At 39.8% G+C, this 130,130-nt stretch overlaps 8 protein-coding genes and 1 long non-coding RNA gene across 17 annotated transcripts; 5 read left to right on the top strand and 4 right to left on the bottom strand.

Moving 5' to 3' along the window:
- Positions 1–15,395: 15,395 nt before the first annotated feature.
- On the bottom strand, positions 15,396–25,684 carry pde9ac (phosphodiesterase 9ac). 3 transcript variants are annotated; one of them, XM_026192186.1, is made up of 19 exons: positions 25,597–25,684; positions 25,192–25,350; positions 24,000–24,070; positions 22,662–22,739; positions 22,363–22,406; positions 22,172–22,226; positions 21,263–21,333; positions 20,631–20,718; positions 20,444–20,525; positions 20,262–20,336; positions 20,091–20,177; positions 19,828–19,932; positions 19,576–19,658; positions 19,129–19,285; positions 18,862–18,975; positions 18,486–18,590; positions 18,238–18,366; positions 17,810–17,905; positions 15,396–15,725 (listed from the first exon to the last, which is right to left on the bottom strand). In XM_026192186.1, exons 2-19 carry the CDS (start codon positions 25,258–25,260, stop codon positions 15,675–15,677), a joined length of 1,560 nt encoding a protein of 519 aa, XP_026047971.1. In that variant the 5' UTR covers positions 25,261–25,350; positions 25,597–25,684; the 3' UTR covers positions 15,396–15,674. The 3 variants fall into 3 exon arrangements, with proteins under 3 accessions (XP_026047971.1, XP_026047970.1, XP_026047972.1); XM_026192185.1 differs by having other exon boundaries at positions 25,192–25,342; XM_026192187.1 differs by lacking the exons at positions 24,000–24,070; positions 25,597–25,684 and having other exon boundaries at positions 25,192–25,246.
- Positions 25,685–29,356: 3,672 nt separating this feature from the next.
- On the bottom strand, positions 29,357–42,389 carry hepacama (hepatic and glial cell adhesion molecule a). The gene is made up of 7 exons (XM_026192188.1): positions 39,407–42,389; positions 36,337–36,684; positions 35,861–36,142; positions 30,963–31,053; positions 30,608–30,675; positions 30,360–30,430; positions 29,357–30,155 (listed from the first exon to the last, which is right to left on the bottom strand). Exons 1-7 carry the CDS (start codon positions 39,501–39,503, stop codon positions 29,793–29,795), a joined length of 1,320 nt encoding a protein of 439 aa, XP_026047973.1. The 5' UTR covers positions 39,504–42,389; the 3' UTR covers positions 29,357–29,792.
- Positions 42,390–42,528: 139 nt separating this feature from the next.
- On the bottom strand, positions 42,529–56,522 carry nrgnb (neurogranin (protein kinase C substrate, RC3) b). 3 transcript variants are annotated; one of them, XM_026192182.1, is made up of 9 exons: positions 56,188–56,522; positions 55,892–55,974; positions 54,744–54,905; positions 52,857–53,009; positions 51,656–51,820; positions 51,098–51,141; positions 48,725–50,369; positions 45,086–45,241; positions 42,529–43,461 (listed from the first exon to the last, which is right to left on the bottom strand). In XM_026192182.1, exons 1-9 carry the CDS (start codon positions 56,339–56,341, stop codon positions 43,438–43,440), a joined length of 2,586 nt encoding a protein of 861 aa, XP_026047967.1. In that variant the 5' UTR covers positions 56,342–56,522; the 3' UTR covers positions 42,529–43,437. The 3 variants fall into 3 exon arrangements, with proteins under 3 accessions (XP_026047967.1, XP_026047968.1, XP_026047969.1); XM_026192183.1 differs by having other exon boundaries at positions 55,895–55,974; XM_026192184.1 differs by lacking the exon at positions 51,656–51,820.
- Positions 56,523–56,669: 147 nt separating this feature from the next.
- Positions 56,670–59,484, bottom strand: LOC113036788 (uncharacterized). 2 transcript variants are annotated; one of them, XM_026193277.1, is made up of 10 exons: positions 59,364–59,484; positions 58,946–59,251; positions 58,804–58,854; positions 58,669–58,701; positions 58,401–58,517; positions 58,255–58,279; positions 58,103–58,143; positions 57,968–58,012; positions 57,752–57,864; positions 56,670–56,872 (listed from the first exon to the last, which is right to left on the bottom strand). In XM_026193277.1, the coding sequence occupies exons 1-10, from the start codon at positions 59,410–59,412 to the stop codon at positions 56,741–56,743; spliced, it is 912 nt and encodes a 303-aa protein (XP_026049062.1). In that variant the 5' UTR covers positions 59,413–59,484; the 3' UTR covers positions 56,670–56,740. The 2 variants fall into 2 exon arrangements, with proteins under 2 accessions (XP_026049062.1, XP_026049063.1); XM_026193278.1 differs by having other exon boundaries at positions 58,407–58,517.
- Positions 59,485–67,502: 8,018 nt separating this feature from the next.
- On the top strand, positions 67,503–68,897 carry LOC113036906 (uncharacterized). The gene is made up of 3 exons (XR_003274520.1): positions 67,503–67,561; positions 68,482–68,683; positions 68,839–68,897. It is a non-coding gene; the product is annotated as an uncharacterized LOC113036906 (long non-coding RNA).
- Positions 68,898–69,749: 852 nt separating this feature from the next.
- Positions 69,750–73,355, top strand: LOC113036657 (neurogenic locus notch homolog protein 4-like). The gene is made up of 8 exons (XM_026193071.1): positions 69,750–69,823; positions 69,912–70,045; positions 70,346–70,543; positions 70,753–70,902; positions 71,526–71,705; positions 72,259–72,375; positions 72,925–73,074; positions 73,159–73,355. Exons 1-8 carry the CDS (start codon positions 69,792–69,794, stop codon positions 73,353–73,355), a joined length of 1,158 nt encoding a protein of 385 aa, XP_026048856.1. The 5' UTR covers positions 69,750–69,791.
- Positions 73,356–85,964: 12,609 nt separating this feature from the next.
- LOC113036655 (ABC transporter G family member 25-like) lies at positions 85,965–89,268 on the top strand. Its single transcript, XM_026193069.1, has 6 exons — positions 85,965–86,088; positions 86,298–86,456; positions 86,791–86,925; positions 87,685–87,900; positions 88,681–88,859; positions 89,116–89,268. Exons 2-6 carry the CDS (start codon positions 86,426–86,428, stop codon positions 89,266–89,268), a joined length of 714 nt encoding a protein of 237 aa, XP_026048854.1. The 5' UTR covers positions 85,965–86,088; positions 86,298–86,425.
- A 423-nt stretch (positions 89,269–89,691) lies between these two features.
- Positions 89,692–114,104, top strand: LOC113036654 (uncharacterized). Its single transcript, XM_026193068.1, has 43 exons — positions 89,692–89,788; positions 89,982–90,085; positions 90,172–90,351; positions 90,422–90,646; positions 91,236–91,415; positions 92,267–92,458; positions 93,194–93,343; positions 93,442–93,545; positions 94,040–94,242; positions 94,709–94,929; positions 95,056–95,202; positions 95,327–95,491; positions 95,646–95,797; positions 95,970–96,138; positions 96,339–96,447; positions 98,262–98,398; positions 98,546–98,671; positions 98,882–99,061; positions 99,690–99,914; positions 100,045–100,171; positions 100,341–100,540; positions 100,634–100,846; positions 100,960–101,105; positions 101,735–101,862; positions 102,035–102,179; positions 104,561–104,693; positions 104,853–104,984; positions 105,087–105,213; positions 105,312–105,523; positions 105,613–105,775; positions 105,877–105,965; positions 106,730–106,890; positions 108,637–108,751; positions 109,113–109,309; positions 109,389–109,437; positions 110,278–110,424; positions 110,525–110,860; positions 111,036–111,133; positions 111,219–111,325; positions 111,430–111,509; positions 112,300–112,328; positions 112,396–112,476; positions 112,947–114,104. Exons 3-43 carry the CDS (start codon positions 90,210–90,212, stop codon positions 113,427–113,429), a joined length of 6,525 nt encoding a protein of 2,174 aa, XP_026048853.1. The 5' UTR covers positions 89,692–89,788; positions 89,982–90,085; positions 90,172–90,209; the 3' UTR covers positions 113,430–114,104.
- A 4,091-nt stretch (positions 114,105–118,195) lies between these two features.
- On the top strand, positions 118,196–129,358 carry scn3b (sodium channel, voltage-gated, type III, beta). 4 transcript variants are annotated; one of them, XM_026193298.1, is made up of 7 exons: positions 118,197–118,403; positions 118,761–118,989; positions 121,018–121,193; positions 121,296–121,524; positions 124,016–124,154; positions 126,796–126,879; positions 128,776–129,358. In XM_026193298.1, exons 2-6 carry the CDS (start codon positions 118,935–118,937, stop codon positions 126,857–126,859), a joined length of 663 nt encoding a protein of 220 aa, XP_026049083.1. In that variant the 5' UTR covers positions 118,197–118,403; positions 118,761–118,934; the 3' UTR covers positions 126,860–126,879; positions 128,776–129,358. The 4 variants fall into 4 exon arrangements, with proteins under 4 accessions (XP_026049084.1, XP_026049085.1, XP_026049083.1 ...); XM_026193299.1 differs by lacking the exon at positions 118,761–118,989 and having other exon boundaries at positions 118,196–118,403; XM_026193297.1 differs by having other exon boundaries at positions 118,197–118,989.
- Positions 129,359–130,130: the final 772 nt, after the last annotated feature.

Genomic DNA, 130,130 nt, shown 5'->3' with positions numbered 1-130,130 from the left:
CAGAAATTATTTCCACTGCTAATTAATTACCATTGAGCTCAAAGGTCCTATTAATAAACGGTTAAGGAATGTGTATTTATGACGACGATTTGTGAGACTGGTAAACTTATGATACTTACGATGGTCTTTACTTTCTACACGGTGCATTTCAAGGTCCTGCACCCATCCGTCGGTAAACTGTACCTGGGCTTGTTGCAGTGACCTGAAGTTACTAAACTTCATGAGTGTATGCACTCACTCCAAGAAGCGTATAATTATAAATATGCATATAAATATGCTAGGATGAAATAGCTGACTTCATCTAACTAGCAAATGTTTTCCAGGCTACGTTGGTGATGCAGTTTTTTTTATAAATGATATTTAAAAAAAAAATCATTTATTTATGTATGATATTTTTGTCATGCGATTTTAAAGCCGGTCCTACAACCGCATCCAAGAATAACATGCAGCTTATCTCAGAACTGTCGGTGAAAATTATTCTTGGAGCTAGGTTTAATTGAGCTGCATTTTAAAGAGGTGCAATTTCACAATTTGTGTATATTTTCTAAGTTCACTATTTTGTCATGTGTTGAGAAAAACACAGATTTTAAAATTACATGGTCTAATATTTACATTTAGCATAACTGCAACATGCTTTTTTTCGTTGTTTTTTTTAAAGACTAGAAAGGACTTGAAATTCAAAATTTCAGACTTGTGACTTTACTTGGACTTTTACACCAGTGACTTGAGACTCGACTCTGACTTGCCTGACATTACTTGAGACTTGACTTGAGACTTGAGGATAAAGACTTGAGACTTACTTGAGACTTGCAAAACAATGACTTGGTCCCACCTCTGGTAAACAGACGACACAGAGCTATTAGTTCTCACTCCTGCTTTATTCTTCTTCTCACATCAACTGAACACATCGCGCCACAAAACACATCAACGCACTTCCTCAACACTGGGTGTGAGTGGAGCCCTAAAGGACATATTCTGTCAGCTGACAGAAATGTTTTCGTTTTACACTCACTGGACCTCGTGCACAATCAGAACTTTTTCTGTCATTTTACACATTTATTTCTTACAATTTATGGCCAAAGAGTCACTCTGACAGACTTCTTTCTTTTACTACAGTGTTTCATTATGATGTAGAAAAACTGAGACACGCCATTGAAATTACACTTCTTTTTTTTTTTATTAAAGTATCCTGGGGAGTACATTTGTAGTTAAAGCTGTTTACAGCTAGCTCTGTGATCCACAGTGCAAAATGAGTTTGACATCCCTGCTCTAAAACATCTTTGAAAATTATCCCCAAGAATGAGGAAAACAGATATTTTGTTGTCAGTCTCCAATTTTTATGTAACTTCCGTAGAATATAAATTTTAGTTCTTGCATGAATCCATCGCAATACACAGGATAAGCACTATGGTTATAGTTTTTGCAGCTCACTTTCTTGTTTTTCAGGTGTTTATGCATCCGCCTAATCTCCCTGAGACGTTTGTATTTATGTATTTATGACTCCAGTGGCTCTAGCATCTAAAATAAATCTGGAGATAATCACTGCCTTTGATGACAACATATAGTTGAGTCACAGGTTTCAGTTGCAGGGAAAAAAGACAGTCATTCCTTTATTCTTATTATGTGTTTTTTCATTTTACGATGCCCTCGAGAGAAAGCTTGACAAACCCGAGGTGAGAGCTGACAAACAGATAAAAGTCGCCTATCTGAAGCAAGATCGCAGCTCCACATGAAATGGTAGATTAACACTATGTGTGTGTGTGTGTGTGTTGCAGATTTAAGTTTGACAGCCATGCAGTAATTTTCATATCTCCATTGGCTGCTGCACTGCATTCTGGGTGGGCTAGGCCCCGGTTTGGTGACCCCAAACGTGGCAGCACACTAAAGCTGCTGTGACCAAGAGATGGTCGCTCCAGTGAAGAGGAAAACAAACAGAGAAGCCATTAAGCAGAGCAAACATTGTTAGGTTTGCCTGGAGAGACCAAACTGGGCCCTGGGCCCTCACAGAGTCGAGGACGGGAGGTCAGGCAAACACCCCCCTTTGTGATGGAGGTTAGTTCTCGAGTATTCTCCTGCTACATCTTAGTTAGAGCGTCCAAACACATGCTAGCTTAAGCTAATGGAAAGCAATGGGATGTAGGGATTGCCCGACTACACTGTCAGCAAACATGTAAAGCTTCCTCCACCCTTCTTACTTAATAATTAAGAGGAAAAGTAATTCTGGGGTTCTGTTTAAAAATCATGTGCTTGCACGTCATATTTGCACACACATACGCACACGCAGTTGTCCAAAGTACAATAAAGCTTTGAGGTTAAAGCTAGAGCAGAGGCAGATAAACACGACTGTGTACAGAGAGTGTTTATGATTAACCAGCAATTTCGTTGCCCCGTGATAATTCACTGTCACAACGAGCAGTTTACGGTTAATTACATGAGCACTGTTCCTGTCATGCAACGACTGAGAGGAGAGCTACTTTTGTTTGGTTAATTTACTGTAAAGGGAAGAGATAAACGAAAGTGAAAAGCACTTGAAAAAATGTGATTGGACTTGTATGTGTGCATTACACTTACACATCTTAAAACAATGTTTACCTCACATGTCTTGATGTTCGTTTGTGCAAGTCTACATGCACACCTCGTAACGTGCATGTAGGAAAAAGCATGTGCATGTAACGTGCATGTGTGTGCTTTTTTCTTTCCAGCAACAGAGCCGTGGAGTTTCACGCAATCTTGATATCTCGCCTCAATAAGTGAAAAACAGATCACAAATTAATCAAAATATGTACAATAAGGAATAATAAGGAATAAGGAAACCTCTGATTTAGTAAGCTGCGCTGAGCCGTAAAATGTAGAATCATAAATAACCACCAACACTGGCTCTTCCGCCTTTCCACTCTTTGATGAGCTCCAGTTGTGCTTATTTGTAAGGTATTCAGCTTTGACCCAAGGTGCTAATACTGCACTCCAGTCGTGCGTGTGTGCATTTATGTGTTTGCACGTGCATGGACTTGCACAAAGTTGGTTTGAAATGGTGGCATTTGATGAGGGATTTGTGCCACCCAGACTGCACCTTTAACCAAAACAGCAATTTTTGCCACTGAACTGAGCATAACAAGAGGGCCGATCCTTCTGCAACTGATTAGATTTGTCATTTTAATAAATGTATTGGCTTAGAATAGAAGTTTATTACTCACAGTAAAGGTTAAAAACACTCCTGGTGGACACTTTTTTATAATTGTTGGTTGATTGCCATGCAGGTTTGCAGTTATGCTCCTAATAGCACAATATTTATGGCTTGCTCAACCAAAGGATTCAGAGGTAATCAGAAAGCCTCCCAGACCAACAAGCTGGTGATGTTTCCCCTCTGTAGTGTAGCAGAATGAGGACAGCCGGTGGGGGAGAGCCAAGCTCTGTGGTTGATCTCTACTTGATCTCTCCCCGAGACAGATGCCAGAAGTGTTTGTGCGTATGCATGTGTGTTTGTGTTCATGAGAGTGTGTTGTATTTGCACAAGGATTGCAGGAGCTGAAGCTGCTTCCCAGTCCTCTGATGATATTTTCATATTTTTGCTTCCCTTCTTCTCTCTTTTCCCTCTCCCTCGCTCACTGCTTTGTGTGTTGGAGGAGCAACCAGTCGCTCGGCGAGCTCAGTGCTGTAGGCTGGCTGAAGATATCTCCTTACACATGTAGGGCTCTGGGGCCACAGTAACCCTTTTTGGAGCACAGGCATGCATGGAGGAACAGAGAGAAGAGAAGAGCTGGATAATGGTGGGGAGACATGTAACTAAAGGCAAGCAGAGCGGAGCTTTATATATAACACATTTTATACACAAGGGAAATTTAATGAGCTCTGTGTAAAAAAGAAAAGAAGAAAGGGGAAAGAAGAAGAGAAACTATGCTAATAATAGTGATGGTAGCTGGCAACAAATTCATAAATAGATGTATTCAGTTACAAAGAATCTGCATCACATGTTGTGGTCTCAAGGTTTGGTTATGCTTTTTGGATTCTTCTTATTTTGAGTTCTTGATCTCATTTATAGTTGAATGACTTTCAGTTTATGTGCCATTGTTTAGTTTTTGGTTGATGTTTGGATACATTTTCCCTGGTGTTTCCCTAGGCTGTCCCAATTTCTCTGGCTACGCATGTCTTCCATTCCTCATATTGAGAGAAGAGAGAGGAGGCTTGCCAGAGGAGCTATAATCGAGGATGCGCAGGTGTATTCTTTAGAGGTTTTAAAAATTCATTGTATAAAAAGGAGCAGCACAAAGCTTAAATATATCCTGTGCGAGAGGAGGACAACAACATGTCCTTTTTATGTTGTATGATGATCAGATCTATTGCATTCTCTGTTTTGACGTGGGTAACACATTGCAAGTTTGATTATTTATCCATTTATTCAAATATACACGTATTCGATTATAGTCTGTCATCACATCAAGTATTCAGAAATAGCAGAAAATAGTAGAATTTCCTAGATGATATTAATTTCGTCATTTTTCACCAAGTAGGTTATGTTTTTGGCAAGCTCAACTTAATAATCTACTGGTTAAAACTGATTAAAAATACTTATAACTTTGAAACCATGATTGTTAGTGTGATGTGTATCGGCAACATATAGAAAATACCATATTAAATACAATGTGACATTTGACCTCTGACCTCTCCTTCAAGACCAATAGATTAATCTTAAAAAGTGATAATGATGCTACATAGAGCTGTGACTATAATTCCTACTGTCATCGATTGAATTGACAACATATAGGAAATGATATATATGGATTCAAAATCTCACATTGCTTTGTAATGACTTTGTTATGTACATCACAGAAAAGTAATTTATGATGCAGTCGACTCAAAGCGAGGAAGCCTGGACTCTGTTTTTGTATTGCTTCCTTGTTTTGTCCACTCATAACTTAGAAACCAGAGGTGCTGAGGACAGGATGTGTAATTTGGGAAATGAGAAACGGTGTGTGTCTGTATTCCCTCTGTCTCGTTTATGTGTTTGTGCGTCTATGTGTATCTTTATTTTGGTAATTACTTTTCTTTGTGTCTCTTGGGCTTTTATTTGCTTTTTTTTGCCTTCCCCTGATTGTTACCACCTGCTTTTAATTGTTTCCTCCTGCGTGCTGCCCTCACCTGTGTCCTGTTCCCCAGTCAGTGTGCCGTGTACGTACAGTCCTGTTTGCCAGTCTGTCCGCTGCAGTCTTCGAATCTGTCTCCACTTCTGAGTCTTTGTGTTTCTGGTTTCAGTTTACTCTCCTTGTTTGGATTTTTGTTTCCAGCTTGGAAAAAAAAAGTTTATCTTTTGTTTTTGAGCCTTTGTGGCACTAAGTCTGCCGTTGTTGCCAGTCATACGCTCAAGTATTGTAGGAGAAATTTGTGGTGCTTGTGTTTTAATTTTCCATTTCCAATGATAATTACTTCTGCTTTACTAATATACTATTTCGGATGTTTTACCGCGTCATATTAGATCAAACACCAGTATCAACTAATGCATACTGGTAGTCATTTTAGGGAGTCGTGAAACTTGTGTATGCCATGTATGTGCGTATTTTTTATGTGTTTATTTCTTGATGCTGGTAGAACTATATGTGTTCCTACCAGATTTTTCCCGGTTTCATGCAGACACATGCTGGTGTTTGAAGGATAATGGGGGAATCTCAAAACAGTGAGTGATCATATACCCTGTATATAAAGAAATGAGGTCATAAAGAGGTCAGAGGGTGCTTTGACGCAGACGCAAAAACCTGCAGTTTGTATGAAAATAAACAAAATTAGACTCCATTTATTCTGAGATTAAACTGACTGAGATTAAAAAAGATCATAAGAGGGGCTGGAGGGCCATAAGATTACAAAGGCACCTGACCTGCCATTTCAGTGAGTGTGGGAAACACACATGAAAGTCCCACACACATTGTTTTATATGCACAAACCAGTTTGCAATAAGCAAGTACTATCAATAATTATAAATGTAGTTATAAGGATTTTAAGCAATGATTTAAATCACAGTGAAGACAGTGTTTAATGGGTGTAATAATTATATGTGGTCATATAATAAATTCCAACAGCTCCACAATGTTCGTGCCATTTTCACTTTCACCAAACTGTATTTAAATCTTTGTCCCTGTTATGTTTTCATGTCTTCCAAAAAAAGAGTGTTATAAAACCTGAAAACATCCACTCTCACTGCTGTCTGAAACATTAGTTAAGGATTAATCTTCCATTTATCAATGTCAGCCTTCTTGGCCGAAGCATGAAGCATAAACCGTATGTAAAGGTTCAGCGACATGCTACTTAAAAACACTTGAAGAAGAGAGAGTTTGTTAGTAAGTTAATTTGCACAGACATTAGTTGATTTCATTATGTGATTACATTTAATGTTACATAATCTTGAGTACATAAATGTTTGGATGGTGTTTAATTCTGCTGCATTATTTAGCATTACACACTCACACCGGTATCCAGATGTTCCCGTGTCATCATCAGCAGGGGCCCATAACCCATGCCTTACTGAGAAGGATATTACACCCTTGCATGCGGTTCCTCATCCCCACACAATCACTCACTGTATATTCAGAAAGAATTCCATGGAAATTCCCATAAAGTTAATGACAGAGGGGGTGGCGGGTGGGGTAGGAGAGCGATACAGCAGGGGTGAGGGGGAGAAGGGTCTTTTGAATTGTAAAAATAAATAAACATGTTTGGGCTTATAGCTCGGAGCATTAAACCTCACAGTGAGAATCTTTCCTGGCAGAGTCCCAGCAGGAGATGAAAGACAATCCCACTTTAAACACAGGCGTAGGAACGTATCATTTATCGTTCCCCATTGTGGCAGGTTAAAGCTGTTATGATCTAACAGCAAAGGTGGAGCTACCGCTCTTTGTGTTTCCAGAAAATTCAAATACAAATACTTTGAGCCTCTACTGTATGCACTCCTAGTTAACCGGGGAGGAAATGTGTTTCGTTCTAACATCTGTGTACACATCTGGTGAACGATTACAAACAGAAAAGCAACCAACTTTATACGGAATTAACCTTACGGCAACAGTGGGTTTGCTAAACCATGGATCCAAACCTTGTTCAGATTTGTTTCTCCTTCTGTAATCATCATATAGTAATAAAGGGTTGACATAAGCAAATGTTAGACATCAGATGCCATGCTGAAAGTTAACTTTAAGGAAACTTATAGGCAAAGTTGTAAAATTTAGAGCTGTGTATGTTGTTGGTGGGAAACCTCATGGTGGATGATATTTGGTCAAAGCCCACATCAGCTCACATGAGTCAGAGAACATCTGTTCAGGATGCAACAAAGATCTCTTCAATATTTAAATCATTAAACGTATGGCCTTCAGTGTGGAAGCAAAACTTCACAATGGGGTGTATTTAATAAGCTTGCAGTGGCATGAATCAGTAAACCCAGTTTCCTGAGCAATTAAACATAATTTTATGCAAATGTTGCCACACTAGGTAAAAGTGTGGCAATGGTTTGCAGTCTATATAGCAAAAAATGCAACTGTATCAACATGAACATAATATCACCTTAGATCTTTTGATGCACCTTCTATTTTCCTCCCTTTTTTTGTTAATGAGAATATATAGTATACCTGAAACATGGACAATGGAAATGCCTGAATCTATTTATAACTCATTATCATAAAAAGTGCAAATCACATTGATTAAGCTGTCATTAAAATGTGTTCAGAATTTGCAAGATGATGATGATTCATTGCTGAAACACATTGATCTTCATTACATAATCTGCGTTCGGTATGTGTTTCTGGGTATCAGATTAATACCATATTGAAAATCAGTTTGACTGCACACCACTACCTTCGTCTTCATTTGGCTGTATCTGAACTGCTAAATGTGGCTTAGAATTGTATCAACAGATACTACCAGCAAAGCACTGAAGAAACTCAGTCCTGTAATATTTGACTCTGATGCCTGATACTCTAAAAATTGAGGCAATGCATCACCCATTTTGCTGGATGGATCTCTTCTAGAAAGTAAAATTGGCATATAAATCTACTCTGAATGAGCCCACTCAGTAAAATCCAACTTGCTAATCGTGACATGCAACGCAATTATCACGCCACACGCACATCAAACACAAGCATCAATCACTGTCACTTAGTGCCATAGATTCTCCAGCATGCAGTAACTTTATATTTTCATCAACAGTCAGAGGGTTAAAGCTCTCTTTACCGAAGCTCCTGTCAGTGTTTCCAAGGTTATTAAAAGTTTTGAAAGAAAGGATAGTTAAGCCAGCATTGCTAATCAAGGAAAGGAACTGAGCTACATCGTGGGCTGCAAGTCACACTGAGTATTATGTGAATGAGAGCATAAAGGCTGTGTGAGAAACATGAAACAAATGTGGGTTTAGAACTAACATAAACTGACTGAAAGCTGAAGTCAACAGAAACTTGAGCATTTGATCAGTGAGGCAATGCTTTGCTCAGCTCAGGCAGTCCTGTGTTGTGGTGCCTTTCAGCATTGTTGTTTCCAGCTTTACTGTTTTGGTGCAGTCTCAGTATATCAATAATACTGCTTTTGAAAGATACCAGCTTCCAAAAGACTAGAGTCTTTAGGCATTGTCATTAAAACAAAGTTGGTACTAGTGCATGGGAGGGTGGACACATGGGGGACATACTGAGTTGTGTGAATTTCCTGCTCTGTCCTCATGTGGGTACATGAAAGTGCATTTAATGTCCAATCGCAAACATGAAATGTGTGTTCTCACATACAGCTCTGAAGTTAAATTCTCGAAAAGTTCAAAATTAGGCTAAATGGAGTATCCATACTCAATCGTATTGTTTATTATAGATTCATAATAGATACTGTTCTGTATCTGTCCCCATGTAACCAAGGAAATTAAGCAGTTGAGGGCAAACACAAAGCAAACTTTTGTTTTTGCGAAGTTTTGCGAAGTGTGGAATATGGCATCGTTTTCTGTGATACAGGCCTATCAAGAACCAGACTATATTTTGGAACAATATCTTTACACAAGTAGAAAATCATCTTTTTAATAGTGATTAGAATTAAACCAAGCCCTAACCCACTTCCATAGCCACAGGCTCAGATTATTGATGCAGGAGTTTAAGATACTTCCGGCTGGTGGCCTTTTTTGTCACCGTATTCCATATGTTCATCTCTCATTAAGCCTGCTTTCTGCTGTAACAGGCCTGCTATTCATACAGATAAGAGGCCAGTGTAATCGCTGCGTGCTCCCGCAGTCACGGCACGGCCGCTGATGTTCTGCCAGGACACAATCAAGATGCCTGCTCCAGATTATCGCGCTGTAAACAAACTGGTACCCCCACCAGTTCTCTCCCTTAGAGAACTGTCAGACTCTTTCATTTGCTGGGATCAGCGTTTCCAAATGTCAACTGGTCTTACTACTTACTGACAAACTGTGTGTGGGACATGAACAAAAATACAAAATCCTGTCCAATCAGTTCCACTTCAGCTGATAAATGGATCTGGGGTTTTTTTTTTCCAATTATTCAATAACAATGAATATGATTACATTATCACACCAGTTTATTTTGCTTGGCGCTTTCGAATTCATGCCTTTCATTTGTATTTGTCTGGGGCTGTAATTGCCGGGAGAAACTATTAATTTAAGTGCTCCTCCCAAGAAGAACAACCAGGCAGTAAAATGTCTATTTTTTGAGGACTGTAAATTGTAAATGTGAGAATACATGAAAGCCGTTTTTTATGACTCCAATGTCTTTTTTTTTTTTTTTTGCATCCAGCTTTTAATTAAAGTACAGAAAGTCTGGAAATTCAAAACAACTGCTCTTCTGTCAGTAATGCATATGAAATGCTGACTGCAATATTTCTTTGTATTCTCTGTATTTATTTTGTAGACGCTCTGCACATATGACCTTTGCAACTATGCAAAGGTCCAAAGTCTGTATAAAGTTTACATTCTTACATAACACTGACCAAAAAAACCAAAAAAACAAACAAAAAAACACAGACAAGCAATCCATGCAATCTCTGACAACATGTATCAAGACAGAAGAACTCTGTGCTAAACAGTGAGGTTATGCCTGCATGTGGGAGCCCAGAAAGCCAAGACTGCAAACCAAACGATGCTGGTATGAAGGAAATCGATACTTGAGTTGAGATAGCCTCTATGTGCACAGCTTTTTGGAAATTAGATCTTCCAATATTTACTCAAGCTAAAGCTGCCTTTGATAGTTAAAGTCTGGAGTGACCTAAAAGAGATAAATTGCATGGAGTGGCGTTGACAAGTGAAATTATGATGAATGACCCAGCGACACATGAGAAAGCAGCTCCAATGGAGAGCAGCTGGTTAAAAGTATGTCTTCTGACCTCTAGTACTATAATCCCATCTTTTTACACATTCTATATAATTTGCAATTTTTATTTTACCAGCCAATAAAAACGGAGTAACATGCCAATAACGTCTGCTTTTGTTGCTCAAGTCGCAAGTTCGAAATCATTTTGGTAATGCAGCAACTGCAAATTAATAATAATAACAACTCTTTATTTTTTCAGTTTCTGAAGACAACACTTCATGGAAAAGTTACATTTAAGACTTGTTTTATCAGGATGTAGTGCAGGTGTCTCAGAGGCCTCTGGCTGAATGTGTGAGGTCGTAGCTTGTAAAAGAAGCTAACCTGTGAGGTTTTGGATCAAGTTATTCCTTTAACTCCCCCGGGCCATGAGCCTGCATGCCAGAAGATCTAATCAGAGCGCTGGATGGCTCGAGAGAAAATAGCAGAGGAGTTTTTCAATAATGAAAAAAAAATCATTGTTTCTCCCATACTGGTGATGCCAGCTTCTCCACACAGGCGTGGGAATAAAGATGTGTGAATCATAAAGTAGTAAAATGTTGTTGTATAGTTTTGCATGCGTAGATTTCATGCCTTTAAAGAGCCACCATGATCTGTAAATCATAACACACATGTAAAAGCAGTCATTTTCATCTTGCATTACAAAAAAGGAAAACATTGGTAGATATTTATTTAGGTTTTTATGCAATACATTACATCGTGCTGTATTTAAACACACCTAAGTCGTCAGACAAGAAAACTAAATAAAAAAACAGATTTACAGATTTCCCTCCAACCATGGCTGTTTTTGGTTTTTTTGTTGCCCAGATTTACACTGACTGACACAGCTCTTTGTTTACTCTCCCACAGTTCAGTGTCTAACACAAAAATGCAGGACCAGAATTTAAGGCTGACTGTCACGCCTGACCTTTGACTGCATAGCATTATTGGAAGGGATGTAACTGTCTTCAGTAAATCTAGCTTGTCTCCTCTAGTCCAGTGCTCAAGCAAGGAGCTTGGCGTTCTTGTGAATGTGGGAGTCAGAAGAATGGGACAGCCATGATGTTTTAACTGTCTTGATGTGTGTGCTCAAAAAACAAGTCTGAGCTGCCTTGTTGTCTGGTCACACACTGACTTTCTTCAGATTCTTATGAAACTGCCCGACAACCTGGAACTGCATGGTGAAGAATGGATAAATGGGGCAGTAAGGAAAGAAAAAAGCCAGGTAGCATTTAAAAAAAATAATTCCATGCAATCCAGTTATGTATTAGTGTTTTCCATGAAACTGTGTGGTGGATCATTCACTTCCTGCTTCAAGGCTTCCCAAACACACATCCACACACAAATGCCCTTACCTTAACCCCTGGATGGGTGCAAGCTGGGAGGAATTTTCCACGGTGTATTGACTTGGGAAAGTAGTGAGTAAGAAAAGGATGACACAAAACTGAGGATGACATACTGCATCTGTAAATCTGTCTCCTTTATGAGTATCTCACAGAACAAACATGCAACTTAAAGAGCTCTTTTGGAGCCTCTTGAAGCCCTTATAGTAATAAACAAGGCAAAGTTTTCTGATCAATCTGCACCCATTTCTATTTCCATTATTAACAAGTCAAAACAGGCTAATGACACAGTAAAAACACCCCGAGGGCGCAATAACCCTGCTACCACAGACATGATTTCACGCTGCTCTGTGCTGCCTCACAAAATAAATCTTTTATCAATTCTAATCAACATTCCTGTATACTTTTTTCTCACATCGTCTTTGATCTGATATGTGGTGATAAAACTAGCTTCGAAACCTTGAGCTGGATCAAATTACCTTTTAGTTTCTCCTGAACTTTCCCTTTGCTAAAAGATCAGGAGTTGTGAGACCACCAGAGCAGCTGTGATCCATGATTTGGAGATTTGGAGATAAAGCTGCGGGAAGTGCTAAATTTTCAGCTCATAACCTTTTTTGACATTGTCTTAGATACGGTTGCACTGATTTACAAAATCATAGATAATGAAAATAATGAAAATTAAAGCCACTGTGTGTAGTATTCCAAGATTTGGCACCATTTGCACCCCAGGTGATAGAATCAACATTGACTCAAATGGATTTAAACACAAACTGACTGGATAAGTCACTCCTTGATGTGAAGAAACAGGTAGAAAACAGAAATTGTGCTAATTTCACTGAAAACTGGTACAGATTTTCTACCAAGGAAAGAAAGACAGTGAAAGTCAAAGGGAAGGTTTGCAAGATTGATAGTGAGACTTGCTATGACGTATGGTTTGGAGACAGTCGAGCTGAGAAAAAGATTGAAGGCTGTCCGGGAAGTGGTAGAACTAGGTGCTAAAAGTTTTGTTCAGATTGACCAGAAAGGACAGGGTTAGAAATGAGTACGTATATAGGAGCTTGGGTTGAGGAGTTTGAAACCAAATTTAGAGAAGGAAGGCTGAGATGGAAGAAGATGAATAATCTTCAAAACATCCAAAAAAGACTGAAGATAAAATCTGCTGAAGATGAAGAAGAAAGAAGAATAAAAAAAAAGGAGATGCAGAGAAACAAGAAGTGCAAAGCAAAAGCAAAATAATCTGGAAAAGGAGAAATGAAGAAGCAGAATCAGAAGAAGCAGCTGAAAAAGAAGAATCAGAGGAAAAGATAAGAACCTGAAGAAAAATCTAAAGAAGAAGAAAAGAAGAATCAATATTGCAGGAAAGGCTGGAACAACTAAAGGAAACAATATTGTGCAAGTGCAGTCTAAGATTAGTTAAACATTTACTCATTTAATTGCGTTCGAGGTGTTTTAGGAAGACACAGTATTTACTTTCACATCAACAAAAAGGCCCATTCAAGTACTGTGAGACTTAAACACGATGTAACGCCCAGCCTCCAGGCACAGAAAATGTATAAAGGCTTTTAGATATCAGTTACTTTAATTAGCACTGAAGTCATGGAAACATCTAATAGTGTACTGAATGATAAGTTTAGTAGATTTGGTTAAGGTTCAACTATGTCGTCAGTCATGTATGGGCAAAATAAGGGATTTAACCAAAACGTTTGCATTCAGTTGTTATAAGAAAGGAAGCGACTGAGAGAATAACAATAATAATAGAAAAAGTATTGCACACTGTCTCAACGTGTCAGACAGTCACTCCTTTTATTTATTGCTTGCAGTGGTTCAATCAGAGGCAACGCAGGAGAGTGCAGTGCACAATCCTTTCATGATCTGAGCATTCCTGCCGGTTAATGTCAATACACTCTGTCACGCTACATGGAGAATGTAGAGGGGCAATTACATCCATTCAAATGAGACACATCCCCAAGTCATTTACCTGCTTTCTCTCATCCCAGCAGCAACACTTACATCTGTTCAACTGTTTGAGATAATCAGCTCCTTTGGAGTGCACACGAAAGATTAGATGAATCCAAAAAGCACTCGCCAATTACTTGTCAGTAAATTGCTGAATGGACATTGATTAAGTTCAGGTATACACTGGTAGCCTGACGTTTCTTATAAACAGCACAAACAAACCTAAAAAACATGCAGCATGAATAATTTCTTTGGTGAGTGATGCTGTGAGTTGCTCTGTATTATTTATGTGATTTCATCAAAGCTATGTAGGTGGTATTCAGTATGTGTCAAATGAAGCTTGCAGGTGAGGCCTAAAATCAAGTGACTGGCAACATAGTACCCTAAAAAAAGTTTAAAAAAAAAGTAGGCTCGAAGGGAAACTGTGGAGCGAGAGGGCGTGAATTGGGCTGAGATAATTGGCACCTTTGGGTCGTACACAACTCCACAATTAGTCATATTTCAACACACATCGACTGTATTTTAGAGTCTAAAATGTGGCAATAAAATATCACTCAATCTGGATGATGGGCAGAGAGGACAACTTAAATATCTGCACAGAGCTTCATGAAACAACAGGAATAATTCAGGGATAGGTGTCGCAGAAGCCTTTGATTTACAACTATGTATAACTTCTTTAATGTGCTTTGATGTGAGAATATTTAAAAACTAAGCAGACTTAGAAGTTAGGAAAAATGTCATCATGTCATGTTATTCATTAGCTGACTTTGTGAGAAAGTTTGGATTTGCATTCTTGACCATAGTTATTGAAATATGAACTTAATTCAGTATGTTACTGTCCTTGTGCATGAAGTGTATTTAATGTGCAGTAATGTTGCAAATAAATAGATAAATAAAAACTGTATTATAGCAGATATTTTTACATCTTTCATACCAAAATCCAACTCATGATCACTTTTACAGCCCTTACCAGGCTCATTTGGTTTATTTTTTTTTAACTTTTCTCTAAAAAATCTACATAAAGTTAGTAGACTGCTTGTTTTTGCCATCTAAAAGTAAAAGGGCCGAGCCTTCAGCTTTCAGGCCTGTCTTCTGTGGAACCAGCTTCCAGTTTGGATTTGAGAAGCAGACACCCAAAGCACCACGTTAACTACTTTCAAGATCAGTCTGAAAATGTCTGTTTTGATAAAACATATGTTAGAGCTGGATCAGGTGACCCTGAATCCTCTCTTAGTTACACCGCAGAAGTTAGGTTGCTGGAGGTTTCCCATGATGCACTGTTTCTTTTTCACTCACTTTGTGTTTATACATTTACTCTGTAATTAATCATTAGTTATCATTAATCTCTTGGTCTCTTCCACAGTGTGTCTTATCTTGTCTTCCTTCCCACACTTATTAAAGCAGATGGCCGCCCCTCCCTGACCCTGATTCTTCCTGGATCAGGTTTCTTCCTGTTAAAAGGGAGTTTGAGTTTTTCCTTCCCACTATCATAAAATATTTGCTCCTAGGAGGTCATCTGATTGTTGGGATTTTCTCTGTATCATTGAAGGACTTTTAACTTACAATGCAAAAGCGCATTGCTGTTGTTGTTGTTGTTGTTGTGATTTGGTGCTATATATGTAAACAATTAGGAAAAACACTGGACACTTCATACCCCTATATGAATTTATTTGATTAAAATTGTTAGGAAAACACAGAAAATTTCACTTTGGTGTTTTTTATTTTTCCTACTCCAGAATTTAGGGAAAAAAGAAAACATTTTTATTTTGGTTAAAAAAAAATTATTGGTAAACTACTTCAAAATGAATCTTAAAATAATGCTTTAAGCTTGCCTTTGGAGAAATTGTACGTTCAAAATGATCGACACTATGAAAATGACTAGGGCCAGCAACATAAAGTCCATAAATATACAAAAACATTAGCAGGTCCCGCTCTTTAACCTCCAGTGCAGAAGTCAAAGTTCAAGATATGTCACCTTGATGCCTAATTTTAGTCCAGAGTGTAACGAAGCAGTGTAACGAAGCAGATCTGTCATCTTCGGAACATAGTGCTGGATGTCTTCACTGGAGCCTCACTCACACTTTTTTAAGTCTGTCCTGAATGTGATCATAAAAGATGATCCCTGGAATGAAATAATGGCTGTAATTAGGTAGAGAGAGGCAGATGGACCTAAAGGGCCAAAATGGAAACTAAAAACTAGATTTTAACAAGAACTCGTTAGTAACTCATTCTGGATAGCAATCACCCACCACAGAAAAAGTCAGTCGGATAGAAGTTGTCTTAGAGCTTTGAGTGAGAAATTGACTTCCCTTTGTGGAAAGTCAAAACTTACTCAGAGTCTTTGTTCTTTTTCTGTGAAAAAGCTCAATGTGAGATGAAGAAAAAGAAGTTTAAAGTTTCAGCTCATGAACAGAAACTGTTCTTTGTTGTCACTGTGAAAGAAACAAATAGATGAGCAACAATTTCAACAGTTTAGTTTCATCATCTGAGCCATGGAAAAATATATTTATATGCAAGCCTTAAATTTAAATGGACTATTTTATTAATTTAAAATGTTTTTCTTCCTGCTCAGTTTAAAAATAAATTGTATTCTGTTCTAATACTGTTCAGCCAAGAGCTTCACACTTTTTCACACATCAAGTGCTTGCTGAATCCAAAGTGATGAAAATGTTGCACATTTCTAAAGGTCACCTTTTACAGATCGAGTTCAGTTTACAGACAAGTTGTGGAGAGAGGCAGAGACAGAGAGCACTCATGAAACTAACACTGAACTAAAGCACAATCAAGGACTCGGTTACTCACACACACACCACTGTACTCACTCACTGCAGAGCTTACTTCTTCTTCCTGCCTAATGACATATTTTCAGTTTTTTTCTTCTGTGCCTCATTGAACAAAAGACACACCTTTATGTTAGCATTTAGTTCTTTAGTGTGTGTATGAATGTAGGCTTACTGCAGGCATTTGTGTGTGTGTGCGTGTGTGTGTGTGTGTGTGTGTGTGTAACTGAGGCAACAGCCGTGTGAAACACATTGCATAACTGATAACTGGCAGTGATTGGTAATTCCCATGGAAAGCTTAAATGGCACTGTGGACGTCAACATGAATTTGTTTACCAGTTTTCATTTTTTTCGTGCGAGAGGAATATCTCATATTTTGATATTCCTACCAATTTCCCCAGCTCTAATTTGTTATGGCAACATTAGTTAATTTTAATTGCTTGACAAGTACATGCTCAACTGGTATTGTTCCCAGTCTTGCACGCTGCATCACGCTGCACTCACAATATGAAGTTTTGCTTATAAAAAAATGATATCAATACAAGACTCAGCAACTTCTCTGTTGATTTCCTCAACAGTCTACATGTAGATACTAATGCAAAGGCTAAATACTGCTGCAGACAATAGACAATATAGACAAAAATTATTTGATTTGACTTGCCTGTGAGGGCTGAAATGAAGAAATACACACACTGGCTACTTTGGTGGGTACACCTGTTCAACTGCTCATTACCACAAATATCTAATCTGCCAATCAGAGGGCTGTAACACAATACATTTAGGCATGTAGATGCAGTGAAAATTACATTCTGAAGTTTAAACCAACCATCACAATAAGTAACAACGGTGATTTATGTGAATTTGAATGTGTCACTGTTGTTGGTGTCAGACCAGCCTGAGTATCTGAGAAGTGTGTCATGAATATGCACATGAAAAAAAGAAATGTCATAAGATGTTATAAGAATTGTTTCCAGTACCTTGTTGAATGTAAGGCAGTTCTACAGGCAAAGGAGGCTCAACCTGGTACTAGCAGAGTATACCTAATAAAGTGGCCACTGAGTATGTAGTATGGCATTGTTTTGTATGGTTTCAAAAATAATAAACCATATAAGGTTTTCTAAAGTATAAGGTGAGCTTTCAGGTAGGCAGGTGCAACGAGCTAACAGAGGCAAGCTAGCTGTGTCTGTATGCTAGCTGTAATAAATTTACTGAAAAGAAGAACATTTAATTACCTATCTAACTTTAAACTAGAAAGAAAATTAGATTACTTTCCCAAACCACAACTTTCATTGTCCCCACTGTTATAAACTGTTGATTCCATTCACTATCGTGATAAACACACAAAATAGCCACATTAGCTAGCTACATTAATGTCAGGTCAGAGAAAGAGCTAGATAGATAAGAGTAGGGATAGAATAGGTTTTACCTCTGTCATAGCATCATCAATCTGCTTCAGTTCCTCATAGTGGTCACGAGAGTCTCTCAAAGGCTGAACCATTAGTTCTTCAATCTGAGGGAAAAGCTAGTGGAAAATACCACAGTATAAATTTAACATAATCTGTTTACAGTACTATGCAAAATAGCCAGCTGTTATTTCTTTATAATTTGCTTCCTAGGTGCCAAATAAATTTTCTTGCGATTTTTGTAAGTGATCTTGAGCAATAGAAACTGGACAAGTGGAGGACAAAAGAAGTGACAGGCCTAACAAACTTCAGAAGATGAATAGTATCTGAATGCCAAGACCTAAGAGATATGTCTGGTTCCTCAACTGATTGATCTACGGTTGAATGAAACCTCATCATACTTTTGCACAGTACTGTACATCTGCACATAGTTGGAAAGACAGAGTTATACCTTCATGACAGTCTCAAACATTGGAATAAGGACAAACTTGATGAATCCAATTTGAGCTGTGGGTTTGGTAACTTTATCCCTGTCCATGAAGGGAGCGACGGGGAGACCCTCAGATTTCTCCCTGTCACTCTGGAAAACAAATTTGTCAAAGTATTGTTATTAAGTTCAGTGTATTCAGTCTTTGCTTTAATTTGGCATTATTAGATCACAGATTTACTGATGAACATCAGTGCTTTGGTTGGCGTCACCTGCATAAAGTACTCCTCAAGTAGACAGTCCACCCACGGTTCAGCAACCTCAGTTGGCCTCACCTCATTGGAAATATCACAGCACTTGATCAAAAGCATCTTCAGCTGAAAAAACAAACATACACTTGTAGAAACACATGCACAACACACACAAACTGAGAATAAAAGTAAAATGCTAACTTTTGTCTTTCAGCATTCACTGTATTTCTGTAACCAATTTCCCAATTACACTAACACAACCAGTTTCACTTCTGCAAAGTACAGCACAATCGATGAGTCTGTTTGTTCTGAGGTCACATCTGTTAAGCACAGTAAAAGAAACAGCCTATGTCAAGCAGAGTTGCAACATGACCTCCATGATGCACAGGCTACGTACGCATGTCACATGCTCTTCATTGGTGAAGTCAAAGTTGTCCACTTTTTGCTTAAAAGCCTCTAGTATCTCTCCGTGTCTAGCCATATCGGTGGCCAGAATGAGGGCGATAATTGCCTGGAAGCATAAGAGCAAAGTCAAAGTAAACTTGACATCTGCTTATACATGAAACATGAAAATACGTGGCAAGTTTGTAGGAATTGAAATGAAATGGCATGCTTGTCATAAATATATATTTGTACTAGTAATAGTTTTGAATGCCCGTCTAACCTTTCGGATCTGTTTGAATGCTTCGGGATCTACATTCGCAAAGATATTGCACTCGGGAAGAGAGAGGATCTGGAAAGCCACGGCACAGTGATGGTTCTCCAGCGGAGAGATGTCGTTGTAGCGTACTGCCAGCTCTGTGCGTGCATTGATTTGGTACCTGATAGATGGAAGACATTGTTGAATGGATGGACTCAAGATGGATGGATAGGATATTCTCATGAAGTTTCTCTGATAAGAGATATTCTCGCCTGCCTGAAATCCACAGCCCAAAACAAATACGATAAAAATGAATTGCCATGTTTACATAACCGAGTTCTCTCCATGCAGAACTAGTTTCACAGTCCATCAACAAGTGTTGTGCAGATGATGTCAAAATATACCGGGGGTCAACAGGTATGTGCAGCTCTATCAATCAACACCCCCTACAGAGAGAATAGCGAATCTTACGTGTTGTTGTAGCCCGGGTGGTCCAGGTCGTGACACACTGCAGCTGTCATTAAAATGCCCATATCTGTGAGCGTCAACTTCTCCTGGTCAGCAGTGTAAATGAAAGAGCTTGTTACAAAATGTAAATGATCATTATCATAAAAAGGATCTTTATTTTGCAAAAATGGCATAAATGCTGGAAAAGTCAGATAAATTATACACTTGAAATGCATGAGCGCGTATACACATCCACACCCGCAAACTGCACCATACCTGCAGATTGCAGAGATGAATCATGCCATACATCATCTGACTAACACAGAAGCAGTGACGAAAGTTGTGGAAAGGGTTGTTACGGTAGTTCTCCTGAACTGCCAGCTGAAAGGCAGAAAATTATTCATTCATTGGGCTCACTGCAGAGTCTTGAATTAAAAGCATTTTATAGGTTGTGCCCTTTAAAAATTCTTTTTCAATCTGTGTCTGAACTCTCTGCATTATTTAGTATAACCCAGTATACCCCTGCTGTCCTTTATTACCAGCCAGCGTTTCAGGGTGATGGGGTTCATGTTAAATTCCTTCACCAGTCCCAAGTCATGGTACATGTACTCCAAACAGCTCAGCATCTACAGCAATAAGAAAAGAGAAAAGAAGTCAAACATCAGTCATTTGGATGACACAGTGAAAATGGTTGAAGGAAACTGACAAACCTCGTTGTGTTCCCAGTGCCATACATCGAACGTTGGCTTCTTCAGCGCCTCAATAGTCTCCTGAGAGAGCGTGTACTGCAACGGCCAAGCAAGTAAAGCCATCAGATCATCAAAGACCTATTATATCTTAAGAAGGGTGCTTTGTCCAACAGCAAAGAAAACATTTATCATAGATTAGACACCTTTGGGTAACTGGGGACATCTCGTCTTGGAGTGACCTTCTTCCCATCATCAGAGAAGTTGTACTTACATGGACAATTTACCCTGAGATAAGAAGGAAAACAATTTGAGACATATTCCCTTTTTTCTTTTACTAACTAACTTTTGATATAACTTTTGAAATTGTAGAGGCTTTATATCAGACTTCACCTGCCACCACCTCTTGAAGTCATTTCGTCTCGAAGCTTCTTCAGTTCATTTTTACACTTCTCAATCTCCACTACTTTCAAGCCCTCCACTGAAACAAGAAGAGTAATATTTTCTTAAGGAATGTGTTCCCTCTGGAATATTGCAGGTTATAGTCAATCCAAATGATGTTTCCTTTCAGATCCTCTCAGCTGTATCTTCCTTTAACACACAAAATCTTTGCTTGATTGTCTACTTGTTCCTTTGACTGTCAAGTACCTACATGATCAGGAGTTGAGCAACCAAACTTGGCACACGAGTACATCTTAGGCTCCTTAAGGTTCTTATCTATGTCGGATATTTTGATTTTATCAGGTTGCCTAGCAACCACCTAGGAACATGCTAAAATGATCTGCTAAAGCACAAACACCTATTGAAAGCATTATATGACATTTATTTCAGAACAATAATAATTACATCATAACAACTTGAATCATACATGATATAATGTCTTCATGTTGACTAGCAATTTTACCTTTAAGTACTTACAACACCTTATAAAAGCATTTTATCGTTTTAATTTCATAGCCAAAAGCATACATACAGCGATACTGTAACATTAACGTATTACTAGTTGTATTAAATAGACCACTCACACTCTACCCTCTTTTCCAACATGGCTATCCTGTTGGTGACCTCAGTCTTTAACTCATTGATGCGAAAGGCTCTGTGAGGGAAAGGCAAATGACAATATGAGAATTTTATGGAGAATGTCAGGTGATACAATCGAACGAAAAAATAAAGAAAACAAGCCAACATCAGCTGACGACGCAGCCTATATATGCATCCTGTCGGCAAATCAGTATATAGAGCACATTGTTTAAGCTGCTTTAGTGTGCCTACAGTTTGCATATCTACAATCTGCTTTGCAACCAGCCTCCACCCTATTTCTTCCTCCTCATGCAATTTCTGACTATCAGTGTGATATCTGCTGTCACCGATGCCTGCTTTGTTATGCACCATGGATCTTGCTGCTGATTTGTGTGCATAATTACTGGAACTGACAATATTGTTTTGACTATATTGGTCCTGACTAAACTGTATTTTTCTTTTTACTAACTGACTGAACTTGCCTCTAAGGCCTGAGCATTTGTCAGTGAAATACCACGGTGTCAGATATGTGTGTTAGGTATTGGCAGTAATCTGATTAGTTTTTTCAAGTAATGAGTAAAGAAAGGGATTTCTATTTCAAAAAAGTAATTAGATTACTGTTACTTTCCCGTAAGCACACTGCGTTACTAAACCATGATTGTTTGTAAGTGTGTCATGACAATGACGTACAAGTGTGCGACGTCCGTGGCTGCAACAGACGTGTGTAGATCAGAAATGGATAATATGGAGTGCGGGAGAGAGTACAACCATGCAGCGTTTAAAGCTTGAAAGTACTGACATTACTTTGAGTTTGACTCCGTCAGTAATCATTAATTATTAGTAATTACTTTTTTCAAGTAACTTGACCAACACTGGTTAGGTACGTGTGAAAGAATAAAAGATGAAGACATTACCTGCTGAACTGCTCAGCGACTTGGGACAGCACGTTCTGAAACATGTCCTCCTTCTCTGCAAACATCAGTATAGTCTCAATAAGCAATTATGTTGTCAGATTTGGGTATTGATTACTTTCTGTTACAGTGATTACTTTGAAAAACATGTGATGTTTCAATGTACATTACACCGAGCTGTTGAAACACTTTACCTCCGAGCTGAGGAGTAGACAGTGGAACAACTTTGTACAAAGAGCTGTGAGGAAATCAGATGTACAATTATTATTATTTCTTTTCCTCAAGGTTTTAAAGTCTTTTTCAATTTTAGAAACACTGCTTCATGCAAATTTGAGAAGCAACTGTTATCTGGTTATTATTGAAAGCTTCTTTGCAGCTAGTTAGATCTGATGATGATAATGATCGTGATTACTCTGCTACTTTCCCGAAAGTAATTATATCCCAATGTCTAACAATGCTTTGATCCCAATGCCTAACAATACTTTAACAATACTTTGGAGAGTTGGTAGGCATGGTTGGATCGATGGAGACCAAGGCACCCTCTTGATCCACCATCATAATGGCAGTGTTCCTGTCGCAAGATGAGGAAAAGAAAGAGAGAGTTAAAACATCTGCCCTTAACTTTTTATAATTTACATACTTAATTGTTTATTATCCTCCTGCTATAAAACAAGGAAACACAATTTTAAAATTTGCCAAAACCATGTTTAAATCTCAAAATGATGTAATCTATTAGGCAAGTAACAAGCCTATTCCATGTTTTTATATCCAAATTTGATCCATCACTCTAGACTGTTTTTTTCTGCTTTTTTGTAAACAATACATTTGAAAATTCATGGATAACAATAATCAAATTTTGCATTATGAATATAATTTAGATTAAAGAGTCTGGTATATATTGATGGCTTAAGCATTACAGAAATATAAAAATGAATTTGATAATGGTCACTTCTTACATTGGGTGAAGCTCTTGTAAGCTTGTTAAGCACTGTATATGTATAAAATCTTTTAAAAATTAAGCTTTATTTATTTATTTATTTATTTTTGTGTGTCAGTTGTGGAAATAAGTTTAACCTTGAACCTTTTGTAAGACACACATACTAATTGTATTAATATTTCTGTTATTTGCTGTTAAAAAGCACAATTGTGACATAATTTGACAGGCATGTTCCTGGGTCTTTGACCCAGTTTTTACATTTATTTTGGTCTTGTCTATTTAAGAGATTTCTAGTTCTTCATTAGTCTTGAGTTTTGTTTTCTCTGGTGCATCTCAGTTTGTTATTTCTAGTTCGTGGTTCTTGTTTTTTTACATTAAGTTCCCTTTCAAGTCCAGTCTGTTGCCGGTCTCGTCTCCGTCTTGTCATCAGTGTCTCCTGCTGTAGTCTGTTTAGTCTCCGTGTTTTATTATCCTTTGTTTCGCTTTTTATGTTTCAGTGTCTGTCTGGTCTCTCTGTCTCCTAACTGGTTTCCTTATCCTTTCATGGTAACTTTTCAGTGGGCCAGTCCCTGTGTCAAGTTCATGTATCTCAGTCTAGGTCTCAGTGTGTGTTATTTCCTGTTTTATTTTGATAGTCTCCTGCCTCCTTTGTATTGTGTTCTGGTCTCATTAGTCTCTGATTAGTGTCAGCTGTATTCCCGCCTGTGGCCTTTTCCCTCGTTGTCCTCTGTGTGTATATTTTGTCTGAGTATCCCTGTGTGTCTGTTTTCCCTGTGTTGAATTAAATGTGGATTATTTCCTGCTTAGCAACTTTCAGTGTGTTCTGAGAGAGCTCAGCAATAAAGCTGTTTTTGAATTCAACCTCTGTAACTTTAGTAAGACTAAACAACAAACCTGGGAATGTTAGATGATGAACACAGAAGTTCCTTGATGTCACATGGGCTGCAATGCTGGCTGAACACCACCTGTGATGTAAACACAGCTCCTGCTTTGGTTTATTTTTTCAGATACACATCTTATTCTCATATTCAGATATAGATCAAATAAATTAGTTGTCAGTTACAGTCATGTAAAATGAGTCTTCTCAAAAGCAAACATTAAAAAAAGTGCTGCCATTTTTGTATCAGGTACACATTCACACAAACAGTTGAAGCTTGAGGCTTTAGAGTGTCTGTGTCATCACCTGGGAACATAAGGTAAGAGTCAATTATTTTTAATAGTTAAATAAGTCAAAAACACCAGGGAACAATAAAAAAAATAATTTGTTCATTAAAAAGGTGGATAAAGTTTGGTTTTATTGATCTCAAATTGCAGAAATAAATTTGCTAAGTTCATGAAACTTAAGCGTAAAATACAAGCACCAAGTTTATAAAATCTGCTTAGAGACTTGGTGGTCAAAAGTGTGTGCATCTATCCATGTAATCTCAAGTGAGCAGATGTAGCAGACAAACAACAGCCTCAGGCTGTGTGTTTGGGGCTTTTGAATAGACATGTCATTGCCAGAAGAACTCTACATCACCAGATCAGCAAATCTCAGTGTGTGTACTGAAAGCATTAGCCATGGCAGCTGCTGTTGTTATGATTAAGAATCTGAAGAAAATCTGTGCTTTTTTTTCCTGTTTCTACATCGCCCTCCATTATTAACTCAATTCCTGCTTATTGAAATGTTAATGTAATTGAATAGATAGATAGATGTAAATCTATATTGTGTTCTGTGTACAACATCAAACATTAACGAAGGTTTGTGAGAGCTTCACAAACAGGTGTTTGGGTCTGTCATTAACACCTGTGAAGCAAACTGATGAGCACCACTCTCTAATTTTAGCTCCTCCTCAGCTGAAGTGTATCCACTGGGAATTTGCTTGTAGGAAAGCCTAGGAGGTGAATTATAAATGGAATCATTTAACTGCAATAGTTATCGATTGCTGTTTTAACAATTAAACCTATTATGAAATTCTAATTATTATCCTAAAATCGATAGAATAATAAAAAACTGAGTCACTGAAACGGGGTAAAGGTTTTGAGTTAAACCAATGAAAAATGGATCCGTAATATTGATAATGCAAATATTTAAAATTAGACTCACCTTCTGCACCTTTCCATCCACATCCAGGTAAATAGTTTTGGGGGCATAGGAGGAAGAGCTGGAACCCATATTGGCCTCCCTCTCCTCTCTTACACACCCACAGATATTCTGTGTTGGAGTCCTGACAAACCTGGGAACCACCAGGGTATTTCTGCAGAGCTTATAAAAGCATGATAGTTACCAAAAAACAAGTTTTACAGCAAAAAAAACAAAACAAACAAAAAAAATGGTCACAACAGAACAGTACTGATGCAAAATATCACTATGAAAAATATAAAATTGTGTATAAAACAAAAATGAACACACAGTCAAATAGTTTCTTAAATTATCTTCCAATAAAACACAAACATTTAACATTAAAACAGTTGCAATAACTAAAAGCGTCATCACATCTTTTGAACTCACAGCGTTAGTGAAGCTTCCCGTGCGGAGGCTGGAAGTAATGACCCAGGTGCTGAGGATGCAGCTGACTCACATGCAGATGCACGCGCACATGCTCAGACACAATCGATGCACATGCAAAAGGGAAAGCTACGAGGAGGAGAGAGAGGCTGGGAGCGACGAAGCTGGTGAGGAAGGGTACATGTCAGGGAGCTGGAGGGGTATGGAGTAATATGAAGATAACTGGTACTTGTATTGGTTGCCATGGAACTTAAGTGGCGTGGAGCTTTTAGGGGCTTTTACCTGAACCTCTTATCTACAACGTCCAATCCCCTGAAAATTATAGGAAAACACAAACACAAAAGCATCATCAGATACTGAAGATAATTTATTTATGCCACTCCTGTCTGAAAAATTACATTACAGTTGCAATAACAACAGCGGTTGTTATTGGGCCAAAAGGCACACAGGGCTCAAACAACACTCTGATTAGGGACTCAGGGTTACGTGGAAAATCCTAGAAAAGTATATCTTATCAAGGGGACTAAATGTCCAACAAAGGAGGGGTGTATTTTCAAATGACCTTGTTCTTTGAGTCGGCCAGTGAGCTTGTTTGTGCTGTGTTAGTGAATATGTGTGAGCGTGTGTGTTCCTCCTCTCAGTCGGCTCATCTTCTTTATTTTTAATGGCAGGTCCTGCAGAGGGTTTGGTCAGATGAGTTCAGAAGGGCACTTGGGAAGATTTCAAGGCACATTTATTTTTCTTAGCAACACTAAAATACTACAAAACAATGATTTCATACATTTTTGTTACACATTTAGGCCATGTAAAAGATTGACTGACCAGGCTTGATGCATTTCATGTAGTGCATTTCTGATTTAAGTTTTGATGTTGTTGTAGTTTGTTTATCTATACTGCATAAGTAGATTTTCACTGCAAATGCTCCAAGGTGAAAAACCTCAGAAAGAGAAGCAGATATAGCCCTGAAGGACAAAGTAGTTAAAATCAAAACGGCTCTGTTGTAAAGAAGAACAGATGCATTAATTATCAAACATGTTAAACATGCATTTTAATCCAGCAGTATCAAAAGTATTACTGAGGCCCAAAGAGCTGCAGGATATATTCTAGGGCTTATGAGTGGAGGAATGACACATAAATAAATAAATAAAGCTCTGTCGCATCTTTTAAATTCTTGTCTTATCTTTTCTGATCTCTTTTTGTATACTTTTAGATAACAGGGACTCTTTGGGTCACAGAAACTCTGCAATGTTAAAGGGGAAAGTGGTTCACAGAAGCCAGAACAGATTGTATGGATTTATTTTCTAAATTTGCTGGGAAACGCTCTCTTAATCTTTAGCAAAATATTTCATGAGCCTCTCCAAAATAAATCTAGTTAAGAATGTGCACCACTGTTGTGTGGACTTGGACTGAAGTAAGCCAAGCCATTATGTTTGCTTCATTTGTCATAAAATAATCTTCATCTGGGCATAAAACTGCTTGTTAGTCAATTGTCCGATTACTTTTGAGCATCTGAAAATGGGGGACTGTGTATAATGGCTTTAAATCCATTCATCCATCCATCCATCCATCCATCCAGGGTCATGGGGGGGCTGAAGCCCAGCAGCCATAGTATGAGAGGCAATGTACACCCTGGACAGGTCGCCAGGCTGTCACATGTCTGACTTTAAATCCTAAACAGTGAATGCAAGAAAATGAAATAAAATCAAATGGTGTTAAACCCCTTAAATTTAAACTGAAAGTGAGCACTTCAGTCCCACCGTGCTTATTATTTAAAATCCACTGTGGTCCCGTACAGACACAAAACTATAAAAACTGTCTTTATCCAAGAAATTATGGATCAAACTGTGTAAATGAAAATTTTATAAAATGCTATGAGACCTGTAACTGCTGATTTTCAGTCCAGTTCTTCTGTAATTTGGCAAACTCAACCTTTTCAACCTTCCTCACTTAAGAATGTCAATGTAAAATCGATTCTTTGCTTCTTTTTTTGTCCCTTGAGTTAGATGTCTTTTTTAGATTTAAAGGTGTCTTGAATCATTCATAGGTCCGTGTTAACTGACTAAAAAAAAAACAATGTCCAACCTTTGAAAGACCTTCTGAATTTTGCACAGTTGTGTATATTGAAGCCAAAGTCAGTACTTCACTAGATCTTTGCCTATTCAGAAAAAAAGCTGGATAAGAACTTTCCAATAGTAAAATGTCACCTTCCTCCACAGGGAATTTCACACTGACTGCTTGGTGTGAAGAAAGGTGCTAAAAAAAAGAGGCTCCGTCAGGCAGCAGGAGGTGGTCGTTCAATAAACTGGGAAAACTTCACACATCCTCTCTATTCAGTTACTGCAGATACAAACACACACATGCTTTCTGCACACAGACGGGTTGCTGTTCCCCAGAGGTTAATTACTGCTCTGACTTCTAAGCTCTTCTGTAACCACTGGAGAACAGGTGGAAGATGATGGGACAGACTGTGCTACTAATAATCAATATGTGACATCAAAGTACACAGCTGAATAAAAACGGCCTGTTCTCACTACCAAAGGATATTTCATTTTCCACTTACTGTAACACACATGTGATTATGCACATGTATTCTTCTTGCTGCGTAATCCCATGATGCATGTGTATTCATGAGCCTGCCTGCTAAGTGATAAATGGTGTTTCAAACAGAACAAAGACCACGAAGCCCAGATCAAAACAGGCGGCCCCTGATTCGCTTATGCAACCGTAATACTCACACCTTCAGTGAGGGAAGGTACAGTTCAAAAGCAATCAGTAAAATCATGCAGATTTTCATGACAAAAGATGTCCAGCTGGACCTCTGAAGGGAACACATTATCTTAATAATAGTGATAAACCGGGATACTTTGTTTGCATGTGTTTGTAGACACTTTCACAAGCTCACATCCGCTTATTCTGTGTGTGCGAGTCTCATCACCAGGATCAAAAATTCATTTTCTCCTTTCAGACCTTTTTACCTTTATAAGTAAATCTTGCAAAGTGCATCTAACTAAAAGCATCATCACATCTGTTGAACTCACAGCGTTGGTGAAGCTTCCCGTGGCTATTCTGTACATGTATGTTGCATGCCTGTCTGTAATGCAGCCTTCACCTATTCAAAGTGAGAGTCAAAGGGTAAATATGATACAAATGGTTCAAGGAAAATATGATTTATGTTACATAAATTAAAAGTTCCTTTTTGAAATAGCTCATTTTAAAGTCAGTTAGCTCATATTATTCATACCTGAAGCAGATATAGTTATGGGTTAAACAAAGGCCGCTGTCACTGTACCACCTGCACTTGCCAATATTAGGCAAAACAAAGGGGCAAAATAGTCTTCATGAGTTTGTCAAACAAACAAACAAACAAACAAACAAACAAACAAACAAACAAAAAACCCACAAAGATTAAAAAAAAGCAAACTATCATGAAAAACAGATCATATAAAATACAGTTAGATGTAAATCTGTACTATTTAAATTGTTTCCTGCCAGAGTGCATAAAACTCAAGTATTCAAGGAAATGTTTGAGTGACACCTAATGGAGCAGACAAGTATTGCACTTAATATTCAGAACGGTACATCGAGTTCAGCTACCTTACAAAGACAAAGAGGAAGGTGTGTCTTTATTTCTTCTGTGCCGTGTGTAGCCAGCATAACAATAAAGTGTTTATGTAGATATCAGGCAAGACATAAAAGAAGAGTGAACATCTGTAGCAGTTATGATTTTGATAGAAATAAAAGGATCGCTTGATGACAAACTACAAATTATTTAAATAATTTTTATTACCTTAGTTACACAGTGACCTAATGTGGCATAAGGATACAGGGTGTGCTTTTAACTGACTAAAGAAAAATAACAACAAACAAAAACTGTACAGTCACATCTTAAACTTCCCAATAATAACTCAACAAGGAGCAAAATATATATCAGACCCAGAAACTCTTTAATGTCTCAGCATCATATACATTATATACTACATGCTAGTGGACAGGATATAACTTTTCCTGTGAGAGGATATATTTTGAAAGGACCAGAGAAACACTGTGCATAGCCACAGAGAAATAGATGATAAATAATGGAAGACAGAAAGTTAGCTGAAAGTGAACTCATCTATTACCCTAGTGCATCAGATCCATTATTCTCATGGCCGAACACAACCAACAAACTATACATGTACATCACATAACATGAGTAGCTGTCAGTGCTGTGGTGGGGTGTGAGTCTGATCGCTGGTGTCTGCACATTCCACCTCCACAGGCAGGTGGCCGGTTGGGATGCCTACAGGAGGACGGACCTTTCTCACAGGACTGAAACTGCGTGGAGATGAGCCCGGGGAGTGAGCAGGGGAGCGGACAGGGCGTAGGGAGGAACCTGGAAGGGGTTGTGGAAGTGGTTGTGCGAGTGGAGAGGAGCTGCGAGGGTATCTGCGTGGGGTGGACCAGATTGGTCGATCAGTTCTGTGGGAGGAAGGAGGCGGGACTGAAGCGTAGGTAGCGGGGAGACTCGTTTCTGATTGGCTCATAGCATTGCCAGAGCATTCTTCCAGTCGCTCCAGGCTCTCCTGAAATAAGATGATGACACATGTGTGACAGCTGTGGGCTTTCATCGGTGATTCTCATGTAATCAAGACATAGTTTGTAGCAGAACATCAGCTGGACTATGTTCATAGTCGTGACTGTACGAGGTTGTAATTATTATTAACCAACTGACAGTTTAGTAGCAGAGCTGCTGGAAAGGTTTTTCCCCAGATGAAAGAAGGACTTACATCTTCATTGAGAACGTAAAGAGGCATAGGACTCCTTCGACCAAGTGTAGATGGTTTGGGTACAACATCAACTGTAAAAGATGTATGAGTATTATTATGCAGTCCCAGTTTTTTTTTTTAGCTTTAACTTCGTAATATGCAATGTTAATCCTGACTGTTACAATTTAAATATTAGCCTACAGTGTGATGCAAACATCATGAAAGTGCTGTACACAATTAATAGACTGCGAACTATAACTGCTGCTCACCATCATGGCCATTTTCACTTTGCTCCACATACACGGGAGCTCTTTGGGGGACAGGTCTGTGCTTCTTCCTAAAGCAAAATAAATCAACAAAACAAAACAAGAAAACAATCAACTGATTTAAAAGACGCCTTTATATATACTGCAGATCACAGTTTTGTACTATTTTCCCACCAAATGTCTAGAGACTGTGGAGCTGCTTGAGATTCTAGCCACATGTTCAAGTGCACTATCAAAGCCAATGAGAGAAAGAGGGGGGGGGGGGGGGGGGGGGGAAGAAAGAAGGAGAGGAAGAAACAGAGCAGCAGGGGAAAGAAAAAAGACTGGGAGGGGGGGGAACAAAAAGAAAAGGTCTCACTTGGAAGGTTTCCAGCAGGCACACACTGTCACCAGGGTGATCAGGAGGAATATGCCCCCAGTGGACAGGATGATGTATAGCGAGCTCCGTCCTAAACCAAGGTAATACAGAGGCAGAGAAGAAAGCCAGAAAGAAAATAAGAGGAAAGAAGGAAAGAGCTTAAAACACACATGCACACACTTAAATCCTTGTGCACTTGTAAAACTATACAAAGAGTAGTAATATAATCTAAAAATGCTACATTAGTTCCTGATCTTCCCCCAGTGAACATAAAACATTTCTAACACGTCACAAATCTGTAAACATCTGTAAATTACAAGTAACACTATAAGGCATGCTCCACTTTCACTCGTCATGCAGCTCTGAGCCTGTTTGTAGCTATCGATCCATCCTCCACCGAAGGTCGCCAACGTGTTTTTCTACAGGTGGCTTATACAGGACCCTCCATCTGCCTTTAGGGGTAAGGTCTGAAGCAAAAACCTGCATTTTCCTCGACTCTCTAACACCAGCCAGAGAGCACATATTCAGCACCTTTACACAACTTTGATACAGATACTTCTTCCCACATGGAGTGAGAACACCTGATGCAGGTGTTCTCAAAGAAAGAAGCGGTTCACACTCCTCACACCAACTATCAAAAGCTGGGGTGACTGAAAGTCTTGGAAATATGTACTCATAATTCCACTGGTCAGCTAGAGCACGGTTTTCAGCAAACACTCTCAGCGGCACAGGTAAGGGACTCCCTGACTTCTTCCAGAATCCTTTTTAAGATTCTAACGGACTTGATGTTGGTAACGTTGCACATCCTTTCCAATGCATCCATAAAGCAGCTTCTGAGCAGTTTGCAATCTGAATGCAGCAGTCTTGGCCAGTCTTGTGTCAAAGGGGGTCCTTGTCCTTCCTTTGACACAGAAAGAGTAAAGAGGTGCCTTTAGCCAGTGCCGCCTAGAACAGAAGAAATTCACAATAAGATGCTGGACATCTTCAGTGAGCCCAGCAGGTGAGGCCATCACGAAGCCTGTGCCACAAGGATGAGGCAACCAGATTGTTGGCAACCAGAGCTCTTTCTGTGTCGGACAGCCGGAGTAGCAGTCATTTCCATTTAGACAACCTTTCTCCTGCACCCCGTTCCAGTTCTGTTTCTGAAAATGTTCATTACCTATAAATGCTTTAATAAGAATAAAGATGTAAACTTTATTGATCTCTGCATTAAACCCATTCACTCAGTGAAGCAGTGGGCAGCCACCAATCCAGCGCCCGGGGAGCAGTGTACAGGGACGGTGCCTTGCTCAGGGGTACCTCAGGTAGCCATTTAGTGGATTCGAACCACCGACCTTCCAAGCATGGGGGGGACCACTCTACCTACCGAGTTATCCCTGCCCCACCATTCCTATTACATTCCTTCCCAAGCATAAATTTCCTGGCAGGGTTGGAATGTCAACTGTACACCATTTACCCACCAATAAAGTAAAACCATTTACTCTAGCTTTCACAATCCCCACATTTAGGTCATATGTCTTGCAGACATTAAATATATCTCTCATAATAAATACATTTTCTAACATAGATCTGGCTGGGACACAATATGACTTATCTTCCGGAACTTAAAAGTCTGTTAGATAACACCTTTGAAATTTTTTTTATATTCGATGCATAAAAGAGTCAGTGTTCTCCACAAAACAGCAACGGTAGTCTCTACTGAATCTGCTGGATTCATTGTGACTTGCTGACCTCTCCAAGTGAAAAAGAATGTTGTTGGTACATCCATGTCCTTAAGCTTGGTAAAGCGAGCTTGAATTAGAGCCCCTTTAGTGCTCTCCTGAAGAAAATAACTTAATTCCATCTTTTTATGATACAATAAATCCTGCTGACTATTCTGACTGACTGATTGGAAACACTGTTCTTCCTGTTGCTGTTTCTGAATTACCCTCCTAATGTTATCAGTAGATCTATAAGTGTATCGCTGACAGATATCTTTGATTTGAGCTCTCCCTTCCTCCCACCGTGTAATTAGAGATTGAAACCCATTTTTCTTTGATCTCCAGAGATCATGATGATAACACCTTGAATTTCTGCTTTTACTTGTAAAATTCTACCATTAATATGTTCTGTACTTGCCAAAAAGCTGTATGTCCAAAGTGGGCCAAAAATAAAATACCGACCCCTTCGCAGAAATTTGTTCCATAGTTAAAAATACATTGCTGTGCCCAGCAGAAACTCCACTCCACTCTATTTCCATAAAATTATCACTGTGGGTTTCTTGTAGAAAAAATAAATCTAGCATCTTTTGTCTTCAAGTTCTGTAATCAAAGCTCTATTCTGTGCATCCCTCCCCCAAATTTATATTTAAAGAGGTCACCTTTAAATTTAGCAATTGAGAAAAGGAAGAAAAGCAGACACGAAAAAACTGAAAATAAGAAACATTAGTGAAGTCTAACTATCTTGAAATTATTCTAAAGGCGTTTAAGTTTGGAGTCCCTACACCCTAAACTCACAGTTTTGAATCTGAGGCACTTAAGCTCCTGTGCCAGTGCTTCATTAGATAGAAGGGGTGGAACTTCTGACGATGTAATCCAGGTGGATGGTATAGCAATCATGAGCTCATGATTTATTGAAATGAGTGAGTTGATTAACCAACTCAGGTTGCTTAACAAAAACAACTCCCTTATTTATACAGGAAGCGTATGCAATATTTCCATGCCCCACTTCGTCTCAAACTGCCAACAGCAACTGCTCCACTGTGATGCTGGGCTGTGGCACCGCTCTCACTCTCTCAAAAAGCGACAGCGTCCAAAGAGAAGTCACAACTAAAAAAGCCACAAAATGAAAACAATTGTTTACGAATATAACCACAAAAAAGAATATGAATATGGCAAAAAGTGTAGATTGAGTGTGCTGGCATGAATAGTTGCATTGAAGTAGCTCATTACGGTTATCCCTTTCAAACTCTGTACTTTGAAACTATGCAAGCAGAGGAAACAGAGTAGTTTGAAAGCCTAAAGCTGTCTCCTCGTGCAGAACATCACAGTACAGCAATAATGAAGTCAGGATTACTGAGGTCCACTGAAGCACAGCGTCCTCCCACCTGCCTGTGTTTTTTCCTTCTCCCTCCTCATAAATAACCGTCCATTCATTGGATTAGACTGCCTCTCCCTCTCTTGCTCCCTCTCAGCCTGACATGCGGCTCTTCACTGGCGCCCAGTAACAGGCACTCTGAGCCAACTCTGTTACAATCACAGCCTGGATTTGCACTTGTTGTAAACAACATTGTTTGAGAGGCCAGCATGTTTGTGTATGGGTCAGCATGAGATGATAATTGCTCCTGCTAGCTCCTACAGATGGAGGGTTTGTGAATAATGAGAAGAAATTTACTGTGCATAGTTACCTTAACATATAAAGCTATCATTCAAATTAATTTAAAGGATTTTTAAAGATTATGCTGCCCTGCAGTAAGTAGAATTTACACTGATTCCAGTTTAACCAGCTACAACATAAATGCAGTTTACAGGCTATTTGTTTTACAGGCTACATTTACGTTTACAGGCTTTTTCACTGTTAGTCCAATTCTCTGACCTGGCCTGAATGTTATTTTCTTCTTCTTTTTCTTTTAAGCCACTTAACACTGATCTCTGAATCAATCGATCAATCAATCAACCACAGTTGTATATACACATAACAGACGACATAGCAAGGAACCAATTTTAAAGTGCATCTTTAGGTATTTAGGTACTAACTTTAGGTTACTAGCCGGTCACAAAAACACATCATTTGTTCCTATATTTTTTGCCAAATTTATGAAAATACCAAAGATTACGCAGTCCGACTGCCATTAAATAAAATTTTTGCACCAATAAGGTAATTCCTAGAGCTATGAGCTGAACAAACAAACAATCTACAGCAGATGAACAGTATCTGAAAGTCACATCTTTAAGAAATTAAAAAACATCCAGAAAAGTCCTGACACAGGACCTAACAGATGCATCTAACCCTTCAGCTGATCCATCTACTGTTCACTGAAGTCTCATCAGAAATGAGTCGCAGGGAAAGGGTGGCTGTCATGAAGCCAAATTTCACATCTTTGGCTCAGTATCTACAGAAGGAGTCAGCAGAGAGGTACAACTGTGAGTTTCTAGAGTAATCTTATTGAGGTTATTATTGTTATTGTGGGATCATCTTGACAGGGAACTCAACAGAAGGTCGCCAACATTCAAGAGCTTTGAATGTCCACGAAGAAGCCTGGAGAACTATTCCTGAAGACTAATTAAAGAAATGACAAGATACCAAATTTTGACTGCCAAGCTTTTTCAAGATTAAAACATTCAAGATTCAAAGATTTTTATTAATAATTTTTGACGTGTACACAACATACAGGAGAATCAAAATACTGTCTCTCTCTCTCTCAATTTACTGTAGAGAAGATTTAAGAAAGATGAAGGACGCTCTAGGGAACAGAGAAATTTAAACCTATGTGTAGTGCAGTAGTGCGTGATATAAATAAAATAAATATATCCGCTTGTGACTAGGACAGCACTGCAAATGATCAACAACAGCCTGTATGACGGTGGTGCAGATGGTTGCAGTAGAATTAGAAATGTACTGTTTTTGCCTTATATTCTGCACTTTTGTGTTTGGACATATTTTAAGAAATCGTTGATTTCTCCTTCTATTAGCAAAATATAGAGAAATGGTACTTTTGCACATTACTGCATGTACCGGTATATACTTGTGTCTTAATGCAAAATCTTTACACTGCCATACTGCTGCATAGATAATACTTCTTAATGCTTCTTCCAGCTCTGTTCAACTATTATTAAATGTTATCACCCATATCCCCACCCCCCTCTCTTTTATGTAAACACGTGTCTTTTGAGTTCCTACCAGCGTAACTTGCCACCTACTGTAGACAGTGAGCCTGACAGGACTGCTCTTCGTGTTGCTGATGGGGTTCTCCACTGTGCAGGCGTAAATGTCATCATCTGACATCAGAACCCGTGAAATGGTCAGCACCTTTTGGTCATGCGAAAGCAGCAGACGCGAGTCATTCGTCAGCACTTTGCCTCCCTTCAGCCAACTGTAGACAGGCTTTGTGCCATTATCGTGGGAACAGTGGAGGTTGAAGTGCTCGCTGTACTCCAGGACAGAAGACGCCATCATCTGGATGTAAGGCTTGGATATAGGAACTGGGAAGAAGGACAGGGCAGAAGATACAGAGGTGAATGAGATTGAAATGACGTTCTCTGGACAGGAAATTTCATTTTCAACCTGTATTAAATTTTATAGGTCCTAACTCATCTTCCAGTGCTCTGCTCTTGTTGCTCAGATGTTTTGAAACACGAGTAAACTTGGCTATAGAAACGAGAGTAACTCTGCTTACCGTCCACTGTGAGCTGAATGTAGCGCTCTCCAGTGAAGGTGTCATCTGTGATGGAGATTTCCACTTCGTACACCCCTTCATCCGACAGCTGCAGGTTGTGAAGCAGCAGCGAGCCATTCTCAAACACCAGGATGCGGTTGCGATACTCGGGCCTCAGGTTTCCAATGATGTCCGTCCCTATGGACTGCACGACAGTGATCGGTTTCACTTTGTCCTTCTTTAGCTGCCACTTAACAACAGGCTTGTCTGTGCTGCTGCTCGAGTAGCTGACTGACAAAAGGGCTTCTTTGCCCACCGTTCCTCTCACCACCTGGGTTTGGCTTGTGACATTCACTCCTGACACCTCACCTGTTATAAAAAAAAAAAAAAAGGGGGGGAAAGACACAATGGTGAGGTCTTAAACTGATGAGCAAATATAGAGGTGTGTAAAGACAGTGTGAGGCAATGATGCTCTGCCAGTGATTGGAAATACATGTGGAAATTATGCAAAACAAGCTAACAAATGAAAAAAAAAATGCACTAAATGATACTACTAGGCAAATGCAAATAGTCACATGCAATACACAGTTACAGTGCAACACAGGTATTTTACTCAAATGTTTTCCTTTGATTCATTTTGAATCTTTATCTTTATCCCTGTTCAGTTCATTTATATTGCTAGAAATACATGATGAAAAAAATGACAAACCAAAAAGGTGTAGGCTGAAGCCACAGCTTTTATATAAATTATGATGCAAGGAATTATTTCCGACAAAAGAAGAACAAGAAAGAAAATTTAGACCATTCATCACAAATGTAGCTACAGATGAATGCTTCCTCTTCCTCTCTAGAGCAGGGATGTGAAACTTATTCTCCACTGTGGGCCACATACACCATCACTTTATTCTCAAGTCAGCTGGACCAGCAAAACTCCTCATTCTGTCAGTGTAAAGAAGATTTAACTACACATTTAATCCATAAAATATTTTAATATAATAAAAACAAGTGCAGTTTAACCAGCACAGCTCTTTTTCCACATTATGTAGAAATGCTTTTGTAGTAAAAGAAAGATATCTGTCACATTTGAGGCTTGAAGTAAGTCATAAATGTTCAAAATGACAGAAACAGTAATGGCAGCTCATTGCCCAGAGCCCCAGACTACCCTGGAAGTATAAAACAGAAAGATTTTGTTAAGTCATATAAAAGATTTCTGCTTTTTCCTTTTTTTCGTATTGTAAAAAATCCTGTGTAAAAATGTTTTTGCACACTATGTTACGTATTTACCTTGGAAAAGCTCTTTATCAGTACCTAAAGCTGTAAAACCTATTAAATTACAGGGAGTGCCATGTAGCAATGTCCACTTTGCCAGAAATCAAACCAAGAACTCACAGCTGTTGGCATTTGCGCCTATGTGGTATACTCCAAAGCTGCTCTCCTACTGGATCACCCTGATATTTTATACATATGTATTTGAGTTAAAATTTTACCTGCAAATGCAAATCTGCCAAATATTGTAAAACCTGCAGTTCTTAAAGTGAAGTAGTTTAAAGTGTCTAAGAGCATCTATTTGTACTGGGAACTTTTGTGATCACTGCAGTCGTGTTACGCCGCTAGAATACAAGAGGAGATTGTAAGTATTTAAATGCATTTGACCTAAATGTGCAGAGGCCGCCTTGAAATAGAGATAGCAAGTGCTTTTCTCTCGAGTGTCGAAACCCTTTTTGCTCTTTTATGTGAAAAAGAATCGCTTTTACATGACCGATGACTTAAATGTGGGCAATAAATCCTTTAATAACATTTCTGACATGTTTTTTTTTAACTTTCACTTTTTTCTTCTCTCTCTTAACGATCAAAAGGTTGGCACATTTTAGTTTTACTGAATACACACATGCTGGTTTTACTTCAGTGTTCATGTCTTGATTACTACCCTGTTTCTGTGAACCCCACCCTCCTTCTCAAGAATTCCTCATAATCTCCTGGAGTGAACAAGTAATACACTAATTTTGATTTGTGCACCCCAGCTATCCTCCACCCCCACAGGGACATTGGAATAAGGAAATATAGCGTGAGCCACATTTCAGCTTTTTTAAGAAACCCTGTCTTGGAAACCAAACATAGCAAAGCCATTATGTCCACAGTGGAGTTCCTGTAAATCAGCTGTAGCTGGACACATGCAGGTCTGAACAGTGGCTTCGGGCCCATGAGGGGCATCCTACTGTTCTGGCTCAGTGATGGAGAGATCAACCTATGAGAGCGACAGAGAAGAGAGAGGGGAAAAGAGGGAGAGAGAGAGAGCGACCATTCTTGCAGAAAGGCAGTTAGCAAGGCATCGCCTCATTGCCGTGGTAACCATTTGGTCTGCCTGACAGGGGTTGCCAAGGCAATAAGACAAAGGGCATGATTGTTGAGACTAGTTTCCTCCCTTGAAAAGAGTGAGGGAGGGTTAGAGAGAGAAATTCTTTGTCAGTGGTGAAGTTGGAGATGGACACAGGATTCAGTGATTCCACCAAACTCGCCTGCTTTGGGTAAACTGGTACAGCTGAGAAATCAATCCAAACCTTTTAAAACCAAACTCACCGTACTGTAAACTTTTGACACTTGGTCATCATTTCCTCATCTGAAACTACCCACACACTCAGGAGAAGGCCCTGCCCAGTTCAACAGCTCTCCACAAAACTCTTTATCATCACACTTAACCTAGACATCCCCTCCTCGCACGCCTTCAATGGCCTCTCCATGCTCCTTTGAGCTTTAAATGGGAGCCCAATAACGAGCACCACCCTAGAACAAATCCATTGTGCTGCCAACCTCACAAAGTGCAAGGACAAAAATAAAAGCATCAGCGTCTAAATTAACTGGGATTAACTTTGCTTCAAAAAGAGTCGGTGTGAAAGACTTGGATCTTGGTTTTAAAGGCTATCAAATAATAGAAATCTGAAATAAAGATGTGAACTAAATGATAATTATTGTGAATTGGCACACTCAGGCTGTTATTTGCATTCATTTTACTATTTACATTCCTTCAGCAAAGCAGCCTGCAGATCATTACCCTCTTTTTTCTGTTAATAGTCAAACAAAGACTTGGACTTACCTGAAAGGACAAAGACGAGGAGGCCAAGGAGCTTCAGCAGAGGAGGAATGTCAGCGAAACTGCCGTCTCTAGAGGAGGGTTTCCTCTCCACCTTCATCTTGTGTCCTGGGCAGAGTCTTTCTCCCACTTAGTGAGCATGGTTTATCCACCCTGGGCACGTCTCTGCCGCTCAACACTATCCACCGCCTGCCTGCCTGCAACACTGGCCTCTGCCTGGTCACACTGAGCCCCACTCTCCACACAGCACCCCACTCACTGCCAACAACAGCCAACTGTGTGTATGTGTGTGTTTGCATGTGTGTGTTCATGACACATAGTTTAGACGAGCTCCCCTCTTCCCTTTCAAAAAGTAGTTAACAGAAACTCTCTGCTTTTAGTAGATCGTCTGCTATTTTCTAAAAGTTTTTATATTCTTTTAACTACACAAAAAGCAATTCAATGTCGAGTTCAGCTACTTTGGAAAGAAATTCACGCTGGAAAGGACTACTTAATTCAGCCAGAAGCATTTCTGAGCTTTAAGTAGGTTCCTTAGAGCTTCTGGAATCTACTTAAAGCTCAGAAATGTCTGAGTTTGAAAAACAACTCATTTCCCCCCCTCTTTGGCCTATTTTTGTGGCATTGTTCAAACTCCTCTCTGGACTGGAGCCTCACAGTTAACACACAATTTGCTGCTTGACCACCAAACCAATCACACGGAGCCTTTTAGGTATTTTGCTTCTGGTTTTTACGCACTACTGTGTCAGGTGCACGATGCTATGTACAAGACATTCATAGTAATAGCAGCAAACGAAGAGCAAGTATAGAGAGGTTTTGTACCTGCTTTGTCCTCTAGGTGGAGTCAAAACTGCACCAGAGTAGCAAAGTGACATATGAGAAGAAGTCAGGAGCCGGAGGCAAAGCTTAGAGAGAAGATAACTAAATTATTGGAAGTGATGCTAAACTTTTCATAAATCCAAATGCATGTGAAAATCAAAATGGGAATCTTACATGTGAGGTAAAAAGTACATGTGACAATGCAACAAAAGTCAAAATTCAATAGTTCTGTTGCTTTAGATCCTTCCTCTGACTGCCAGTTTGCATGGAGCTCTAATATCAGTTGGGAAGTTTGGCAGTCACTTTTTATTACAGCAGACACGCTGCCATGTGTGAAATCCCCGTATGTTTGATCAGTCTGTTTTCTGGTTTTTTTTCTTTATTTGTTTGTGTGCACTGATGAGTCAGTTGCATTATAAATCATCTCTCCCACCTTCTAAAAGTCTTTTGTCAGGAGTTTTTTTTGGAGCATTTTGTTTGACAACAAAGGGATGTTTTATGCAGAGGAGGAAGCCTGCGTTGATAGGAAGAAGAAAAAAAAAACAAAACAACAAAACCTTCCAGGACTGTGGGAACAGCTGCTGTTGACTACCACTCTCACAGGGCTGGTACTCCTGTGTAGTGAGCCATCAAAGTCGAACCTCTCCCCTCCACCTCTGCCCTCTCTAAAAGAAACACCTCCCATTTCCTCTCATCTTCTTACAGGCTCTAAATCAAGGGGGACAATTTCCAGTCAGCTGAGCGAAGAGGGGACTAGAAACAGACCGAGCCTGTGTGTCTCAGTTAGTTTGGCTGAATGTGTCATAACAGAAGCTATTGTCACTTTTAGACCCCATTAAGACTGATGTCATCCCCACACATGCAGATGCAACACAGTGCATACATGATACAAATGATACTCATATCTTTTGAAATCTGGGATTCTTGCATTTAACAACATCTCCTATTAGCTGATATTTGTGCAGATGTAGAAATAAAGCTCATATTTTCTGCACACTGCCCACTTGTGTATCCTACTCAGAAAACATGGTCTCTCCTAAGATGGCGAGGGCAGTCATAACCACTGGAAAGAGGATAATTACGCCCCCTGCTGTTTGTCCTGGCTTATTCTTCTCTAATTATCACCCAGGAGACCAGAAATCTTTGCACACTGACAGACTGAGGAAGAAAATGAACTAACCAAGCAAATCTTTCTCGTGATTTACTCTTAAAATGGTCCGGGTCAGCTTTAGTTAAGTGCAAGCTGCGAAGAGAAGAAAATATTATTCTTTAGTGTGTTTAAATCTGGCTCTCACATGATGATGTATTAATATCCTCACACGATTTTCCAGCTCATGTCTCTCTCCCTTTTTTTTTTTTTGTAAAACTGTCTTTTCCATCACCTTCAGAATTCAATCTACAGCACGAAGTGGGTGTTGTGCTATGTTTGGAGGTGTGCAGGATATTGATTGTTCACCCACAGTCATTAAAGAGACAGGAGAACGTGGCCATGGCACCTCTGGGACTGAGTAGGAGAAAAGAAAGAACAGGTCCATATAAAACCCGTAGAGGATGTTCATGAGATTTGCGGCTGAGAGGAGGAAAGTCAGCTTGAGAAGGAAGTGTTTGCGCTCTGCCTTTGCGAAAAACCGCCGCAAGCAAAGGCGCTGGCTGTTCCACCTCTGCAGCTGGCGACGTGCGAGCGACAATAAGTGACTTTAACGGGATCTGCGTGATGAAGTACGGCTCGTGTTTTTCCTGTTTGAGAATGCGTGTGTGCCGTTTGAGTTTGTGCAGTTCGCTGTGTGGCTCAGATGTGTGTGGGTGTTCTGAGTGGGTGCACCGGGAGACTGAAGATGCTCTATCCTGTTTCTCATAAAGTGAACAAGACTGCCTCGGCAGATGAAGCAAAATTGTGTTATTCTTTTGTGATTTTGGCATGTAATGTAAAACGGATATACACAGAGAGTGTTTATGACAAGGCAACTGCTGGTGGATTTACATGATCTGAACATCTAAAAAAACATTTTTAGTACAAAAGAGTTTTGTGTTAATCATTCATTAGAGTTGTTGTTAGAACACTATTTCAGCTTCACTGAAACTGCTTTTAATTGCCAGCCTTGCTTATGTTCCACAGAAAAATGAGCTGCTTTGGCTCCTGTAATGTTTACAAAAAACACCAAAAATATCAAGGATTTAATTCACGGACAAAGACTGAGGTGACAGACACTTTAAAGCAGACATCTCACTGAATATTTAAGGTGGATTTATTAGTGTAATGCCACGTCTCTACACCGAAGTTCAGCAAGGTACTATTCAGTTTTTTTGTGTTTTTTTTTTTTTTTTTTTTTTAAGCATGAAGCCTCTGCATACAGGGACAAAGGATTTCTACACACCCGATTTAACAGAAGTCAAACAAGTAAATCCCACCAACACAACAACAGAGCATACTGAACCAGTGTGTTATTATTTAAAGCTGTACCAAATGCATCTGGAGAAACAAATAAAGAGGAGTGTAAATTACTGCATGCGTACTGTTCTGGAAGATCAGATTTATAGAAAATGCTTGGAAATGTGGAAAGAACGATTTCACTAACTATGTGACCAAAAGGATAAACAAATAGAACATACATAGCTACTTTTCTTTTGATGTTTTAATCAGTCTTGTAAGCAAGTCAAATAGGTCAAGAACTGTCAAGATACAAGCACATCAGGAAACAATGCAAAATAAGAAGTCTTTTTAAGCCACTAATCACCCAACGTGATGCGTACGAGGTTTACACACAGAGCATATGAAGTGATCCATCCATAAAAAAAAAGAAAGAAAGGAAAAAAAAGCTCTGTTTAGCATTTAGAGGACATTCATTTTCACTTTCACAGATCATCGTCTAAAAACTAGCACACTACCAGAAGTTTCACAAGTACATGCAGTGAGTTGCAAATTCTGGGTCAAAGACATCCGTACTGATGAGGCTGCTGAAGAAGCAGAGAAGGAGTGTTAAAGTTCACAAAAAAAAAAAAGAGAAGGGGAAAAAAGATTCACATAACACACCCTCAAAACTGTTCATTTTCTACTGCTAATTTGTGTTGAAAAAAGACTCCTGGGGTAAAAAGGTCTGCCTGAAAGCCAGCCTAGCCAGCGTATGCCGGCTGTCTCTCACTACCTTGCTTTGCCTCTTTCTCTTCATCCAGGTCGGGACAGGGGTGTCACTGCTCTGGCACAGATGTGTCGTCTCTCTCTACTGCCCCCGATCTTCCTGTCTCTAAAAACAGAAACCGGCATGGCAGTTATGCACCGTATAGGACTTGAAGGAAACTTTAAACTGAGTTTCTATTTAAGGGCGGTTCATTTCCAAGAAATATGACTCTTACGATGAATATATATAACAAATATGATTAAAATATATGTTTAATTTTAAAGAGATAATGCAACGCTTAGAACTTGATTCCTTATCATGGCCGATAAAACTGACGAGCACTTCAGCTGTAAAAAAGGGGGTCTGCCCCTGTGGGAGGTGCTTGTGACGCTTGGTTCCAGTACGACAGGCCCATTAATTCTGCTTGGCCCTTTAAAGCATATAGTGTACCTAATGCACCTGAAGCTATAAATACTTCTCCTACATAAGGATACAAGGCAGCCAGCAACTGGGTTAGGAAGAATCACTGACGTAGACACCTTGTGTCAACCTCATCCCCAAAGAAAAAGCTCTTTTGTCTCACAGGGGGAAAAAAGTGGCATTTTGAGAGCTAGGATTCAAAAGTTTTATATCTTCAAAAAGTTTCCAGTGGTCCAGATTTAAAAAGACAAACTATGATTTGAAGGAACGCAGATGTGCAGATTCGGGAGTTTAACTTTTACTGTTTTTATCTTTGATCTTGGTTTGCAGAAGGCAGAAAATCCATCTAAATGCAGCGTGTGCTCGAGCTGAAACAGAACAAGTCTTCACACTTCTCCAGTTGCTTACAAAAAAAAGAAAGAAAAAAAAAAAGCATCTGTTGTGACAATGTAGCTTGACATTTTTGAAACTAAACTGAACTCGGATTAAAGTCTTTTATCACTGGCGCGTTCACGGTAAACCTGGAAAGAGATTCATGTAGCAGAAAAAAATAATTCAAAGAGTCAATCATCTGTTGCTAAATGAGTCAGATATGTATTTCATTAATCACACTTGGTTTGAGCCTCAAAGGGCTCTAATAGTTGTATTTAATTATGTATACAATTTAAATGGATTCTTTTCCTGCTGTGTAAATGGGGAAAAAATGGCTCGTGTTCCTGCATTATGCAGCATTTGGAACATCCCTAAAACATCAAACTGTGCTAAATTATTTAACAGTAAGCCTAAAATTTGCTTGCTTATCATTTGGAGAATATTAAATTGCTTTAACTGCAAGACTCAAGAGACAGTTTACTAAAATGGCACTTTAGTGTCACTGTTATGTTACAAGGTCTTATTCCCCTTGGATAATATTGAATATTTCCAAGATTATACCTTCTAAAAAAAGAGGAGGACAAAGTTTTGAATTAAAGAAAAAAAAATCGATTAAAAAAAACTGGATTAGATCCGGCTTCATCCCTTCATCATGCCATTTTGCCGTTGAACAAGCTGTGCAATTCACAGCAAAAATGTAAAATTTCGTTATTTCGATTACAAATTAGGCTATAACATAATCAGGTCATTTACAGCAGTGTGTGGTGTGACAAGTTTGACACGAATCTGCAAAGTGATAAAGAAAAAGTCTTGTTTTTCCGAGTACTGTAATTTTTTTCCTCATAAATTTACCTGTTCTCTTACCTTATTTCACTCCTTTTGGGGCTGGCTACCTTTAAAGTCTTATCCCTAGATTCTACACCACTGACCTGTTGAACACATCCCCAGTGATGCTCACCTCCTCCCCTTCTGTTTTGTCCTCTGGCTTCAGCTTCTTGCGAGTCATGTGGCCACGAAAGCCAGCCTGAATCTTAGCAGCAGCCCTGTTGGCTTCGGGATCATCCAGGGGGATGTCCATTATGTCCTCCTCCTCCTGGGGCCGGCTGCACTCCTCCTGTGTAGAGGACCACAAAGTATGAGTGAACAGATTTCATGTTTTTCTTCATGAAACACTGGTGGGATAATCTCATGTTCATAACAGATTGCAGGACCATATTTTGTAAAGTTAACCATATAGGTTGCACTGTCTTTTTTGACAGCAAGCAACTTGTTCATTCTTGTTACACAACTTCACTGGGGCTCTTAGGAGGTCAATGGCCCGCTTTTTCCTCACTCTTTCCCCTCTTGTCACATACAGCATATAATACTGCTGATTTCATCGTTTAGCCTGGAAAAGCCATTATCTCTCATATCACAAAACATAAAGCAATGCACAAAATTGATGAAAAAGACTGCGTGGTAGTTTAATGTTTGTGGATAACTGTAGTTTCATCAAGCAAAGCTTAAGTGAAGTTAGAAGTCACCTTTCAAAGAAAAGATAAACTTGTAATTCTGCCGCATTCAGCGTAAAAAAAAAAGAAAAAAAGGATGACCCAGCGAAAGCGTCGCAGTCACAGCAGCCTCTCGTTCAGACACTAAAAGTACAGAATCCACTGTCCCAAAGGAAACATAGGGTGGGTGGAAATTCTGGCTTGTCACAAACTGTCAGTGGAAGAGTGCCAAAGCTGTCGACGAGTTATGTAAACACAAATTCAAATCGTGTGGCAAACGCATATCAGCTACACCCCGTGCTTCGCTTATGGTAACAGACTGACATTTCACACAAAGGCAGCCCACAGAATGATCCCACTGTCATCCCACTACCTCAGTGAAGCAGTGCATCATGTCTCCAGTGAAACCCCTCCAGTGTAGGAGTGTGACCACCCACCTGTTCAGCCAGCATTCATTAGCCTCTCTGTCTGACTGCTCACTGAGCAGCCCGAATCCAGATCTTTCACAGCAGCAGAGGTGCAGGGTTGCTGCTGCACTGGATTTTTCTGGCAACACACCTTCTCAGTCTTACTGTTATTGAGTTCCTCGAGGGCTCTTTGATTTATTCTGACTCAGATTGATTTGAAATATTCTGGTGAAAATTCTCTTTTAATGTGATGAAAATAGCTCGAAATAGTTTTATAACAAGCCTTTATGTGGAAAAAAAATATCATTATTTGAGGACCATGAAACCACAGTGGTTACCATATACTGCACTCAAGGCAAAAAGAAAAACACACACAGCGGTGTGCATCCGAGGACAACCACATTTGGCAACTAACAAACTATAACTGTACATGCATCCACCTGGAAAACTGATCAGTGCCTAAAAATAGATCGAAAAATATTTTTGAAAAAGTTCATCTGAAGCTCGTACTTACGTTATGACAGTCCATTTCTTACTCTCAGAGATGATTTCAGTCTTCAGGTGAGATGACCTGCTATGACTTCTGTGCCCGAATTTCTATGTGGACCAAGCAAAAGCTCTCTTTAAACGAGTCTCCGGTATAATACAGATGTCTCACTGGCTCTTACTAACAATCACTGTATGTTCAGTAACACCCGCTCACGCACAGAGTGAGAGGGAGAGACATACAGTGAGAGGGAGAGAGAGGGAGAGCGGCAGCAAGGGAACGATTGAGAGAGGAAGAGGAAGGGAGGGAGAGAAAGAGAGACCTCCTACAAACATAACAGCATGTGTTCATCTTTTCAGTCTCATTAGGGTTTCTGACCTACTGTGTTCATTTTACAGTTACAAACATGTAACAGAGCTTAACATTCACTAAGAACAACCTGATGACTGAAGTAAACGAAACAGGCTGGACTGTGCTCTATTTCTCTCTCAGCAATTTATAGCTTGACAGTTTTTCCCACAACTTAATTCATCCTGGATGCAAACTAGGAAAGACTACCACATGCACCAAGCACCATTAAAATTCACACAAGTTGCAGTGTTACAATAACAAACTCCCCAAATAAAAACAAGTGACAAACTTGGAATTACTATGTAAACCAGATGGCCATAAAACAATAAATGCTGACTTTGAAAATTCTACAAATAGTGTGAAAATAAAACTGTGTAAGCATCTTGGGCTATTTTACACTAGGAGGTGTTATAAATTTATTAGAGGCAGAGTGAGCTAACAGCCCTCTCCATCCCTCTGATCCCAGCTGGTATAGCCGCCCACACTCCTCTGCCAGCCTCAGAGACAAGACGGAGAGAGAGGGAGAAACAGAAAACATCCATTTATCTGAGTTATATCTCTGACATTAACTCACTCCTGCTGGTTTGCTTGCCATTCACATTCAGACAATATGCCAAGTTATGCAAACGCCTAATTTCACTGGGCTGACCTGCTTTATCGATCAGCTAACTTTCTCAAACTGGGTATTTATATTTATACTCACTGGAATGAATTAAGAAGTCGATCCTGCTTTCATGAGTGCATCTAACACAGTATTGAGATGATTAATGTATAGGAATTTCGTTGTGGGCAGTTGTAAATAGACAGTTAAAAGCATAACAGTCCAACATTACAGGGGAGAGCTGCTAGGTTACTGCTTGAGCAGCTGGATTTACATTTATACACTCCACAGTTTTGCTGTGTTTCAGCTAAAGTCAAATCCATCGCTAGGTAGGCAAATACAGAAACTCATGTTTAATCACTTGGTTAAAACTGTTATTAAAAGGTAGATTACTGATACAGAGGGTGCCTAGCAACTATCAGCATCACCATCTCCTATTAATTCCATGACGACATGAAGAGAGCAGGATGGTGAGGGGTTACCATAGTAACATAGTCAGTACCCCTTCCTACACTCCTACTTTGTGTGCGTGTGTGTGTGCGCGCGTGTGTGTTTGGAGTCCTGTTGGTCCAGACAAATCAGACGGGGCTAACTGTGACAGCAATAAAAAAAAATTACAGGCTTAATTCACAAGACAAATTGTTTAGTTGGTCTTTTATGATGACAGATTAGAGAATCAAGCTTCAATCTGTGGAGGCAGTGGAGGCTCCCAGGAGGAGTGCGGCAGGAGTGAAGGCCTCCGACGGCCTCTTCCGCGTGCCCAAATGTGAAAAAAAGACTGATTGCGCTTAACTTTGAATGTGAAATTCCTGTAGATTTCAGCTGAGATAATGACATTCAAAGTATAAGTGCAAACTACCATAAGTCATCCAGAAAAGGAACTATTTCGAAGGTATTTTCAATCACCCACCCCCAGATCCACCGAGGGAGAAGAAAATGAAGGCCTCTGTTGATCAGGCTTGTCCTCACAGAGGTTATTTATATAGGCTACCTGAGACAGGAATGGAAACAGAACAAACTGTAGCCTAGCTAAAGCCATCTCTGTGTCAAACATTCATCCTCAGCTGGCTAACAGAAAGTGGAGGCCATGAAGTTAGCTGCCAGGGCGCGTGTTAAACTCAGTTTATTGCTAATTTTTTAATAGGGTCATGTCTTTACTGTGTACAATTATTAATTAATACCTTTAAGATGCAAAGTAGCTTTCACATTTTAACGATAAAGGGAGGAGTGAACACCCAGTGTTAAAAAGAATCAAGATTACCTTGTCGGTACTCTCTTGCACTGTGGTGTCCTCAGGTAGCCTTTCTTCTCCTTGGTGGACATCAGCAGCCCAATCTGCACTGTGAGGGAGCGTGATTTTCTCCTCCTCATGCATCATGGCACTTTTCTCTTGTATTTCAGAGTCAGTCATCCCCTCTCCAAGTTCCTCTCCTTCCTTTGATGTGACCTCTTTTTCCTCCACTGTGTCCTCTGGCTGCGACCATACAAGTGTTATTCGACTCTCCTCGTTCTCCGGTGGATGTTGCGCTCTCTCCTCAAAGACTTCTCTCTCTGCCCCCATTCTAGCCATTGATGTATTTGACTGGGTTGCTTGTGATGAATTATTTTCCGCCCCACCATCATTAATTTCCTGATCCCTTGTCTTGCTGTAAACCTTCTTGTGAGTTTCTTCGATATCTCCTCCAACCACATCTGTCATGTGGCCTTCTTTGAAATCAGGGTCATCTGAGCCTGTCTCTTTTTCTGAATCTTCACTCTTGAGAAATAAGGCCTCACTTAGCTGCTCATTATTTTCAATTGCAGGATTGGTTTCATACTCTTGGTTCTCTTTTTCTGCCTCTGTGCTATGCTGATTTAATGAGCTGGTGTCCTCACCTTTTTCCTTTTCATCATCATCATCATCATCACTTAAATTGAGGTCATCTGTCCATTTGGCCCTGTTAACTCCCTTTTCAGCTTCATGTTTATGGCTGCCTTGTGTATCAGCATCACAGTGGCCAGTTGGAATTGCAGTAGTGTCCTCTGACTCTTCCTTCTCTCGCATTTCTAATACATCCATCTGTAAGGCATTTGTTGAACTCTGTTCCTCTGGCTGTTTCTCCGCAGCCTTACTAATCTGCTGAGCTTCTGGAACATCTTCAAAGCTAATTTCAACCAAAGAATCCTCCTTTGGAATAACATTACCATCTAAGCTACCCCTGCTATGAGCTACACTTTCATGAGTCTCCCCAGAATAAGCTTCAGTCTCTGTTCTTTCCTCGTTTCCTTTGTCTGGCTGATCCTCTGCTTGTTCTCGGTTGTTCTCAGTGATTTCAGCTCGAGCCACTGACGATTTTACAAGAATGTCCTCCGGCTGGTGTTTCAGATTTTCTTCACTAACACGTGTAACATTCTCAGCAGTTGCTCCTTTCATTGTTCCCTCTGTTCCTTCAAGCTCTGCAGCGCACACATCCACATCAGCTAGGCCAGAATACTGAATGACTTCCACTGGCTCTACAACTTCAGTATTTTCCTCTTCTCCTGAATCGACAAGCTCCTCGTGTGCAACTGCTGGTCCTTGTTTGTTAACTTCCTCATCTTCTGATGCTATTAACTCCAGAGCACACACATCCACATTTGACAGCCCTCTGAATGATGACAAGTCAGTGGGCTCTAACTCAAAGTGAGGTATATTTTGGTCTGGAACAGTTTTATTAGCCGCCCTGTCAACTTGATCAAATACAGTTACTGCTGGATCGCTTTGGTTGTCTGTGCCACTCGGTTCCTCTGACTGTGCAGCTGCTGTTCGGAACCTGTAGACTGACTCTTCATTGTCTGTGTTTTCAGTCTTTTTTGAGACATTAGGGTGCGAGATTTCATCTGAACGACTTGATTTGTCTTCAATTCGGGACTCAAATGATTTTTCTCTAAAAAGTAAAAATAGAACTTATGTAATTAAAATGCTCATGAAATGACAGAGCAAAACAATGCTTTTCAAAAGAGAACATGTAATGATGCCTCTGTAAAACTCATCTGGAAATTATGCTTATCTTCCTGCAGCTGGTGGTCTTTTTTTGATGAGTTCTTCCCTTTCTCCTCAACCTTGGCACTGCAAATCTAACAGTGATTCCATTACTAAGCTGATGAGTTTCTGGTATTCTAAGCTTTTGTTCCACAATGTATTTTCCCTTTTCTTGATAACATCCCCTGAAAATGCCAAATTTCTATAGGATGTGTGGCTATTAAATAAAGAGAATGAACTAAATGTAAGCTTAATACTGCATTAGCAACATTAATTAATTGCAAACCTTCTTACACTACAGCATTGATTTTAAAATACTGATTATTTCTGGTTTTAAAAACGTTCAGCTTCCATGAGACTGTTATAGTGCATGTCAAAAAAATATCAGTTTTATTGCGAGGATAACTGCAGTCACGTGACTTTTCTTTTCTAGTTTTCCACAGCGACACAAAACCACAACTGTGCCTACAAAAAAAACAATAAAAAACCTTAAACCAAATGACTCCAGAAGCACTTCAGCAGCAAAAAAACAATGCTGTATTTCATCATCATCACTCCTCTCTGTCCTTTCCCTCTCGTTCCTCCTCTCCCTTTCCACTCGCGCCTCCTGACTGCACATCACATGAGACTCACTTGGAAACGGTCACCTCTGTTGCTGTTTCTTTTGAAGTGTTAGTCTGAAAAACAAACAAACAGACACAAAGAAAAGTCTGCAACAGTGAACTGAAAGTAGCTGCTGAACAGAAACAATCTGCTTTGATTTGCAAATGATTTAAACCCTATAATTAGTTGGAAGAAAGACATCACGTCGAGTGCTGAAATTGAGAATTGTTAATATCTTCTGAAAAATGCCGTGCTGATTTGTATATTGATTGGCAGCCGTGTGGCGATATATATTTTTTTAATTTAAGAAAGGGACAATAAATCACCTAAAATGTAACCCTTAAACATCACCCCAAACCTTTCAGTTCAAATCTATTACTTTAATCTCAGAAAGTTTTTTCCAAAAAGGAATAAAACTGTTTATGCTTAAATAGCCATTTTCTCCATGACTTACCTTAGATCCCTAAGTATAGTTGCACCTGATGGGATTAGCCCTCTTTAACTGTCTTATATCTCTTATCCTAAAGTTCAACAACACTGACTTGAGTCCCCTTGGCTGCTGTTAAACACATTTCCTGTGTTGCTCACCTTTTCCTCTTCTATTTTGCCCTCCGGTTTCAGCTTCTTACGATCCATGTGGCCACGAAAGCCAGCCTGAATTTTAGCAGCAGCCCTGTTGGCCTCAGGGTCATCCAGGGGGATGTTCATTATGTCCACAATGTCCTCCTCTTTCTGGGGCTGGATGCCCTCCTCCTGTGTAGAGCCACCAAGTATGAATTTATGATGCTAGAGGAGCAGATTTCATGCTCATATGGGAACGAGTTTCTTCATCAAACACTGGAGGAAGAATCTCATGCTTAACAGATTGCAGCACCATATTTTGTGAAGTTAACCATATAGCTGCACATTTGTTTTGCTTTTTTTGACAGCAAACAAATTGTGGTTATTCTTGTTATTAAGTAAGTGCAATGGGGCTCTTTGTCACTTCAAAAGCCAACACCATTTCCACAGGTGTAGAAAATAAAACAGCAGCCACTCAATCTGCCTTTACAAACATCTGTGAAAAAGCTCTGATGAAAATGTTTTATCACTAGCAGTTTTAAAGTATATCTGGAAGCAGATATACCAGAAAAACCCCCTGAAAGATTAAATCACCTGTGGTTAAATTAGTCAGCTACGTCTTTCATTAATCTCACTTAGCCTCAAAAAGGCTCTAAAAGGTGTATTTAATTATGTATACCATTTAGAGGAAATATTTTCCTGGAGTGTAAATGGGAAAAAATGGCCTGTGTTCCTGCATTATGGAGTAAATGGAACCACCTTGAAACATCAAACTACGCTAATAATTATTGAAGAGCATGCCAAAAGTTGTTTTCTTATCTTATATAGAATATTGAATTGCTTTAGCTGCAAGACCCAAGAGACTGTTTCCTAAGATGGCACATCATGGCTATTTTTATGTTACAAACTTTCAGCCTCCTTAGATAGTCTTGAATATTTATATGAGGTTTAAAGTCTTGAATTTATGAGAAAAAAAGATTGTGTTTTTGTCCATAAACCTCATTACTTCATAAAACCTCAAATGCAAACTGGGAAAACTCAAAAGTGCTCTGTGTAAAATACAACAGGATGAATGTAAGTGGCAGTTTGCTTATAACTTACCTATTTCACTAAGTGTAGTTGTTGTACCTGATAGGATTAGCCCTCTTTAACCGCCTTACATGTCTTATCCCAAAGTTGAACACCACTGACCTGAGGCCCCCTGGCTGCTATCTTCAATTTTACTTACCTTTTCCTCTTCTATTTTGCCCTCTGGTTTCAGCTTCTTACGATTCATGCGGTCACGAAAGCCAGCCTGAATTTTGGCAGCAGCTCTGTTGGCCTCAGGATCATCCAAGGGGATGTCCATGATGTCCTCCTCCTGGGGCCGGCTGCACTCCTCCTGTGAAGAGAACCACAAAGTATGATGGTAGAGGAGCAGATTTCATGCTTATATGAGAAAGTTTTGCTGTGTGAAACACTGGTGGGAGAACCTCATGCTTAACAGACCGCAGGACCATATTTTCTAAAGTTAACCATAGATGCTGTACAGTCTTTTTTTGACTCGAGTGAACTGTGCTTGCAGAGCTTCTCATCGGCTTTAGATAACTGCAGTTGGGCTCACTGTCACCTCAAACCAGTGTACTTCTAGTCACAAGCCCAGATTAATGGGGATGGTTGCTGAAAGGGCATCCAGTTTAAAATCTTTGCCAAATCGAACAAACATCAAGAATGAGATTTCCATACCGGATCAGCTGGGGCCCAGGTTAACAATGACCGCCTCTGGTGCTGTTTGCCAACAGGGTGCCGGTGGAAACTGTGCTACTGTTAGCCAAAGACAAATGAAGAGTAAAGGCGGAAGGCATGTTAGGAGGCAGTGAGAGAGAAGGAAAGCAAAACAGATTACATATGTGTGAATACGAGGGAGACAGGTGTAAGTGAAGCTGCAAGGAGTAGAGGTAGCGAAGGTATATGAGTTTAAGAAGAAAAGAGTGCAGGCAGGGTGGAGTGGGAGGGGATGAGTGTCAGAGATGATTTGTGACAGAAGGAGAGCATAAAATCGAGTATATCAGAAGGTCAACTTAGGTAAAGCAGCTTGGAGACAAAGTTAGAGAGGCAAGGCTCGTTAGAGTGGTTAGGACATGAACAGAGGCAAGATGTACTGGACAAAAGAAGTTAATTATGGAGCTATCCAACAGGAGGAAAAGAGGAAGACCACAGATAAGATTTATGGATGTAGTGAAGGAGGACATGCCGGGGGTCTGTGATAAAGGAGGATGCTGACCATGGGGTGAGATGGAAACAGATCCACTGTGGTGAGCTCTAACAAGAATAGCCAGAAGAAGAAGACGAATATACCATTTAAACTGATTTTTTTTTCTCTACTGTGTAAATGGAAAACTGTTTTTGGAGCATACCTAAAACATCAAACTATGTTAAATTGCCTAAGACCATGCATAAAATTTGTTTGCTTATCATGTACTGATTATTCAGTTGCTTTAATGGTAGGACTCAAGAGATGTTTTATTAAGATGGCACATTAGTGCAATTAATCCTCGAATAGTCATGAATATTTCCAGAAATGAGAGAAAAATTGTGTTTTTGTCCTTAAACCTCATTATTTCATCAGACAGACCCAAGACTCAAAAAGTGCTCTCGATAAAACACAGCAGCAAGACTGTAAGAAGCAATGGTCATATTGGTCTCTCTATTGCAATGTAGGAGTAGTACTAAAGTTGGATCTTTGCCGTCTTGCTGTTGAACAGGCTGTCCAATTCATGGAAATGTCTCTTCAAATGTCCTTACTATGACTGTGCTTAAGTCTGTGGTGCAATGAGCTTGATCCAAGTTTGAAGAATGAGGAAGAAAAAATAATTAGTTTCACTTATAATTTTTTTTTTGCTTTAATTCTCAGAACACTCCTTTATCTTTTGTAAAACTGAGTTTTTCCCTTAAAATTTCCTCTTGCATCAAAGACAATATCAAACTTTTTATTTAGCAAATTCATTTTTTTAAACTCTGAAAATTTTCCCTAAAATGTTTAATTGGTTTATGCTTAAACAACTCATTAACTGCCTTATATCTCTCATACCCAAGCTCAGTCCAACTGGCTGCTGTTGAACACAATGTTGCTCACCTTATCTCCTTCTTTGACCTCTGGCTTCAGCTGCTTACGAATCATGTGGCCACGAAAGCCAGCCTGAATTTTGGCAGCAGCCGTGTTGGCCTCGGGATCATCCAGGGGGATGTCCATGATGTCCACAATGTCCTCCTTCTTCTGGGACTGGCTGCACTCCTCCTGTTTAGAAGACCAACAAGTACTAGTTTATGATGGTAGAGGAGCAGATTTAATGGTCACATGAGATTTCTTTTCTCTATCAAACACTGGTGGCAGGATCTCAAGCTTCACAGATTGCAGGACCACATTTTGTAAAAAGTTAACCTTGTTTGTCTTTGTTTTATTTCGCATTGGAGGACTAGGGTTTTTGCAGCATGAACAGCCTGTTTTTCAGAATCAGAATACTTTATTAATCCCGAAGGAAATTAGTCATAGCAAATGGAATCAATCTAATTTAAGTCCAGACTTTGACTAGGTAACACCAAAGCCTTGATTTTGTTTTTCTGAGCCATTTTGAGGTGGACTTTTATTTGTCTTTTACTTGCAGACCTTATTTCTTATCTGTTCTTGTGTTTCTTTAGACCATGTCATGACACCAGGTAGGTTTTTCTCATAATAAATGAAATCTTTTCTTGGAAACATTAGAGTGCGACAAACTAAAAAAATAAATAAAAATGAGAAGGCACTGTATTTACAACAGCACACATTTGCAGTATAGGTCAGAGAACTAAACTGGCCTGTTTGCAGTTAAAACCTGTCATCCAATAAAAACTTCTGGCCCATTGGAACCACAATATATGACAAAAAAGAACAACAACTGTTGAAATAATATGCCGAGCAACTAAAGGCAACATATGCTTTCAAAACCAGTCTTTGGAACATTAGCCCGCAGTTTTCTTGGTGATTTTTTTTTAAATGTTTTGTCCAATTAAACATGAGCAGATATTACATTTATATAAAATTCTAATTAAATTTAAAGTTATTTTCAGCCTTTAATATCTGTTGGTACCATTTTCAGGTAAACACAGAGTTGGTTTTCTTTTTTCTTATTGAGTATCTTGTATATCACTGCATGTTGTTTCGTGTTACAGTTTACACAGCAGTCCAACTCTTTGGGGAATGAGGTTGCACAAGTATGGTGCGACCATTACCTAAACTTATACAACTACCTCAGGGCTCTTGAACGCATGGTTGTTGTAGAATCTATCTTCCAGTTTAGCAGCCCACTCGGCAGGGTCCATGCCACTCTCTGCAATGACAGAAAAGCCGTACTTTTCAGGTCAATTCAGTTTCATTTACATTATGCAAAGTCACAAGGACATGCTAGTAATTTCGAGGAGCTTATGGGAAATATGATAGGCAAACTATTACAAGTATTTAGCGAAGAAAAGAAACATACACAAATCTTTGAACGGGACATACTGTTACTTCATCACGTTAAAAGTTAGAAAGTTATAGTTACCTTGTCTTTCTTTTAGAAGAGCTTCGAAGTACTGCGCGGCATATTTGGGGATGTCTTCAGGCTGGTCTCGTAGGACTTCACGGGTCAGTCCCTCTAGTATGGTACCAAATCCTCGCGGGACCCGCAGGTGAGTGTTTGAGAAAGGCACTGCCATTTTTTAAGGGGGCACAAACGTCTGTGACAACTAGCTCTAAACGACTCTCATTAACTGACTTCAGAATACCAGAAACCTTAACAAAAATTTTTATGAATTAGTCACAGTGGATACCTAAAAACTGGCAGCAACCCCAAACCAACTGTTCACCCCGGAGTGTTTTGTTGATAGTTGTTTCTAAGCAACGATTAGCGCTACTACGGCCATCAGGAAGGGTCAAATGACATGAAAGTCAAGAAATGACAGCTTTATTGAATATAAACCTCAATACAGATACACCACGCGAACAATAGAATAAAAAAAGCATAAATGGAAAACAAATACATCCTTCAAAACCATATATACATAAAAAACATATCTCTATTTTTTCTTCACATTCCTCTGCAGCAGCAGTCGAAGTCAGGCGTAGGTGATCACTGCATACTCAGAGTTGGTGCTCATCTTGCGGCTGACCTCTCTGACCTGGGGAACATGCAGTCTGTCAGCTGAACGAGAGGCCTGCAGGTGACACCTCGGTTTATCTCCCCACCGCTGGAGGGGAAGAAGGATAAAAAAGACCCCTAATGTGTTTGTGCTATAAACAGAGTTTTTATACTTTCGCACTTTTTACTAGCTTTTATTTATTTATTTATTTACAGTTTTAGACTTTTTAAAATATACGTATATATGGGCAAGATTAATGGAAATCAGCACAGGTATTATAATAAAAACACAGAACGTTTTGAAAAAACTTGACTCAGTCTTGTAGACATTCAAAGTCTTAGTAATCAAAACCTCATCAGATAAGCTGTGATAACATTTTCTTTTTTACCAAACTAATAAATACTAAAACTTCCTTTATTTTTTTAATTTTAGTTATTTAGTTTTTCAAGTTTGTGTTTTTGAGTTAATTAAAGTTTGTTTGTTTGTTTTCACATCCACTTTTAGTTTTTAGTTAACCTTTAGTTAGATAAAATAACCCTGGTAATAGAAATACTGGTTGTGGGCTTTTCTGTTTTTTTCTTCTTCTAAATTATCAAAGCACATCTATACAAGGTAACCACTTAAAAGAAGGTAACCACTCAAAAAATTGCTTTGCACACATGCCTTACAATTACACGTAAATAAAAAAAAGCCACAATTTGTTTAAAACCTTAAAAAATATTCTATTTTTGCTTTAGCTTTATTTATAGCATTCCTCACATATGAAATGAGTAAAAGAAACTTTTTGAACAAGTAAGATGAACACATGAACGTTTCTGATATAAAATGAATCTCATTGCTTATATATTCTGCAATTAGCAATTCAGAATCATGCACAGGTATGTGAGCTGCAGCACACTGCAAGTAGCTGGTAATAGAGCATGGGAAATAACATTTCGAGCTCAGTGAAACACAAGTAACAAACATGTTTACTACTTTGTCTCTCACCTCTTTTTGGTCTCCGGCTATCAGGTAGCCGACCTGAGTGAGTTCTGGTGTGCTGACACCACGGACGGTGATCATAATGTCAGCGTAAGGAACTTCAGTATCACTCTCATTATCTGGGTCAGAGAAAGCATTTGTTTCATTAGTTATTGTCTTTGTTTCTATAGGGTAGATGATGATAAGGTGTCATTCAAATGAAAAGTGTTGAGATTGTCTTACCTGGTGGAGGAATCCTCAAAGTCACCCTTTCACTTTGTGTTGACCCTGAGAAATAGGACAGGTATGAATAATAGAAGGAACAAAAATTGAAGCTCGTATTTGTCGCTTTTACATTTGATATTTAAAACTGTTTACCTTTTATCTGTAGCTGGGCTACATGTGGTGATTGTGGTAAGCTGAAAAGGAAAACATATAGCAAAAGGCCCAATAAAGAATATTGCAAGTCTAACATTTAAAGGTAATTGAAGTCAGATTTAAATAAAGAGAAGTTCTGAAATTGTACTCACTCCAATTTGGACACAGTAGGCTCCTCTGGAATATGAGATATTATCAATATAATGTTAAATAGTTATACGGACACAGTTGTGTATATTTTATCATTCAGAACTTTTTAAAGCTGGTGTATGTTCACAGTGTAGTATCTTGTGATCACCTTTACCGTTCCAGTTCTGTCTGTTCCGATTAAAACACAAGTATACAGCCAATGCTGCAAGAACCAGGGCTACAGCTACGGAAACTGTTGCCAAAACCTTAATTCCAGTAAATTCTCCTGTTAACATGGAAACAACAGTATTAACTTAGACTGAACTGGATCGAAAGGCAAACATTTACTTCTCCCTTCTCCATACAGATGTTAATAAGTAACAATGATTCTCTTTAAAAGTTTTCATAATATCCACTGTTTCAGAGTCCCATCTCACCTCCAGGGGAATTTGGCTTGGCAGGAAAAGATGCTGAAGAATGAAGAATGCAATATATTAAATGAAAGTCATGCTCAAAAATGTTCAGCTACAGCTATGAAAAATTTTGCATCTCTTCAAATCACAGCTTCTTACCATTTTTGTTGTAATTTTTTGGAGCATCTGTGTTTGGAAGACTTCTCTGAGCTGAAAAAAAGGAAAAGTTAAAGTGAAATCCAATTTGCTTACCTCTTTATTGAGCAGCTGCACATATTTGCATAAACTAAAGTTTATCTACCTCGAAGCTGAAGCAAAAAGAGACGCTCTGTTTTTTGTTGAAGCTGAGGATCCTCTTTATCTACTGTGTAGCAAGTGTAGTTGCTTTTCAGATGTCCCGCGGACACATTGGTGAGACAAAGAAACACTGTGCAAAAGCTGCCTTCTCTAAACATCATGTGGCAGCCAAAGATGTTGAGCGCTTTACTCCAGTAGCCTTGAACGAATCCACTGGAGCAATTGTAAGTGCAATTTAATGTAACGGAGTCCCCCAACTCCACAGTCACTAAATCAATGGGTGTCTTCGTGTAAATACAGTTTACACAATCTGTGAAGAAAGGTAATAAAATTTTTTACCTCAAATAGCGCGCATTTGTCTAAATAAATGTGTTTGAAATATCTAAAGCCCAGGGCAATAACAAACATCATATAAACTTTACCTCGTGTCATCCAAAAAAAGAGTAAAGTGAGATAGATTGAGCTGTTCATTGCTGTTCTCTGTTTTTCTAATTTTCTCCTGCCTCAAAAGATGAAACTGGATCTGTTGTGCTCCTGTAGGCTGGTGATGCATGCACCTGCACAAACACACTTAAGTACCCACACACATGTTCCAACGCTTGAGTGAGGGTACAGGAAGTGGTAACCCAAAGATTACGTTGCTGTTTAAAAATATTCATAACTTTCCATTTATTGCACCTGACATCCTGCAAAGTGCAGGCGCAAAAATGTCTGCAGATCCACTAGTCCTCACTGCACCCACAGAGGCTGCATTTGAATTTCCTTTTACACCGTAATTAAATAATTTATCCTAAAATTTTTACCTCGTGAAAATATAATTGGTCTTATGTGATTAAACATTTAATGTTTGGCAATGGAATTGATTTAATTTCATTTTTAATACCTTAAAAAAAACAGTTTCTTCTTTATTGCATCTTAATGACTTACAAGAGCAACATAAATAATTTAAATGATCCACCAGCAGAGACACCATCTAGGTGAACTTCAACGCGTCATGCATTATTGAAAGAAGCAGATATAGTTACCGAACATTACTGCACACTATTGTCAGCTGAAGCAACCACCTGGGAATCAGATTTCATGCACGTTTCACTTTTAGTGGCTGGGGGCCTCTCACTTTCAAGTCTTTAAACGATCACTCTGGGAGACTAACTCCATTAAGTCTTTAACGTTAACTTAGTTGTTACCAACTTCTAAGTGATTCAGCAATAATGTGTTCATGGGAAATAATACACCTGCGCTGCTCTTTAGCTTTTGCTATCTTTTTACTGCGGACGGAGTCTGGAGTTTCTTCAGGTAAGCAACTCCTTTTTAAATATTGACAAATTAAACTAAGTAACTACCAAAACCACACTGACTACACGAGAATGTTCTATCTATTGTTCTAACAATAATTTATGTAACGCCTGAAGGGAGTGCAGACTACCCCCTCAGTGAGGAAACAGATGTGGATCAGTGTCCAGGAGGAAAATACTTCTTCAACCAGCTTTGCTTAGAGTGTCCCTCTGGTCATTTGTGAGTCATCAACTATTTTTGAACTGTTAGATCTGTATTCTTTCACTAATAAGAGAGTTTTCTATAAAATGGATAATAAATTATACAAATTATAAATTATTTTTGTTTTATAGCTGCTCTGGCAATTCGTCTGCACCGCAAAGATGCCCAGCAGGAACATTCAACATGTACACAGGGAAGAGCAGTATCACTGACTGCAAGGTAAGACATGTTAATGCAAAACAAAACAACAAAAACACTTCTGGCTTCATGCTTTGTTTTCAAATTAAGAGAAAATGCATGTTTCAACTACAGTATGATGACTTGTCATAGCAGAGCCCATAGAAGAGCCAAAGTGAAGACAAGTGACTGCAGAGCGATGCAGGAATTAATAATTAGTTACAAAGCTGTTTTGTTGTCATCATGTGTGCTCTTATTGCTCATTTCTTTATGTCGCAGCCTTGTTTTCCAGATCTCATCAGTTCAGAGGAACGAGTGGATTGTAAGCTGTGTCCTGCAGGCTTCTCATGTGATCCAACCATTGGGATTCTTTATTTATGCCCCCCAGGACAGCATTCGCCAGAGGGGGTCCTGCAGTGTCTGAGCTGTCCTGTGGATTCTGTCTGCACCTCGGGTTTCCCTTATAGGGTCAGACCTAATAATAGTGGATAAGAAGTTAAATCCTCCAACGTTCTGTGCATTTGAGGCATTCTTTTTTTTTCTTCTCTTTTGTCAACATGTCTTATAGTGTGGACCTGGCAAGGAGCCCAATCCAGATCACACCGTGTGTAACGACTGTCCTCTGGGCTTTTATTCTACTATGTGTACGATCCAGTGTCTGCAGTGTCCAGCAGGTATAAAAGACAAACAAAACAAATCTTCTGCTCCCAAACATTTAAAGAAGTTTGATATAAATAGCTTTATTTACAACTAAAAAGTTCTCATAAAAATGTAAAAAACACTTTTTTTCTTTGTTTCTTAGGAAGTTACTGTCCAGATAGTGGAATGTCTCAGCCACTTCCCTGTCCTCCTGGTTGGTCTTCTACACCTGGACAGGGTTACTGCAGCAGCTGTAATAACACATCCATACTGTGTGGTGGAGCTATAACCCCCCGCTGGAGCCAGCCAGTCCACAGAGCCAGTCAGTCCATCACCTGTCGACCAGGAACATACAAAGATGTGACAGAAGAGTTTGGTTGTATGGTCTGTCCATTAGGTTGGTGTTAAGTGCTGCATGTTATCATTCATCTTATAATTTCCTTTACTTACCAAAGAAATGTCAAATGTACCTGTGTTTTACCCCCGCAGGTCATTACTGTGTGGGAGGGGTAGCTATACCCTGTCCTGCAGGTACTTACGGCCCTAAAGAAGGCCTGCAGAGACTGAGAGACTGCACAATCTGTCCTGCAGGTAAAGGAATGGTGGCAAAGCATCTGGACAAGTGGTAAAATTGTTTGTCCATGTGCAAAAACTATATATGTGCAGAAGAGTATGTCTCATCATATCTATAACATACCTAACCCTTGGAAAGCAAATGTAATAGTTTATCTGGACTGTATGACTGTATAATATCCTCTTAAAATGTTCTTCTATGAAGAGTGTTATACATAGCATTGTATAAAAAATACTTTTTCTCTAGGGTTTTACTGTCTGGAAGGTACCTCACAGAGACCCACCTCCCAGTTCCTGTGCCCACAAGGCTATTACTGTGAAGAGGGCACTGCCACCCCGCAGGGGTCACCTTGCCCCACTGGCACAGCGGGGGAACAACTGGGTCAGACAAGTAGGGCAGGATGCAAGAGATGTAGGGAAGGACGCTTCTGTCCTGCAGGTAAGTCTCAGCATTAACAAACTGACTTCACTTGACAAAAATATTAAGATGTGTCCCAGAAAGTAACTATTTTCATAGTTGAAGAAATAAGATGAAATATAGATTTTAGAGTGTGTGTGCGTATCTGTAAACAGGGTCATCAAGTCCTGGTTTGCCCTGTCCTCGGGGTAGATACTGCCCTGCTGGTACTTTGGAAGAAGTTATATGTCCTCCAGGCACCTTCACCCCTCATCAAGGGGCGATAAGTGAGTTTAAGTATGCTATTATTATTATTAATACTAATTATAAGTATTATTATTATTATTACTGATTTATATATACACTATAGTAGACACAAAGCTCTGTTTTATATTTAGTATGTCAAACTAAATATTTTCTTTTGAAATGAATTTATACTCCTTCACAAAAGCCCCAGCCTAATATGATATTATAGCGCTCTATCACAGCAAATCCCAGTGATTATATAAAAATATAGGTGTTGTTTATTGCAACAGATGGACACTGAGAGGGCAAATAGAAAAACATCTAATTTAGCAATATAAAAACAACTGCCGATGGCAAGCTGTAGCAGTGAGCCCAGTATAGAAAAATGATGGGTGACTGTAAAGAGAAACCTAACTATGTGCACAAGCAGTGAGTACAGCATAGGAATTTATGGAGCAGATTTACTGTTTGCCTTAATCCTGTAGTATCTTTGCCATGACAGTAGGATTTCCCCCCCAGGTGTGAAAGACTGTCTCAAATGCCCTGCTGCCTTCTACTGTCCTGTGGGGACAAGTGACCCAGTGCCCTGTCCACCGGGCTCCTTCAACCCTTTAGAGGGTCAGGATGAGGTGGCTGATTGCAGAGAGTGCTATGCAGGAAAGGCCTGCACACAGGTAGCCCTGAGAGCCCCTGATGTAGACTGCATGCAAGGGTAAGTTGCAATCTCAAGATTAAAAAAATGTTGTTGTTTTATTCTTTTTTTAATCAAGCATGCTTTAGTGCTATTGTATTCTTATGTTTAGAGTACTGTAAATCTGACATAAGGGAGCCCTGTAACTTTTGCATTTAGCCACTGAGACATTGATTTTTATGTTGCTCCTTTTCAACCCACCTTGACATTGTTACTCTATGACTTTGATCAATTTGTCCGTATCTTGACAGGTTTGTGTGTCCTCCTGGGTCTTCAAAACCAAACGCGCCATCCAATGCGTGCCCACCGGGGACACTGAGCAATCGCACTGACCTAACTGACCGCTCACAGTGTCAGCAGTGTCCAGCACGATATGCCTGTCTTCGAGGTGACATTTCATATAGATGTTCAGATAACCTTTAAAAGTACTCTTTGATATTTCATAGTATCTGAAGATATGAATTCAGGTCAGGTTTTCATACAAAGCTCAATTATGTATACAACTGTATTACTATACTGTGTGAACTGAGTGTATATATTTGTGATATGAGACATTATATTTGGTTTCTGTTTTTCTAGACTTCAAATGCATTATGATTACGACTACACAACTGTTATAGTTTGCTAATCAGCCGGAATAAATGACATTCACATTACAGTAAATGTTTTAACTAAGAACTGATCATCACTGCTTCTTTTTAAAAGATGTCGCATTTAAACAACTAAAATCCACAAAAGTCATTATTAAAAAAAAGAAAAAAGAAGACGATGCAAAAGAAAATGCAAGTTTTGTCACATGTTGATATTTGTTTAATAACGTTGTCATATATTAGTGCCACCTTAATCTACTTGTCTGTGTTAATTCTTATTTGTCAGGAACTGGAGATATCCAGAGACCCCCACTTCTCTGCTTTCCTGGACATTATTGTCCTGCTGGAACTATGTTCCCCACCCAGTACAAATGTCCTGTGGGTACATGGAGCGGTCACAGTGGATTGGAGGCTGAAAGTGAGTGCCAGCCATGTCCACATGGCTGGTACTGTTTGGCTGGTTCAGGAGCGCCATCAGGTCGATGCAGCTCTGGACACTACTGTCCTGAAGGTAAACATGAATATGTTATATATGTATATATGTGTGTGTGTGTGTGTGTGTGTGTGTTAAAAAAGCTAACATTCTTTATCCTTTATGAGCATTGCATGCTCTTAGAGATAAATACAGGTTTCCATGTGAAATTAATTTCGTAGAATGAGATTTGTTTTCTCTACCCGAGCTGTATTCATGAGTCATTCGTGTTGATATAATCATGTCGATATTGCATCACCAGGGACTGCATATGGCACGCAGTTTCCTTGCCCTGAGGGCACCTACAGCATCCAAATGGGTAACAGACGCAGAGATGACTGCTTGATATGTCCCGAGGGCTCGTTCTGTCAGCAGGGCACCTCCAAACCTTCACCTTGCCCACCGTAAGCAGTGATTGTGTGTCAGTCATAAAGAAAAATGTGAGAATGATGACGATATGGATTTTTGTTAGCATTAAGCTGGTTTAATGAGTGTGATTTAGTGTATTGCCCTGCATCTCCAGCTCTACATTTCGCCGTCTGAAAGGAGGTCGGAGGCTCGAGGACTGCTCTTCTTGCCCTGCTGGCTATTTTTGTCCCCACTCAGCCACTGTCAGCCCCAGAGTGTGTGGAGCTGGCAGCTACTCTGTAAGATCTTAACTATAAAACATCCAATGTGACTGGACCCCTGACAGAACCTCTGGAAACTAAAGCCTTTGTATTCTCATCCTTCAGTAGCTGTTTTGATTGTCCTATTTTTAGATTTCCCACCCACATGATATCGTCTTGCATTGCTCACTTAGTAACGTATATCAGTAAATGTCAGGTAGAGGAGTTTTTGAAGTCAATTTCTTTCATAAATCAATATTTTGCTCGCAATATTGAAGCAGTGTCAGTGTTTTTCCAGCATCTTCCAAATTAGATCCCCCTCTCCTTTGCGTTTTCAACGTCTATTTTGCTGTATCCCTCCCCCATACTGGTTGATATCTTTAACTTCAGCTTTCTTTCTTCACGTTCTCTTGTGTGTAGGATGAGGGATCTGCAGAGTGTTCTCCATGCCTGCAGGGCCACTTCTGCAGTAATGAGACCACTAGTGAGGAAGCCATGCTAAGTGTCATGGTGTGCCCTCCAGGTTTTCTCTGCTCTCAGGGTTTGGCCAGAGACCCCCAGCGATCAGCCACCCTCTGTCCTCGAGGTTTCTTCTGCCCCGGAGGAGGCATTGTGAGTCACAGATTGATAAATTCAGGAGAGACTTAAAAAAAATTAAAGTTATGTACTTATGTTTTCATATTTGGACACATTTGACCTCTTAAACTACATTTAGTCTTTACTCACAGGATCCCAATCCCATTCCTTGCCCCAATGGCACCTACAGTGAATTTCCTGGCTTGCGTGATGCCAGTGAGTGTATCCAGTGTCCTGAGGGGAAGTATTGTTACTCCCAACAACCTAAGGAGCAGCCTATTACCAGGCCTGTAAGACCATAGATTTTTTTATGATCAGAAAGACAGCATTACCATTACCAATTATAGTCAGTTTGTTAATACTGTTCACAAGTTTCTACCTAATAGTGATTTTAGATGAAGACTGCATGTTCAAAGCAAGTACCATAACCACTATTATGTTGTCCTTTTTTTTCTTTTTTCTTTTTCTTTTTTTTTTTTTTTCCCTATTATGACTATTATGTTGTCCTATATTAAGACAGAGGAGTGTCCCGATGGCCACTATTGCCCCGCTGGGACCGGTTACCCCTTCACATACCCCTGCCAAGCTGGCAAATACAGAAACAACACACTTGGTCAAAGTGGAGAGGCATGTATTTTGTGTCCATCCAGGCATTACTGTAGCAGCCCAGGAACTCACACTCCTTCAGTATGTCCACAAGTAAGAATAAGACTTTTAAAAAACTGTTTTGCTGTATGGGTGAGACAGTTTCTAAGTGTGCTTGCATCTGTTTATGTAAAATACACCAGAGGCACAAATGGCTCCTTTTCCCCTTCTGTGCCTCCGTTCAGGGGTTTTACTGTCCAGACGGCACTTCTGTTCCTGAACCTTGTCCTGAAGGAACCTACAGTTCTCGCTCTGCTCTTAGTGATAGGTCTGAATGCACCCCTTGTGGCGGAGGCCAGTATTGCACTGGAGTGGGACTTTCAGAGCCCTCTGGAAGCTGCAGAGATCGTTTTTACTGCAGAGAGGGAGCCAAGTCTGCTGTATGCTAATGTTATTACAGTCATTTATTCTGTATTTATTCAGGGTATACCAATAATTTTCTTTACTTGTTGGGATCAACAAATACAAATACAACACATAACAACTTTATGTTGTAGGATTTCATTACGCGGCAGTAAGTTTTTGGCCTCTCTTCACTCTTATTGCCAGACTCCTGTCGATGGACCAACTGGAGGTCTGTGTCCGGCAGGAAGTTACTGTCCTTTAGCCTCGCCCTCTCCTCTCCCCTGTCCTTCTGGCACTTTCAGCAACAGCACTGGCCTCAGCAGACCTGAGGAGTGTACTAGCTGTCCGCCAGGGTAATCCTATCGATTTGTTTTGGAGGACTATGTACAGCTGAAACCTCTACTCCATGAGTCAGTGTGTTTCTCTCCCTGTCAGTTTTTATTGTGCAGGTTCTAACAACACGTCACCATCAGCCCCTTGTTTTCCTGGTTTCTACTGCACTGGTGGCTCAGCGTCACCTGTTCAGAATGAAGCAGAGGAAGGGCATTACACTTCAAAAGGGGCAGCCAGGGCAGAGCCATGTCCTCTTGGTTATTTTCAGCCGGTAGGATATACTACATGCCAAGTGCTGCTACACTGAGCCTGTATTTCTTTATGATTGGATGATAGGCTAATGGTATATTAAGGGTTATTTCTTTTGTCTGTGCTCGGCAGCGTCGAGGTGCACAGTCATGTTTGGAGTGTCAGGGAGGCAGATTGTGTAACCACACAGGCTTGTCCCAGCCACCTCTGTGTCCCACAGGACACTACTGTCCTCTAAGATCCACTGTTGCTCACCCATGTCCTTCAGTGAGTACCTTTATGTTCTCATGTGGTGTGAAATTGTGGATGTGTCATTGTAGAGTGTCAGTGTTCGCTGCACGTTTTACTTCATCACTCTGTCTTCATGATTTTGAATTTCCTCCCATAAATCCCACCCTATTAAAATGATTCCATGTGATTATTATTCAGGGCTCTTACTCTGACCAGCCTGGTGGTGATGCTGTGCAGCATTGCCGGCCATGTGACGCAGGCTTGTTCTGTAGCAGAAGTGGTCTTTCTGAACCTCAGGGTCTCTGTGACCCAGGACACTACTGCACCTCTGGAGCTTCCACTGCCTCACCAGTAAGATTTAATGAATAATAACTTTATTTACTATGTGGTAATATTATCTTATTTGAAAAGGATCAGATGATTTTTTTTGTTGGAGATTAACAGAAAACTGTAATTCTATAAAGGCATTTTAAGTAGTAGCTCATCTCAGAATGAGTTATTTGTTTTTGGGACAGTAGCTGTATTTGCAGACTCATTAAGAATTACAGTTTCCTTATTTTACAGGTACTGAAATATTATATCATATATTTATTGTCATGCTTTTATTGGTTTACGGTCTTTTCAGACACTGGTCTCAAATGTCTTTATATTTACCATATCGATTTCCGAAGAGTTTCAAATGGCGAAATATTTGACTTTTTTCTTCTTCTACGGGCTTGTTGTTGAGTTATGCTTATAATTCACTTTTGCTCAAGTGAAGCAATTTGTCAGCATGGTGCAGTATATGAGCGGGGGAAGGAGCACAGAAAAGGAAAAACTGAAGGCAATTAAAGAGGTGGAAATGTCCTGGTTTTTAAGTTGAACGTGTCTGCTTTAGTGTCGTGCAGTTGATTTGATGGCAGCTATTCATTTTCCACACACTTTGACTGCTAATTTCATTTGATATGAGCATGAATCTAAAGGCCTGTTTAGTTTGAATTGCATTAGTTAAATAAATAACCCAAGTGCTTTTTGGATAGGCTGCTGATAGTGCGTAGGAAATTAATGACAGCTTCCAACTCGAACAGCCCACAGCTTTAACTTTTAAACTTCTGACTAGAACAGTCAGATGATCAAACTTCTTTGTATTCCAAAGCTAATTTCTTCAAACTGCTTCTTTGGTTCAACACTAAAACACCCCAAAGATATTTACTATTATTAAGGACTATTTAGAAAATTGTTGCCGATTAATTGCTCTCAGTCACCTTATAATTACCCCATCACTCTCACAGGTGGCTGTGGCGTCTGGCGGTGTCTGTCCTGCAGGCTACATCTGTCCACAAGGAACCAAGTACCCACAGCAGCACCCATGTCCTGTGGGAACCTGGAGTAACACAGTGGGAGCCCAAACCTGGTCCTCTTGTTTATCCTGCCCCCCAGGACTCTACTGTAACAGTACTGGACTCAGCCAGCCTTCTGAAATTTGTGATATAGGTAATGAAGTGCCAGCAGTGCCTGATGCGATCTGTGTATATCTGTCATTGCCATAGTGTCTATCACTAAAATAAGCAGAAAAACAGAAACTGGTTGGATGAAACGCTCTCCAGTGTTTAAGAAGTCACTAAACCTTTGCATCTTCTGATTTATAGGATATTATTGTTCTGGAGGGGCAGTGGTTTCAGCGCCCTCTGATGGTGTGACAGGTGACATTTGTCCACTTGGATATTATTGTCCAATGGGCTCAGCATCTCCTCTTCTCTGCCCTGATGGGACTTACTCAAACACAACAGGTATAAAAATATAATTAAACACAAATAAATCATATTTGTGATTTTAAATGCAGATGTTACTTCACTATTAAATTATTCTCTTTTGTTTAAAGGGGCAGAAATGTGCGATGACTGCCCCATAGGAACATATTGCCTATCTGGAGAAGGTGTCCAGCCGTGTCCGGTGGGACACTATTGTCTTGGTGGTGGCGTTGAAGGTATACTACCCTGCCCACCTGGTACATACAGTCCTCAGTTTGGTCTCAGTCAAGTGGAGCAGTGCCTCCTTTGTCCAGCAGGTGAGAGTATTGTAACATGCTTTTTTTTTTAAACTGCCTGAATGATACTGGGAATCTGTGGATACAGTGGTTAGCTGAATTAGATTTTAATATATTAACTTGTCATTTATGAATTGGGGTTTTTAAAGCTAATTGCTATAATTAAGAGATAATGGCAGAATAACTTACCACATTTAATTACCTAAACAAGGAGTAATTTATGACGTGATTCAATAAATGCTTCTAATTATTACCACTGCAGTGAAGTTTTCTTTTCTCTGCTTCAATTACAGGCTTCTATTGTGAGGATTGGGGTCTGTTTGAACCCTCTGGGCCTTGTCAGGCCGGTTACTACTGCATAGCTGGTACACCAAATCTATTATACAGCGTGTTCAGTGCCTTTGTGCTGTTAAACCGACTTTCACAGCTAAAATGTGACCAAAATGTGCAACATTTCCAGGCGTGAACTTTCAGAACCCCGATGGCAACTTCAGCACAGGAGTAGGAGGAGCATGCCCGAAGGGAAGTTACTGTCCTGAGGGCACCAGTCTGCCTATGCCTTGTCCGCCAGGGACCTTCTCTACTAGGTGTGTTGGTCAAAATATTACACACACTATTATACCATGGACCTGTAAATGTTTATGCGCATTTGTGTTTACATTTGTATGGTTGCAGTCTTCATCTGGTGGACACCTCTGGCTGTAGTCCATGTCCAGCGGGTCACTTCTGTGGCACTGCAGGTCTTACTCGTCCATCTGGTCCATGTCAGACTGGATTCTACTGTCCAGGGGGAGACACAACAAGCGCAGGTTTTCTTGATTCAGCTTATGCAATTCCATGTCAGCAAAGCTATAATTAATCAATGTTGTTAATTCATGCTTTACATGAATTAAAACTCCTGTAAAGCAGAGCTAATGTATAATGTGTGAATATAAATGTTATGAATAGGCTTTAGAGAGAAGAGAAACAGATGCTGATAAATACAGGAAACTAGAATGTGTGAGGGTGTTTTGTTGAATGAGCGATTACTGAATTAATCATGCGTTATCACGAGATTTATCACATTAATTTCAGTACATTTCCACATCTAATTGGTTTTTCTTCTCCAGGCGCAAAAGGAGGGCTTTGCCCAACTGCTCATTACTGCCCTGAGGGTAGTGCTAGCCCATTGCCCTGCCCTGCTGGAACATACAACAACCTCACAGGCCAGTCAGTGTGTTCCCGCTGCCCTGCTGGGTACTACTGTCCAGAAAGGACCGCCAATTTTTCCAAGTTTCCCTGTCCACCTGGATTCTACTGCCCTGATGGTACAATCACCCCAAAACTGTGGTCATGGTTATGATTATTTATTAGAATGAATGATTAGTAAAAGTTCAGCTTAGTCTGAAAAGAAGCAGAGTGTGAGCTTCGTATTGAACTGAAAGCTGGTTTCAGCTTCAGTAAGCTATTGTCCCCAGCTTTAATAATAGAAAAGAAGTTGCACACTTGTTTATATCTAATTGCATTACATGTGTAGGAACTAACCATGCCACCCAGTTTCCCTGTCCACGTGGATACTACAACCCAGAGCCCATGACGCAGAGTCTGGACAGCTGCCTGCCTTGTCCTCCAGGACACTACTGTGAGAAGGAAAGGCTGACCAAAGTGTCTGGAAAATGCAAAGCTGGTTAGTAACATTGTCTTTGTTCATTTGTTCCAAAGATACAATCACAGCTTGCAGCCTAGTTTCTCAGTGTCAGGACTTTGTCCTCTGTGCCAGCGTACGTGTCTCCGGGGCCCAGCAAAACAGTCTGGAAGATTTTAGAGTAGGGAACAAAGAGTGCACATGAAACACGAAACATCACAGCTCAACACCAGTCACACTTCAGCAACAACAACGGCTTTTAAATAATTCTCTGTGTATTATTTATTTATGTGCAAAGATGCAAATGAACTTCAACACATCAGACACATAATGCACACGTGATAGACTGATGTGGAAGCCTGAGTAACTGGTTTATTAAGACTTTTCTTAACAATGTCTCATCTCTGCCACCTTGCTCTGTATCGCCATCTGTTGAGTATACATACATATATATATATATATATATATATATATATATATATATATATATATATATATATATATATATATATATATATATATATATATATATATATATATATATATCTTTATATGTTGAGAAATCATGTTTCACTAATGCTTAGACGTGTCAGCTGCAGGATCTTTTCTATATCACACAGAGTTTGTGATATCTTGCTTTGTTTCTTGCTGTTTGTTCCTCTCAGGTTGGTTCTGTGTCTCTGCAGCGTGGAACTCCCAGCCCTTTGACCTTGACAATTATACAAATGCCAACTGTCTTTGTCCAGCTACATCCACAGGGGGGCGCTGCCAGGCAGGATTTTATTGCCCCTTAGGCAGCTCAGAGCCCCTACCTTGCCCACCCGGAACCTTCTGTAATGTCTCAGGTGCACAAACACACTGTTTTCTAGGCTACAATAGGCATATTGTTACATATAGGTTCTCAGCTAAATTTGTGAAAAAGAAATAAAATTATATGTATATTATATAAAATAATATCATCAAAATAATACTTTGAGAATGAAGTTGAAAGTTGCTGCTATACCTTCTACAAAATGCCTTGTGTAGATGAATCAGTGAAATCATACTTAAGGATCAATTTTAGTAGCAAGGAAATCATTTTTCTTTCAGCACATAAACACAATGTGCAGAATGGGTTTGGCTCTCCATTTGGCCTATGCAGCTATAGATTGTGTGTTGTGTGTTCTGCCTCTATGTATATCGATGTTACAGTTATGACAAATCTGTGGCATGTGATTTCATTGCTGTATAATGTATTTAAAAAAGTAAATAAGTAAATTGGACAGTTCAGTTCCAGGAGGTTTCTGAAATATTCTTGTTGTTCCACTTGAGGGGATGCCAATCTCTAGCCAACTTATAGATAATATTTTTTTGGCTGTGCACAATCAAAATAACCAATTTAGTCATTTTGCTCAAAAGGTTTAGCTCTGCCAATGGGCCCCTGCTCTCCTGGGTATTATTGTGTAGGAGGAGCCACTGAGGCCAGACCAACAGATGGAGAAACAGGCAACATCTGTCCACCTGGGACATACTGTGGTAAGCCCAGCTTTACTTCCTTGGAAGGATTGTATCGACATCTTGCCCACTTTTTAAGCCAAAGTGCAAAGTAAAAGGCTTGGTGAAAAGGAAAGTACGATACACGGAGTCAACAGCAATGTTAACACTGTAGACACAAGTTTAATGGGGAAAACTATGTTTACGTACATTTGCCAACACCCAGTATACACTCGATATGTGTTAGAAACAGTTTTGAATTGTTTCTATGGCTGAAATGCCAAGTTTCTAAAGTGGCACTATGTCTGCATTCTTCCTTGGCATGCATATTAAGTACACTGGAGATGCCAAAGTAGCTATAACTATGAGTCAGGTGGATTGGACACCCTGAATTACCCACAGGTTTACGTATGACTCAGCATGTTTCTGTTTTTTTGTTGACCTGTGTAGAGTGTCCCCTTATACATTCTGCGTGGTGGATGGCTATAATTTCCAACACCCCTCAACCCTGTGTAGGCACTGGAACTCAGAAAGGATGAATGAATAGAAGGAATGAATGGTGGCCTAAACTACATTTATTTTTCTCTGCAGTTGAGGGGTCTGGGGAGCCAGAGTTTTGTCCTGCTGGTACTTTTTCCCCAGTGTCAGGCCTGACCAGTGTGAAGGGCTGTCAGCCTTGTACATCAGGCTTCTTCTGCAGAACAACAGGCCTCAGGGCTCCAACTGGACTCTGCAGCGATGGTTAGTTCATAAATTTGATCACATGTTCGATGAACACCTGTGTCCTGTCTTTTTACACTACTGTATTTCTGTAAAACTCCATAGGATACTGGTGTCCTCCTGGTCAGACTGTGGCTATGGCTCTGCCATGTCCTCCTGGTCACTTCTGCTTAGAGGGTAGTTCATCCCCAGAGCCGTGCCCATCAGGAACCTATCAGGATAGAGACAAACAGGCATCCTGTTCCATCTGTGGGGCAGGTAGGACACCTAAATCCTTTGACTTTTTCAACACTGTTATTTAGCCTTTTCATAAGTGGTTGAAGAAGTGTTTATTGAAGTTGATTGCTTTTTTTTTTTTAAATCCTTGCAAGATTGTTGACTTTCCCTAATGCCACCAATATAAATGTGTAATTTTTTTTACCCTTTTCCCACATTGATATTGTTAATTTAAAAAAATCTCTCTTTTAAGGTTACTACTGTGATTCAAGATTGGGTGCAGCTAATGTGTCCTTGCTGAGGCCCTGCCCTAAGGGACATTACTGTCCTCCAGGTACAGCTCTGCCCAACCAACACCCTTGCCCCATAGGCTCCTTTAACCCAAGAGAGCATATAGACAGCTCAGCTGGCTGCATGCCTTGTGCATCTGGACGTTACTGTCCTTCTCTTGGACTGTCAGAGCCAGCAGGTGAGAATCTGAAAGTCTTCTCTCTTCTCCTCTCCTTGCACTGCATGCTGGGAGTGTGACTGACTGAATGTGAAGGTGGTTGGTGAGAGGGTGGAGCTGCTAAATGGATTTTGGAAGTTTAGACTGACATTTCAGATACATTTTCTTCACGCCCTTTGGTTGTTTAACAGGAAAGATACGTTTTTTTTTTTTCATTGTTTGATGTAGAGTGAACAAGGTTAAGTTAACTGGCTGTTCCCTAATAAGGGCTCACCTCTTCTGTCAGTTATAAAAGGGGCCAGTGTTGTGGCTCCCCAGCAGTATACTGTGGAGCAGGTTCTCCTAGCTGCTGGTGAACCGGTAGATCACAAGAACATTACTTACGGCTCTTGGATGAACAAGGCTGTGGTTGTCTTTCTCCATGAGGAACAGTTAGTTCACCTGTTGGTTGAAAGGAGCATCAGTTCACCTTTATTTGTGCCATCAACGTGGATCACCGTGTCTGATGTTCATAAACTCAGTATTGAAAATAATTAGGATGGTAGGGTATAAGCAACTCAGTAAACAGAAAAGATTTTGGTTGAAGAAAAGATATTGACAGGGTGATACACAAAGGGTGTCTTTGTATTGGAAGTGGCTTCTCATTCAGTTTTCTCACTTAATACAATATATTTTTGCTTGAAATAAGTGAAAAATGCCAGTGGAACAAGTGAAAATTCTCCAGTTTCAAGATGTACTGTCTAAAAACGAGTTCCTAAATCTCACTGAAATGTTACTCTGTAGCTGAATGTGTCTTATTTTAAGTGTAATGAGATATTTCGACTAGAAATAAGACAAATATACTTGGTTAGATTTGGAGTTTTTGAAGTGTAAGAGGTTCTTATCCTAGAGACAGCTGGAGGTCTATGTACAAACCGATCCAATGAAACGTAGCGTGGCTCTCCAGTGAAGGGTGGTGTATGGGGCAGTGGCCGCAGACAGACATTTAACACATACAGATCAAAGAGTAGAGGGTAACTGTGTTTTTTGTTTTTTTTTCAATCTAAGAAGAACCTGCAACATTTGTGGGTTGAATGTCCTAGTTTCCCTCTTTAAATTGCTGGAAGAGTGATTGGCTGGATATGGACAGGTGCCAGCCAATACAATGTTCATTTGTGGTCCCAAATACAGATCAGCACAGAGGAAGCAGATTTGTCTTTCCAACTTTCTCATAAGTCAGGCAAAAATGGGAATCTGGCTAACCAGGAGAAACAAAATGAAAGGAACAGGGTCTACAGATGTTGACCTTATCTTCAAGGTGTGGTGTCTGCACATATCAAGATAGAATTGACTCATTATAAAATGATGGCAGATTTTGATATTTTCATTTCAATGTCTTGTGTACAGTGAACAATGATTTGCTTGTTCTTAGTTTTTGAAAATTGTACATTTTTCTGTTTTTGTGGGGTGTGTTTGTGAGTATATGTTTCTGTTTTTCTTTATGTAACTGTTGGAATTGTTTCATCTTCTCTTCTCTTCTCTTCTCTTCTCTTCTCTTCTCTTCTCTTCTCTTCTCTTCTCTTCTCTACTATGTCTTACTGAAAATACTTCACAGTAAATCCCACAAAACTCATGCTGTTCATTATGTCTTGTTAGATAAGCTATTTGAAGTGCTTTTGCAAAGTTCAAAACAATGATCCCACGTGTCTCTTCACCCAAAATGCAAAAATAAACATTGTTTTCTCAACTTTAGTGAAAATAGCTTTGGATTTACTGTATTTGGCCTGGGGTATGTAAGTCAAAATCATATATCAAAAGCTAATCTTGGTGACCTAGTTTGGTGATCCAGTTGTAAAACCCAGAAGGTGCAGCGTCTAGTGTGTACTGCAGGACTGCAGATATATTTATGTGACTGTACGATGAAATGTGTTGTGACATTCTTTTACCCACAGGACCATGCCATGCTGGATATTGGTGCAGAAAGGGTGCCTCCTCTCCCAGGCCACTGGATGGACTCTCAGGTTCCCTGTGTCCACCTGGTCACTACTGCCCCTCAGGTACCTCATCTGTCTTCCCCGAACAAGCAGTCGCCCACAGTTGCTGCTGTACTGATGATGCAAGTTTCAGAGATACACATCACTTTTTTTTGTAACACAGTGCTGCTTGCTTTTTAAGCTAATGTAACCAAATTTATACTGTGTGAGGATATTAACATTCTGCTCTTTTATAGTCTGTGGCTGCCAAGTTTTAGTCACACTAATTAGCATTTAGAGCGCTAAAGGAAGTTCAAAAACATGTTTTCTTGCAACTTTTGATATAGTTCTCATTAAATTAATTTGTGTGCTTGTTCTCTTCAACTTAAGTCATTGACACATATCTTAAAAATGCAGCTGTAAGGTAAACTTCTTGTTTAGCCTGCAGCTACATCTTGCCCTAAATTCCTCAACCCTGGACCCAACAGTGGGTGCATGTCAGTTATTTAGTTGTAGCTGAATTTTGAGTACAGTGTCTTAAATTAAATTTTTTGCTACGTTTAATAACTGCTGTCTTTATTGTAGTGTGGCAGTCATTCTGCTTCTTGGAATCAAGATGTGTTTTTGTGCTTGTGCCATCTTTGCAGGCACCACAGGTCCTGAAGCGTGCCCTGAAGGGAGCTGGTCAAACAGCTCAGGACTGCATAGCCAGGAGGATTGCAAACCCTGTCCTGGGGGTTTTTATTGCAACTCTGCTGGCCTTACAAAACCCAGTGGGTCCTGTCGTGCAGGGTACACCAGATTGTGATGATTAAAGAAATAACCATCACATCATCATCGTCTTTGTTATATATATATCCATATAGCAAATAATGTAAATATCATTTTTATCCCCAGAATTTTCATGCTGTCTTTTCCTTATGCAGATACTACTGCATAGAGGGAGCTGTCAGATCTACTCCCACTGATGGAAATACAGGGGGACCCTGTCCTGAGGGTTACTACTGCCCTGAGGGAACTGTTCAACCTGTGCCCTGTGAACCAGGGACATATGTGGCTGTTACACATGCTACTCAGTGTGAACCTTGTCTGCCAGGCTGGTATTGTGTGTCTGGCTCGTTGTACCTTTGTCCTGCAGGTTTGTGATTTGCTGTTTTGGATGTCCTTATAATACAGTGGCATTTGTAAGCTATTTTAATTAAATTATCAAGAGAAATTCTGCTAAATCCCCCCCCCCCCCCCCAAAAAAAACAACAACAAAGAAATTTGATATTTTTTTTATCCTTAATCCTTTATTTCCAAATTTCCCTTTGTTTGTTTTATGACCTGCAGGCTTTTACTGCCCCCAAGGAACTGGATTTGACTTGAGAAGCTGTCCAGAGGGAACTTATGGTCCTGACCCCGGCTATGAGTCTGTCTTGCAGTGCAGGCAGTGTGACGCCGGCCATTACTGCTCTTCCAGAAATGGCACAGCTGTCACTGGGCCGTGTCAGAAAGGATATTACTGCTCATATGGAAACATCTCTCCACAGCCTTTCTCAGTGGCTGCAGGTGAACATGCTTCTTTAGAACTGCAAGAACTGCAATAAAGCAAATTACATTCTGGTAATACTATGTGTTGTCTTACTTATATGTGGCAACATTTGATTGCTGATGCTGTGTCTCTCACCAGAAGAAGGAGGGCCATGTCCTGCTGGTCGTTACTGTCCCCAGGCCACGGTTAAGCCTCTGCCGTGTCCACGAGGAACATTTTCTAACCAGACCAAATTAGTCTCAGAGGTAGCTTTAACTCAACATACTCAAATTATTACACTCAAAGGCTGTCCTGGCTTTCCTATCAAAACTAAGATGAAAAAGTGGAAATATTCTCATAATTCTTTACTTGATGTTTTGAAAAGTTGCTAATTTATTTAGTTTAGAATTAAAATCTGACATCACCCCTCATTTCTGTATGTTTTGCTTTGAAGGAATGACACTAGTTTTCCTAAATTTCTGAAGGCCTTTCAAAGTTTTTGTTTAGACATTGTCTACTTTTCCCCCCCACTCATTTTCCATCCAGACCATTTTCAGATGAATGTTTTTCTTTTTGTTAATTCACAGACTTTGGAATCATTCAAGCATAAAAAGGCACTTAACAGTGCTGTATTTATACATAATAGTGACCTTAGCAAAGAGCCTATTTTAAATTCTATCTTTAGGCACTTTGTTATTAGCAGCCTGTCACGAAACACATCATTTGTTCCCATTGCTTTAGGAAATCTATGAAAAATGCCAAAGATAACACAGTATGGCAGGCATTAAATAGTGTTTTTGAACCAACAAGGTGATTTCCAAAGTGCTATTAGCTGAAAACCTGGCATATCTTGACATGGTGTGCCGTGTGTCCATGAAAAACAGGTGCAGGACAAAGGAATAAGTGTCAGACCTAAAAAAGTAAAGCAGATGAAAATCATGTCCTAAAAATAAGGGAAAAATCCAGCAAAGCCCCGAGACAGGACCTGAGAGATACATCGGTTCACTCAATCCTCCACACTGACTCCTATTCTCTGAAGTAAATTCTCAATATCCAAATCCAGTTTATTGAGTCAATCAAAATTTGAACAGTTTTCACTTTTTTAGACACACTTTGATCTCATTTTGTAAAACCTAAAAACATTACCAAACTAGATGGTCCACAGTGATTCACACTGAAGCTGAAAAGACAACTACAGCACAGATGTGATGAAACTGATGTAAGCCTGTTCAGAATATACAGCAAGCAAAGGTAAGTTGAAGATTGATATGAGCAATTAAAAGTAGAAGACAAATAGCACAATATGTAACACTTCATATAGAATACATTGTGTGATTACTGGATGTAGAACAAAGTGAACAACCTAATCTTAGCACATCCTCTCTGCCACCATAATCTGTCGTCTTGATTCTTTACCGTGTTATCTTAAAGGAAGCTCAACATTTTGTTCATTATGGCTTTTATTTAATATTTGAATCATTTTTATGCATTTATAAATTAGCCGCATAAAGTTTGCAAGACTTAAAAACAACATGAGACATGAGAACTCCGTGTCCTGAACAATGTGTTTTGCTCTGGTGCATAATGAATACTGAGCAGTGTTTTTGTTTTGATGATTGTGTGGATGATTTGATTGTTTCATTGCGGTTTTTTGTTTACAATTTTGAGATACGTCGTTAAGGGTTTAAGGAATGGATCTTAGCAATTGTGAAAAACTGTTTACACAGTAACTTACATGATTATTTCTGTCATTCACTGTAATAGCAAGTAGATGTGTAGTTCAATATTAATATTGCAACAAAGCACGTTTTTCTTTTTCTTATCGGCTGTCTTTCTCTTTCCCTAATCCCTCTCCCTCTTTGTTTTTATCATTATTCCTCTCAGGAGGACTGTCAGCCATGTTTCCCAGGTTACTACTGTGATGCTGCGGGGCTCTCGGCACCTTCAGGAAAATGCTGGCAAGGTTTCTTCTGCTCTGGGGGTGCAGAGCGTCCTGAACCTCCTTTGAGAGACAGCCACGGAGGGCCGTGCCCAAAAGGTGATCAGATCCCCTTGCATCTGTAGCTTACTATTCAAAAACCCAGCAGAACCTGGTCAAAATAAAATATACCAGGACAGATTAAAAACAAATATAAAAAACAAAACAAAAAGAAATGTCTGGATGATTTAATCAGGCAGCGTTAACACTGTTGGAAGTGCGAATGGATTGGGAGGTTTAAAGTTCACATGAGCAAGTTTAATGAAAAGGTAAGCAAAACTCTTTCATTATAATAGAGCTACACATAAGCAGCTACTCGACTCACACTGGAAATCAAAGCCTCTCTCCTGTGGATTGTGCATGTCTTAGTTTGTGCTTCAGTGTGCATCTATTTCATGACTCTTGTCTTCACACAACCAGGTTATTACTGCTCTGAGGGCTCTGTGGCTCCTCAGCACTGCCCCTTGGGAACCATCAGCACAGAAGATGGCCAAGCCAGCTGCAGTGCCTGTCCTCAGGGGTAAACTCACTTATCAGCCTTGCACAGTCACTTGAGACTGTAAACAGATACAGAAAAATAACCAAGACCTGTAACTGTACATAGAGTAGTGCATGAGTGATTTTTATACTGTATATACATGTATACACAATTACATTCAAGTTTTGTTGCTACAAGATAAATTATTCAATCCTGTTTTTGTCTGCATAGCTTTTATTGTCCTGGCACAATTAATGGCTCTCTGACAGAGAGTTATGAGTGTCCAGTGGGTCATTACTGTCCATCTGGGACCTGGGCCGAACACCAGTACCCCTGTCCAGTTGGAACTATCAATCCCCACACTCAGATGGCAAAACCCCAGGACTGTCTTCCCTGCCCTCCAGGTCACACATCATTTATGGCAATTAAATGTCACTGTATTAAAGGTTAAGTAGTTGGCCCAGGGTGTAATTTAACATTGTATATTTTGCTCACTTAAAATAAGATGAACAGTGTATAATTGTTATGGTAGTTTCATTTAAATGGAGAGAGACACAATACATTATAAAAAAGTATTTGTATAAAACTGTATAAAACACATATGAATTGCATGTTATTGAGGGAAATAGATATTAGATCCCATACAACACAGCCAGAATTCTGGCTGTCACAGATCAATCAATCAATCAATCAATCAATCAATCAATCAATCAATCAATCAATCAATCAATCAATCAATCAATCAATCAATCAATCAATCAATCAATCAATCAATCAGAAACAGAAACTCTTGATCTCAGCCAAAGAGGGTTTCAAAGGAGGTCAGGGACAAGATGTACAAGATCATCATCAAGAAGCTTCGTGAGGAGGTGATAACTGTTTCAGAAATGAAAAAAAAAATATAAAATGCATGTCAGATGGAGTCCACGCAAGATCCTGCCTCATGGGGTGAGGATGATCATGAGAAAGATGGTGGATCAGACCAAAACTGCATGAGAGGAGTGTATTAATGATCAGAAGATAGTTGGGACCACAATCACCAAGAACAACACTGGTAATATATTACGGTGTCTCCTGCTCAAGAAGGCACATTTACAGACCCATCTTAAGTTTGCCAGTGCGCATCTAAATGTTTCAGAGAAGGCTTAGGGAGAAAGTGCTGAGGTCAGAAGAAACCGAAATTGAGCTCTTCGCCTCAACTCAAACTGCTGTGTTTGGAGGAAGAGAAATGCTGACTATGACACAAAGAACATCATCCCCATAGTGAAGCATGGAAGTAGAAACATTATGCTTTGGGTTCATGTTCTTCTAAGGGTACAGGGCAACTTAGCAGGGACATGTACCACAACATTTTGCACAGGAACCTCCTTTTCTCAGCCATAACATTTAAGATGATTTGTGGATGGGTCATCCAGCAGTGACACAAAATATACCACCAAGGTAACAGCAGCCAAGAAACCTAAAGAGGAAACCTCTTACCAAAAATAGCCATGTTTTGCTTGAGGATGAAATGCCCATTTCACTCAATATCATGCACGTAATGTTATAGCTTTTATGCAATGCAGGGTTTTTTTTCTGGATTTTTGGTTGATATTCTGTCTCTCTCCATTAAAACTGATACCATATACAGTACTTTTTATTCATTTTCGTTTCCTGGTGTTGTTGGTGGTAATATTCCCTTCGAGTTGATATCAACATTATTTCTTCTCAAACCAGGCTTTTTCTGTGCACATCATGGGAAAGGTGCTCCATCAGGTCAGTGTGGCGCAGGGTATTACTGTGTCTCTGGGGCCTGGTCACGCACACCGGAGGATGGTGGGGTCACAGGTGACAGATGTCCTAAAGGTCATTACTGTGCCCAGGGCTCATCAGCACCAGTTCCCTGTCCACCAGGTCATTACAGCAACCAAACCAGAAACAGTCATCTTAGTGACTGCCTGCATTGTCCTCCAGGTTGGAAATGGTTGCATTTTCAAGAAGATAAAGCTTCACTTACATTCATTGAATGTAAGTGAAGGGTAATTATAGGGTAATAATACCTTCATATTACATCTGTATGTGCTTAACAGTGTTGCTTATGTTTTTAGGTTTCATATGTGACACCAGAGGGCTCTCTTTCCCTTCTCATATGTGCCCAGCTGGCTCTTATTGTCCAGGCGGAAAAAAAAATTCAAAAACCTGCTCACCTGGAAGCAGATGCCCACCTGGTTCTGATAGACAGGTACCCTGCTTGCCAGGGACCTACCAAAATTTACCAGGACAGGTGAGAAACATGAAGATGAATGGTTGCTTATTTTTAATAGGCAAAGTGCACATACTATACAGCTGTCATGACTGTGATCGTGTACAAGCCATATATAGGCTGATATGCTGTTTTGAAAAATATTTAAAAAAGTAAATCTGGAATAAGGTTAATAACTAACTATATATGAGCAACAGAAGGTGGGTTTTTATTTATTGTGAGGCTGGCATCCAATTCTAACATCTGCTGATATTAGTGTAGTTATCATTTTGTATGTAATGTGTAGAAAACTCTGCATCATTTGTTTCTTTACAGCCAGACTGTGTTAAGTGTCCTGCAGGATTTTTCTGTGTTGGCTTAGTGGATGTTGACACTGGGCATGTGTCAGGGACTCACACTCCCATGCTGTGTCCTAAAGGACATTACTGCCCATCAGGTAGGTGAAGATTAGTATCACTGCTGTAATACATTCATGAGAAATGTACAAGGTTATCATTTGCATAATAAAATAAAGATATGTGTGACATGAGTGCCAAATACTAAATATAGTGTTGCTCTTGTTTTGTGCGCACACTAATAGAAGACTAACACAAAATGGCTTTTTAATTATGTAAATGACCATTATAGAGCATAATCAAGATAAGAGGGGTCTTTACAAACTGTTCAGTGATGTGTATTCAGGGGCAATCTGTAGTTATTATACGTATTTATCTACAGGAACGCAGGATGGTGTAGCATTCCCGTGCCCAGCTGGCACCCTCAGCAGGCAGATGGGGTTGTCCAATAAGTCAGACTGTGAGCTCTGCCCTCCAGGGAGATACTGCAGTTCCTCTGGATTGGCTGCTCCTACTGGGGTCTGCTCTGCTGGGTAAACACAGGCTAACTAAACGCACACTTCATTAAGCGGTCAGCCAGATTAAGAAAGAAATTTTCGTTCCCTATATTTTTATACCGTCCCCTTCTGTAATTAAATCTCCTTATATGTTCCATCTCGTCCTGTCTGTCCTTCTGTTATCTATTACTTCCTTAATCCCACATACCCCTTGCAATCACCTCTATCCTCATCATCTCTCTGCACTTAGTTACCTTTGTATCCAGGGTTCTGTTTCTCCCCAACCAGAGGATCACCCAACAGGAGGCCGCTGCTCTGCTGGGTCCTATTGCCCACAGGGTACCAGCTACATGATTCCCTGCCCTGCAGGCACTTTCAGCTCCATAGAAGGTGACATGTAATACTGACTAATTACTCAGTGTTTTTGACACTGGAACATTATACCCAGACTTACAGTAGCTTAAGTTACAAACTGTTAAGTGTCTCCTAAGATAACTACCATGTGGAGTTGAAATGTTTAACTTTTATTTTTAGTTTTCCATTTTATAATAAATGTATGAACTTGGTTTGCCAGGAGCGGTTTCCTTGGAAGCATGTCAGCCTTGTTTGCCAGGTCACTTCTGTGCCAAGGATGGTCTCTCCTTACCATCTGGGCTTTGCAACCCCGGCTTCTACTGCAGAGAAGGATCCAGATCTGCCACGCCTTGGGGTAATACCACAGGTGACAGTTTTCTTCCTCTTGCCCTTTACATAGTGTTAATAAATGCATAAAACATGCAAAACTAGTTTTTTTTAGTAATGGTATTTGAAATACAACAACAACAACAACAACAAAAAAGTTAAGGTCATCTGACACAGCTTGAAAAATATCTTTCTGTGCAGAATTTTCTTTCGGTGCACTCCAGGTTTTATTTAACATTTTCATGCCCTTTGACTCAGCACAGCTGAGAAGGTCTTCACGAAACATTTACCAGTCCCCACTACATCTCTTATTATTTTTCTTTCTGTGATTGCAGAAAATGGCTCTGGCCTTTTAGGTCATTCACCTACCTAATGAGTAATGACATCCAATAAAGGTCTATTGTCTCAGTTACAGGAGATATCCTAACTCCATCCCCACTTCCTGGTGAATCAACCCTGGGTCAGTTCCATGGAGATGTGTGTCCTGAAGGCTACTATTGTCCTAGAGGGAGTGCAAAGCCCAGCCCATGTCCTCCAGGTAAAGAAAACAAGAGACAGTCAAGAAAGACCTTGGAAAAAATAAGGACAAAATTATTTCGATTACTCTGAAAGTTTTGTGATAAAGCTGTATGATGAATATGTTCATCAACAGCATCAGCTATAGCGTTTTACAAATACGCTTGGTTTTTATTACACTGTCTCCAAAGGTGGTATACAATGACATAAAGCTCTCAGAGGTAAAGTATAATGGCTTATTTATCCAGAACTTTAGAGAAGGTCATAAAACTCAACAGCAGTCCAATAAAGCTGTCATGATGAGCAGCTAGCTACTTAACCAGGTGAATTAATGGAACCTGCTACTGGCATTTTTACTACTGTCATTTTTTCTACTTCAGTGTGAAAAATGACAGTTATTCCAAGCTGTGTCTTTTGTATTTTTGTCTTTCTTTGTCTGTGTCTATGTACTTCCATGATCATTTGTTTTCTCCATTCAGGCACCTTCTCTGCGAGGTCTGCGGCTGAGTCCGAGGCGGACTGTGAAGCTTGTTATCCAGGCTCTTACTGCCCTTCATGGGCTCAGACTTCTGCTGACCTCCTCTGTCCCCCTGGGTGGTTCTGTCCAGCAGGATCAGCGTCTGGACATCAGCCAGGTGGAGTACACATCACTGCGGGTCAACTCAGGCTTAACAGTGGTCTTTGCACTTTCATGTAGCATGTGATCACATACAGTATAGGCCAACTTTATCTCTTTTGCTCACTTTCAACTTATCCCTTCATTTTTTGAGACAACATATGTTGTCTTAACTAGAATAACCAGATTGTTTTCATTTTACACGTTTAAATTTGCCATTTAACTAGAATCAGCTCTTTTGTCTGTCATTTTAACTATAACGTTCTACTTTGAGGCTTGCTTCTGTAATAATCTACATAGTAAAAGATGCTCGGTTTTTATCCCGCCCATAAACTATCCTTCTCCTGTTATATTACACGTGCACCTAGAGATTCTTTGTTGCCTTTTTACCTTTTATTATAAAGATGTTTTGCTAATTTGAGCATGAAATGGGGCAGAACCTATAAATAGCCACAAGCTCATGTCTGTCAAGACAAAGCACCTGCTGCTGAGCCCGCTTTCTGCTCTCCTTTCCTCCCACAGGATTGTTGTACAGCGGTAATACTGATAAGAGCCACTGTCCTTTTCATTGCTTTGTTTCCATGGACACTGAGCCTGGGAAAATACACGAGATGTGCTTATTTCATGCATAATTGGTACATAAAAGAAATTAAGAGGATGTGTCATGGCAGCACTATCATTTTCTGTTTTTTTTTTTTTTTCAAATTTTGTTTTCCTTGTAAACAATGACAGTTTGGATTTTTCATTATGTGCTTGGCAGGTCACCAGTGCCCACCTGGCTATGCGTGCCCGCGTGGTAGCGCGGAGCCGACTGGCTGTACTCCTGGCACATTTCAGTCCTTGTCTGGACATCCGGCTTGTAACAGCTGTCCAGCGGGTAATGCAAAAATGACACATATGTTATTTTTATATAATTTTTTTTATAAAGAGACAAACAGATGATGTTTAAACTGATGTTAATTATTAAATGAGACATGCTACCTTGTCTAGGTTTTTACTGTCTGAAAGGTTCCTCCGTGCCATCTGCATGTCCAGTCGGCCACGTCAGTCCATCAGCTGGCAGGACGTCCCTAAGTGACTGCTCCCCCTGCCCCTCTGGCTCTTTTTGTAACAGCAGCGCTCTGACAGAGCCGTCTGGACCCTGCAGCCCAGGTCTGACAGCCCATGATCACCTTGGGAATTCTTGTCAGACAACTGAAAGATTGGATTTTCTATATCTTTGCTGTATGCCTGTGCTATGTTAAGCTGTGGCTTCCACTGAATAACTCAGTTTTCCTACAATGTTTTAAACTGTAAATGTTTCAGCGTCCTCTGTGAGTTGTCTAACCACATTGTTTACTACAGGACATTTTTGTTCCCCGGGATCCACTGAGCCTTCTCCTGTCTCCCAGACTTATGGAGATGTTTGTCCCATGGGACATTTCTGCCCTCAGGGAAGTGGGTCTCCCACACCCTGTCCTGTTGGCAGCTTCTTTCCCGAGCTCGGCGCACTCTCTCTCTCCCAATGCCGTCCTTGTCCCCCAGGGAAATACTGCCTGAATCCTGGAGCCTCACAGCCCACAGGTGGAGAATTAGACCAGTCATGAGACTGTTATAAATTGTCTATTGAATACAATATTTTATTATTCAGCTTTACCTCAAGTACCCTAAGTGCAGATTCAGGAGTTGCACAGCTCCCATTAGTCATGTCTGCTGAATTTCTGCCCATAACAACTTTTTGGGGTCTCATAAGCAGCTGCTTTAGAGTCTTTTCTAATTCCTCTCTGTGTTAGGTCTGTGTTTTGCGGGGTTCTTCTGTTCTGGAGGTGCAGATAGTCCCACACCTCGAGCTAACTCATCTTTGTCCAGCTGTCTTCTGAAAATACTAGAGGGTTCCACCATAAGGACGAACGCCACCTGGATGCAAAACCTGCCCTGCTTTAATAACTCAGGTAATTCTGATAAAATATAGTGTTCTCCTGTTTGTAAAGACACCATATGCGTCGTTTATAAGGGCAGTACATCACTTTGCTCAAACTGGTCTACCACAGTGCAGAGCTTTAGAAGTAGTGATAAATATCCCACAAGACAGTGGCTTTTCATGGTTGACCTTAAGTATTCTGCAATTAATCATTGCCATACAATGTTACATTGTCCGCCCCTGACAAAATGGTTTATTAGGCATTGTAGAGAAAAAAAATGAGGCTCCTCTTTGGCGTCCTGTCTGGTAGACAAAGATTATAACTCAACTATTTTTCATGCTTTATCTGCCATGTTGTGTTACAGGGAGAGATGCTAGTGGGATCAAAGCAGCAGCAGTGTCACGGGAAGATTTAGATCAGACTGTGACTGATTCACCGCCGAGTCTCAAGACGCCACAGTATGCGTGTTCCACCTACAGAGGAGATATATGCCCTAGGGGTGGGTAAATCCTGGCAGTGAACTTATGCACTTAATGTGATACTTTAGTTATCTTCATTGCTCAGACATGATAGCCTAATTTTTTGAAAATGGTAAGACACACAACTTACTTCATCTGATTGGTGCAGGTTGTGTGATGTAATTTGGTTTGATTCCCGCTTAGTCTCGGTTTATTTAGCGATTCGGTCAGAAAATTATGGCTGAAATGTTAAATCACATTAAAGTGGTTTGAATGATGAATGCTTAGTTTTAGTGTTTAATGGCTTGCTCTATAAATAAGGAGAGAAATATAGTTTGTCAAATAAGCGCACTAAAAAAAACATTAGTGGCAGCACAAAACCCCCCAAATAAATCTCACTCTGAAAGGTTCAAATTCCCCACCTTAAACCAATGGCAAGGGCATTCGATTTTATTTAAATAGACTTCATTTCCATCTCCCGTCACTTTACATAACAAGGTGACTTTACAATACAGTAGAGCGAATGGGCGATAAAGAGCTGCAGATGGCTGGGTGGTGAGGCACATAAAAGTAACACTGTTGATATACGAGCCTAAAAGAACAGATTTGCAAGTAATAACATTCCTTCAAACGTAAAGGAAAAGCTGTGAGGGTAGTTGTGTGAAACAGAAGAAGCAGAGAATAAAAGTTTGAGAGTGAGAAAACCCTCTGTCCCTGGAGGGATCACTTAGTTAATTGGAAACTTTCTCTTGTTGAAGTGTTATCATTTCAGGGACAATGTCTGGCTGATTTTTTTTCAGGTTTCTATTGTCTTATGGGCTCTGCTTACCCTCACTCCTGTGAGGCTGGTTCTTACTGCAACCAGACTGGCCTAGAGGCTCCAGCAGGACCCTGTGCAGCTGGATATTACTGCCCTAGAGGCTCTTCTGAACCCCACGCCAACCCTTGTCCCACAGGACACTATTGCCCCCTTGGAATCCAGCTTCCTCTGCCCTGCCCTCTGGGAACTGTAAAAAGTGAGCTGTTGCACTTTTGTTATGTAGCTGTAATCTGTGAGTAATATAACAAATACATTGTTCTTTGAGTACATTTATTGATTTCATTAACAAAAGAGAAGCTTGTGCATTGTGATTTCTCTTCCATCAAAAAGGAGAAGCAACTGAGGACAAATCAGTAATCCCTGGCTTGTACCCAGGCCATGAATTGATGATGAATGAGTACGCAATCAAAATAGTAAAACTGAGAAAAACAAAACCTAATCCCCTTTGCTCCGAACATCATCAGTTTTCCCACTGACGTCCTTGTTTGAACTGGTGTATACCTTTGCAGCTCAGTCATGTGGAAAAATATGAAAACGTCCACTGAAGCATTTTTTCCCCCTTGGGCGCCTATGAATAATTGCAGTCACAAAGTGGCTTAATCGTGTAATTGTATTCTTGTCTTGCGGCAGACAACTAGAATCCTATTATTATATGCTGTAGCTCCTTTGTACAGTTATGAATTAGAAACTGATGAGGGACTTGGGATGCACTTTGCATTGAAATAACATTGTAATCTATTTAAGGCTTTAATTACAAAGTGATATGGTGATTTTTTTAAAAGTCTTTTTCTTTTGAGTGAGCAAATGCCCTGTGCACGTGGGTGTGCAAAACAACAGTTTTGTCTTCTTAATCAATTTATGTTGCTCATTTCATTAAAATTCAGATTTCTTAATTTATCACACCCTTACGCGCACGAATGCGTCACCATCACTCCTAGATAAACAGTTTAACTACAATGTGCACATTATCCACCAGGTTCCCTTGGTGGATCCACTGTTGAGGCTTGCCAGCTGTGTCCTCCAGGTCAATACTGTCACCAGCAAGGAATGGCTGAGCCAAGTGGCCCCTGTGCAGAAGGCTACTACTGTCCTGAGGGACAGATCTCTGAAAGACCACAGCAACATGCCTGCTCAGTTGGTCATTACTGTGAGAAGGTCAGCCGTGTAGTGTCAGGCTTCAAGCTACTGTCAGTCATCAATGAATATTGCATGTGATGTCTTTACATAACCCCCCCTCCTCAGCTCTGTTATTTTTTCATGACTAGTGCATTAATATAGCAGGTTGGTGTTTCATCCGAGTCCCTGTGCTGTGACTCTGTCCACTGATATTGTTGCACTACGATTACAACTGATGATACATGTTGTTCTCCGCATATAACATCTAATAAAATGATTCTGATGGTTTCCTCAGGGTAGCGCCAGACAGACAGCCTGCCTTCCTGGCACCTACCAGTTCAGACGAGGTCAAGCCGGCTGCGAGACGTGTCCTGCTGGTTTCTATTGTAAAGAGCAAGGTAAAGCTGATGGAACGACAAAGCATTTAGCTGCTGGAGCCCAGATGTAACCTTTTAACTGGGGCGAGTTTTCTAAGAAATGATTGCAAATGTTCCTATTTGAAATGTGCTTGTCAGGAACGACTCTTCCACTTCCATGTGAGAGAGGGTTTTATTGCCCCAGTGGATCAGCATATCAGCATCCCTGTCCATCCGGGACCTATGGAAACATATCAGGACTGGTTGAGGAATGGCAGTGTTTACAGTGTGACCCCGGGATGTACTGCAGAGGAACAGGTACATTTCTCTGGCCATGTTTGTTTCGTTCAACAGATCTTTCTTGCAGACAACTGCTGTTTAAATGTATTGATGTATTGTTGGAAAAATATATGTACTTTTCTACTCTGTTAATTTATATTTGCTTGAAGGGAGGACTACCCCCACTGGGCAATGTGCTGCAGGGTTTATTTGTGCCGAGGGAGCCAGTGAACCTTCACCGTTAGACAATGTGACAGGATTCCCTTGCCCGCCTGGGTTCTTTTGCCCTGCAGGCACATCTGTACCACAACCATGCCCAAAAGGAACATTCAGGTGGACATCTTTCAGTACCTCAATTAACATCGAATGATCTGAAGATGTAAAACAACAAAAATAGTCCAATATTGGTGGCTAAATAGTGCCCATTGTGTGCCTTTTAGTATTATTTGAATTATTTCATATGTAATCAAATCCATTTACAGTCAAGATGACCTATGATCAATTCAAATTCCACCTCTGCTTTCAGTGAGCAGATCGGCATTGTTGATCATTCTTTGTGTCGAGGCTGTACACCTGGCTTTTACTGTTCACAGCCTGGCCTTTCTGAAGTGTCTGGACCCTGCTCGCCAGGTAAAAAGTGATGCTCATTATTATGTTATGTCAAATGATTTATTATCCTGCTTGACTTGAACACATTTAAATGTTTCTACTGCTAGGTTTTTACTGCTTAGAGGGATCCCAGTCTGCTACTCCAATGTCAAGTGTATCGGGAGGTGTTTGTCCGGCAGGCCACTACTGTGCAGAGGGCAGCAGTGCCCCCTCACCTTGCCCGCCTGGTTTTTACCAAAATAAGACTGGAGGAAAAAGCAAACATGACTGCAAACCATGCCCTCTTGGTAATCAAAATGTTAATACACAAAACTGACATTTCTGACGATATCCTCACTGTCTGAATGTCTTTGCCAGGCTGGTTCCAGGATTTGCCAGGGCAGAACGAGTGTAATCCCTGTCCCCCTGGGTTCCACTGCCAGCCTCTGAATCCCAGCCCCACCAGAGGGAGCTCTGCCGGAGTCTCCAGCCCTCTGCCCTGCCCAGCTGGTTATTTCTGTCCAAAGGAGGAGAGTCCACACAATCAGCCACTCCCGTGCCCCAAAGGCAGCTACAGCCCCTTGCAGGGTCTCACTAGTGCAGGTAAAATAACAGAACTTTTATAGGAAATAGAGACAAGTGCAGTTATGTTGCATTCATGGCTAGTTGTTGTATTTATTTAATTTAGATTGAAGTCTAAATATGGCAATGAATGCTTGATTCAGACACATGATTTATGGTAATTTAATCAACTATTATTCAGACCTGAGGTTCTTTTGATAATTTGCATATCTGGAAATGCATTTGTTAAAGAAATTAATATGAAAGGAATTATTATATATTAGATACAAAAATATACAGAAACAAATAGGATATTCTAGTTTTAGCTTATTTATCATATGAAAAATACAAAAACAGGTCTGAGTTGTGTTGATGCACAATAGTATTGCTGTTCTTCCTTTCATAGTTTAAAAACAAAAATCAAAGACTATATTGAGTCATTGAGTGAATGTTTACATGCATTTTGTTACTTCGGTCTTTCTGCTGTGTTATTCTAGTGCCCTCTAATATAGTTTACTTCACACATTGATACCTTTAGCCACATGCAGCACCCTCAGAGCTGTGCTGATTGATCTTGAGCTTGTTTTGCTGTTAGAAGTGAAGTGAAATCTGTCATTGTCTGTGTTTGCAGGCCAGTGCTTAGTATGCCCGGCAGGGCAGTTTTGTGGCTCTGAAGGTCTGGTTGAGCCTTCAGGATCGTGTGCTGCTGGGTTTCTTTGTCTGACGGGTGCCAAAGTGCCAAACCCCACTGACAACAGAACTGGATCTCTCTGTCCACCTGGGATTTTCTGCCAGCAAGGTCTCAGAGCAGGTAGATTTATTGGATAATAGAATTAGATACAGTGAGAGTGTTTTGACTAAATTAGTTGATAACTATTGTCCTTGATGTAAATATGTAAGAAAATTGTGTATGTTTCTGTATCCTGTTTGTTTGTATATGTGTTTTTCTTCTTGCTGTTACAACCAAATTTCCCCTTGTGGGACAATTAAAGATGATTCTATTCTATTCTTCTATTCTTATCGTCACAAGCAATGAAGTGATCTTACTAAGAGTCTCTGTCTGTACAGCTAAATCTTCTAAATGGCCAGATGGCTACTTTGATGTGCAAAGGATCTGTTTAATATCCTGTAATGACACTTTACATGTTCCTATAGGGGAACCACACCCCCAGTGGCACTGTACTTAAACTGAGACAACAGCACATATTCACATGTTACTGGGACTATTCACTTCAACTGTGGATCACAGCCTTTTTCCTTTGCAGTACCTCTAGTGGTCTGTTAGAGTCAGAGAGAAAGATCAGCAATATCTCTGCTACTTCAATCTATTCATTTGAACTCTATTTAATCTTTATTAAAATATTAATATTCTATGGTAGCACATATCATGCTGTAGGAAAATCCCAGAATGGCACTGTCAGGGCGCCGGTTTAGCTAACTGGGATGAGCAGGTGACCATATGCTGCATGTCTTCCCCTTTCTGTCTCCCTCTATTTTCCTGTCACTCTTCACTCTATCCTTTCAAATAAAGCTGTAAAAAGGCCCCCCAAAATGTCAGCTGTAATAATTTAACTTTTATGTGCATAAATCTTTGAACAACACATTGTAACTTGTAAATTTCTGTATAGAAGTTTGTTTTTCTTTTACTCTGTTGTCTTCTAGGTGATTGCTGGGTGGGCTTTTATTGTGACTGGGGCTCCAGCAAAGCAGATCAGGCTGTGTGTCCAGCTGGTTTCTTCTGCCCCAGTGGAACACCAGCACCGGTGCCTTGTCCTGCAGGAACATTTAGCTCTCAAACGGGCAACACGCATCAATACAACTGCACCATCTGTACCCCTGGATACTACTGTCAAGGTGGGAAATATGGATTTACCTGCAGGGATCAGCAGTAATCCAGAGAGGAATCCATTACCATACTTTGCTACCAAAATATTTGCAAGATCAAATTCACTTGTGTTCACTGGTGATTCTTTAAAGTCCTTCTTGGATGATTATAATAATCAGAGCAAGCTTTATAATTATGAGGAGCTTATCCAAAGTCTCTTTGTCTCAGCCAAACTAACTGAGACATTGTTTCACAGTATCACAAAATTGTTTTAATTATTGATGTCTTAAGACATTTAAAACTACACAACACGGACTTTCCAAAGTTGCTAAATTTCTTTGTTAATTGCATCTCTGTGCCCGAGAGAAGTGAAGGAGAGAAGAGACAGGGTCGAGTGGGTGGAAATGCATGTCAGGGGATTTGTGACAGAGGCAAGAGTAAAAGGGAAGATTTACAAGATGGTAGTGAAACCTGCCATGATGTATGATGTGGAGATGGTGGCACTGACAAAAAGTCAGGAGGCAGAGGTGGCAGAGCTAGAGATGCTAAGATTTTACTGGGAGGGAGGACAGGATTAGAAATTAGTACATCAGAGAGTCAGCTCAGGTGCAGTAGTTTGGAGACAAGGTTAGAGAGGCAAGGCTGAGAGTTGGTTTGGGTTGTGCAAAGGAGGAATAGAGGAAATATGTTAGCAGCAAAATGAAGAAGAAGAAGAAAAAGAAACTGTAATGTGTGTACTTATTCTTTTTCTTAATGTGGCTCAGGTGAAGCTACTGTCCAGCCTGTGCTGTGTCCTATTGGTCACTACTGCCCTGCAGGTCTGACTCTAGGACTGGAGTTCCCTTGCCCACCTGGGACTGTGCAGAACCACCTTGGAGCATCCAGTCCTGAAACCTGTCTCTCCTGCCCTGCTGGTACATAAAAACATTTTGCTTCACCATAACCAGTATGACAGCTTATTTTATTTCTAATTATTGTTATGATGACTTTATTTTATTTATGTTGCCTGCAGGAATGTTTTGCTCTCAGTCTGGGCAATCCCAGCCGACAGGTCTCTGTGAAGCAGGATACTACTGTCCTGCTGGATCAACCAGTCCAAACTCTACTGAGTATCAGGTGATGCTTGTCCTTTGTGATGCTGGCCAGTAAAATTTACCTAATGATTTTAGGGGACCTTCAACCTTTAACTTAGTATTACAGTCTTATTTGTGAAGAAAAAACTCTTTTTTGGCACGTCATAAATGGTCTTCCAGTGGTACCATCAGGTGTGATAGACACTATAAGAAAAAGAGCCACATTTCCAGGATACCTTCTGCAGTGAAATACATTCTTCTACTCTAACCCTGTAAAGCCTAAACCACAATAAATTGTCATAAAATTCATTTTTTTTGGAAACTGAAGTGTTTTTTAATCTAGTGACAAATTAAATAATGCAACAATGTGCAATTTATTGCTCACAGTAGGACGGCATGTGTCTGATTGTATGTATGGAAAAACAAAAATCACACAGATGATGTACAGGTGTAAAAAAGTCATGTATCACATATGATACACTTTTTTTTTTAATTTCTTTTATTTAGATAATTAAAACTTTTTCTTACTTTTTTCAGGGAAATTCGTCTGGAAGTCATCTTTGTCCACCTGGCCTGTACTGCCCTGCAGGCACTGGCTATCCACTCCCCTGCCCTGTTGGTTCTTTCTCCATCGCTCAAGGACTAAAGGGAGTTGATGAATGCACACCCTGCCCCCCTGGACTGTTTTGTGACAGTCCTGCAATAGCAGAGCTTTCACAAGCGCTCCCGTGTCAGGCTGGGTAAACACTACTATTACTCTTCTACTTTTCAATTTCAAATCCACTCTTTCTCAGAGTGGATAGTGACTTTTTTTTTAAAGGCCTTTTAATGTCTTCCAATCACTTCAGTGTCTGCCAATAGTTTGGTTTCTTTCTCTTCTGGTATTAGACTGTAAATAAGAAGACTGGAACATTTAGGCATATTGTGGAGGAAAATTAAAACACAGAACAATTCAGATACGTTTTTCTTGGCTGCTGCTAGCTATTAAGGGCTTCTGTTTTTTCATTCAGTTTAACCTGAGTGAATTAATAAAGCCAGACTTTGTGCCATGAGCTGCACTCTGCCGTACTGCAAAACAAGAAACACACACACACAAAACATAATTTGAAATTGTGGCTGAATGATTTCCCCTCACTTACAGTTTTGCTAGTGGCAGCTTGTGCCAAAATCTATACGCAGTTTGTTTTCCTCTGTTTGTGCCTACAGGTATGTGTGCTTGGGCGGCAGCTCCAGTCCCACTCCATCCAATGGTCCCCATGGCTACCTCTGTCCTGCTGGCCACAGCTGTCCTATTGGCTCAGCACATGAGGAGCCCTGTGAGCCTGGCACTTACAGTCCTGCCCCGGGAGCAGCCCGTTGCTTATTATGCCCCAAAGGAACCACGTGTCCATCGTCAGCCACTAAAGAGCCCTCCGCCTGCCCCTCTGGTGAGGATGGTAAAAATAAACGTTAAGTCAGTCACAAATTAAATATTTTTAAACTTTTAGGTATAGCAACAGTATTGTCCAAATTTGTATTTCTGCAGTAACATAAAGTAACTGCTTTCTCTTTAGGTCATTTCTGTCCTGCTGGGACAGCCCTGCCTCAGCCCTGCCCTTCAGGTACTTTCAACAATCAGACAGGTGCCCACACACTCTCTGCCTGCACACCCTGCCCCTCTGGACTGTACTGTGCCGCATATGGAGCCTCCATACCACAAGGTGAACAGAGATTAAAATTTTGATTTAACAAAACTTTGGCTTTTTAGCAAAATACTCACATCTGCATCCTCACATGCCATCAAACTGGTAGTGTCACCTTTTTCTTTTCTTTTTTTCCATCCAGGTTTATGTTTGCAGGGTTATTTCTGCCATGGTGGAGCTATGGAACCAGCCCCTCACAGCTCTGAAAACTTCCCCAGGAATGGCCCTTGCCCTGTGGGCCACTACTGTCCAGCAGGGTGCCTCTCTCCAATTCCATGCCCTCTTGGCAGCATTCGCAACTCCACGGGTACTTCAGTAATGTTTGCACATGTCATGAAAAGGCATTTCCATGCTGCTGGATTTGAATTTAAAAGAGATCCACTTCTGATCTCATGCTGTCTGCTTCCCATTATCTCCTTCACAATATTCTCTGACTGTTATCTATTGTGCACCCATCATAGGAGGTGTGTCCATGGAGAGTTGTTCTTCCTGTCCTGCTGGCCACTACTGCTCTACAGACGGTCTGGCTAGCCCCAGTGGTCCTTGTGCTGCTGGTTTCTACTGCCCTTTTGATTTCTCTTCAACTACGCCATATGCATTCCTCTGTCCCAAGGTAAGGTTGAACATATAGACTTCTCTCCAACTGAATTACTTCCCCATGTCTTCTCTATTATTTTCCAGACATATGTGTAATAAATGGTTGTGCCACGTAGTTTAATATCAATTTTCTGCTAAATTGGGTGCCACTTCTCTGATGTTCCTTCACCTTTTTCATTCCAACTAAGGGCCACCACTGTCTGCAAGGTTCTTCCATGGCCTTGCCTTGTCCCACAGGAGAGTACCAGCCTAACCAGGGATCAGACAGCTGCATTCCCTGCAGACCTGGTTTCTACTGTGAGGAGGCCATAGTGGGAGATCCACTACCCTGCCCACCACATTCATTCTGCCCTGCAGGTATGCTGAAAAGAAGCTCTTGACAATAAAAGATTTAAACTTTTATTTATAGCTCACTGACATATTCATTGACATGAGACCAATATTAGTCTCATGTCTTTCTTTTGACAAGAATGTTAATCCACTTGGTTTATTTCAAAATCAAGATGAGATGACCAATAAAGGCTTTTGTTTTATCCCACCTTTTGTTTTTCTTCTAGGAACAATGGTACCTCAGCCCTGTCCTAATGGGACATACACCCTTTCAGATCTGGGAGGTTTACAGGAAGAGAGAGAGTGTTCACCCTGCCCTCCAGGAAAGTTCTGCAGGTACACAGTCCCATGCACGTCTTGCACCCTCAAATATTCAGAAACAGTGCACTGACTTAGATAAACATACAGCTAGGCCCATGCACACCTTGTGTATACAGACATATTTATTTATTTTATTTATTTATGCTTTATTTAACAGTAAGTCCCTTGAGAATAAAATCTCTTTTTAAGGGAGACCACGCCAAGAAGACACACCAATACAAAATTATAAATTTACAAATTAAAAATATTTATTGATAAATAAATAAAGGAACATAACAGCATACATACACTATCGAACCAGATACCCTAAACCCCAGTTCCAAAAACAAAAAGCAAAATCTGGATGGTACCATATGTTGCTCTAAAAGTTGTATATGCCTTCAGTACCTTTCCATTTTGCCCCAGTTCAGCTTCTAAATAAGATTTGGCCCAGAGAACCGAGTCTGACTAAGAGAATATAATGCCTTGGATAGATCAACAAACAAGGCAGAAAAATGCATTAACAACATAATTTGTAACCCACACATATTATGGTACTATGAACTGATCTAAAGCCATCAAAGAGCTTATTGCAAATACCAGAGTTTTAACAAGAGTGGAAAGTTTAGCTATAATTCTTTAAAATGAAACTTTTTAGAAGGGGAGAACATAGGCTGCTTTACAGATTTTAGAGCAATATTAGTCTGGACACTAAATCACCCTAAAATCTGGAGAAATAATAATATGAGGAACAGGCTCAGCAGTTGCATCAGCTGTTAGCTTTAGATGACGGGGAATCAGATTGGCAGGTCCAGATGACTTTTTTGGATGAATGGATTTCAAACCTTTTGAAGAAATTGATCTAAAGACAAATGGGTTCTTTTGATATGGAGGTAATAGATGAAAAAGACATGGGATTCAAATTAGAACTCTGAGACCACATTTTCATTAAAAACAGAACTAGCTGATAGAAAATGTTCATTAAGATACCCAGCAATATCAGCTTTACTGATAATTTTAACTGAGTTTATTAAAACATGGAGCACGACAGCAACTTTATCTCTTTCAATAATTCAGAAAGGTTATTGCGGTTTTAAATGGATCTTATGTAGTGCTGTGATTTGGATTTTCAGATCGGAGTTGGACATTTCTTTCTTAAAACTTGTTCATCGATCATCTCTCCTAGAAATCCTATATTGCTTTATAATAGCGTCCATTATGTTAATTGTCATTATGTCAAAAATGTTGGCATGCAGGCTAAACATCATGCATTATATTAACTCTATATGACCAATGCATAGCTCATATAAAATTGCTGGTTCTTAAGATTTTCAAAGAATGAGACCTAGTAACATAAATTTACAGATTTAATTTTAATAACTTATAAATTATTCATAAATTGTTCTCTTAGCCATTTTTAATTACTTCCAAGTAATTAAGATTTTGCAAAGCATCACAAATTACAGCGGATGATGCGTTTAACATTTAACATACATTGTATCTCCACTGCCCTTCCTGTCATGATCAACTCTTTGAACACTGTAATCATCAGTTACAGTGCTCAAAGACAAACACTCACTGTTATCACATCAGAATGCACAAGTATGTCATGATCAGTAGCCACGGTTCACTGCCAAAACTAAATGACTGCCTTCATGTGCATGATCATAATCAACTCAGAGTAAACATTAAACAAGAAGAGATGATGTTATTATCTTTGTATTTGTTAAATGGAGCATACGTTTCAGATTCTTCTAAATTAATTATGTGTGCATAGGCATATATTTCTGGCTGCATGGAGTGAATCTTGTGGTTTTATGTACTGACTAACTAACTGTATGTTTCCTTAGGGGTGGTAAGATCCAAGGTGTTTGTGCTGCAGGGTATATCTGCGTTTCTGGAAGCACAGATTTCACCCCTCAGGGACCAGTGTTTAACTTAACCCAGTGCCAGTGGGGTGTGCAGTGTGCTGGACCGTGTCCACCAGGTGCAATATGCATATATAGAGAGAAAGATATATAATTTTAAAAACTAACAATGTAGAAGAAACTACCAACAAATCAATGTTAATGCTTTTATTCTCTGTAGTTTAGCTAAATAAATTGTTAAATACCAAATGTTTCCTTTATTCTAGGTTTCTATTGCCCCGAAGGCACAAAACAGGCTCGGTTGTGTCCTGCAAATACCATCAGAAGCTCCCCAGGAGGTGCCAGCCTACAGGATTGCTTACCTTGCCCACCCCAGTATTGGTGCAAATCTGGTATGAACTGAGTGAAGTTTTGTAGCCATTTTAATCAAGTATTAAGGGTAAAAATACAAAATTTTAATCAAGATACTTAAATTTTCTGATCTGATGAAAGAGAATAGGAGAGGCTGATCTCTTCTTGTAGCATAAAAATTGTTCGTGTATATACCAAGTATCAGAAACCTGTTTTCCTCCTAAACAACTTTTTGTGATGTTTGCTTGCAGGAGACCCAGTTGCTCATCTGTGTCCTGCTGGTCATTACTGTGATGGTCTGCCTGGTGGCGACTTTGTTGGAGGGACTGGTGCCAGGCCATGCCCTCTCTACACTTATCGAGCTTCTCCTGGAGCACACAGCAAGGGTGACTGCCTGCCATGCCCACCTGGTTCACACTGTAACAGCACAGGTCTGATACGCCATATCCTCATGTTTTAAAAGATGAACTCAAATTTAATCTATAAATGTAACAGATTCCTTTTCCTTCCCTGTAAAAGCTACACATTATTCCATTCTGTTATTCAGTTCTGATTATACCCCGTGCCTACAGTATGGTGCACTGTAATACATTTTAAAATACATCTGTAATCTTTTTTTCTCTGTTGGGTTTTAATGCACATCTGCAAGGGCAATTCAAAGCCAGCTCCTTTCAAGACTGCATTAATGTCCGTATACAGTATATGGTGCACATTATCATAGTTGTGCCTAAACTATGAATGAAAGAAATATGATGTGAGGGAAGGCATTGAATTTTAACTCTTCACATGAGGCCACGTGCACTGAATTTTCAAATAAAAAAACAACAACCTTGTTTCTGGTCCTCTCACAAAAGTTTATGGTTGACACTAAATCATATTGTTGCCTTAGCTAGTGGATAATGTGCAGCAGGTTGTTACGGTCCTTTCTTTTGCTGCCTTTGCTGCCTTTGTGGGAAGGCTTATTAAAAAAACTTTAATAATTTTAGCAAGCTTTGTGGTTCATATATCTGTCACACTATATAGTGATTTGTTGTTTTTAGAAAATGGTTGTTGTTGTAGGGCTGACAGACTACTCCAAACATCCCTGCCCACCTGGCTTCTGGTGTAGTGGGACTGGGCCTCCTATCCTCTGCCCCGCAGGCACCATGAGGCAGCTTCCGGGAGCTGCTGCACCCAGCCAGTGTGAACTCTGTGCAGGGGGAACCTTCTGCCCACACCCCCAGGATACAGGAAAACCCAACGTTGAAGGGATACCCTGTCGGGCTTCCTATCAGTGTCCTGTTGGTGGGTTTCTCAGAATAGTTTTATGTGAAAGCTCATTTTAGCCTCTGGATGCGATGTCTGAACCATTTTAAATTCCTTCCTTTCCAAACATAGCAGTGAGTGTTGTAACAAGTGTTTGATCATAATCTAGGTGCGGTTTCAGAGAGGCCATGCAGAGCTGGATCGTACTGTGGACCCCAAACTGCTGAGCCTGAAGCCTGTCCAGAAGGTTATTTTTGCCCTGAAGGATCTCATTCCTACAACAGTCCCAAACAACTGTGAGTACACGACAGCTCTAACAAGCTAAATCTGGCACAAAGGCAAGTGTCCACTCTGTGTGATATAAAAAATGAGAGGCTTTAAATGATGAAAGCTTGATAGGTTTTGACTGATTCTACTTCATGTGGTTTAAAGCTTTATAAATAACCCTGTTACCATGCTCCACAGCTGTCCATTTCCATACTATTGCCCAGCCAACAGCTCTTCCATGAAGTCCTGCGAAGGCGGCTCTATGCCTGCCAACACTAGTGGGCTCAGAGGGTCCAAAAACAGCTGCTGTATTGTGTGTGAGGGGGGCACCTATCGTCCATCTCTAGCCTCCATTCTGCAATGCCTTCCTTGTCCACCAGGATACTTCTGCCCCCCAGGTACTTTATATACGTTTTGGCAGGAATTTTTCATCATCCTAAATGATCTCGATTGTACAGTATTTCTCATTTCATACACATTTAATGCAACAGGTGCAGACAACTACAAGAAAAGCCCTTGCCCTCTTGGCTATGTTTGCCCTTTGGGATCCACTCAGCCGATATCCTGCCCACCTGGCTCATTCGGCAACCTCACTCGTGCTGAGAAAATGGATGACTGTCGCCTGTGTCTGGAAAACACCTTCAACCACCTGCCTGCCCAGAAGGCCTGCTTCCCCTGTGGTAGCTCCTCCACCTCACAAGCTGGTTAGAGCAGTAAATAACAGACTGATTTTAAAAGTTTTTATAGTAAACTTTGTTGCGAGGAGTTGGAAATCAGGACCACAAACTGCCATGCCGTGTGTCGCTTGCTTTCTCAGGTTCTTTTTCCTGTACCTGCATTGGCAAGAACCGTGCTTTCCAGTATTCAGATGGTTCATGTTTGTGCAGAACTGGCTTTATCTTCTATAACGAGCTGGATTTTAAAATATCTACTGCCGATAGTGAATTGGACTGTCAGCCTGAGGTCAGTTAAAACCATTAAGGTATTTGGTTTAATCTATGCATTTTTTTCCTCAATAATGCGTTTGTTGACTCAAAAAACTTACACTTCAACTTGACAGTGTGAAGTCTAAGGAGCTTGGAAAGAAAAGCGTCTGGACTTCTTTGAGTTGCTTGAAGACGTTTCACCTCTCATCCGAGAAGCTTCTTCTTCAGTTCTGAATGTTCTCAGATGAGAGGTGAAACGTCTTCAAGCAACTCAAAGAAGTCCAGACGCTTTTCTTTCCAAGCTCCTTAGACTACGATGACCTGGATGACTGAGAACCTTCACAGACATATTGACAGTGTGAAATTTTCTAATTTTCTTTTTGTTCCTGCGCAACTCTGTAGACTCACCTGCAAAACACCATTCATGTGTCTAACGTTAAAAAGAGCTTTTCATGAATCACATGAAAAGCTTTCCACTTTTTAAACCAAAAAAAAAAAAAAAAATCCAGTCAAGATTTGAAGTTTGACTCACTCCCTTTGCAATACGTTTTGCCTAGAAGACTATAGAAGACTATACTATGGTGTAAATGAAGGTTCAGTCACACATGATGCAACATATTGCAAAAACCTTGTATGCCCTTTCGGACGTCTGAGTTTTTGTTTCAGGTGAACAGACGATGTGCCACAGGAGAGGTGCGCTTGGCAGCATCCAGAGAGTGTGTGTCACCGTCCCTCCACTCCTGCAGTATCACCTGTGGACCACATGGAGGAACTCTGGATGCGGAGATGGGCATGTGAGTCACCTTATCACCTTTTTCCTTTACCAAATCATGTAAGCCGAGTCCGATTTACTGTTGCTCTGTAAAAACTACTAAAGCTACATCTAATAAAGAAGTGAATTAGGATTCTAGCTGGTATACAGCCTGATATGTTGCCTTTCTGTCTCTTGCCTTATCTGCACCCCAGCTGCCAGTGTGAGCGATACGTGTCTGCTGAGGAGCTTTGCAATACATCCTGCCTTTCCAGACTGCCTCAGCTCTCTGCTCAGCTTTCACCAGATGGACACCTGCTGCTCAGCATCAAAGAAAGCCATAGCATGGTCTGGGCAAAGGTGATGGAAGGTTAACATGGGCCACTGACAACTGTTGATCAGCTACACCTTGCAAGGATATCCAGCTATCCAATTCAATTATTTCTCTTATAATTAGTGATCAGTTACTCTAAATGTGTGCGGGAATGAGAGGAGGGATACTTGAAAAACAAGTACAAATACAACATTAGAACTGTACTGACGCAGCCAAGCGACTCCTCACACTGTAGGGTTTAGCTACATCAATTAGTAGGCAGAAAGCTTGGCACAGCATTTGACAAGGTTTCAGCATGATGTGAAAAAATGTTGCAACTGCAGATTTTGTGATATCATTGCATATGATGAAGTGACAGTGATAAATAGTGAAGTCTGCTCACCATCAAAGAAAAAGTATTTCGTTATTCCAAGTTATTCCAGCAAGAGGTTTTTTCATTTTCTGTGAGTTTCATCATATATACAGTGTTGTGCAAAAGTCTTGAGCCACCCCTCGTTTCTTTATATTTTGCCAGATTTGTGATTTTTAAAAGTTGGCTTGAGTTCTCCAGGTTTTCTGTTTTTCCAGGGTTTTATTTTAACATTGCCTTTTTATTTGTATCTTTAGGCACTTTGTTATTCGCAGGTTGTCACAAAATCACATATATTGTTTTCCTATTTCTTTGGTTGAAACTATGAAAGATCCCAACGATAACAGTTTAACAGGCATAAAACAGTAATTTTTGCACCCACATGCCAATTCCCAAGGAGTTATTGGCTGAAAACATGACATATGACAGCAGGGTATGCACTGTGTCCTTAAAAATGAGGAAACTGAACCAAGTGGATGACCAACAAAGAAGGGCTAAGCCTAACAACTTTCTGTAGCATATATGAAGTATCTTCAAGTCATTTCCTTTAGAAATAGGAAAAAATCCAACAAAGTTCTGACACAGGACCCGAGAAATGCATGTGGCACTTCAGTTGATCCATGTGCTGTTCACCGAAGTCTCATGAGACATGGTCTCAGCAGAAGGGTGTCTGTCAAGAAACCATAGTCAAAGAAGGGAACGGCAAGAAAAAGCACATGCCAAACTGTACAAGAACTGGAGCTGTCGTCAAATATTTGTCAAACTGTATAAAGCAGGTCCCATATGTTGGAGGCTGTGTCATGGTTTGGGACTGCATTACAGCCTGTGCTCTTGGAATCTTGTCAAAATTGATGGAACCATGCAGAAAAGTACTGTCACATTTTGATCCACCATGCAGTACCACCTGGAAAGTGTGTGTTTGGCAGCGGCTTCACTTTTCAGCATGACAATGATCCCAAACACACTGCCAATGCAGTAAAAGCATAACAGGTAAAGCGGATGGAAAACCACACAATGGCACAGTGTCGTTCCTTCCCAGAGCTTGGACCTCAACATTACTGAGGCAGTGTGGGACAATTTTGACAGAGAAAAGAACAAAAGACATTCAAAGACACGCTTTGAATGTCCTTCAAGAAGCCTGGAGAACAACTCTTAATAAGAGGAAATCTTGCCGAAGAGAGTTCAGGTTCTAAAATAATAAAGGTGGCCATGCCAAACATTAACTTAAGTTCATTAGAATTCTACAAACTGCGTTTTTGCCTTAAATAATGTATATATAAGTTCCATCTACTGTAATGTAGTGTAGTGTAGTGGCAAGTGAAAGGTAGCTGGCTTTGTGGTTGGGTCAGGAAAAGCATAAAACTGTGCCAAATCAAGCAATTTGCAGAGCTACCCCATTTGCAACAAGGGTGCAGCCAAAAGCAGCTTTATACTGTATTTCCATTAATGTTTGTACATGTTTCACCCTCAACCAATCGCAGCAGATGGATGCTCCTGCCTGAACTGGAGGTTTCCTCCTGTTAAAAGGGAGTTTTTCCTTCCTGAATGATTGCTCATAGGGTGTTGTTTGATTGTTGAGGTTTTTCACACTGTTATTGTAGGGTCTTTAACTTTCTTACCACTGAGGTGACTGATGTTATGATTTGGTGCCATGCATATAAAATTGAGTTGAATTGAAAATTTAATTGAATCTCTGCACCTATTTTCCTAATAAAACATAAAGAAATAAGGTGTCTCAAGACTTTTGCACAGTACTGTAAGTGTGCATGTTATTTGTCTAACAACAAAAATATCTTTTTCTCAAGTTAAGGATATTTTTTTTATTATTGTGACCAAGGTGTAGCATGGCATTACTGTGAATGTGTATTGGAACACATACTTAACACTACATATAAATAAAAACTGACAAATATCAGCAACTGGAAAAACTATAGTTAAAATAGAAACACAGTATGGCACAATTGTTCCTTACATTATGTTTTCTCTCCAACATAATAGATACAAAATAACATGCGCTTTTCTAGTGTTGTAGTTTGTGTTATTTCCTTTTATTTTCAGAGAATAACAAATATTTTAGGACCAGATATCCATTTAAAGAATATTGGGAAAACACACTTGGTCCAGTTTGACTCTGAAGGAGTGTTTGGTTGGATTCCCACACAAAAAGATGTCATCAATCAGTTTCTGTCAGGTGATTAGAGCTGACATGTTGATTGATATATTTTCTTTTGCCATGCAATCCGTTTGTTTTCTGTATCTACCACCAATTAACTGTAAACATTTTGGCTTTAATTGGTTGACAAAACTGTGCAATCTGTGACACAATGCTATCTCTTCACTGAGCCAATAGAAGTCCTAAAAACAAGACCCAGAAATAGAAGAGACACAGCAGATCTGGCTGTCTTACCTCGAATCCCCAACCCCATTGCCTGTCTTTCCTCTGGTGACATGCTCATTTTTCATCTCACCATCAACCACACAGGTACAGCTGTTTTTACTTTTACCATGGTTTTATCACAGTGTGTGATTTTTTTCTTTTTTTTTAAACCACTGTCCTCTTACTTCTAACTTTGAATTCTCTTAGACCGCCATCTCAGCCACTTTCCAGTTTATCAAAAAGACCACCTGTTTAACAGCAACCCCAGCTGGGACTTTGGTGCCTTTAGACATCTACAGATACTCATGAAGCAAACAAACTTTAACTCCTCAAGGTAACATATAGGTAACAATCCTCACATAACTGTGGGCACACAGAATCGTTATCTCATGTTCTAATTTGTATTCCTCTTCGTCATCTTTCCATTGCCAGGTTTGCCCATGTTTTTTCTGAAACGGGGAAGTACGTGTTTGTTGACAGTGTTGTCCCACAGTGGAGTCTGGTAGTGGTAGTCAGTGAGGAGGGGACAGAGTGTGGCCCCAGGGCTGCTGTGTTTCAACCCATGACCCCAGCACAATTGGTCAAGCACGGGATTGTCAAGAAACACAAACTAAACCTTCTGCCCGACTGGGGAGTGATTGCTGGTGGGTATTTGTATTGCTGACTAACTGTTTACAGGGGTATTATTGTAATGAATTAGCTTTCACCATGACACAATGCTGACTGTGTGCAGGGATCCTTAGTCTGCTCTTGGTTGTGGTCGTAATTCTGACCACTACAGTACTAGTTTTGCGACCTAGCAAAGCAAAGCTTGTCTCCCAGTGGAGGATAAAGCCAAAGTGGCGCAGCCTCGGGGAGCCTTTCTGTCCGGTGGAGTGTGCATGCAGCAGAGAAAGGTATACTGGTGTGACAGCAGTGCTGACGTTGTGTTCTAAAAAATACATAAAACACTTTTAAACAAGTGAAAATAAACAAAATTCGAGTCTTTGTTTTTCAGCTTAGTGGTCCCAAACCAAGGTGATTTCCTTGGTAGTAGAGGTGTTGGAGAAGGAGCAGAAGCTGAGGAGCCTGCTATTTCAAAAGGAGGTAAGCCCCTTGTTTAATACTGTGCCAGTGCTTTTTGTTTTTTTATCTATCTATGGGTTTTCAAGCAATTGCAATAAATGTGTAACTGTGATGGAGAGTAATTTTTTGGCCTAAACATGCTCTAATTTGTATTCAATTAAATATGGTATCACAGTATATGAAACTTAAGTCTGAAATGCATTTAAAGTTTACTTTTATGACTTACTGCAACTATGTTTTATCAAATTCACTAAAGAAATTTTCTGTACCTCTTGGACGACTTGGCCAATAACCAAAGACTAAAAGTTTTCCAGAAAACTTTCACTAAAACAAACTTTGGCAGCTCCCTTTCATCGACTTTTCACTACATTTGCCTTGTTTCTTTCTAATCTCTGATAGTGGAGGTGACGGTAATGTTTCTCAGTTGACGCTTATTACATTATTCATGCAGCTTGATTGGGCGTTTAAATGCCAATTGGCCTAGCCATTATGAAACCATCACGCATGACCAGCTAGCAGTTAACAGCCTATTCCACATCTGATTGACGATAAAGAAAATAATGGCTTATATCATACTGTAATGGCTTGTGCTGTTACCACTAAAGAAAGCTAGACCGACTCCACTAAATTACTATGGAGCCAAACTGAGCTTATAATTTCAATGTGCGTTCATGCTTCACAAGATCATCTCCTCAGATCTTAAAGATGTCATGATGAGGCCCTTCTGTTATTTTTTCAAGCCATTTCAATCTTTCCCATTGTTGACATTTACTGGCCTTGTTTAGGAGGAGTGCCAGGGTGCTGTGATTTGGAGGAGTTTAATGTGAAGACTCTTTACGACAAGCTGGAGGATCAGAACCTCCATATAGCCTCACAGCTGGCCCGGCACCGCAAAGACATACAGGAGTTTTATAGAAACATCTGTCAACACACTGAATCATTCAAGGTGAGTTTTAATATTGTAATAAATAATGCATGGAATAATCCAGTAAAGCTGTTGGATAAATTATCTTGCCACCACAGTTCATGTTTAGTACAAAACCTAAAAGACATCCATCAGGTGGGGATGCCTGTCGCCCTGAGGGTAGGGCAGGTCATATATTGATCGGTTGATTGATGTATTGCTTTACTGGTGGATTGGTCTCTGGTTGCTTCAGTCTGCATGCCAAAGCATCCTTGGACAAATAACTGACCCCAAGTCATTGCCAATTCATTCATCGAACAGTGAATGTTCGATAGGAAGCGCTTAGAAACAGGACAAAGGGGCAATGTAGTGGTTAGCACTGTTGGCTCACAGGGAGAAAGTACTGGGTTTAAATCCACCATCCGGTGTTAGGATGCCTGGGTCGTTGAGCCAGGGTTTTGAGTTTATATATTATTTATCATTTCTATGCTTTGGTTTCTTTGTTAGAGTCATGTCTTATGGTTTGACTCTGTGTAATCCTTAGTTGCTGTCTCCCCTGTCCGCTATATCCCCGTGTCCAGTCAGCGTCTGTGTCTGCCCTGGTCCCACGTCTCTGTTCCCTCTGTTGTAGTGCCTGCATGTGAGTCTGTGTCTTTTGTTCAGTCTGTGTTATGTGTTTCCTGTTTTACTTTGAAAGTCTCTGTCTTATCTCAGTGTGTTCACTTTACGCTTCCTTGTCTCGTCAGTTCTGATTTCTCCCAGCTGTGCTCTCCTTCTGTGTCTCATTCCCCTCGTTACTTCCCAGTGTATTTAAACCCTGTGTTTCTCTTGGTCACTGTCGTGTCGTCCCTCATGCTGTGTGGATCTCCCTTTGTCTCACTGTGAGTTTTGTTTATGAGTTTCCAGTTTAGTTTGCTTTTTTAATGACTTTCCCCTGCCAGCAAATAAAGCTGAGTTTTTTGTGTTTAAACCTCATGCCTGAGTGCCTGCATTTTGGGTCCAACTCCTGCCTGCCACACAGCGACTCATGACATCTGGAGTTTCCATATTTTCCATGTTCTCTCCATATCTGTGTGGTTGTCTCCTCACACAGTTCAGAGAGTAGTTAAATAGTCTTTTCGTTCTACCATTAATAAAATAAAATAAAAAAAAACAACTTTGCAGCTGGGACACTACAGCCTGCAGATGGCAAATACGTTTTTTTATTAATAAAATGATTAATAGCAAACTCCTTTTAAGAGGTGAAATCAAATTAACATCTGCAGTACATTTGAGCAATGTTTACAATGACTATTCTTATAGGATCCTTTACACCTGGAATGTCAAACTAATTTTATATTCTGGCCCTTACACTTCATACCCATGCTCTAGGCAACCATGTTTGCTGGGAGTCTGGCTGTGTCCCATTTTATCCTCTAGCATGTGAGACCCCCTTACACTGATTAATGGTGCCTCATTGCATTGCTGCTCTCACTGATACCCCAACTACTTTTTATTATTTGTTTACCATCAAACCAGCACCTCAAAGAGAAGCGGTTTGAATCCAAGAAGTGCTCCTTCTCATAAACAGTTGAAGTCATTTATTTAAAGTTTCAGTTAATGTTTTTTGTTGTTGTTTTGTTTTGTTTATTAATGATGAGTAAATCACTTACCACACTTTATAGGTCAGTTATGAACCATTAATAAGAACAACTTATGGACTTGCTTGTCCATACATAACACATACATAATAATGCAATCTTGTTCCCCTCAAGGAAACAGAATAAAAATTCTTTATCCTTCTTTCAGAATGCCTTGGAGAATATGGATCATAAAAAAATGAGCCTCCTTAAAGAGATATTAGTTCATAAAACAATGAAGGATGAACCATCAGGCAGCAGTGTGGGGGAGAGACATACACAAGGTAAAAATAAATGATGATGATCATGAGGATGAGAGTAATGTCTTCTACTGAAGATGAATGACCGTCTCTAATAATAAGATAGATCATTAAAGGGATATTTAGTCAGTCTGGGAAATGTGAATTCTTCATTTCTTGTTGAGAACCACATGCACGCATCATAGCTGTAAAGTTACAGACAATTACTTTAGCTTAGCATAAAACACCAAAGTGTAAAGATGATAATATGTGGTTTGTGTTGTGTTTTGTGGACCATCACACAGAAGCATGCTGGCTGTTTCTTGTTGTGCATTAAGAGAAATGGAAATTTATGTCACAATTTAATTTTTTTTTTGTATGTAACTGAACATCTCCATCATTCAAGTTGAGGCCTGCATGTCATTGCTGGGAGCTCTGGTCAGGTCAGTGGAAACTCTCTTATGCAGGCTGACAGGAGACGCTTGGCAGAACCAGGATTTGTCTGGTCCCCTGTACTGTCACACAGGTCATCACGATACCAGAGAGTGTGAGGCGCAAGCTGGATACATGCAACCCAATGACACTAACATGTGTTTGATGCAGGTACTGCAGTGGCATTCTCTCTGTATTGTGTATTTATGATATAAAGTAGAGAGTAAATTCCTCACTCAATGATCCACAGTTTTCCTCAGTGAATGTGACCAAAGCAGGAGCTCTTCCACACGAGCCCGGTAAGGAATAAATCACTACTTTGTATGCATGTACAATAATATCAGAATATTACACTGATCAGGCATAATATTATGAACACCAAGAGGTGAAGCGATTATTTCTCTTTATCATGTCACCTGTTAGTGGGTGGGATATGGGAGCAAATGAACATTTTGTTGATGTGTTTGAAGCAGGAAAATGGGCAGGCAAAAGGATTTGAGCAAGTCTGTCAAGTGTCAGATTGTGATGGCTAGACGAATGCGTTCTCTGGAGCATCTCCAAAACTGCAGATCTTGTGGGGGAAGGAAGGAACTGTGGTGAACCAGTGACAAGGTCATGGGCAGCCAAGGCTCGCTGATGCACAAGGGGAGGGAAGGCTGGCCCATGTTATCACAAAAGAGATTAGCTACTGTAGCTCAGATTGTCAAGATAGTTTATGCTGACAGAAGGGTGTCAGACTACACAGGCGTCGCAGTTTGTTTTGTGTGGGGCTGCACAGTTGCAGACCAGTCAGGGTACCCATGCCTCTGTCACTACTGAAAGCTCCAACGATGGGCACGCGAGTATCAGAACTGGACCACGATCAATGGAAGAAGGTGGCCTGGTCTGATTAATCATATTTTCTTTAACATGATGGCCGCGTATATGTGCATCACTTACCAGGGGAACACCTGGCAGCAGGATGCACTATGGGAGGCAAGTCAACAGCGGCATCAAGCATCTTTGGGTTGTGTTGGACAAACAACTTACAGGACATAACAGATGTGTTACTAACATCTGATCCAGATACCAGGTGTCCATAATCCTATGCCTGGTCAGTTTATAGTGTGTTCTGCTAATGTTATTTCTCTGTGTCCTAGACCATATACAGAGCACAGCTCCTTCTTTAAGTGATCATGACCTGTCCAAGCTTATCATGATATCACCTCTATTCAAGACCCTGCAGGAGATCCAACAATCTTTACAAAATCTCACCATGGATGAGTCAAAACAATATTTTAGCAATGGTACAGAAACATTATAACGAGATCTCTAAAACACACATAATATTTGATCAATGTAACATATACCAAGTTCTAAAATTATCTCTTTTTTCCCCCTTTTTAGGAGTTGCAGATAATTCTGCAAAGGGGAATTATGATGGGCAGCTCATCCCGACTGCACTGGACAACCTCTCCCCACAGGACTCTGCCATTTTTTTGTTTGGTTGTCAGGTGATGCAATTGCTTGAAAACTGCCCCATGTTCCCCAGTGCTCTTCTCCTGCTGGCCAAGTCGATTCCATTCGCTCCATCTTCCTCTAATGGGGGTCTACTGTCACACTGCTCCAGGGACTTTTATTTTGATGCGACCAATCAAATCCTGTATCTGTCAGAGGCAAAGCTTCAGCACGTGGGACATTTCATCTCTGTCATCCTGCAGTCAATGGCCCACATAGCATCTGGTAATCAGAGAAAAACCAATAGAAGACAGTTCTGAAGGACAGTATCGTGTCCTCGTTTGGCAACTGTCATATAGTACAGAGTAATATCCCTGGCAATTAACTTTGAAAGCACAAAGTATGTAATCTTCTTTAAAAACACTGATATATAGATTTGTATATGTATTTTTTAATCCAGGATCCAAAGCCCAGAGCTTTATGCAAGCACTCCATGAGGCCATTTCAGTTCTAAGCCTTCAGTTGTTCAATGTTTCTTTCAAATGGAGCACAGCAGAGGTGTGTAAGTGCTCTTTAAACCTCACTCATCATTCTCATAGTATAAAAATGGAGGCAGATAACATTTTATGCCTTCTTTTAACAGTCCAATTTCGATGCTTTGAAGGGGCGGAATAACACATTAGTTGAGGAATTTCTCAACATTAGAGTTCCCACTGAAGCCCGCTTCACTGAGCACCTATTAGCTAGCAGGTTGGTGAGACAGATAACGATTACAGCAGAATAAATGAAGTTTGTCATTTCAGCAAAATATTTATATTACAATATGTAATATTTCTCCCTTTTTGCCAATTCAGACTCAAGAAATACAAATATTTCCAGCTGGAGCAGCTCATTTCTGAACTCAAACATACTCCAGCTCAGACCACAGACAAAGGTATGACAACTATTGATTGTAATAGTAATTCAAAAAGAATTACTATTACATAAAATACTCACAGGATTTTCACGGTGCATTTATTGCTGTAAAACAATAAATATCACATTAAGGGGTCTTTGCAAAGCTACTATCTAAAAGTAAAGGGAAAATAGACCTTCACCAGCTTCATAAATAAAATAGTTCATATGCTAAAGGTTGCAAAATTAATTTATTTAAAAAATTACAGTTGTGGCATTTGTTGTCAGTATAGGAAAATGTATAAGGAGCTGCGAACAAAACATCATCATGTGTTGATCAGCTGAAATTCTGTGGACATTTGTTGCAGTCTTGTACTATTTTCTTATGCATGGACTGATTTGATGATTTAAACTTCTGCTTTTGACCATGAAGCCTCAGTGACATCAGCAAGCGGTCTTGCGAAACAATGCCCATAATAATATTCCAGCCCTAAAAGTTGATGAACAAGCCCATCTGTGATTTCATGCAGATGTTGTTCATTTCATTTTTGCCACTTAAAACATAAAACATCATTAAAGTATCATATGAAGTCTTGGAGAGATTTTCTGTTTTGTTTTTGTTTTGTTTTTACGCTGTTAAGCACCTAAAAGACTTTTGTTTCAGTGTCCTGGTGCACAGAGTTCAAGGTTTCCATAAAACCATGATATTGAGGGCTGAAGTGCATTGGGTGGTTTTTGTGCTTCATATATTCACATATTGTTTGGTGTTTCTTTTGTTGTATTTTCCATTCTACAAATCCCAGACACAAATTTTTATTCTTTTTTTTCAGGTTTACCACCAAAGGGGACACCAGTGCAGGTAAAAATATAAAAAATGAAACAGAATTTTAATTTAAGTGAACCGTCAACCATTATTTCTCTTCCAGATGTCATGTATAGAGGAAGAAATTGATCGCATGAATGAGTCGTTCTTGCTGCTGAGCACGCAACTACAGAAGAGAACTAATGTGAGCACATGGCTAAAGGAAAGAGAGAACAGCGCTGGAAACCATTCTGCAGTAATTAGCTGGAACATTATACACTGCACATATAATTACATAATCCAAAACATGAATCTCTGTGTTAATTTAATTGTGTTGTGAAGGGCTTTTAAATGATGTCTTTGTGTTTTGATTTCATCCAAGTTTCACTTCAGCGTTGTGAAATGATCTCGTTTGATTTTGCCAGTATCTGCTATTACTGCATTTCATACATATAAATGGCACATTGCAGTGATTGAATGGTGATAACTCGTTTTAATCTACGATATTCATGATGATGTTCAGCCTTGACTTAAAAGAGAAATGCGTAAATCAGTATGCATGAACGTGATCTGTGTCTGAATTTGCATTATTGCTCGAGACTATGTGCATGAACTCAGTCATATCTTTACGGCACATCATTTACATTACATGCTCTGTGATCTATTCTTCTGCAGAGGGCAACTCCAACAGACATGCCAAGCCTGAGTCGTAATGGAACAATCCTGCTGGAACTGAAGAGACGCTATGTATTACAGCGCCTCAATGAGCTCCAAATCACATTAGGCCAGATCACACGATGCCAGCAGCATGACAGCAAGTCGAAAGATGGGACAAGAGGCTGCACACAAACAGACAGCAGCACTACACAGCAGGGAGAAAGTGAGAATTATGGTAGTACAGATGGCTTGAGCCCCAACGATGGCCAGCGGCGGGACAGTATTTCAGCTAGCCACAGTCACAGCCAGCAAGCCGAAGAGAGCAGAGGTCTTGATAGCTATAAACTGGAGAGTCATATTTCTGACCAGAAGAGTAACACTGTCCAAAGCAACAACGCTGACACATTATTGGGCTGCCAGACGCTAGGCACTCAAGATCTTAATGTTCCAGGAGAGCAAGAGCTAAAAAGGCAGCCTGCAATAGAAAATACAACAAGCTAAACAGATACTGATGACATTTGAGTGCACAACAATCTGAATGTGGACAAATGATCAAGGTTTTTTCCTTTTTTGTGCTCCTTCATGTTAGACCTCGAGTGGCTATTTCTGTACAATATTGTTGTTTTATTCGAGTAACGATACAAGTGACCTCTGTCTTCATTTTGGTGCACTTCGTAAAAACAATTCATCGTAGCTCCTTTCAATTATGTGTGGATCCAGACAAAAGTAATTTGCAGCTGCAAGGAGTGGCATGACACAGTCTGTCAGCTTGTCCAAAGAATTTCTTAGTCAGGAGTTAATACTGGTCTCTAAGACAGATTGTGCTCATTATCATATTCTAGTTAAGACAATAAAGCTCAGCTGATTGAACACAAGGTGACACCGGTGCTTCTGTTCTACTTCCTGATCACAGCAGCTTCTCCGCCGTGTCGAGGTGACAACCCGCGTGTTTTTCATGAATATGTAATATTAAACTACAATAACTCTTCTCTCTCTTGCACACTTACAGGTTCTGAACTTTATGCCCCGAGCTGTCGTTCTAGTGAGATTTCTCTGTAACCAGCAGATTAATCGAGTGGAACTAAACGTAGCTGCACAATTCGAAAGGCACCGATTTGATTTTGCTCCAAAAAGAGAAGTCTATGTTGCACAACTGCTGTCTTCTTCTGGTTCAATGATTTATTTGACGCATAGCGTTCTGGGTCTTATAATAGAAAGTCAGTATTCCTACAGGGGGCTGTGAGCCAAATCAGAAGGTCAGATGGAACAAGTCTTCACTTACTATCAGTGTTAGCTTAGAGGTCTGTGCCAAGTCCCCCTGGTTGAATCTGGCATTGCCCCGTGGCTCTGTGTATGTGTGTGTACACATGTGAGGTGTAGTTCAGTGACTCAATGACATTTCATGCCTTATCAATTAGATTGGCTCTGGTGCCACTGATTTTGCATTTGTGTCCAGAGTACCTCGCAGTGGGACATGGCAACATAAAACAACTTACTGGGCAGCTCTGAGTGTGTAAATCTTTGTGGTTATTTACTACATTAGGCTTGCTCTAGTTGGTTAGATGAAAACATGGGTTATTTTTAGGATGAATGGCTTTGTGTGATGATTGTGTAAGTATCTGTGTGCCCATATGCATAGAGTAATGTGTCTGATCTCAAAATTGTTATTTTATCCCATCTTCCCACAACGATTTGGTAAAAAACTACCAAAATGCACACAAATTTATGCAACTTGGATTTTTTTCCTTTTAGTTTTGTATTTTTCTAGAAAATCCAATACATTCTGCAAAAAAGAACAACAAGGATCATACATGCGCCCACTTCAAAAGAACCATAAAATTCAAATTGAAATAGGTTGACTTCAAACGTCCACAAATAATGTATAAAGCAGCAAACAAACAACATTCAAAACTTGTTCCAAATAAGACCAAATCATCATGACCTGAGAGGAAGCCTAATGTTTAGCAAGCCAGCAGTGAGGAATGATGTAAAATATCACAGGCTTACAGTGTCAGGAGTAAATGTGTGGAATACATTGTGTAGATGAAGAGAAGTACATAACTTTGCATGTCTGTTTAAAAACCAAATGCTAAGTGTTTAGATTACTTCATACTGAGTGTACTGTGAGGATTGTTACACCTTTCTTCGTTTCACTGGCCAGAATAATTGTCAGAATAAACTAAAGGTAATTTTCAACACAGTGATAGCATGTGAAATATACAGATATAGTCACACACTGAGAATGAATAGAAATGACACATGAGTGATTTCAAACTGCAGTATTAAGAGGCTTTTCTAGCAAGGAGCACATTAGATATACATCAGAATTTCTGGCATGTGTGATCCATGGCTGTCTGCTGTAATCACGGTATAATCTTGAAATCCTTCCAAATCCCTAGAAATCTGCTCTGTACAGTGAATCGTCGAGGATGCCTGCACGCACACACATGCACAAAGAGGCATAATTATCGTACAAACATGAGCATGCACATGTACTCTCAAACCCACTCATTTGCACGTTCATTCCCTTGTGCAGGCTGTTGGTTAATGATGTCAGTGCACGTACATGACTGTCTTTTTGAGTTATTGATTTGGAGCTGGTACTGCCTCGTCTTTGGTCTGAACATAGAGAAAAAAAGACTCATTATGTATTCTTTCATTATGAAAATATGTTTCCTCTCTATGGCTGACATTTTTCTGCAAAACCCTTCTGATTGCAAAATCCATTGTTATAATCAAGATTTCTCCTCTCTGTCAGTCTGTCATACCTCATGTGGCTGCACACGGTTACCTGGGCTACTGCTGGACATTTTTCTTCTGCTTTTGCTCAGTCTCTGGACAGACCTCCTCCGCACTTGACTCCCGACCACTTACTCACTCTGCACAACTCCACCTGCTTTTTTCCAATTCTGTAACTACTCTTATAAGCTTAGCACCTCACACCTGAAGCTCAGCCTTTAAATGATGAAAGCTCTCAGAAGGCCCCAGCAAAAAGAGGAAAAAACAATCAGGCATGCTTTGAATTGTTAAACAAGTCGTGGGCAAATTATCAGAAGGTTTTCAGAGCAGCGAAACAAAGTGACTTTTACAGACCTGGCGTTTCAATTAGGGCTATTAACGCTGCAATTATTTCCTCCTAACTCTGTGCCATTGTAGGGAACAATGTGGGAGAATTTCCTTAAATCTTTTTGTTGATTCCACATCAAGCCCCTGCCTAAACATACTCACTTGCCTTATTTGCCCCCATCTTTCAAATGCTTTTTGTAAGAAAATAATTAAATAAAAGAGAGTTCCCTTTTAGGCTTTCTATTGTCATCCTGACTCTGAGGCTGTCTAAGCGAACCTCCTGTAGTCGCCATGGCAGTGCATTACTGTTGCTATGGTTTCCCTGTCTGCAGGATATGGTTCAACCGGGCCTGCCATATTAAGTCTGCTCCTCAATGAGCCAGCCTACTGTTAATGCTGACAGCAACACAGGAGTACACTCAGCTGCCTCTCTGCTTTCTACATTAAAATCTTTACCAGTGAGAATCACAGCCCCACAGCGGCTGATTCACTCCCTGACTGTTTCAGAGTTCGACTAAAGGTGTAGTTATTTAATAGCGTGGCTGTTAACATAAATCTAAAAAAGAATAAAGTACAACATTATAATGGCGTTAACATTCTCAAGCCCTTGATTTCTATTTTCCTTTGGCGGTAATCTTCTTATTGTTCCAGATGCAGTGGCTGCAAAATTAAATACTGTGATGTCACAGTGAGATTATTATGGCTCTTTCAGACTGTGCTGTATCATAGATTTATCTCAGTGCTTTTCTTTTAACGTCATAGCAACCCCGTTGTCTCGGTCAGTGCTTCAGAGGATTTGGTTTCCTTCGTGTGTACCAAAGCACAGAGGAAGCATGTCTGGTGATTTCAGTGACTGCCAATTTTGATACTTGTTTACCATTTGTTATGGTGTGTGTGTGTGTGTGTGTGTCCATATATGTGAGTAACTGAGTGTGTTTGTGTGCATCTTTGCTGATTGATTTTTAATTGTATCTTACAGGTTTTTTTTTTACTGCCCAGGGACTGCAGATGGAAATTAGCTACTAATCTAAATCTGGTACAAAAATGTTTTCCCTTTATGCAAATATGTTAATGTATTTTTTTACATAGTCCCTGAAAGAAATAAAGAATAAACAAGATGTATAAATCTTTTTCTAATTCTAATTACAATGGCTGGATTAGTAATGCGATTTGTAAGAGGTTTTTTTGGTAAGTATTAACCAGCTGTTGGCACTTTTATGCTTAAGATAATACATGTGCAGTATATTAAAGTTTGCAATAGGTTGCCCAACAGAAAGCACTTTATACATCCATCAGGCAAGTCTGTTGGTATTAATATTAGATGTTATTCAGGTCTGCAGAGCGGGAAAACATATTTATCCTTGTCTCCTTGTCACCTCTTTTAGTTTTTACAGTTGAGTCAAATCCCTGCTGGTTTTTATTGATAGAAAAAAGTGCAATTTTTAAGCAGGTACTTGCGTACTCTCTCTGGTGCAGGTGGTGTGATGGACTGTTTTTTCCCTGCCTGAATCGAGTGAATCACTGCATCCTACTGACTCGGTTTTAAACTTCATTTTTTAGCATTGTCAGTCTTGAAAATCACTACATTTTCTTTAGAATAAAAAGCCATGAAAATAAAGTTTGATGTGGTGACAGACCTACATAGACTTATATTTATATAATAGGTACACATTTATCACCTTGACGTTGGTTAAGCTGTTTGTTAGGTGCTTCTGTACACTTTGGAACAAAATCTTTCACTCTGGAACACTGACCAAGAAATCAGCATTGTTTTGATCCAAGATCTTTCACTTTAAAAGACAAAAAACAAAAAAACAATGACACAGTATCAGGACATATAAAAATCTTTGTGAGACTTCTTCACTGGTTGGGCGGGGGCAGGAAATGCAGGTACTGATGTGTAACTAATGAAATGTCTTAAGAAGAAACTCTACTTCCAGCTTCTAAACAAGCTTATGTAACACATGACAAAGACAGCCTTGTGTCATCTTATTCCTTCATATAATGTTCATTCTTAGGACTGATTTGCATTTTTTGGTTTCTACGTGTGCACGCGGTGTTTCTGCACGCTGAGCTTTGTTTAGTCAATATTTAAGCAAATGCAAACAAGCTTACCGGCTGAGTTGGTTAGGCCTACCCAAGTGACAATAATGTGGTCCTGCACACTGTAGCGTAGGAGGGAGTGACTCACGCATGCGTATCAAACCCTCTGCCCCTGCCAGCGCTAAGTGACTGCTGAAAAACAAAGACATTGAGCCGCGGCTGGGAAATGTCATCAGTCATCTCTAATGGAGGAAACAGATTTCTGACAGTCAGTAGGCTTATTCTTTGAGGGGTGAAATGAGAGAACTGGCCTCGATGCTTTTTTCTGCATGTGTGTAATCAGGACTTCAGATCTCGCAACAATAAGTGAGTACGTCGGCTTTTGAGAATCCACAGGTTCCAGATGCTATCCGCCCGTTTCTAGAAAGATTTCCGCGGTGTTTCTGGATGGGTCCGTACTCAGTGACAGCAGTTATGCGCGAAGAAACTGTGGGATCACTCATGTAGTCGTCTCACATCACGGACTTGTTTATTTCCCCGAGTCGAGGAAATGATGAACTTAGTTCTTACTGTGTAAATGAGAATTGCGCATTAAGGGCTATATGAACGCTTCGGTTATTAGATGAGCGCCTCAAAATAACGATTAAAATCCAAGAAGAACCCTTTTTGAATGTGTAAATCAGAAACGCGTCTTTTCTAAGAGTTCTTGGCGTGGATTTTCAGACACGAAGAGGAAAGTTACCTGCGCTCTTATCGGCCGAGAAGAGGCGCTGTCCGTGGTCCTGAAGTCTTTTCAACAACTCCTCTGTCTCACACCAGACCTCGTGTGAAGACTACTTGAGAAAAAGACCAAGTTAAAGCGATACTGTCCTCCAGCAGCTCCACAAAGAGCTGAATATGGTAACGCAATATAAGCTTCATCGGCAAACTTTGGTACTTTTGATTTATCTTGGTAAGTATAATTCTGCAAGATGTCAAAATATCCTGTTTGACTGTGGACTTATCATTTTCTATCGTACGTTTTTATACAACAATGAGTAATCAGGGGCCTTGGCAGTGGCTTGCGAACCACACAGGAAGCTGTGAACTCAAAACCCAGTTTCAGAGCAGTCCCATTGGTCTGCAGAGCCCTTCACTGCTTAATGTTGTCAGCATTTAAGGGAAATGAATAGAATCATTGAAGAGAGGCCACTGGGGTTAAGTTTCTTCACTTTCCCCATTTCCTCTGTCCCCTTCATGCCTTCCTCTCTATTTCTCTGCTCTGTTTCCATGTGTTTGTGTGAGCCCTCAGCTTAAAAAAAAGAGAGAGAGGATAGAATCAATGTTTGTCACTGTCAGCCCAGCGGGCTTTGGGTTATATAAGAGCACTGGGCCCAGTCACATAAACACAAGTAATGTGTCTTTGTGATTATAATCCACTGAATTTTTTTTCTTGCATATGTTTACTCACTTCCTACGCCTCTCCCAATATTCTTCTACCACTAATGCATTTATATTTCAATTAGCTCCTCCCTTTTGTATTATTTCCCTCTTCCTACACTACCCACAGTTTCTGCACTCCCTCTATCCATTTATTCCTCCCACTGCTAGTAAATACTAATGGGCAGAGGCCATCATTAGGGCTTGAATTTGCTATCAATATTGTGACTTAAGTGTCTCCAATGGCCCACAGAGCTTTATAAACCAGTTTATCTTTTTAATGCTCACTGACTTTGCATCTGGTTCAACATTGGGTTCAGTGTGAGACCCGATGACCACCACACATCAGTGGGTCATTAAGTTATTACAAAGCATTAAAACTGTTCTAGCATGTGTTTATGAATAACTAAAAAATGATGCATCGCGGCAGATACTACAGAATGCTTGGAATTTGATCAGTAATAAGTGCATCTTTAAAGGGACATTTGACACCTAAAAACAAATACACTATATATTTTGTTTCCTCTTTCCATTGTGTTGGTCAGTTTTAAGAAAGTACATTTTTACAAAATCGAATACATAAGTATTTGTTTTATTTTAAACCTTTGGAAAGCACATTCTTAATGTTTAGTGGGTTCAGCTTGTCACATCATTCATGTATAAAAAAATATGGTCATGGTAAAAAGAAGGTGAACCCTCTGAAAATGAACCCAATTCTAAGGTTTTAGATAACAGAATATAGCAAAAGTGTATCTAGTCTTTACCAGGTCTTAAAATTAGGTAAATAGAACCTAACATGTACAGCAGTACATGTTAGACTGTTATTGATTTGCCAAAAACTAAGCTAAAAGAAGCAGTCGGTAGCTTATAGAACCAATTAATTCACTTTCCTTTCAGTTCACTTTTATTTATATAGCAGCAAATCATAACTTCAGCTGCCTCGGGGTGCTTTATATTGTAAGGTAAAGACCTTACAATAATACAGAGAAATCCCCAACAATCAGACAACCCCCCTTTGAGCATGCACCTGACAGTGGGAAAGAAACTCTGTGCCATTGTAGTCTTAAAATAATCTTAACATTTAATGATTGACTTCAGACTGTTAAGAAAAGACCTAATAACCCTGCCCAGATTGATGGACAGTAACAGTTGCTTCTCCATTGCCGATGTCTTTCTTCCTTGGCTTTGTGTTAACTCACGCGTGAATGCTCCAGATGATCAATTAATCGAGTATGTTTGATTTGCAGCACCTGGCCTTTTAACTCATATGGAGGCAGTAAGAGTGTATGTTGTTTTTCACACGTAGCTTCTGCATTTTGGATTAGTTTTTGTAAGGAAATAATGACACAGTGTAGGATGTCATGTTTTCTAGTTTATCTTGGTTGTATTTGTTGAATTTAAAGACCTGCTAAGGATGAGATTATTTTTAATTATATTCTTATGTGTGAAACCAAAGAGGGTGTGCTTTCTTTTTTTCTACTCTTTTTCTCTCTCTCTTTTTTTTTTTTTACAATTACATTGCGGTAAACTAAATATATGTAACCTTTCCATGCTTCTCAAGTCCACCTGTGCATGCCGGTATGTGTCGATGTCCAGTCAGACACAGAAGCAATTGTGGGAAAAGCCATGAAGTTGACCTGCATCTCCTGTTTGAAGAGGGAGGAGGTCACCGTAAAGACATTTGTAAAATGGCTTTACACCCCAAGTCCAACAAAAGGCAAAAATATTTCATATCTTGTAAGTTGTTTCTACGTTATTGTAAATGATCTAGCACATTGTGATTTTGCTCACACTGTATGTGTATTTAATTAATGCCTGCACACTTTTCCTTTCTCCTAGATATACGAATATAACACTAACAATTCCAATGTGGACGATAATCCATTTAAGGACCGTCTAAACTGGAACGGAAGCAAGGACTTACAAGAGGTCTCCATTGAAATCCGTAATGTCACCCATAATGACAGTGGTTTGTATACCTGTGAAATTCGTCGTTTGTTTGACTTTGAACTATACACTCCAGTCTTCGAAGTAAACAAGACCATCAACCTGACTGTGAAGGAGAAAGGTATGCCTAAATGTAAAATTCTTGCACGCTATCCACCTGTGTCCTGTGCTCAACTTTAGCTCTTTTTTCCACATCAGTAACACGAAATAAGTCAAATATAAATGGAAACTAAAAAGCTAGTAATGACTGATATGATGAGAAATCTCTCTCTCAAATATCTTCCCAGCATTAGTTTGTGTATGTTCCATTTTCCCCACATGCTCTAATATTAACAGGGCAGATTTGTTTTTGTTAACGAGTATTCTCCAAACTCACTTAATGAAAAGAGTTTGCAAATGCAGTACACCTTAAGTGACGATTCCACTGTAGACCTGCACATTTAACACTGAGATGAGAGAAAGACTAGTCTGTGTTTTATGTTTATTTATGTTGCACAAATCACCAACAGTAGATAAAAAAAATAGTACATCTAATATTGTGTGTGTGAACGCAGTCTGCCACTAACTGCACCGCTTTCCTTCTTTCCCCCTTTCTTGTGACTGCACTGGTTTAAAAGGAATAACTGTGTGTTGTTTTGTCTGCCTTTATTGTCCATCAAAGCTTTCTTCTGTTGTCAGTGAAGGTGTTAATTCAAACCAGCTACTTTGCTATCTATAATAAGGGGTAATGTATTCTGCTTCCTGAATGCTTGGCTTGCTGAATGTGTCATGTTCCACCTTAATCGAATATACCCTACGTATATTTGAAATTACTCAACTCTCCCCATTTCTCTAACCTTACATTTTCTATATATGCTTGCACATAACATATTGTGAGCTATCAGGCGATAGGCTAGTTTGATTTAAAGAGTTTGCACCCATAAAAAGAAGACTGAAGAATAGAGTACAGTTAGATTGTTTTTATTATATTCACAGCCTGTCCTCCATATTTCACAGAACAGTTGTTTCAGATTTCAAAAAGCCTGCAGCTAGTGCACTGTACACTAGACCATGGTTACATTAATGTTGCAGTAATGGCATCCATAGTGGTAGAATGGATTACTTCGTGGCTGACATATCCATGCTTTCCCATCAAAGGGATTATATTTCACTAATATTCTCCTTTTGCTGGGGCTGCTGAATCAAATCAGAAAAAGCTGTCAGCTGTCTGGTCAGCAGGCTTTCTGGAATTTGTTATACACTAAGTGACACAGTGGTTCACAGTCACTCGTTATGAAAACAAATGAAGGACAATAAAAGGAAAACTTTCTTTAACAGCCGAAGGTGCCCATGTGCACTTTGAAACAGCTTCCGCTTGCTTGTAATCCCTCTTCTTGCTCTTAATGGGTTGTTAATGGGATGCTGTTCTAATGGTCTTCCATTGTAAACAATGGACAGAAAGCAATAAATGAGAAAGCATTTTCAATAGGATGTTGACAAGATATCAAACAAGATATTTGTTTGATTTCACTGACTGGATATTGAATTATCAGTAAAATAAACTATCTGTTGAACCGCAGTGACATTAAAACCACCTGTCGAGTACTTTGTATGCCTGCTCTGGGGGTGCCTTTGTCTCACGATAATAAATAAGCAGCAGATTCCTTAGTACCTGCAGGATGGTGCCTCCATAGGTGGGGCTTGTTCTCGTTCTTCACCTGCATGGTTAATTTGGAGGGAGTTTGGAGGCAGTGCCTTGGGCTCGTTCTTAATTAGTTTTATTGTGTAGCCATATGTTCTATAATGTCTATGCTGGTGAAGAGCGTCATAGTTGTATACAAGACTCGCAGAATTTAATCCCAGCAGGCATTGTGAATGGTTTTAATGTTGCAGCTAATCTCAGTGTATATTAAGTATGTAATATTTAGAATAGGACTGGATGATTTATGTGCTATTACTTATTCCAGAAGCATCTCAGAATGGCTAATGAGCAGAAGAGGATTGTTTACAAGGAACAAAAGCCGTTCTGGTGTCAAAAACAGCATGCAATTATTTTTATGACAGATTCTAAAGTTAGAGTATGTTTCACGCTCTGAGAACCTCTGTGACATTGCATATTCATCCTATTTTCATACTTAAAGATACCCTGTGGAGATTTAGTGTTTTTATATGCAGATTTAGGTCGAATGTTCGATAGAGATGTTTGCATACACATATGTAACAACAAGATAAGCTCTGCAACAAAACAGTGAACACTGTTAGGAAATGTTTGGTATAAAAGCAGCCTTGCAAAATCTCCACTGGGCACCTTTAACTCTGTAGGGTCTTTTTCATTATATTACAGGTATGGCCATAATATTATGAATGCAACATGAAGTAGTTTCTGCATCACTTTTTAAGAGTATCTACAGTCAGGATGCAGCTGCATAACCATATTTATTATTTGTTTAATTGGATTTGTTCTTCAGTGAAAGACATAAGACAATGCATTAAAAAATTATGTATGACAAATGATTGTGGATCAGCAGTGTTGTACAAGATCAGGTCTCTTCTGCTTTTTTCTGCTCGCGGTATTCCAAGGAAGCATGCATAATGAATAATACATGTGCTTTGCCACTGTTTTAACTCTGCAGCCAGTGACGACACCACTGCAATCTACTCTGAGATCATGATGTATGTGTTGCTGGTGTTCTTGACCTTCTGGCTGTTGGTAGAAATGGTCTACTGCTACAGGAAGATCTCCAAGTCTGATGAGCAGACCCAGGACACAGCGTGAGTCTCATGTACAGATGCACAGACAGATAAATGTTAGCAGGGATGTGACTGAACAGCGAATTTAAACAGCGTGTGTCCTGAACACAACCATGACGTCACATTTTCAGATATTTATGCGTTATGAGTCAAAACTCAGCAGTGGGTTTACATTAATTTGAAAGTCTGAAGTCACCAAGGAAGTGCACAAATAGCTGTAAGTGTGTATTTGCTTAGGACTTCTGGTTACATAATTGTAATTTAAAATCTAAAAAATATGGTGGGTAGGGAAATGAGATTTAAGAGTCAATCGGGGAAGAAAGGGACTGAGAGTGAAGGAATGAGGCAGGGGGGCAAACACACAGACAGAGAAGTAATTCAGTCCATCAGTTTGCAACCCTCCTGCAACACTAATCTGTCTTTTACCTAAACTGCTGACTGCTCTTTTTTTCTAAACAACCTTTTAACATCCGTGATGGATTTTCAGCTCCATCAGTGACGGGCATTTTGCATCGCCTTGTCAGTAATGTCAAAGACCCAAATGCACCTTTATAGTCAGCTCCCACTGGATTTTAGTGGTGCCAGCTAACCTTCACAACCCACAGTTACAACTTTTGTACAGGGACCTTATGTCCTGAAGAGAGCAATCATGCATGTGCTGATCCGGTTATTTTTATTTTGCAAACACTTACTGAATCTGCTACACTACATATCTGCTTCCTTCAGTGACAGATTAAGTCCACGTACTGCACAATATGCACAACATTGCTGAATATTCACAAGACCCAATATCCAGGGTTTAGACATATTACAACATAATAAATAGTGAAGTGTTTCTGTGAGCTAATATATTTCAAAGAACTATATTTTCAACTAAATTTGAAACTAAACTTCTCTAAAAATATTCGGTTATTCATTGGCTTTCTATTTTACTATTAGCACTAACAGGTAATTAAGAGTTATTGGAAGTGGCAGAATTAAAATGCAGAACTTTTCTCACAGTTTTCAAACTTTAGAAAACAGTCATGTACTATCTCATATTTGTGTAGTGACAAATGTAATCAAGCACAAAATTAAAAATTACAGCATTATTGGCCAGTGAGGCCAATGTTTCAGTGTTGTCAGATAGACAGACACACAGACAGATAGACGGACTTTGGGGCTATTTTGTAATCAGTATTGTTTTTTAATATGGTTTAATTTAAATAGCAGTAAATCACTCTGACACTTCTTGGTCGCTGAGTTTTACAAAGTAGGTATTACAATCTGTGTTTTCCTGAAGCATTTAGGTTCAATTTTATGAACAGTAGACAAATTGACAGATAAATTAATAGTCCAATTATCAAAAAATAAAATGCTCCAAAAATTCAAAATATCAAGGCAACCTGATTCAAAGGCTTTCTGAGTTTTCTTATCTGTTGATATTCTAAGATTTATGCATTTCGATGTCCTCAGCAGCTTGAATTTTCTTCTTCTTTTGCGGTGTGCATTGTGTTTTCTCCTAGTTGTGAATTGGGGACCTTTTGTGTCTCAATCACACTTTTAATTTCCAATTTAAACAATTTTACTTTTTTAATTTTGTTTGGAAAATGAATTGCCCCCATGAATTAAATACAAGTGGCTCCACTGATTCTGGTGAACCATCGGAAATATAGGAGAAACCAAAAGTTCCATCCATCCATTTCCTTCCGGCCCAGGTGTCGTAGGGCGAGAGGAAATGGGACACGCTGAACCAAAGAAAGACATACAACCATTCGCACACTGGGCAATTTAAAATAACCAGTTAACCTAATGCCATGAACTACAAGTCGCTGGACTGTGGGAGGAAACACATAGACACAGAAAGGACCTTCTCATTATCAAGTAACAGTGCCACACCCCCAAAAACGAAAAGTTGTAAAGCAAAAGAAAGAAGCTTTTTAATTTAAAGTCAACCGCAACAGTCAAAAAGCTCAGAAATCTCAAAAAACTATTAGATCTGAGTTTTCTCAGCTGTAATACTGTAGCCTTGTCACTACCTGTAGCTGAAAGACTGCATAGGCTTTGGCCATTAGCCATTAGTGACCCTTATGACAACACAGAAGGTCTACCCACTCAAAGAATGCCATATGTAGCACAAGTAGGACATTTTGAGATTACCTTTTGTGATGCATTAGTGGTTGAGAACGTATTAGTCATGTCCCTAAAGGAGAAGATAGGAGGCAACGATGTGATCTGTCAAAGAGTTAAATTAGGCTATTTCTGAAATGTGCTTACAGTCACAAAACTCGTTTCACTTGTATAAAGTGTTCTTCATCTACACACTTTCAGTGCAGCTCTTTTGAATTGGGAGCATATTCAGTGCAAGTACTGTGTTTTGTTTTTTTAAACATGCTGATGGTTGGCTGTAAAATGCTGAATTAGGATGTCACATCTTGCACATCTTGATGTGCCTTCCACGCAGTCCCTAGGGCACTGCTCGGATTAGATATTTTTTATCTGGTAAAACTCATTCCTTAATTTCTGTGAATTTGAGTCACATTTTCACGCTTCAATAAACAAAACGGAAATTCAGAATTGTTGCACTGTCATGAGCACTAAGTAGCTGTGGTGTGTGGTGCTAGAGAGGCCCATAGCACCAGGTCTTAGACACACCTCTGTTTTTCTGCCAATCTGCCCACAGGACAAACTACCTAGCCATTCCCTCTGAGCAGAAAGACAATCCAGCCGCTCCTGTTACAGAATAACAGTGGTTTTCAATGACACGGTATTTTATATGTGATTCTCTCATCCCAATTCTAATCACTGAAATCATCCCTTGTCTTTCAATTCATGTGTTTGTACCTTTATCACTCATAATTGTGCAGCTCTGTGGAGGAGTCTGCTGCTTCAACACCCCTTGTGCCCTTCTTTCTCATCCCCTTCAAAGGGGCTTTCATTTCTGACATTTAAAAAAAACAACAAAAAAAACGGCCTCACTTAATCACGAATCCTCCATTTTTATTCAGTCACCATTCAGTGTCCAATCTGTCCCACTTTTAATGATTTTCCATTAGGAACGATTGCACATAATTAATGCAAGCAGTGTTGAATGAAGTATCTGAAAGTGTGGGGAATGTAAGCATGTTCATTTTAGATATATTGATTTCTAGCACATTGAATGTTATGCACAGTTGCATGTTTAGGATGTAGGTGTCACAGTACTGTGCAAAAGTCTTGAACCATTTATTTGCATTTTGCAAGGAAATTGGAAAATGGATGCAGGTATTTACTTTACCTTTACTTGACCAACTTGATCTTTACTCTTTAACAGCCTGAACTCTTAAACAAGCTTTCTTGTCATTTATTTAAGCAACTTTAGGAATAGTTCTCCAGGCTTCTTGAAGGACTTAAAGCTGTTCTTTGGACATTGGGTGCCTTTTGTTCTGTTTGTTGTCAAGATGATCCTCCCCCCCCCCCCCCCCTCACACACACACACACACACACACACACACACACACACACACTTTAATAACTTGGAGGTCCAGGCTCTGGGGAGGCGAATTCATGACTAAAAGTGTGTCATTGTGTGTTTTCCTATTCACGTATGCTTTTTTTAGTAGCATGTCTGGTATCATTTTCATGACAATTTCTTGATAGTATTGCATGTTGGATCAAACTCTGATGGTATTTTTTTGCATTTGTAATACCATCAAGTTTGACAAGATACCGCTTGCTAAAATGCCTCCCCAAACAATGACAGAGCCTCCACTGTGCTTTAGCTGCAATCACTCATTGTTTCTCTTGACCTCCTCCATGCCTACTGACATTGCCTTGTTGCCAGTTCAGTACAGTTCTTTTGTAATTTGGCAGACCTCAGCCTTTTCTCCCCATCCTTGACAACAACCCTTCCACTGAGACCTCTTCTGATGAGGTTTCAGTGAACAGTAGATGGATCAACTGAATTCTGATCTCACTTCCTGTGTCAGGTCTTTGCTGGATTTCTTCGTGTCATGTTATATGTAGACAAAACACAGACTGGTCCATCCCTTGAACTAGGGGTCTTTTTTATGAATGATTCAAATGTCATTGTTAAGTGGCTTAAGAAAACATTCCTCTGAAAATGTTGATGTTCAAGGACCGAATTAAAAATAGAATAGAATAGAATACCCCTTTATTGTCATTGTACATGTACAACAAAATTATGGGTGCTCCACGCCAACTGAGAAGGAATAATATTATAAGTAAGACAGCAGGAATAAATTACAAACAGGAGAAATTTATACAATCAAGAGGAATGTACAATATACAAAATGATAGAAGAGAACAAAGTGCTTGGAAGTAGTGCAAAAGACCTGACCTCCAGAGGTGGCGGAGGGCAGCCAATTATTTTTGAGTGGTGTTAATTACCCTCTGTGCAGCCTTCCTGTTCTTAGTAGCCCCTGCGTTCCAAACACCAGGAAGAGGGCACGCTGTCCACTGAGGAGCGGTAGAAGGACAGCAGCAGCTTCTGGTTCAGGACATGGAAAAAGTGCAGGCGCTGCCGAGCCTTCTTTACCAAGGAAAGTCTGGCACCTTGGAGGAAAAAAATATAAAGAAATGAGGGGAAGCTCAAAGCTTTTGCACAGTAATGTGTGGTGTTGTAAAACTGGATAAGGATAAGCATGTTTTCTGTTCTCCTTAGGTATTGACCAATAACAGTGGGACATCGGTTTCATCAACCCTATCTGTGTCACTATGAAGATATGATTACTCCCAGGCAGCGATGGGAATCCTGCCAACTGACTGCCCCTGTGTATCGACTGTGTCTTGTGAGGAGCCAGTCAAAAATGTCCAAGTGCTCAGTTTTTCTCCTGCCTTTCCTCTCCAGTGTTTTTTTTTAACCTTTGTGCAAGGCGTCTCTAAAAATCAAGTGCTTTCACAGTTACATCAGGTTAAAGAACACAAATGTCATTGTACTGCACTTTTTATCAGAGAATTACAAGCCATTCTTCATTTGGACAGAGCAGTGAGCGGACTAACTAAAGAATTTCTTGGTAGTTAGTAGTGCGTCTGTGATTTATATGACCTATAAACAGATATGATCCCAGAAAATGTCCTAGTCTGTTATGTACATCTTGTATACTGAATATATACTACTTTTTCAGTTCTTTTTTTTAAGTTTTCTTACAATTTTATACCATGCTGAGATTTTTGGGTCACAGTTTTATTTGTATTGGCCAAAAGTCTTTTTAAGGAAACTAAAATGTGCAGCTTTTATATTGTATGGGGCCTGCATTTGTCTTTTTTTTTTTTTTTTTTTTTTGCTGTAACAAAATGAAGTGTAATACAAAAATGGAGTGTAAATATGCATAAAATACTGTTTCAAATCACACACTTTTAGCTGGTCTGAACTGATAAATTTCTTATACTCTCCTCTGTAAAAATCTCATAGCCACACTGAGCTCTGGTCTTGAAGTATATTCTATAGGTCAAGTCTTGCTTCATACAGTTAATCTGAAGTTTGTACTCAATGCTTTGACTGTTGCTGTTCTACAGTAGCATTGCTATTGAGACTAAATGTGTGCCTCTTTCTATAATACAGCACTGTAGAACTTTATATACTTTGTGATTCATTCCACCATGTTGGTTTTGTCTGTTACACATATAAAATATGCCATGTTTCAGTGAGCTGCTTTTAAATATCAAATACAATGGATTCCACAATCTGTGTTAAAGCTTTTCTGTTGTTGCTGACTGAAAACCTTTACTAATACTGTGACATTTAAAGTTATTCATATTCAGGGGCCGGACTACTTTGACTGGTACCCAATTTCCAGAATAAGGGGGATGTGCAGGGCTGTAGTAAGTACAGAAAACAGGTCTGGCCCGGATCCGGCATCAAGCTGACACTTCTGACTGCCAGGTCTGGCAATGATGGCACTATTTATGTTCCTATTTTCCTATTTTAGTTAGAAGACCCAAATACGATGTTGCAATACTATACTGCTATGGCCAATGTTTCAAATTAACAGGTTTGTGAGTGTCCACTTTATCCAA

Source organism: Astatotilapia calliptera, chromosome 14 (assembly GCF_900246225.1).
Source record: "Astatotilapia calliptera chromosome 14, fAstCal1.2, whole genome shotgun sequence".
NCBI classification, from domain to species: Eukaryota; Metazoa; Chordata; class Actinopteri; order Cichliformes; family Cichlidae; genus Astatotilapia; species Astatotilapia calliptera.
The sequence above is the reverse complement of the archived record's forward strand: the minus strand, read 5'-3'. Positions and strand labels throughout refer to the sequence as shown.

Coding starts and splice junctions, on each gene's coding strand:
- LOC113036654 (XM_026193068.1), top strand. CDS start 90,210: ATGTCAAGTGTATCGGGAGGTGTTTGTCCGGCAGGCCACTACTGTGCA. Junction 99,915..100,044: donor TTCCTATCAGTGTCCTGTTG/GTGGGTTTCTCA, acceptor ATCATAATCTAG/GTGCGGTTTCAGAGAGGCCA. Junction 106,891..108,636: donor AACACACTGAATCATTCAAG/GTGAGTTTTAAT, acceptor TCCTTCTTTCAG/AATGCCTTGGAGAATATGGA.
- LOC113036788 (XM_026193277.1), bottom strand. CDS start 59,412: ATGAACAGCTCAATCTATCTCACTTTACTCTTTTTTTGGATGACACGA. Junction 59,252..59,363: donor CTTTTTTTGGATGACACGAG/GTAAAGTTTATA, acceptor CTTTCTTCACAG/ATTGTGTAAACTGTATTTAC. Junction 58,702..58,803: donor AAAAAATTACAACAAAAATG/GTAAGAAGCTGT, acceptor TTCATTCTTCAG/CATCTTTTCCTGCCAAGCCA.
- nrgnb (XM_026192182.1), bottom strand. CDS start 56,341: ATGGCAGTGCCTTTCTCAAACACTCACCTGCGGGTCCCGCGAGGATTT. Junction 55,975..56,187: donor TCTTCTAAAAGAAAGACAAG/GTAACTATAACT, acceptor CTGTCATTGCAG/AGAGTGGCATGGACCCTGCC. Junction 53,010..54,743: donor AGGTCAAAGAAGGAGATAAG/GTGAGCAACATT, acceptor TTCTCTTCACAG/GAGGAGTGCAGCCGGCCCCA.
- hepacama (XM_026192188.1), bottom strand. CDS start 39,503: ATGAAGGTGGAGAGGAAACCCTCCTCTAGAGACGGCAGTTTCGCTGAC. Junction 30,676..30,962: donor GCCTGCTGGAAACCTTCCAA/GTGAGACCTTTT, acceptor ATTTTGCTTTAG/GAAGAAGCACAGACCTGTCC. Junction 30,431..30,607: donor AAGTGAAAATGGCCATGATG/GTGAGCAGCAGT, acceptor CATCTTTTACAG/TTGATGTTGTACCCAAACCA.
- LOC113036657 (XM_026193071.1), top strand. CDS start 69,792: ATGCCTTGTCCGCCAGGGACCTTCTCTACTAG. Junction 70,046..70,345: donor GGGAGACACAACAAGCGCAG/GTTTTCTTGATT, acceptor TTTCTTCTCCAG/GCGCAAAAGGAGGGCTTTGC. Junction 70,544..70,752: donor TGGATTCTACTGCCCTGATG/GTACAATCACCC, acceptor TTACATGTGTAG/GAACTAACCATGCCACCCAG.
- scn3b (XM_026193298.1), top strand. CDS start 118,935: ATGGTAACGCAATATAAGCTTCATCGGCAAACTTTGGTACTTTTGATT. Junction 118,990..121,017: donor GGTACTTTTGATTTATCTTG/GTAAGTATAATT, acceptor ATGCTTCTCAAG/TCCACCTGTGCATGCCGGTA. Junction 121,194..121,295: donor GCAAAAATATTTCATATCTT/GTAAGTTGTTTC, acceptor CCTTTCTCCTAG/ATATACGAATATAACACTAA.
- pde9ac (XM_026192186.1), bottom strand. CDS start 25,260: ATGGGTTCCAGCTCTTCCTCCTATGCCCCCAAAACTATTTACCTGGAT. Junction 22,227..22,362: donor GTCTACTCCTCAGCTCGGAG/GTAAAGTGTTTC, acceptor TGATGTTTGCAG/AGAAGGAGGACATGTTTCAG. Junction 19,659..19,827: donor TTCATCTCTGCAATCTGCAG/GTATGGTGCAGT, acceptor ACTGCTGACCAG/GAGAAGTTGACGCTCACAGA.
- LOC113036655 (XM_026193069.1), top strand. CDS start 86,426: ATGCAAAACCTGCCCTGCTTTAATAACTCAG. Junction 87,901..88,680: donor CCCTCTGGGAACTGTAAAAA/GTGAGCTGTTGC, acceptor ATTATCCACCAG/GTTCCCTTGGTGGATCCACT. Junction 88,860..89,115: donor TTGGTCATTACTGTGAGAAG/GTCAGCCGTGTA, acceptor TGGTTTCCTCAG/GGTAGCGCCAGACAGACAGC.